We start from the raw sequence: 144,179 nt of genomic DNA on the forward strand, positions 1-144,179 counted from the left end.
TCCAAATAATTGAATAACAAGTCACGAAAATTAATTAAAGTAGCCCAAGGACGTCGACCGTCTTTCTTAGCTTAGCTAACAATCGCATTCATGACCAAGTCAAAAACACACAAAAAAAAACAAAAAAACACACACTACTAAGATGAGGGGAGGGATGTGTGTTTCTATCACTCTTGTCTTGTCGACAATGATGAGTCAACTGAGTGAATCAAGCGTCTTTAAGTCTTTGACCAATCACAGGCTATCTAACCGAACCGGCTGGTCGAAACAAAGACGCTTCTCGCCGTCGATGTATTACGCTATTGTTGTGCAAGTGGCAAGGAATATAACACCTTTTTGAGTAGGCCTAAAAGCTAAAATCTAAAAGTAAAAAATATAATTCTGAGGAATTTGAAAGTCACATTGTTGAAATCGGCTTGAAAAAAGAACAACATTGGTCCTTGTTTCAGAAAAATCGGTTGAAAACCAACTGTTTTACGAATAAATTCGATTTTAAAAATTGCTTTTGTTTATTTTTGATTTTTTTAGCAACTTTTTTATTTATCGGCCGATTTTCTTGATTTTTATATCATTCTTTATATCTCAATGAGACGAGATCAGTGATATACTTTGTTTGTTTCAAATGTAACTACAACATAATTTGGTTTTTTTACTTATCAACCGTGCCTGGATAATTTATTCAACAACTGACGCAACTATCCCATTGCCGTCTTCCAGTGTTTCAGCGATGACTCTAAACCACTTTAATTACGTCATGCACAGGAAACATGGTAATAGTCTGTGTACTCTACGAATTCAGACCGGACTTTGCTGATTGGGTCGATCGTCATAACATAGGGCCTAGTAGTGTGAGGAAACCATAAGAGGCTGCTGCCATGCTCTAAGCCGATCGTTCGCAGGAAGAATACATGTTGGGTTGTTGTTCACCTAAATTTTTCTCACGGCTTTTTCCCGGCCCCAGACAATTTTCACCGATTTTCCCGGCTTTTCCCGGTCGGGAAATTTCAAAATAAAGTTCCCGGCTTTTCCCGGTTTTCCCGGCCCACTTCGAGGCCTGATATTAAAAAACAAAAAAAAAAAAATGGCAGCGGACAACCAAAACAATGGTCATATTAGGAAATTTTAAACTTTCACTAATTTATCAAGGTTTTTAAAATGTTACTACTATGGTATATTAACAAATTGAATCAATGAAGGCTGCAGCTATTCGGTCTGAATAGTCTCCTGTGTCTTTTCGGACTCAAATTCCAATGCGCATGTGCAATCAATAAATTATTCTGACTCAACCTGAATAGTCTCCCTATAGTTTTTATTTTTTTAAATATTTTAATTACTGATAATTATATAAAACTAATGCAAACCAAAATTACAATATTAGCAACAATCAACAGGTAGTCTAATTCCGATTTATTTGACGAGAAAGACAAAATCATTGCTCAATTGAAACTCCAGATAGAAATTATAAAGAAAAGAGTTAAAACTCTTCAAAAGTAATAATAATAATAACAAAAGTCAGTCAAAGTAACTTTGATATAAATGGAAAGCTTTTCTAACACATAACTAAATGTCCAAATAGAATCAGGACAAAAATAAATAATTTAAAAATTACATATTCTGATAGTGAGAGATGGGCAACAATCCTTCTACAGTCCAAAGTAGGGGTATGGGCTGAGTCAGTGTGATATGGGCAAAACTGAATTTCTTCTGAACCCTTTTTCTATTTCTTTATCACTTCCACCCTCTACCTACTGCCCACACTGTGCCATCCTCCCCTCTGTATGCGCAAGCACATTGGAGTTTCGAATCCGAATTGCCACCTCGAAAAATGAATGCCTGACAAAAGATCCATGTTTCGAAAGGCCTCCCGTTAATTTTTTTATGGTTTTAAATAGATCGTCAGCAATTTGAGGATTTTAACTTAATAAGGGTTGCACAAGTCAAGAAATGTAAAGGCTTCAGGCTTCGCTCTAGACTTCCTATGTCTGAATGTGTTAGATTTTCGTGTGTGATGGCTAAATATGAATATAGATTAAAAACGGGAAATTTAGACATTTCTGAGATTTCCATTATTTCGAAATTTTCGTGCTGCACTGTAGTTCAAGTTCAAGTTCAACGTCTTCATCTGCAAAAGGCGGATTGCCCATCACTGCAGATTTTATACAATTATGTATTGACATTCTCCATTATAGTGTTATTGAGTTGAAAGATAAATGTTTAATAGTTGACCAAATTTGTTGTTGTTGGTAATATCTAGGATTTCTGGTGGGAGAGTGTTCCATTCTTGATGGTTCTTGGGAAGAAACTGTTTTTATATTTGTTGGTTCTGTGTGTTGGGGTTGTGAACTTACTGCTATGACTATGATAATTTCTTGTGGATGTACAGTGTTGTTTTGTGAAATTCTGCTGTTTTGTTGGAACGTACTGTTCTGTGTAGAAGTTGGAGGCGTTTTTCTTTCCGCCTACTTTCCAGTGTTTTCCACTGCAACAATTTCAGGGCCTCAGTAACGCATCCTGGTTCGCACAAGTAATTGTTGGTGACAAACCTCGAAATTTCGAAGCTGCCCTTTGAACTTGTTCCGATTTTCTTGATGTGACCTTGCTGATAAGGATCCCACACTGTTGTGAACGTAGTCTGACTACATTTCAGTTTTAGTTTTCGAATAGTTTAGTGCACCGCCATGGGGCGACCTTCCGAAAGCTCCTAGCGCTAGCATTTCTTTCAATTTGTATTTTCACCGTGGATCTTTTGTCAGGCATTCATTTATTAAATTTGTCATCATATAGAAGCATTTTAAAAACTGTAGACTGTAGAACAAACTTTGATAGGTTTGTGAAAGTTTAAAATTTCCTAATTTGACCATTGTTATGATTCTCGGCCACCATTTTGATTTGTTGAAGTATTGAAAGGTAGTGCAAAGCAGTCCTAGTAGTCCTAGGCTTTTTTTTCTATCGGAGTGTCTACGTACACGGTATCTTTAGGCAGTTTAGTGAGCAGCAGCAGTGGGAGTCAAATTGTGACCCAACTCACCCATCATAAGAAAGTTATGACTGGAAATTGCCATTCGCTTTTACTAAAAGTTTTAGGGAGGTTCAATTAAAGATGCATAACTTCGTTATAAAGAGGAATATCGCAGATATTTTGGTATCATTATTTTCGTTACTAACCGGGCACCTAGCCTCAGGATCTACGTACACGGTAACATTGAATCTCGCCTTTAATTAATGGGTTAAATTGTATTGTTAGATTTGTTAAAATAACACACACCCACGCGGCGCGCGCACACACATACAGAGCAAGGTCCATCCATTGCTTGTATTGTAGCGGCAAACCAGTTACCAGAGCTATCATGTACGTAGATCCTGAGGCTAGGTGCCCGGTTACCATGTACCTGTAGACACTGCCTTTTTCCTCCTCTGCCTCTAACTCTAGGTTAGCTCGAACCCGAGGTTTGAGGATATTAGGGTTAGTAGTAATAAAGGTGATAGGCGATAGAGTGTTTGTTTTTCCTATTAAGGTTAGTTAAAGGTACTAGGTTGTATTTTTTCTTGTGGTTAGTTGTTTCCCTTAGCACTAGGAGCCTCCCCGCCGTGACCGTGAATGAGAATGCAGCCGTCGTAGCGCAGAGTGAGAAAGTGCCACTGCGAAAGTAAAATTATAATTCAAGTTGGCTCCATCTGGGGGCGTAATCAAGATCGCACAACAATGAAATTAATAAAATACAATCATCCATACAAAAATCATAAATATAAAATAAAATATATTGCTTTACCCCTTCGGTACTTGGAGGAAGGTTTGATAAATGCAAATGCCTGTTTTTATTGAATTCTTTCTCTGATTTGGACGCCATCTTGAAAAGGATATACCAGATGGCTTTGCAAAACATGCCAGAATCAGATAACCTTTGGAGGCCTCCAAATTTATTTTGACATTATTTTTAAACAATTGAGAATTTTCACCCTGTCATAATGCCTTTTCAATTCAATCCGGTTAAGACAGATAATAAACTTTTCTTCGTTTCTAAATAGAAAAAAAGTCAATATGGTTATCACAATGAAACTGATTTTTGGTAGGCGTGGTTTGGATTAATCCCGCTGCCTTGAATATTTCTTAACCAACGTGCCACAGCGCTACCATTTTCCGAACGCAACTGTGAGCTTGTTTTGGCATTATTTTGTTTCGGTTTGCTAAGAAGACTTCTTGAAAGCATTTGAAAATTAACTCATCAATTAATATTGAAAATTTGAAAATAAAATAAGGAAAGAAAGAAACTAGATCTTTTAATACGATAGTAAAATATTATGATATATATATTTTTGTTTTTAAGATAGAAAAAAGAAGGAAAAAAAAAAACAAGAAAGAAATTTGGCATATAAATGCCAAAATGTCAATTATAACCTAGCGTGCTGCCGACTGCCGGTTGGTTGAGCGAATTTACCATTCCTTTTTTTTTTTCCCCCTTTGTTTACGAGGTTAATTTACTTAACAAACAACTGGGGGCATGGCACTACATTATGTTAAATATGGAAATCGTTGTGTTTTCAAAGTTGTAATGGAAATAGTCTCAAACCAACGCAAACTATTGTCCATGTTAATTAAATCAAGCCCATAATTGCATTCGGTTATCAGGCCTGCAAATATGTGCACGTCGGCCATAGATATCACCAGCACAAAGTATCATTCAAGGACAGTAAAGCCCTCCTTGGTGCCATTCTATTTTTAAGATCGTTGCAATAAAAGTTATATGGGTAGTTACCATTATCATCTAGTAAAAATGCTAATGGTAGTTACCGACGTGTACATATAATGCAGGTCTGACATCTATAGATATAACGAAGTTGACGTCACTCAGGTCTTTGTTTGTTTTTGGTTTGTTTTTGTTTTTGTGTTTTTTTTGGGGTGGGGGTGTTTGTTTTATTTTGGTTTTTTGTTTTGTTTTTTGCCATCCATTGTTATGAGTAATTTTCAATATTAACCAGACTATAAACATAATAATAATAATAATAATAATAATAATAATAATAATAAATAATAATAATAATAATAATAATAATAATAATAATAATAATAATAATAGATCTTTATTGTCCATAAATATGGCAATTTGTCACTTAGTTACACTTGTTATAACGTTATATGATAACTATAACAATGAACAGAGATATTACACTCCTACTCTCTCTCTCTCTCTCTCTCTCTCTCTCTCTCTCTCTCTCTCTCTCTCTCTCTCTCTCTGTCTGTCTGTGTGTGTGTGTCTGTCTGTCTCTCGCTCTCTCGCTCTCTCTCTCTCTCTCTCTCTCTCTCTCTCTCTCTCTCTCTCTCTCTCTCTCTCTCTCCCTCTCTTCCTCTCTTTCTTTCGCGTGTGCGATATACACAACATAAACATATTCATTTCATTTTCAATTCGTTACATTTGTGACAATTCGACACCAAATATTATCATCATTATCAATTGGTCAATTAATCTAACAATAAATAGATTAATCAGTCAATCAGTCAACGCATCAATCCTTGGTTTTGCTGTACCATATGAAATATTCAACATTTTATTGCTGAGGGAACGAACGTTGATTTGTACTTGTTAGTTCTACATTTTATCTGACAAAAACGTTCAAGGATTCACATAATTTTGTGTGTTGGTCCATTATACTTATTTCCGGGTGGCAATGTTGTGAGTTTCTTAGCCAAGCGAACACATCCAAACCACCTCAATCTATTTTCTCTCATTTTTATCGATACATTCTTTACATCAGTCAACCTTCTAATCCGTCCATTTCTGATCTTCTTGTCCAGCCAAGTGACCATGTTAACATCATAAATTCTGCCGCCTCAACTTTTAGAAGTCTTGTTTCTTTGTCATAGCCGCTGTCTCTAAGTCAATAAATATACAAAATTTCTGGTCTTACAACAGATGGGTATATTATTTTCCCCTTGTGTTACGGTCTCATTAATGTAATGGAAATTACAGTACTCTCGAACCAACACCATTATAACAATGGTCAAGCCCAGTGCTCGGTTATCAGACTAAATAACATAGTCAAATTGAACGGAGGCTTAAATTTAATTAACGAAGACATGTCATATACGTTTCGGGGTTACCCTTTGTCAACAAAACACAATGAATGAAACACCAGACGTGGGGGGTGGGGGGGGGGGGGCATATCAAGAGAGGTTATTGTGGGGGCATGGCACTACATTATGTTAAATATGGAAATCGTTGTGTTTTCAAAGTTGTAATGGAAATAGAAAAATGGAAAAAGAGGGAGAAGGAGACCAAAAATAAGATGATCACAAGACACCAACGAATGGATGCGTAAGCCAGTGACTGAATACTGAATGTGGAAGATTGGCGCTGAACAGAAGTTTGTTTCGGTTGGCAACAGTTGCGTAGGCCACGTCCAGAAGGGATAAGCCATGATGATGATGATGATATAATTCATCCGGTTAGTGCTGCTCAAACGGTAACACCAAATGTCAATTATTGTTTGTTTTTGTTTTTGTTTTGTTTTTTAAAAATTTTTTTAGAGACATTGACGATTATGTCTCTACTTCTCTCTGTAATCAGCTCACTTCAAGAAATCCACGTCTATCGTCCTGATACCTGTCACCCGCATAATGTGACCTCGTATTTTTCGGTTGTCTCCAGCTACGACCCTCTATTTTTTGCTTGTTAGTCCCTCATAGCCAGTGTGCCAATGGAGCTAGAGTTTATCCCGGTTCTTAAGCGCTAAATGGACAATAGCTTTTGATAATCTTTTGATAAGACGCTATCTATCGCAAAGTACTTACCACCATATCCAACAGACCTTACTACCTATTTACCGCTGGGTGGGAAACTTCGACTCCCAGGATCACACCTGGTCCCCTTGTATGTGAAGCAAGTGCTCTACCAACTGAGCTATCAGGACCCACCCCATGTCAAACTGTTTCTACAAATTATTATCATTCTTCCCGTGAGCCAGAAATCTCATTAGCTTTATTCTGATCACCTTAATGATATTTGGCTTTGTGCCAGTTTGAGCTTGAGAAATCACCTCTTTGTTTCTTATTTTATCCTTCCATGATATTTTATCCCGAAGTTTCTCTTCTTTAATTCTGCGTTCTCATTATTCAATTGTATAATTATGATTTCCCAGCATTCACACCCAAATGAGAGAACAGAGCGCGCACAATGTTGCTAATCTTGTTGTTAATTATGACCGTAAGATTGTTAAAGTTTCTCTTCATTCGTGCAGTTATTTTGTTTCAAAAAATGATTTTGCGACATATATGTGTCCTGGGTCGGTAAAGCTGTTTATAACTTGCGTGGATGAGAGATCTGTAAAAAAAGTGATTAATCTTTACTCCTCGACTCATCCTACTTTTCCATGTTTTTGTCGTTCTGGCCATCGCTACTGTTGTTGCGTTCTTTCCAGAGCCTCTGACTCTGATTTGTTAGATCCATCCGTAAGCTTTTTTAGGCCTTTTTCCGGTCATGTGTTCCATTTCCCCCCCCCCCTCTCTCTCTCTCTCTCTCTCTCTCTCTCTCTCTCTCTCTCTCTCTCTCTCTCTCTCTCCCTCTCTCTCTCTCTCCCCTCCCCATTTCCCCTTTCGATATTTGCATTGACTGTTGTATTGCTTTGTACCATGATATTTTACATGTCCGTGCTTTTGTTTTTGTTTTGTTATGTTCAAACCATACCGTATTTTGTTGCCAGAATGTTGTTCATTTACATAAACGATTGCCAAAGCTCAAATACCCGTGCCCCTATATAAACTCACTCAACCCTGGCCTTTAATTCCATGTTGCCCCCCCCCCCCCCCCTTCGCCCTGGAGGGTTTTTATACTTTTCAGTTGCTCAGTCCTAAAGAAACTTGGTATGTTTGTGCATAGTCTAGTTTTATTCAGCCACAGCTACCATTTTTTAAAGATTAAAGACAGCAGCATTCATAATACGTATGTAACTTGTCTTAGAAAACGGAAATAATGATGGGCTAAAGGTAGCATCTGCCAAATACCGAGACAGTCGGTGTTAGGGTTAAATGAGTTAAAATTTGCAGACGACACGAACACCAGTCTACAAGGCGTAATATTGCATGAATACGGCAACGAGAGTCAATACAAAGAGAAATCAATGAATTTGTCTCCTGGGCCCGTTTTCATGAACGAAGACTAGATTTAATAATTTACTTGTCTAGTAAATGACTAGCTAGTCTTAAGCCAGCGAAGCAAGTGTTTAAAAAAAAAAAATCGGATTTCATTAACGCTTTCTACTCTCGGAGTAGCTAGTCACTTGCCTAGAAGTGGGCGTTGTAAGTGGCCGACTAATTCGGTTATTTTGTGCGGGTAACATCACCTCTCTACTACACGAAGATGAGAAAGATACACACCCTTCATATTTACAACGCAAAATATTTCCAAACTGGAAATTAGCGATTCACGCGATATTGACTGTTGACTGTTATAGACCGAGATTGAAACTCAAAGAAATTGAACTAACCCCCCCCCCCCCCCCAATAAAAAAATAAAAAAACAAAACAAAACAACCCCTCCCCCCCCCCCCCAAAAAAAAATAAATAAAAAAAAAAATAAAAATTAAAATTAAAAAAAAAAAAAATTACACAAAAGAGGAAGTGTGTTCTGATTAATCACATTATTTCAGTCAATTGCAATGTCAACATAATAACTTTTGTCTCCAATATAATATTTTCTAATAATTTATTTTGTTGTTCTTTGACGCAAACCCTTTGATTACGGAGTATTTCTCGTTCACTCTCAATAACGGAACCGATAGATTCAATTTTTAAAAAAAAGTTTTTACTCACAAAATTGTGTACTGTCGACGATCTGCACTTATCTTATAGTTTAAAAAAAAAAAAAAAAAAAAAGCCAGTGTCAATGGCAACATGACACTTTTTGCCTCTGTCATTCGTAACCGACGTATTTTCTTTCCGAAGCGGAGCGCACTCAATCTAAAAATAGCTGCTCTCTATTATTATTATTATTATTATTATTATTATTATTATTATTAATTATTATTATTATTATTATTATTATTATTATTATTATTTTATTATTATTATTATTATTATTATATATTATTATTATTATTATTATTATTATTATTATTATTATTATTATTTATTATTATTATTATTATTATTAATAATAATATTATTATTATCATCATCATTAAACCAAATTGACAATCTGAAAATTATACTAAGGTGATTTCTTGAAATGGTATTCACGAGTCTTTGTAAAATTCATTGAGTTTGTGAAAGGACGCTTAGGTTTGTGAAAGTAGGTACCACAAGCGAAAATTTCAAAATTGAGCTATCATAAAAAGAGTTAAACCACTGTAAAGTGCTTTGAAATTAATGAACAACACAAAAAGAATTATGAAAATCCGTCAACAAATAAATGAAATATGATAAAATGAATTTTACTGAACTTACAATTTTTTCCCACATATTCCGGTTACGCATTTTTTGCCGACTTTATGACGCCATAAACAAAAAAGTTGGTTATATAACATTTAAAATAAACATTTTTTGCATAAACATGCAATCATAAAACAAAATAAAAGCAGATATTAAGATGAAAAAACAATGATACTTAAATGAAACCATCCTCAAATATGACAGAAACAGCATCAAAATATAAAAAAATGGGAAATATAGGCCCAGGGACCCATATTTGGAGCCTCATAGATAAAAAAAATGAACATGTATACTACTCAAACTCAATATCTTTGCAAAAAAGTATATAAATTCTTAGCCTAATTTTTTTTGTTAATGTGGAGAAAATAGTAATTGCTCTATAATTGAGCCGAAGGTCACTGCCAAGCTCAAAATTACGGCATGGAAAAAATGGTGTCAATATACTGAAAATACACAAAATCAAAATATTAACAAAAAAATAACTAATAAAGATAGGATGACATACTTTACATCAAATTACTCGTCATTCTTATCTCTATCCAATAGAAGCAAAAGCATCTCAACATATTATCAATGGCATCCAAAAATTTTTAAGGATTTTGGATAGAAATTCAATATTAGGCATAACTAAAAATATTAGATACCTTTAAAAATTCATAGAAAATCGTCAACAAAAGACATACAAACATAACTTATACCAAATGAATTAACTTCTCAAGCTCTTTCAGACAAAGCCATATACAATCAATTTAACATAGAATCTGTCCGGTAAATACCTTGCATACCAGAAACTGATTAAACCACAAAACAATGAATGTAATTGAGAGGAGGGAAAGAAAGAGAAAATAAACCACCTCTGCAGCTCTCAATCTGTTTTTAAAAAATAAAGCAAGCCCCAGGTCAGGTATAGTATGATGCAATAAAAACAAATAAAGCCCAATCAACTTGTTTGATGATAAACTAATAAACGAACCCCCCCCCCCCCCCCACCCCCCACCCCCCCCCACCCCCCCCCCCCGACTAGGTCAGGGTTGCCAGATTATTTTTCAACAAATGCCAGGGGAAGACTCAAAAAATGCCAAAACACTCCCAAAAAAAATACCAAAGTCTGTTGACTCCCACCCCCACTAAGAAAACTAGTCACTTTTGATAGACAATTTACTATCATATCCTGGTGGCTTGCATGTTTTCTTTTCTTTTCTTTTTTTGAATTATACTAAATTTCCTGTTGGGTATTTTTTACCTACTGACTACTAAGTGGAGTGCTAAACCACTACACCACGGTTGAGAAAAGGTGTCATTTGAAGTATAATATACAAGAAAAGAAAATGCCAAATGAAAATGCCAAATGCCAAATGATTTTTCTAATGCCAAACGGTTTTCAAAAATGCCAGATTTTTGGAATCTGGCATTTAAAATGCCAAACTGGCAACCCTGGACTAGGTTCTTTTCACCAGCGGGTTTATTTTTTTCATTGTGCCGTGAAAATTCATCCGATTTGGTTGTATTTGATATCAAAATAAAGCTGGAACATTAAGCTCTCTGCTTATTTAAACAGACGTGAGCGGACATCGCTAAAAGTATTTAAAAATGTTAAAAATAGCACGACAATGTGCTTTCCTCGCCACTCGCTCCGCCATTTTGAATCTGATATCGGGGCAGGAAGTGTCAAAAGAAAGAGGAAGTTTTGCCCTTTCTAATGATACTATTCTTAGCATCATACGCCAATTCTCCGCGGCACAACCTTGATTTTCACAACGTGAATGAAAAGAGAAAATCGCGACCTCGAAATTTTCTCGCGATCCGCTAGGCAAAATTATCTAAAACCGGGTCTCGTTCGCGATTGATTATGAAACTCTTTTTAATCGCAAAAGTATGTTTTAAGATGCATTACAAAGATCAGAAGTTGATCTTTAAAATAAAACAAATTGTATTTTGTTTCGAGCATTAGAAGTTGAGATATTGTGAGGTAAAGTGGAGAGTTTTCCACGATCAACGCCATCGATAACAACTTTCCACCGATTCACGGCGCTCGCCTGTGGTACCTAGTGAAAGTGAAATAATTGATTCGCATAACACTCTGGCACTCCAGATAAAATGACCACCATAAATAAAAACATATTTTTGTTGTGACATGCAGGACTCTTCGTCGACAGCTTTCTGGTCATTTTGGAGTCAAGACAATTATGGTTTCTTAATCACCATGAAATTCAATACATCACCTTCCCAATAATTAAAATGATTACATGGAAGTCTCCTGGTGGACGATCTAGATTTCGTTGGTGACCTTGCAGTTCTGTTTCGCAAGTTCAAAGTAAAACAAACTAGTGTATAGGGTTTCTCCTTCTGCGTTGGATTACATATTAACATCAAGAAAACCTAATCATTGAAAATCACTGAAGCAAACACAGAGACAATATTGATTGAGAGCAATCCCACGTAAACGCTGTATTGGAAATAGAAATTGACAAAAAGAGGGAGAGGTACACGAGAATGAAAATCACACCCACTCACTTGCATTGAAGGGCAATGAGCCAAAGCCACCCCTACCCGCCCATACCCTCGTTCCGCCTTATACAAAAATTATACGATCTACAATTTAATAGCAATGAAGTCACCAAAGACAAATTGTATGGTAGCAGGCACTGTTGTATTGTAAGATAAAAATCTGAAAAGGTTGGTATGAAACAATGTCTGGCACGGTTTCATCCCCATTTTCAGATATTAATGCATTAGCCTAGCAAACTTTGTAAAACATCATGACTGTGTATGCTCTTAAAGGAAATAATAGAAAAGATAGGGATGTAATAATTGTAAGGCAAACTACATAAGTTATAAGTTTATTGCAGTTAAAGCGAATACTCTTCAACAGTCGTAACGTCACTTCCTTCCTAATGACGCATGGTAACTTAGTAACACTGGCTCTAAACTATCGGAACAATGGCGGACGCCGTATGAAATACTTCTACGGCGAGCATAAAAGCGTATCCAGAGGAAAAAACTCCCATAAATTTGATCATGTTTTGACTTTTACACATTCTGATCACAATGCATATGAAAAGTTCTAGCCAGCATGAAGAATAAAAAGTAATGATTTTCTTTGTTTAGAACCAAGATGGCCGCCGTTGCCGGGCGGTGTGATATCAGACTACTGAATCCAATTGTTTAAATTCGGAAACAAGTATGACGTGAACTCATAATCACTAGCCGGAACTACGTGTCAACTCAAGATTTATTGGAAAAACCATGAATTCATGTCATATTTTGTGGTGCGTAACTTTTTAAAAAGATTTTTTACAGTGTAAAGTCTCGAATTTTAGTACAGCGGTTTTAAAGTAGTTTTTTTTTATAGGTCTTAAAGAAGAAAACTTTTTTTTATATATGGCTTCAACAAGGTCTAAAATCTATATCCAGTTAAGACAAATTGATTCAAAGGTTGACACAAATTTTTACAACTTTTGATAGAGGGACAGCTGAGAAAAACAAGAAAAACACGCGCCATTAATAAAAAAATCTGACTATGTTAAATGGTAAAGATTAGTTTTGTGTGTCGGTAAGATTGATTAGGTTTTACCTTATCGCATTGTATCAACCAGTGGTCTGGGATTTTTTTTTTTTATTTTTTTTTTTGGGGGGGGGGGGGGGGCCTCGCATTCAGGGCCTTCTAAAAGTAGTATAGTTTGTCGCCTCGCTGGCACTCAATGGAGTCTTAACGAAATCATTCCGACAGACGAGAAATGAGAAAACAAACAAACCCCCCCCCCCCCCCCCCCCCAAAAAAAAAAAAAAAAAAAAGAAAACCCAACAAAAAAAAAACAAACAAACAAAAAAAAAAACCCGGATCTAGCCTCTTACATCACACATTTCGTGGCCATGAACGGGATCTCTTAAAATCGGTAGTACCGATGCTGCATATCGTTTGAGAGCCCACACGTTCCGTGTACGTTATGTACAGGCATATCCATCATAAAGGCGACGTAGTTGTGTAACCTCAAAGAACACGGTTGACCGAAAGTGATGAGTGGTTGTGTAACACTAAAAGTCCTGTGGCATGGACCACGATATATTATATCTAATGGTTGCGTCACTGTATCAACACTCAGGAATTAATTAGTAAGGCTGGACTCGCAATCAAATAACGAAATTTGTGTTTTAAACTATTTTGAATCAAACGAGTACATCAGCGTATTCGTCTCAGTGAGATGTAAAAATCGATATATAAATCAAGAAAATCGACCAGAAAATAAGGAAATTATCATAAAATTCTAAAATTTGAGAAATCTATTTTCAAAATCACATCTATCACAAAAAAGGTTATTTTTAGGCCGATTTTTATGAGATAAGGACAACTTTTCTCCATTTTTCAAGATGAATCCAACAATGTGGTTTTCAAATTTATTGCAATTAAATATTTGTCATTATTAACAAAACAACAACAAAAAACAAAAAGACAATACCCAATTGACTGCTCGGGAAATGAATACGTATTCCCTTGACGGCTAGCGAGATAGGTGTTAAATTATTGCGTATCACTTTCACACGCACACGCACGCACGCGTGCGCGCGCATACAGACATACCCACGGAACACACAATGTATATCTTTCACTTCTAGCCAAAGTTGCCACTATTACTGATCCTGTCTCATTGAGATATAATCAATGATTTAAAAAACCATGAAAATCATCTGATAAATAAAAAAAATTGCTAAAAAAAAACAACCTAAGATAAACAAATTCAAGTTTTAAAAGAATCGTGTTTTCAGTCCACCAGCGGACTGAAAACACAGCTGTGTATTCAGTCCTCCGGAAATAAAAATATTTTAAAAGGAACAAATATCGTCGATACTTACCTTAATCGATACTGACGACATGGACAATCATAAAATTTATGGCAATTTGACGGCTTAAAATATCATTTACAGCGTTTTATTTACTCTCGGAAAGCCTTGATTGAGAGTTGTTCGAAATCGGGCGCCCGAAATTCTTACCGTGGGGGCTAGATAACCATTGGCCTGACCAATTTGGCCAAAATTGGCCACACAGAGAATAATGTTTCTATAATTAATTTTAAATTAACATTTATATCTATTTAAAAATTTTTTCCTAGTCCGTTAGAATTGTTGTGAGTATCAAAACCGATGATTTTTCCAAGGACATCAGAGTTTTAGTATTGTTTGCCCAAGTAACCTATTTGGTCATTTTTCACATCGATCACTGGCCTGTGCCCCCCCCCCCCCCTCCCCCCTCTTGACTTTGTCTTCTTCCAACATCCTTTTCTTTCAAAATCATCCTTTGTCTTGTAGGGCTAGTTTGCATAACAGAAGCGTACTAATACCTTGGCGGACGACCTAGTAGAGAGCATGTGATTGGCGATTGGTCGAAGACTTTGGGGGGGACGTTTGACACGGATAGTTGGTGGCGGTAGATCAAAAAGGGTACCATTTTAATTTACCATACATTTTTCTTGGTGCTAAATAATACAAAGTAAGAATTTCGCATCAGAAACAATAACGCAGAAGTTCCTATCACTTTATTATAATAAAATTGACACCACGAATGATAAATCGGCCCACAAATAAGGGAGTTATAAATCATTCATAACAATATTTTAAAGTTTACCATAATTGTCATCAAAGTCATTTTTCATCACCGAAGTCGTAATTTTTGTCCGATTTTTACCAAAGTGCAATGCCAACGATTCCCACCCGCGAATAAATACCTTCTTCGACTTAAGCCATCCCTACTTTCAAGAGAGCCGTTTTTCCCCCACAGTGAAATAAAGAAAATGAATGGGAAAATGAAAAGGGGCAAAAGAGGAGGCGTGAAAAACCGACTTCATAGACGAGGATCTAAACCACCACTCCCTTCAATAATACTTTCCAATGTTAGATCTCTTCGTAATAAGATAGACACCCTCACTGTTCTCTCCAAGTTTCATTATGAATATAAAAATCCATGCATTATTTGTCTTACGGAAACATGTCTTTCGTCTATGGACACTGATAGTAGTATTGATTTGGCACATTTTACTTTGTACAGATAGGGTAGAGACACGTCATTAGGGAAAACCGAAGGGGGAGGTCTATGCATATACGTGGATATTGATGGTGTAAAATTGTAAATATAAAAGATCAAATCGACACGTCTGATATTGAACTACTTTCTTTGTCTCTACGTCTACACTACTTGCTTCGGGAGTTTCGGGTTGTCACCGTAGTTAATAACAAGATATGAAGTGAATAGAAAAGTGCCAGAAGACAATAGAGAATAAAAAATTTTTCGCGGCGGTGGTGGGGTTCGAACCTGCGACCTTATTGGTACGACAACTCCGCCTGGCAGGTGAGAGCGTGGCTCTACCGTGTGAGCTATCCACGAACACAAAAATATTCGTTTCAAACCCAAAGTCATTACTAGATCCCTCTCTCACCCACTTCTTGAGACCGCCGATTCGTTCGTACACCACCATCGCGAATAATTTTGACCAGCAGTTAAGCTTAATAGCCAATATTCTCAACACAAACATATAACATAGAAACGATTGAGACATTGAGTATGCTCCGGTGTATGGGGTGAATTTTTAATTCAGAAAAGTGAGTGGAGCAGGCACTTATGTTGGTAACAACAAGATATGAAGTGAATAGAAAAGTGCCAGAAGACAATAGAGAATAAAAAATTTTTCGCGGCGGTGGTGGGGTTCGAACCTGCGACCTTATTGGTACGACAACTCCGCCTGGCAGGTGAGAGCGTGGCTCTACCGTGTGAGCTATCCACGAACACAAAAATATTCGTTTCAAACCCAAAGTCATTACTAGATCCCTCTCTCACCCACTTCTTGAGACCGCCGATTCGTTCGTACACCACCATCGCGAATAATTTTGACCAGCAGTTAAGCTTAATAGCCAATATTCTCAACACAAACATATAACATAGAAACGATTGAGACATTGAGTATGCTCCGGTGTATGGGGTGAATTTTTAATTCAGAAAAGTGAGTGGAGCAGGCACTTATGTTGGTAACAACAAGATATGAAGTGAATAGAAAAGTGCCAGAAGACAATGTTAATATTTATATTCCACCTAGCGCAAAAATTGATAAAGCATACCAATTAATAAATGAGCATTACTACTACGTCACCCGGACAGTCCACTTATTATTGTTGGTGATTTTAATCACTGTCAGCTGCCCATAGCTGGACTAGAACAGTTCGTCACCTGCAAAACACGAGGAAACAACACGCTTGATCTGTGCTATAGCAATATAAAGAACGTCTACAAAGCGCTACGAAAACAACCGATAGCCACATCTGATCATAATACAATTCACTTAGTACCGACGTATATCTCTAAATTAAAAAGTGAGAAACCAACTGTAGTATATCGCCATATCTGGACTGTCTGGGCTCAAGAGGCAATCCAACGACTGAACGGCTGTTTTGGCAGCAGCTTCTTATGGTTCACACTATTATGTTATGACGATCGACCCAATCAGCAAAGTCCGGTCCGCATTCGTGCACCGTCGCAAACCCGCCTGGTAGCATCGTCACAACACACCTTTCGACTAGATGCTCTGCCGTTTCGGGTTCTTGCCCACAGCATGGACATATTGCACAGGAAGTTAGACCCCACTGATGTAACGTACCGGCCGTTAGGCAGCTCCTCGACCGAAGCCGATTCGCAGCTACCCAGTGTCTCCTCTGTTTTGGCTGTACTCGGTGGGAGACATTAATGGTAGAAGGAGACAGTATTGATGAATGGACTGAAACTGTGACATGTTATAATATTGCATTTTGGGTGGATTTATGCGTGGAAAAAAAGAAATTACGATATTTCCTAACAATAAGCCATGGGTTACAAAGCGACTTAAATATTTACTCAATGAAAAGAAAATTGCCTATATGAGTGGTGACATTAAACTAGAATTTGAAAAGGGAAAGGAGATCAGAAATACAATACAAGAAGAAAAGGTTGAATACAAAAACAAAATGGAGCGGCAACTGAGATCGGGCTGCGCAAGGAAAGCATGGGAGATGATAAAGCAAATGGGAGGAGTAGACCAAAAGAAACAAACATTCCCACAAGGAAAAACGATAACTGATGTCAACAAATTAAATGATTTTTACTGTCGTTTTGACAGGCTCCCATCTGTGCACAACGGTTTGTCAAAAATAACAATGAGCCACCTCCAGATGTTGAAGAAGAAACTGTAAGCTCCGGCGATGCAAAGAACATAAAGCACCAGGACCAGACAACATTACCGGAACTATTTTGAAAAACTGTCACCAACAACTGGCTATACCGTATACAAACTATTTCAAAGGTCAATCGATGAACAATTAGTGCCAGTACTTTGGAAAACATCGATTGTCGCTCCAGTTTTAAAAAAGCGTTGCTCAACCGTATTGAACGACTTCCGTCCAGTGGCGCTTACATCGCTTGTAATGAAATGTTTAGAAAAAAAATTTAAAATCTGAGCTCCTACAAAAATGTTATGACCTGAAATTGCTAGATCCGTACCAATTTGCATACTAGCAAAATCTCAGTATAGAAGACGCACTATTAACCGCCACAAATTCGATCTCAAAACACCTTGACCAAATGCCCTCGAATTACGCCAGAATCCTGTTTGTCGACTTTTCGTCAGCTTTTAATGCCATGAACATAGATATTTTGCTTCAAAAGTTGTGCAACATGGATATTCCAAGCTACCTTATTAAATGGTATAACGAGTTTCTGACCCATAGACCGCAATGTGTAAAATTGGGTGAACATAATATCTCCAACAAAAGAACGTTGTCGAACCGATGTCCTCAAGGCTTTGTGAGTTCCCCAATCCTGTACATCTTATACATCAACGACTGCAGACCATCCTTTGAAAATTGTTTTATAGTGAAATATGCAGATGATACTGCTATTCTTGGCTTATTAAAAGATAAAGTTACCGAAAAGAATTATTTCAAACAAATAAATATATTCACCGATTGGTGTAAACAAAATCAGCTTGAATTAAATGTTGAAAAAACGAAAGAACAGTGTTTGGTGTAAAAAATAAAAGCGACTTAAAGCATATGATGATCGGTAAAGATGATGTTGAGATAGTTGAATATTTTAAATATTTAGGAATAACCATTGATAGTTCCCTCAATTTCTCTCAACATATTAATATAATATCTAAGAAAGTTTCCCAAAGATTATACATCCTAAGGAAATTGAGAACATTTCAAGTAGGGAAGAAAACTATGTTAAGAGTTTATGACTCATTGATTAAAAGTGTAATTGCGTTTGGCTGCACCATATGGTTTGGCCATCGACGTATGAATATAGACGGGACGCTAAACGAGAGAGTTGCGAGGCGTGCATGGGGAACTGCCGCGCACGCTATAGCGCTCCACCTCTTCTCGCTCGCCGCACCAAGGCAACGACTCGACTCGATAACCACATCATAATATTCTTCAACAAAGCTCTTTAGAGTGGGCTTATATTCCACCCGTATTATTATTATTATTATTATTATTATTATTATTATTATTATTATTATTATTATTATTATTATTATTATTATTATTATTACTTACTTACTTACTTATTTATCCTTTCGGTGCTTGGCAACAAGTCCGTCACAGTGGATCGCCGTCTCCATCGGATACAAGTGTTGTAATCTTGCCCCAGGTCTATTATCTCTACTTCTTCTTCTTCTTCTTCTTCTCTTCTTCTTCTTCTTCTTCTTCTTCTTCTTCTTCTTCTTCTTCTTCTTCTTCTTCTTCTTCTTCTTCATTATTATTATTATTATTATTATTATTATTATTATTATTATTATTATTATTATTATTATTATTATTATTATAATTACCTACAGCACGATCAGTTAAGTCGAAAGAAAACACCATTCACTGATTCATTAAAACTAACAATGTGTAACACCTCCCCCCCCCCCCCTTTCCCCCTTTTGTACTTATAGTCCACTGAAAAGGATGATCTTGTTGAACTTCATCCTTTTTGATGTTTTCCCCATCATTATTTTCCGTCTCTGGTACATTTGCCCCGCTTTGAAAAGTCTCATCCTAAAGTAAACGCTGGAGATGGATTTGACTAGCTGTGTGATGTGATTGGTTTCTATGGCTATCTCGTGGTAAAAAAAATGGTCCCTTAAAGAAGGGAAAAGGCTAAGGTGTTTGGAGCGGAGATGGGACAAGACGACGGTCTGCATGTGAAGGTCAATGTGACTCTGGGACGGAAGTCTGTCCATCAATGCTGGACTAGGCATAGTGCAGCGAAACACCTTTTCACACGTTTCCACAACTGTCACAACACCATTTGATGGGATGGTTAGACCGCCAGTGTTCTTGCGCTTGAGGAATTGAGATTGCGTAGAAGATGTGTTTTGTGCATCATACAGCGCGTCCTTACAGGTGTTGCATTTGATGGACTTTTGGGCTTTTTTTGCAACAAATCCGGCCGTGTAAAATAAACAGGACTGTCGCCAATCTGAGTCGCTGACGAGAGGCGTGTCCAGTAAGTCGTTTATTGCCACCATCATTTCTTGGTCCTCTTCCTCTTCCACTCTTGACTTTTCACAATCCATCTTCGTTAGAGGAACTGGCTTTCTTGTGTCCAGTGGGAAGTCCAGTTGCAACTCAACTGTGTCGTCCTGTGGGGTAGAATTTCCATTGTCCGACGCCTTGATCAAGTTGGTTATCATCAGACTTTTGAGGGCACTGCGGAACTGTTGGGCGTTAGGGTTGTTGTTCCACCCATTTCTCTGCCGAATTTTACTGAAAAACATTTCGACGTGATCCTGTGAGAACTTGTAAGTGAGGAAATACTGGTTGCCACGGGCAAAAAGTTCTCTTGCAAGATCCAGGGTTGATTGGGCCGTTATGATGAAGCCCAGGACACATTGATTCTTCAGGGTTCTGTGTATTGGCAATCCCGATGGCTCTTGGAGAGACACGAGGTATTTCTGGACATCCTCCAAAAATGGTTGCCATGACTCTACATTCTGGGGACTCAAGGCAGCTTTCGAACCTCTTGCAAACGGATTTTTTGTGTTGAGTATATCAAACAGCCGGTCGATTGTCCGTAGAAAAAGGCACGTTTCCTCAGAGTCCTTGAATTGCTCCAGCTTTAGGTCGTCCCTCAGATGGTCAATAGCTGTGGCCACACTATTGGACAGTGTTTGCGCGGCTATTTTGACTTTCATTTTCACATTTTGAAACTTGATGTGTTTTTCCGTGATCTTGTTTGCAAGGTACAGACTGTCTTTTTTCTGTAGCAGGTGAAGTTGGACAATGTATTGCCAAGAAATTGCTTTCACTCCGCTGTTCGTGGTTCTCGTCAAGCTTCCTGTGTCCGCCAGTAAGTTTCTGAATAGCTTCAGCATATGGGGAGGGTCACATATCATGTAGACATTTTCATCCTTAAACTGAGAGTGGGGATGTTTGAAGTTGGTCTTCAAAGTCTCCAGATTTATGTCGCAGCCCAGCTCTGTTGCGGCTTTCATGTTGGCCTTCAGACCGTCGGCGACAACAGCTTTTACTATGAGATTGTAGTCTGCTGCTTTTTCCATGGCTTCTTTGATACAAAATGCCAGCTGAGAGGAGTTAATATGGTCCGTCAAAAAATAGGCCATTGGCACTTTCCATCTCCCTTTCAAACTGACCAGCATGAATACCAGTGCATTCGTAGCCTCCCGACTGTCGACGGGTCCTTGTCCGAAGTCTCTGAATCCGCAGAATCTGTGCTCACTGGGTACCCATGACACGTCCTGCCTTATACTCATTTCGTCTAATATCAACGAGCAGTATTTACTATTGGTCTCCTCAGCTTTTTTCGACGCAACTTGTAGCATATTGTCCAGGTATCCAGGCGAGCAACTAATTGACGCTTTCCAGTGACGAAGAGTCCGTTGGTGAGGTAGACGCAAAATGGGCCTCACAAACTCGTATGCCTTCGGAGACAAGAAGTGAAGAGCAAGGGCAAACTTCTTCACCTTAGGAAGGTAAATCCTTTTCTTTGCGTTACCACATCTTTGAATATGACGAAAAAGGTCCAGAGACATTCCACTAAAAGTTTTTTGTAGAATCGCTTCAGCTTTGGCCTTTATTAACCGTTGATTTTTAAGACCGCTTATGATCTCTGTCAATTTTTTGTTACGGGATTTTGATCGCATAATTTTTGTGCGATTGTTTTTGAGTTTTTTCCTTAGCCTTGCCAGTTGGTTTTCTAGTTTAGTTTGTTTATTTGCATTTGAACAAAAGTACGTGTGGTCTTGAAGAGCGGAATTTAGATTTTCACTGGTTCGAAATGGTCGATTGCTGGTCATAGTTGGGTTTCTTATTAATTTTCTCCTCTGGATGGCCGTTTTCGGCTGCAAATGTTGTGGATATGTAAAAACGGAAGGAATTGCAGTCTTTTTCAATCGCCGCCTTGTTTTGCTCGCTGTAAAGTCTGTGGCTGTAAAGTGTTTGCTGCAGATTCTAGTGAACCGAGATGGTGTGAATTTCTGTCGTTTAATCGCGACAATCCATTGTTTTCTCATTGGAGGATTTGAAGGAAAACGGTGGAAGGTAAGATCTTCTTCTCTGTCATTAGAATGAAGTTCGGACCTCTTGGTCTGTCTATTAGAACAATTCCAGGCAACACAACATGAGCCTTTCCATTTCTTTTTCTTCAGGCACTGACAAAACAAAACAGAAAAACCCAGAAAACAATTAGCAATTATCAATGCTTGTTGCGGAATATATTTAAAATCGGGGCCTTTTCGCATCAGCACAGTAAGGGGCTTTCGCTTAGGCGGGATTTATAGATAAAAATATAAAATATCATACACAAATAAAGAAACAACAACAACAAAAGTTAAATTACATAGGTTATCTAAGACCTAGCTTACCACTATTGCTATTGTGTGGCACGCAGCATGAATCAGACACGAAAATGCCGACATGTCTACGATACCTATAATCCCACTTGCATTGCACACTGACTGTTGTTGATGCTAAGACAGAAACGCAGTTCTGCACCATCATTTGCATACACTTACTCAATGGGTAGGAGGTGCACTGCCCATCGGGATGTATTGCTACAACAAGATCGATGAAATATGATTGGGTTTATCAATTATGTTGGTTGCATGCATACCTCCATAGTGTATTTTCGTGATTTTCTACTTTCAGTATATAGATTGACTCAATTAGACTGAGTATTGCTGTCGATGTTATAAGTCAAACTAAGTTGAAACATTCATAACCGACGAGGCGATACGGTTGTAAACCTTACATGCCATTCGAACAATGCGCGGGAGTACTACACGCAGACCCGAGGGTGGAGTCATATAGGCGATAATGGCTGCGCACTCAAAAAGCATCGCATTTTGCCCCGCCGCGCAGTGGAGATTTCCGGTCTATTATTAGTAAGTCAATGGGTTTGGCGGATGCCGACTTAAAGATAAATCAAAAATTTCAAAATCTATCAAAGAGGCATCAAGAATAATAAACTACTCTTGATGGAGTAGAAATAATTCATGGAAAAGCAATAGAAAGGAAAGCATTCTCAATTACCAACAATAAAAAACATATTTAATTTTATACCATGAATTTAGTCTTTTACCATCTGGGAGAAGGTTTTGTCAGATTAAATGTAGAACTAACAAGTATAAATCAATGTTCGTTCCATCAACAATAAAAATGTTGAATATTTCACATGGTACAGCAAAACCAAGAATTGATACGTTGACTGATTAACTAATTAATTCATTTAACGTTAGATTAACTGACCAAGTGATAATGATGATACTTTTGGTGTCGAATTGCCACATTTGTAACTAATTGAAAACGAAATGAATATGTTTATGTTGTGTATATCGCAAGCGTGAAAGAAAGAGAGGAAGAGAGAGAGAGAGAGAGAGAGAGAGAGAGAGAGAGAGAGAGAGAGAGAGAGAGAGAGAGAGAGAGAGAGAGAGAGAGAGAGAGAATGAGTAGAAGTGAAATATCTGTTCAATGTTATAGTTATCATTTAACGTTTCTAGTAAAAAGCCCGCAATTTCGCGGGGAAAGAACTATTTTCATTCGATATTGCCAGAATCATTTTCTTGATTAGCTTGATTGCGATTAGATGCACATTTTAATCGATGTGCTTGTCGTCGGTGCCATGCTTTATTCGGCATGATTTTATTTTATCAGTCAGTAGATATCAATATCAATAAGTCGCAAGTCTTTACCACGCTTTACTTGGGAGTGCTTTGCACTACCTTCAATACTTCACAAATTAAAAAGGCGGCCGAGAATCAAAACAATGGTCAAATTAGGACATTTTAAACTTTCACAAATCGATCAAGGTCTGTTCTAGAGTTCTAAAAACGCTTTTATATGATGACAATTGAATAAATAAACGCCTGACAAAAGATCAACGGTGAAAATACAAATTGAATGAATACTGGGGATGTAGAAGCTTTCGGAATGTCTCCCCTTTACTTAACTTATGTGAGGTCAAATGAAAATCTGAAGCGGACGCGAAAAATATCATGTCCCCGAAACTGTCTGCTTTTGGTTTGTTCGGGCTAGAAGCTAGACAGATCCAATTGACAGTTTGCCGACAACGTTTAACTAAATATTTCCCAGGGCAATAATTATCACATCGATGGCATAAAGACGACAGTGATATCAGCAGTAATATTCGTTGATGTTGTTAATCGGTGAAACTTGTTTATAATTTATTTCTGTATCCGAATACCGTCATGTGATCAAGTGAATTATATCAATATGAATGCCACGATTTGCTGAAAAATGCCAATCTGACAGTTCCTAGCAAACACACACACACACACCCCCCTCTCCCCTCCCCCCTTTTGCTCAGGAATTTCTCTACTTGATGGACCCCCCCCCCCCCCCCTTTTTTTTTCTTCCACGCAACCACATTCCAAAACACACACACACACACATATGTATACACCACACACACACACACACACACACACACACACACACGCACACATAAACATACACGCAATGAGAACACACTACTACATAACACTGATCACCGCTAAATCAACACAACGGAAGTAAGGACTCTACTGGACAGATAGAGTTGAGGGTGTGGTCATGAGGTGTTAGTGTCTTCGGTAATTTTTTTATGATATCTGTTTGACTTAATGAACTTTCAAACTGACTTTAAATTATAAAAGAAAATCAAGTTATCTGTATATCTATCTGTAAAAAATACATTTCTATTTTTCAAATCTTTCAGTAGAGTTGTGCGCCGTATCATTTTTTTTATTGACTCAAATAAGCACAATGTTCTCCACAAGGCTATATTTTTTTAAAAAAAAGAAAGGATAACAAGTGTAACTAAATGACAAATTGCCATATTTATGGACAATAAAGATCTATTATTATTATTATTATTATTATTATTATTATTATTATTATTATTATTATTATTATTATTATTATTATTATTATTATTATTATCATTATCATTATTATTATTATTATTATTATTATTATTATTATTATTATTATTATTATTATTATTATTATTATTATTTATTATTATTATTATTATTATTATTATTATTATTATTATGGTCAAGTCGCAATCTCTACAACATATTTTATTTTTGTCGCAAATAATTGATAAAAATCAAAACCGTTTTCATCTTCTAAAAAGGCAGGTTCTGACGTAGAACGTTACGGAAAAGAGAATTTGATCATGTGATCAAAAATTCTCATTTGCCTCACTCGAGGCGACCAAAAGCTCACTCGACGAGACCCGTTCCTGGCTATTTATAGACTTCGGGCTGTCCCATAGAACTTAACTAAGGAAGAGATTTCCCGGAGAATACTCGACAGGAGACATCATGCCAAATTGGATGTTTTATGACCATAAAAAAAATAAAAAATGTAAGTGGCCGTAGCGTTGTCTTAAGTGCGCACGATTGAATGTTGATTGTGAGTTATAAAATATTCCTTGTATTTTCCTATTTGCTTATTCAACACTGAACCATAGCTATACATAAATTATAAGAGCTCAGCTGTCTATCGTGACACACATCGATAGGCTAATGTAACAACATAATGATATTAAAACCGATATAATTCTACTCGTAGTTTGGAGCCCTAATCATTCTTTGCCATAAAACTCTCATTGAAACATTTAGTCTACATACTATATGCATAGTTTACGCTCTGTTGATTCTACATAGACCATTGTAGAAAAAAAATTCAGTTGAATAGCACTATGTATAATGTCACCCATGCGTCATATTATTTTATTTTCCTTTCTCGGTCTTCTTGATCTTGAGATTTGAGTTGTAATAAATGTCATTGGTTGTCAATCTCTGCAACTTTACAGAGATCGTTAGGATTGTTTAAACAACAACAACAACAACAACACAAAAAACAAAAAACAAAAAAACAAACAAACAAAGCAGGTCGCATAGCTATGCTTTAACGACCTCCGCATACGATGCGTTAATTATGTTGTTCAACATTATTACCTAGTTTGTGTTTCTTTACAGCAGCTTATTAAAAAAAACCCCCCAATAAACTTTCAGTTCGGCGGTCGGTGTCAAGTGCTGACCCGTGCTCTGCATAAGATCATTTAGGTAGGTCCCGGGTTCGATTCCTACTATGAGCAGTGCAAAGTTGAGTCCCTGGAATTGGAACTTTACTCACATTCTCTCACCACATTCAGGTGTAAATGAGTACCTGTCCGTTTGCAGCGTTGTCCTTGTCTTTGCAGGCACCATGTTTCGTCTATCGTGGTGTTTCTGTTGGCTTATGAAGCGTTCTGAACACATTTAATTTAATTTGATATTTCCCTGGATCAATACTCAAAATTTTCCAAGTTTTAGATATATAGACATCTAGTCTTATTTTCTGATTCTTCTAACACATCACTTCAATTCCCCACAAAATTGTATAATTACATAATGATAATTGCTTTTAAAAGCGGATATTAGCAAATTTCAAAGTTATTTTTTAGTTACTTGTATTTTGGCTTCTTTTGTATGTACTTTCTGCCAAGACCCTTGTTCTTCCTTCCACCACGGAAAGAACTTAGAAACTAGACAGGTCGAGAGTCGAGAGTCGAAAATTAAAATGAGAGGCAGCCACTTTTTATCCTTCTCTGATTTAGGTATATCAGTTTTTGACGATGATTTCTCAATTTCTATGGTTTTACAGATCCGGTAATGTTGCTTATCCTAATCAGTTTTGTCGTTTTTTTTGAAGTCGTGCCAAGTGTACCAGAAGTTGTTCACTTGACTTGTCGCTGTCACTGCTAAGTCGGAAGTGTCTGGAACTGGAGTGAATGCGCACTCGGCTCTTGCAGGTACCCCACTTTATAATTTGTTATATTTTTGAATTCGTGGATGAAACAAAGTTTTCTCCGAATAATTCTAATTCTATTTACCGTTTTTTCCCTTTTTTAAAATTTTATTTTACAGTTAGTTACATTATTGAATTGTTCTAGAGAAGTGTGTTAATTTGTTTTGTTGACGTGTGTATAAGTATAAGTCATCATAACGTATATTTTCATTTTCACAACCTTCTTATTATGATTTGCTCGAATTAGAATTATAAATGACGTTATGCATTTTTTTTTTACAGTGCTCTGGTTTCAATGCGACGTATTCATTTTAGGAGGTCTGACATCAGAACCCAAATATGGGCCTAGTTTTAACGTTGTAGTGGACAATATTTTGCGTCATTTAAAAAATATTTCCATTACTACAATGAGCCCACAACGAATTGGGTTATCAGACCTGCAAATAAGAGCACGTCATTGCAATACCCTACTTTGGGATTTTTCTACAGTAATAATATGAAAAACGAAGGGTCTGGAATGAGTGAACATTTGAATGTTTTACATTGACAATATACACACACACTGAATTCTGCTGTGATTAGGATTAGGATCATTGAACTCACCCACATGCATTGCCAGGGGTTTAGTTTTCATGAGATCCCACTTCTTACTAATATGACTACACTTACACTACGAGTTCCGGCCTTCAGCCGGACTGAGGCGCGGTTTGAGGCAAAAAAACCCACATTGTAGGGTGAATTTCCTTTGGTCGGGATGGCGGTTTCGAGGCCGTGGCAGAGGCTGGAGATTTTATAGCATGCTTAATATTTTTACCAGAGACCGTTGGGGGGATGTTGAAAAAAAAAAGCAAAAAAGTGACAAATTTTGCTTTCTTAATGCCAGATTCATGTCCAGCGTCCAATTTACCATGAGTTTGATACCAAGCACAATGTACTTTGTAGTTTTTATTTGTTTATTATTTGAAAAAAAATAATACAGCAACAATCCCTGTTGGAAAGAAATCCGTTTCCCTCGCATAACCTCCCTCCATTCCCCCAGCCCCCATCCAATCCAGTGACACAAAACTATCTTCCATAGTGGGCAGGGAGGTACATCCTGTGTCTTCTATCTATCTTTGTCTTGGAATGAGATTACTTTGTTTTGTCCTGGCCCTGGCTGGATACCCTGGCTGAGAGGGAAACGGTCAAATGTATAGTTATATTTAAAAATAATAATTTTTTAGGGGTTTTACGGCGCTTGCAACACATTTAGGTTATATCAGCGCCAGAATGTATAGTTAGTTTTGGGAGATGATATTTTTTTCCTTGTAAATCATCTCTCTGTTATGCACTATATTATGTTTTGTTTTGTTTACGTATTATATATTATTTGGAAAATTTGAGTGTAATCCTCTTAGTGGGGAATTGTGCTTGGGTATGGATGAGACTTTTATGCGATTTCAAACTAAGTATTTTGATAGTGTGCTCTTGGAATCCACACCTGTTTCCTATATTTGAACCAATTCCCCTTTGTCTTACCTTTTTTTGGGTGCTTTAATTGTTATTCTAGAAGTTTTTACTATCCCGTTTTCTTCCTTTTCACTGGCATTGTTATGACCTTAATGTGTTGCAAGCACCATAAAACTCTTAAAAATAAACACAAAACTGTCATTGCAACAGACCTCCATTTTTCATAAAAGACACACATACACACAGACACACACATGCTGATTAATAAACAAAGACACACACACACACACACACACACACACACACACAAACACCAGCACCTTCATACACACGTGATCAATGTAACTGTACTTTTAAAGTTGATAGGCATTTTGTGCTGAGTTTATTTATGTGCCTTATTTTAAAACCCGAGAGGGCGTCATGGACAAAAACTAGAACTATTCAATTCATCGAACTCTTCAGAGAGAAGGAGTGCTTCTGGAAGGTCAAGAGCAAGGATTATTCCGATAAATTAAAAAAGGAAATGGCATATGTGAGCTGTTGGATTTTGTTAAGATATTTTATCCTGACACTGACAGGGATACAGTGTGCTGAAAGATAAACAATGTGAGAAGTGCGTGGAGAAAAAAAAAAAAGAAAGCATCTGAACTGTCCGGAGCTGGAGTAGAGGAGAAATAGCTGCTCTCATTTTCGTGTCCTCTCTCAATTAACGGAGAAACCATATTCAAGAGATGAAGATATGTGTCTTCATCCATATGCAAATAATCCGAAAGTCACAAGGTTTTAATCTCAGTTCTTGCAATAAATTTGTGTGAGTGAAATTATATCTTTTACGAAGCCACTGTTTCGTCCATATGGACATATTTCTTTTAATTAACATTCTTCATTTTAATACAGAATAAACTATCAAAGCTCATAAACACTTTCTTCTTCGTGCAGACATTTTTTAAAACACACCTTTAACCAAAGGAAATAGGTGAAAGTGTGAACTCGCTTCAATTCTGCGCAAAAAAAAGTATGTCAAACCTACATAACTTCAGCCGCACCTCAGTCCATACAGTCCGTGTAGGGTTGATGAAATCGTCACTCAGACCTCCAACCGGGATTTCAGTCCAATAGTGTAGGGCCCCTATAACATTGCCACCCTGGGTTCAAATTGACATAGTATATTGTACACTCTACACACACTCAACATAAACAATTTTCACAATTCATAGTTGAAAGCCATAGCTTGCTGTTGTGATTTCTACAGTCATAAAAAACTGATAATATGGATATAACATGCAAAATTGTCACAATGAGGATTATAGAATGAAGTTTAGATTCAAAGTGCCTGCAGTTTAGTAAACATAATTCAAGAATGACGAACATGTACCATACTCGATTGGTGACCAGTGGGATTTCGTGACATGTCTTGTACTAACTTTATGAGTTCTCTGACTCAACAGTTGGTCAAGCGTTATATCTTTATGAAAGGCATTTTGCACAACTTTTCTCATCCTGTTGATGATCCTGTTACGTCTCGGGCGTAAAAATTCGGAGGATCCCCTTGGTTTTTCACAGCATTGTCTTTGTCCGAAAAATGTCTACGCACCTAAAGAGCTGCTTATGTTATTCAATATATTATAATGTGCATTGCCCACCAGGAAAAAGATAAATTGTTTAGCGCTGAGTCTGTTTTTCACGCTGTGAAGTACTATATGAATGTTCGCTATTATTGCATTATTTGAAGCAACCCAAAACTATTTGCTAAGCTACACAACTGAATTCCACTTTATGATTATTTTCTCTACAGGAAAGTGAATCAACACACCATTACTGTAAACATTTTAAAGTTTGAGTCATAGTTGATTAAAAATACCAAAAAGATTTTTTTAAAAAGGAATTCGGCACTGTGAGAGAACCGTTCAGTTTATCTCTATCATATTAAAAATTCATAATGTCATTTAAGATATAAGCAGGTATGAAAAAAAATCACAACACATTTTATAACATTGGAGGAATTTGCGATATTCTGTGCGCAAGGGACTTGGAACGGACTATATTATGATATGATATATAATATATTATATATAAAAGCACCTTACAGATGTGTCGTGTTAATAAATATTATTTAGTCTTGGGACCGACTTGTGCTTATTTTCACGTCTGATAACCCAAATTGTTATGGCCTCATTATTGTAGAGGAAATACTCTCAAATCGATACAAAATATTGTCCATTACAGCAATGTTGAAATGAGCAAAGAATTCTGTTCGGTTATCAGACCTGCAAATATGTGCACCTAGCCTGGGAACCTTATAATTGTAAATTGCCCTGAGCACATTTAATAGATATTGTTCTATGGAAGCTTATTGTTGTTGTTTGTTTGTAGTTGTTACAACACTAATTGGGGGTAGCGTGGCTCAGGGCTATGGTCTTTGCTTCCTACCCAAAAGGTACTGAGTTCAAACACCCGCGCTGTATTGCTTCATATCTTAATACATGTAAAAAAGACTTAAAAATCAAAACATATATCCGACTACAAACAGTTTAGTGGTTTATGCCTTGTACAGTGCTTTGACTTTGAGCACATTTAATGGGTATTGCACTCTAAATGTCCTCAAATTTTTAAAAAGAATAGAATTTTGTAAATGCCTTAACGTGGATTTAAACTTTAAAATTTCAACAGATTTTGCTCTGTCAACAATTTTGCTTCTTATGCCCTTCAAGGTAGCGTGAGAGAAGAAGTTCAACGTGAGTATCTTTACATAAAAATAAACAATTTTTTATTACCACCAAACTTTTATAAGAAAAGGCCACTAACTTCTTTTTGTGATGAGGGGTCTTCATAGACAGCTGCATCAAACAAGTCTGCTCATGTTTTGTATTGAAAGGGGATTAGATGGCTGAGGGGATAAAGCATTGCACTTACACCCGAATACACTGGTATGACCCCTGCTGTTTGCATCTCATTTTTTCCTTGAGGAAGAAATTTTAGGCTCAATTGCATACATTGGGGCATTTCATTGTCCTTGCCTGGTTTGTCTTGGATCTATTCTCAAGAAACATCGTTTACAGAAATCCCTGAGGATGAATAAAGGAAATTTTATCGATTTTGAATTCATTTATCTTATTAGAATCAGAAATAATTGAAAACATGAGATTGCTTTAGGTGTCTGAGACCTCTTGTCTTTTGTCTTTCTCTACTTTATGTTGTCATCATATTGGAAAGATAAGAAGAAAAAATAAAAATACAAATGAATTTTGTTTGTTTGTTTTTGTTTGGCTATTATTTTGCTTGATAAGGATTTTTTCCCCTTATTTGGGGATTTTTTTTTTCATATTTGTATTAGTATCATTTTTATAAGGTGTTAAACTTTTATTATATTTAAGGGAACGTCTTTGAAATATTGGTCACTGCTAGGTGGGTGGTGTTGGTTACTCCAAGTGTAAGTTATTGTCATGTCCAGTGGAATTCCTTTGAAATTTAATTAATTTCTTACAATGACTCAAAGACACTCGTTGCACTGCAGGATGTAAATGTCTGGATGAAGTAGAAACAGAAAGGTTGTCACTTTGGACAACTTTAGTTGTCGTCTTGTGACTAGTTTCAGTTGCAGTTGAAATGCTATTGGCCATTATGTTATAAGCAACAGGCTTCATTTTGTATTTTGTATTTTGAGCTTCAAATAAATGTTTGATCATGGAAAAATACAGTGTTTAATAGAAAATTTGCTCATTTTTTTCAAGTAGAGTTTAAATGTACAAATGTTAATGTTAAGAGTTATATGTGGAAATAATGACTTGCTGTTTTCATTATTGAACAGAGAATGGCTTACATCCCTGAAAATCATGTATACATTCCACTTTGTGGCAACTATGAATGCGAGACCAGGCTGAAAAAGATTGCAGAATTAGTGAAAAATTGCACTACAGAACATGAGATATGTAAGTATAAAGAAAAACAATATGATGTAAATCTTTTAAAAATGGATCCCTGTCGATTTTGATTTTTCTTTACTCTCTCATTTTGTAATGAATGCTCCTACAATTTATATGTGTTGGCTCTGTGTGTTAGAATTCTGAACTTATTGCTATGATAATTTCTTGTGGATGTGCAGCGTTGTTTAATAAAATATTGTAGTAGAATCACTGTTGTTTTGGTGCAATGCACTGTTCTGTGGAGAAGTTGGGGGTGTTTCTTTTTCCGCTTACCCTTCAGTGCAATTATTTCAGGGCCTTGGTGAAGAAACCTGGTCTGAGCAAGTAACGGTTGGTGGGGCTCCCTTTTGCACTTCTTAATGTGGCAGTTGCTGGTACGGATTCCGCTCTGTGCACACACTGTCAAATACAGGTCTGACCAAAGCATTGTTTTCTTGTTCTTTCACCTTTGGAGGGCACTGGTATAAGACGTTCAGCCTCAGGAAGCCAAAGGTTCGATTTGCTTCTGCCACTGTTAAATATGGGTTGGTCCAATTTCAGTTACTCGGATGAGGATATTCTTTATTGGATTAAAGATAAAATAAGTTCTTGAATTTTGGTAGACCTAACTTACCTCGATTCAAACCACATTTTCTGTCCAACATTTTGTTACTTTAAGTGCCAAATTTCAAAATTACAACTTATAGATATGAGTGGATCCTTCAATTAGATGGTGTTTATGGGTCAAATTTAAGCGATAAAATGCTCGAAGAGCTTTTCAAGGCTGGAGAAAATTTAATGGTAAAAGAGAAAGGGCCCTTTTTCTCCTGGGAACTTGGCTTTCATGGTTTTAACCGATCATTTGGAAATTGATGCATTTTCTTATTTTCTGATTTATTGTGGCTAATGGTAACTCACAAATTCTGATTGCTTTCATGTTTAAACTGTTCCATGTAGGGCTATACACATTTTTGCCAGAATTAATATTTTCATGAATGCATGAATATACCACAATAGAAAAATGTAACTGAGTAATTTTTAAAAGTTTATGAATTGTCGAAACTCAGGAATTTATTTGTTTTTGTTGAACAAGTTGGGTGCTGACAGGCAATGAAAAAGAATATGACCAGTTCCATTATTTTTATTTGACATCAGATTTTAAAAATTGTTTGAAGAAATACATCCTTGTTATCCTTTCCTTTCATCTGTTTTCCTTAAAATAAGTTCCTTTATTTTACAAATTATTATTATTATTCAGGACGGATATATCGACATTGTCAGGAGCGTGGTTTAATGTCGATATAAGCGTGATGTCGATATATCAGTTATTCTAAATCATGTAAGGGAAAGAAATGAGAAAATGCCAGAAAATAATAAGGGAAGTCGATGTTGATGGTTTGGTGGCCGCTGAAAGTGCCAATTTTGAAATTTATATTAGTTCACTTCATAATCAGTGATGATAATCTTCCGCTGATCCGCGGAATTCCAGGATTTTGGGATTTTCTCAGAAATTTCCGCTGATTTTGCAGAGTCAAACATTTTCCTCTGATAAAAGCTCAGGTCAAGTGGTAGATCCTTGAAAAAAATCACCAACATGTCTTGTGTCATATTTTGACACCTGTGCTCAGTTGTATGAATTTTGGTGACACTCCCATTTTTATGGCATCAGTCTAGACAAACTGGTGCCAGATTTCAAAAATGAGACAAGGCAATTGATGATCGAAAAAGAAGGTGGTGGGGGAGGGGGTAAATGAGTCTAGATTTTATTTGTAAGTGGGTCAAGAGTGTTATTACAGTTATAGATCCGTTTAAAAAGATCATTATCATAACTTGCCCAATAATGACAATGCTCAAACCCTAAAGATGATCGATAAAAAATACCCAATGACCAACTGGATAAGAGTTTATACAGATGGCTCAGTTTCCGGCGCCCTCATGAATGGAGGTGCTGGTGCACTCATACACTGGACAGATAAAACAGAAACAAAAATTTCTGTATCAATGGGTTCAATGTGCACAAGTACTAAAACTGAAGAAAAAGCCATCCTCAATGCAACAAAAGAACTATCCAGAGATCACAGAATATACGGGAAAAATGTGGTTTACTTGACAGACTCTGATGATGCTCTCCGGTCTATTGAAAATTACCAGGACTCTGAAGCCGCACACACTGTGGAGGCCCTTGAGGGCTTATCTGATAAAACAGGAAAAATTGTGCTGCAGTGGATTCCAAGTCATGTATGTATATATGGAAATGAAATTGCCGATCAACTGGCCAAAGAAGGAGCCCAAAAGGAACAACCGAAGTCGTCAATCACTTACCATCAGCAAAAGAAAATAATAAAGCTAAAAATAGACAAAGAAAGGAATGACACACACCTGGAACACAACAAGCAGGATCCAATCCATGCCATTCAGCGAAGTAGCCAAGTCACCCTATTCCGCCTCCAAACAGGACACAATAGACTAAGAGGACATATGTTTACAAAGCTAGGTATTGGAGCAACCCCTTATTGCCCATGTGGAACCGACCATGAAACCACTTTACATGTGCTTATAGATTGCCCATTATACAATGTGCAACGTTCGAACCACTGGGTCACCCCTACAACACTCAACACAAAGCTCTATGGTGAGGCTGAGGACCTAAAGCAGACCACAGACTTCATAGCAGATATCGGATTGCAGCCATAGATGTCCATCAGAGGAACGAAGAAGAAGAAGAAGATAACTTGCCCTTAATTAGAAAAAAAAATATTAATCAATTAAACTTCTCTCTCTCTCTCTCTCTCTCTCTCTCTCTCTCTCTCTCTCTCTCTCTCTCTCTCTCTCTCTCTCTCTCTCTCTCTCTCTCTCACTCTTCCATATCTCTCTCTCTCTCTCACTCTTCCATCTCTCTCTCTCCATCCCCTGTCTCTCTCTCTCTCTCTCTCTCTCTCTCTCTCTCTCTCTCTCTCTCTCTCTCTCTCTCTCTCTCTCTCTCTCTCTCTCTCTCTCTCTCTTCTTCTTCTTCTTCTTCTTCGTCTTTCTTTTTCACTCTCCCTCTCTTTCACTCGTTCTTAGTCCCTCTCTTTCTTTCTGTATCTCTCTTTCTATATTTCCCCTATCCATATATCTCTCATCCATTCTTCTATCAATCTTCATGTTTACTTTATATATATACGTCATCTGGTTATGGAGACATGATATTCATCTGTTAAAATTATAAGGGGTGTTCAACTTAGTTTACTCTTTTTACCTTTGTTTTTACTATGTTTTACAATTTTAATTTATTAAAAGATACTTGAGTCTAATTTGTAAGATCTGTAACCACTGGGCTACAATAACAAAGATAAAACAAGTGACCAAAAGTTAACTTTAAATCTCTTGAATAGAAGGTATTTAAAAAAATAGTTTTAAGGAAAGGAACATTCATAAAATGTTTACATAAAGTAAGTTATATCTCTCCTATTAAGAATAGATGTACACTAGAAGTAGTAATATACGAAATTATGATATTTTATGTTATGATTTTGTTTGAGTTTGACCGATGGACCGATAAATTTTCCTTCTCTTTGACAAATTACCATTATCATCCTTCCATAATATGACTTTAATAGTCTAATATTTTGGTACGTCTCTGTAGGACAAGAATAATTTTGTGGACCCTTTCCTCAGCAGTGGCAAGGACCACAAACAAGGAAGCGCCCTCATGAAGTTGCTGTGAAAAACAGTGGAGGGTCTAGATAGCTACTAAAGTGGAATAGCCGGAAACGGTCCCAATGGTACCTTATCCTCATCTGACTCCACATCGGCACATGCATCTTCTAAAAATTTACAATTGTCGAGTGGTATCGAGACTGAGTACCAGTAAAAGTGGCATTGACCATGCCCATAATATTGATAAGCTGAGCATTGGCATTGCATTTATAGAAATTAAGAAATATCTTTTTGTTGTTGTTGTTTTATCTTTGTTTTTTGTTTTTTAAAAACTTTTTTTTATATTTGGAGGGGATAAGAACTCTGTCTCATTTACCGACACTCAATCTTGGTTCCAGACTCGGATTGGCCGGGCAGCTTGAGAAGACAGACAGACAGTCTTGCACGTCATTGGTGATGTGGGAAATGTTTCTCGTTAGGCTAATTGTTGAAAGCCAAGAATATTGATATCGGGAATTTCCATTACTGGTAACAGTATCGAAATATGATTGCATAGCTTGACTGCTGACATCACGATTCTGATCAATGATGATTCATAGGATGTCATGACTTATTTTACATCACAGCGGGATCTCTGCATTTTCATTGACTGTTGTGTTTTAATTCACTGAAGGACATCTTGACCTTTTAAATTATTTTTTTAGACACATTATTGCCGGTATTGATGGTTCGCATGTCGATATAACCGTCTTGTGGTAAAATTGTTGTAGATATAGGCGATCAATATTTACTAATGTTATATAGCAAAAAAAGCCCCCAAAAACAGGACTTTGATGTCATGTCTATATAAGCATGATGTCGGTATAACTGTTGTCGATATATCTGCTCTGCACTGTATTATTATTATTATTATTATTATTATTATTATTATTATTATTATTATTATTATTATTATTATTATTATTATTATTATTATTTATTATTATTATTATTATTATTATTATTATTTTCTTCTTCTTCTTCTTCTTCTTCTTCTTCTTCTTCTTCTTCTTCTTCTTCTTCTTCTTCTTCTTCTTCTTCTTCTTCTTCTTCTTCTTCTTCTTCTTCTTCTTCTTCTTCTTCTTCTTCTTCTTCTTCTTCTTATTATTATTATTTTTATTATTATTATTATTATTATCATTATTATCATTATTATTATTATTATTATCATTATTATTATCATTATTGTTATTATTATTATTATTATTATTATTATTATTATTATTATTATTATTATTATTATAATGATAATAATAATAATAATAATAATAATAATAATAATAATAATAATAATAATAATAATAATAATAATAATAATAATAATAATTATTATTATTATTATTATTATTATTATTATTATTATTATTATTATTATTATTATTATTATTATTATTATTTAATATCTTCCAGATGGCAAGTATGCAGGATGGTTTGATCAGCATTTCAAAAGACACCACTTTACAATCATTCACTTTTGTCCGCCCTTGTGGGGAAAAGTATGTACAGATTTATTGCTTATCATTATATAAAAGGCTCTAAAAGGCCAATTCCACTCAGGTGGGTGGTGGGTGGTCTCACTCTTAGGAAAGTTGGTTAACCCCAGTTGGGTGGATTTTCTTTCCCCATCATTTGTCCTGTCAATTTGGCTTTGTGTCCTTGTTTTGGAATGAGACTTATTTGGTTTTTAATAGGCCCTACCTAGATGGAGTTTCTTATTGAGATGAAAATAATAAAATGGACCTAAATTGTGAAGATGATCTACCCCCCCCCCCCCCTCACCCACCTCTTGTTGTAAAATCATTATGTAGTATGAGGAAAGCTGAGGACAGATCTTGAGGTCCATTACTGCAAACTCATCTACCATGTCTCCTCTAAGGTTTAAAATCAAATTGATCCTGATGGGATTTCTTAATTTTGTTTTTATTGATTTAATAATGATGTTTATAATAGTACTGATAGGTAGTATTTTGTGTTGTTTTATGGCATATATTTTTTTAATGTCTTAATTTTTTTATTACCAGAGTAACATAGTGCGTTTTTATTCTTTTGGTTTTGGGATAAAATTTTTATTTGTTAAATAAAATCCTGTTTTTACTGACATATTTTTTAAAAGCTGAACCTTTCGGCAAAAATTATTAACAATTAATTACAAAAAAAAGGGAAACATTTTGATACATTAAAAACGGAATTTTAGAAACCTTGTCTTTGTCAATCCATTACTTGTCAGCGTGTGAATGATTTATTTGTGTTAATCCTTATGTGAATCACTGATATTTATTTAATCAATATTTTTTATTTCTCTTTGTCTCACTCACTGAGTGGTATGAGATAATAAATATGATTTTTGTTTCTTTATTACTAAGTAATATGGACAGTGATAATAGAAAAGACGAAGGAATTCTTGATGAATTATACAAATTATAAATGAAAAGTTGGTGTGATGTGTAAAGCTTAACAAATAGATGAGAATTATTTCAAATTAAAGTCCCTTCATGTATACTTATGTGCATTGTAGAAGCATTATTTGACTTCAATAAAATCATTGGAAAGCATTATGAGGCCCATGCATAAAGCACTATATTTTTGCCATTACTAAGAAACATATTTCGGAATAATTATTGACTTGGCATACCTGAACAAACTTTTCAACACAATTGTTTTCAACGTCAATATACATAAACATAGGATAGAAGTGAACAATCCATTTGTCTTTATTTTCTTCACTAACTATATACAAATTCAGATAAGCCAAGACATCTAGGGCTATATTGATATATGATATCAGACAACACAATTCATTGAATTTTAGTTATTCAGGGTCAAAAATGCAATTAATAACAATAAAATCTTTCCATCTCCCATTTGCAGGTGTGTTCCTTTCAAAAGGAAATAGAGAAAAATGACAAGAAGATAGTTTTGTTGCATTTGAAGTATTCGGACATAAAGGACAATGAATCCAGTTCATATAAATCTGAAATGGAATTGATGTCAACATTTTTCAAAGCATTTGGCTCAATACATACTATTTCAAATGATGAGGAATTAGAGAAGTTTGGAGAACTTGTGAAAAAATGTGTCAGGAAATACTTAGGAGAGGACGAGGAAGATACAGCGTCTCTAGAAGACGAGGGATATCCTCAGTCAGAGAGGAGTTGTGAAAAGAAAAGTTCATCCACATATTATACTACACCTGGCTTCATTGATGAATTTATGGATGCAGACACTCAGGAGGATCTTGAAGAAGTATGTATCAGGATATCAAATTTATTAGAATTCCTGGCTATTTTTTTTTCTAAAAATGTAATCTCTCAGAGCCGTTTAAACATCAATTCCCTGGTTGCTGTTGCATGATGTAAACAATGACAATATCATTTAATTCAATTCAATTCAATTTATTCACTATTTGGCTTTCGCAAATAATTGACAGGCATTGATGACAGCATACACGAAAGAGAAAAACAGAGAAAAAATGGTAAATGAAACAAACAAAACACGATGGTAATGCTAATAATAGTGGTAAAAAGTGATAACTGTAAAATTGACAATATAACAATGGTAATGACAGTTGCATGCCACCTTGTAACTTTAAGACATTTGTTTTCGAACATCATAATTATTCTACTCTTCTTTACGTCCATAGCTAATAGTCTGATTTGCTTTCTGTTTTGGATAGGGTGTCAATTTAGTTTTATAGAGTTTTGAATCAGAGATGCAATTGATTATGTGGTTTGAAGATAGACTAATGTCAGCATCAGTACCTATATTAATGGATAATAATGGAAGTTGACTCTGCTTTAAAGATGGAATCTTAGATTTTGAATCAGTAAGGCATTAAACCGAGTGCACAATTAAGAGGAGAAGCTCTAAACTTGGTCAAATACTCGAAAAGACATAAGAACTTTGCTATTTCCAAAATTATGCTGTGGAGCAAAGTATTTGCATTAAAAACAGAAAATAACTGGTTGAATTTTGCTTCTTCTTTTTGTTTGTTTGATTTAGAAATAATGTGTGAAATTGGTAGTTTCTTTAATATGGAACATCAATGGGGACATCCTTTATTTCAATGTGCGGCTATGTGGTATACTGGTATGACATTGGCTTTCGGATCAGAAGGTCCTGGGTTTGAGCCTCGCTCAGCGCATAGTTGAGTCCTAGGAGAAGGCTCTTTACTCACATTCTCTCACCATACTCAGGTGTAAAATGAGTACCTGGCCGTTAACAGCATTGCCTCTGTCCGAAAATATTGTAATATCCCCTGACAGGTGTCATGTCCCGTCCTAAATGGTAAATGTTGCTGTTGGCCAGGGACCCCTTGTAAAGCGCTTTGAGCATGTTTAGTGTAGTGGAAATTGGGCTATAAAAATGTTTTTTAATAAAGAATCCCCCTCCCCTAAAAAAACAAAGACAAAAACAAAAAAACCCAAAAAACAAAATCAATGTACCAGATCCTTTTTTTTTTATTTATTATGTTGGGTTTCTCCTCACTATTAATTCCATCAACTGTTTCCTGTTCAGAATATGGCCTTAACTCTTGCGCAATTAATAAATAATAATAATAAATAATTATTTATTTATATAGGTCTTCATTATCCACCAGTAAAAGTGCTCAGCAGTGTTATATAAAGCAATATCCTTCTGAGCCATGAGGCCCATGGAGCTGAAGTTTATCCTGGTTTCTTCTTCTTCTTTATTTTAAATCTGTAACTTCAAATTTTGAAGATTCCACAGACCACAGTATTTTTCTATATCATGAAAGGACAATAGAGATTGCTTGCTACCTTTGGATATGACATTAGTGTATTCCAAAGTACTTTCCACTAGATATATCAGACCCAGCTACCCAATTACAACTGGGTGGTCAGGGGTGTAAAAAAAAATATCTTAGACTTCATCTGAAATTGGACTTGGTCCTCTTTGCATGTGAAATAAGTGCCCTACCAACTTAGCTATCGGGACCCTCCACAAAGCAATATATAGAGCTATAAATGGCTGGTTTGCTTACTCATGTTGTCCCTGCTTGTATATTTCAGCCTCCAGAGCACATTGATGATTTCAACAAATATCCTGACATTTTTGGCCAAACTGATCATCAGTATGTGTTTGTAAAAAACTACCATATTTGTGATACCACTCCCAATACTCCGAGTAAGTTAACTTTGAAAATAAGAAAAGGCTATTATGATTATGATCATGTACACAATAGAGCTTTATCGACAAAAACTGGCAAACTACCAAAGAAAAATTGTAGAAATACCACCTGAGAAATAAGTAAGTTATTTCAAAAATCTGAATCCCCAAAGATTTAATGATTAAATTACAAACAATCTAGTCGATTGACTACAAATTGTGGGGAGTGATAATTGCCAAAACCTTTAATTTAGTCAAAAACTCCTTAAAAGGTTTGCATACTTTAATAGACCATACAACTTATTGCGATTGAATTCTGGTTAAACAACGAAGACAATTACTTTATGTTTTTCAATTATGTGTTTATTTGGTTTACTAATATTGAGAATTCTTGTATAATTTGGTCCAATTCAGGCCATAAATTGCATAATTTCGAGAACTTCAATGAAATTTATTCACTCTGCTCTATATATCACAAAAACCCATTCTTGTTGAATTGCTCAAAAACGATCATATCTTTTGTTGCTCCCGCTTGATCCAAAGTATATTTAAATCCAAATAAATAAAAACAACCAAGTCCCTTTCATTTAGGTTTAGCTTCTTTTAACTCTCTCGAATTCATATGCATGGAAAATCGAACAAATTTGTTCGATTTTCAATGAGGGTGAACTCGAGAGAGTTAATTTATATTTCAAAGGACCTCACATTCTTTGACTTTACATCAATTGCAACTTTGGCTTTTATGAGGAAAATAAATATCTCAAAATGCCTTTTTAAAAGTTTTTTTTTTTTTACTAATAGGATTAGTGATAAATACCTTTAATGCAATCCAACTTAACTAACTTTTTGGTCTTCTAGACTGCAATGTATTGTAGGTTCACTCTGTGTGATCATTGGTCTATTCTAATTGAAGCATTAATTTCCCTTCTTTACCTTTCTTTAATCCCCCAAAACCCAACAGTATATCAGCCTGACAGGAGTGCTGCTACAGGTGATAATATCAAGGCTCTCAACAAAGGTATTGCATCACAGAAAGCTATGTCCAATAACAAATTTATTCTTTTGAAGGTTAGTACTGCAAAATGGTTCTAATTTTTTTTCAAAGTTCTTAATTTTTTGGGGTTTTAAATTCAGATTTTCCTTTTTTAAAATTGACAATGAAAATGACATCAATAATAATAATAATAATAATAATAATAATAATAATTAATAATATAAAATATAAAAAAATAATAATAATAATAATAATAATAATAATATAATAATAATAATAATAATGATGATGATGATAATAATAAGATAATAGTAATAATATAATAATAATAATATATAATAATAATAATAATAATAATAATAATAATGATAATAATAATATAATAATAATAATAATAATAATAATAATAATAATATAATAATAATATAATAATAATAATAATTATAATAATAATAATAATAATAATAATAATAATAATATAATAATAATAATAATAATAATAATAATAATAATAACATTAATAATAATAACAATAATAATTTGACCATATATGTGGAAAAATAGGAGTTGATAATGTTGATGATGATGATTATGATTATAATAGTAGTAAAAAAGATGAGCCTTTCCTTGTGACATTGTTGATATCAATAGTAATAATGATGATGATGATGATGATGATGCGATGACGATAGTGTTGATAACAATAGTAATAGAATTCTCTTGCATCAAAGCGTCCTTTTAAAAAATGCTGTCGTCTTTGAAAAGCTTATAGCATCCATCTTTTTTTATTTTTTCAGATTTTCTCAATATTAGTGCGTCTTTCAACCATGAATATATTGATTTTTTTTTTTTTCTCCAGACGTTACCTGAAATCTATAAACGAAAGGACCTGCCAGCCTTAGCTAGTGTTTGTACAGTTAAAAATACTGTGCTGCAGAAAAGAGCCCTCATTCTTTTAGAGCTTTGTATTTGGGAAGGATCAATAAGTGATCCAGAGCTGGAGCTAAAATATCTGGTGAGTCTTGAAAATTGTCTCTTTGTAACTGCTTAATTGCTTTAAAAAATAAAATCTTTTCTATTTTATTTCTCTCTCTCTCTCTCTCTCTCTCTCTCTCTCTCTCTCTCTCTCTCTCTCTCTCTCTCTCTCTCTCACTCTCTCTCTCTCTCTCTCTCTCTCTCTCTCTCTCTCTCTCTCTTTTAGTTTTGACTACATATGTGTTATATGCAAATAAAAAAAAAATTCAGGTTTTTTTGTTTTGGGAAAAAGTAGTAATGGGCGAGCTGATAAAAGAGAGATAAATATTTTGCCCTTGGTGCAATGATCATCATATCATAAGTTCCTCCCTATGACATGTGAAGATTTTTTCATGACTTGAATATTTGTCTCATATTGTCCTATAGCAAAAGGATTAAAATGGTTGGCAGTTGGTACATCCTTCTAAAAAAAAATCAAATTTGAACTGAAAAGCAGGTGAAACTAAAATCGAGAAACTTTTTGCTTTGGATAAATTATTGAGTTATCTTTATGTCGCTCCTGAAGTATAAGCAGGGAAGAATTGAAACTGCTTAATTAAAATAGCTAACCATTTAAGGTATATAACTTTTATTTATTTAAACCTGTTTATATTGATGATCTAGTGCAGGTTATATTGGGATGCCAAATTGTCTTCCAGATTTTAGGGGAAGAAACAAAAGGTTAACAAAAGCAATAAAAAAAAAAAATTGGTTCATCTGACTTGAAATATTACATGCTGGCATCACACGCCCTTCTCAAAATAGGTCAATTTATCACATTTATAATATTCATACCAAAAGAAAAAAAAAAAGGAAGAAAATAAATATCAATTTCCTGTGAAATGTCTGTTCCTTTCAACTTTGGTTTCAGGATTGTGTGGAATCGTAGATTTACACTTATTGTGAGCTTACTTTCATTCTTTTGTCACAAAAATATAATTAACTCAGTTCAACCCCAATGCGTAGTTTAAGGTCAAATTCTTTATATCATGATTGAATCAAGTTTTGTTTTATTTTCTTGAAAGGAACATATATAAATTGACCATGCAGTTGCATGTTCATTTTTTATTTTATTTAAGGGTAATGGAAAAAAGAAAGCAAGAGCACATATGTTGATGACAGGAAGTTTAATTTTACAGTGCTCAATACATTGGTAACAATCTTAAACATTGTTATTTGATGATCTCATTTATTTCTAGATGCTTTACTCTTTGAAATATTTCTAAATTTTTTAGCTCTGACTAGATATGATACCCTGTCTCTTTTAAAGATCTGAACTTCATTTAAAAGGATCTATATGCAAAGTTAACTCTAATGTGTGTTTCTATATATTATTTCATATTTATGCTCACCCTGTTCTGCTTGTGAAGAACAAAACCAAGGATTATAATTGATCAGGAAGGGAAATGTAAAGGATATCCCCATCACAATAAAATGTCAGTTTTTGATATTATTTGATTAAAATTTACTCGTTTAGGTTCTGCTGTATTTTTGTTTTTAAAAAAAATATTTGCATGGATTGCTTAATGGTTGATATCACTAATCCCAATTGTCTTTGAAAAGAGATAAAAACATGGCCCATGCGACCAAATTTCTATTTCTAGAGGGAATGAATCCCACTTTCATTGCCTTTCCACCGACTGTTTGTGATCTGAGGAGTGGAATGCTTCACATTCAAGCCTTTATGGTTGATGTAACAAGAATAAATAGCAATAAGGGGTTCACAATTTTTGTCTTGATCAACATACAAATACTTATGCTGTACCTCTATTTATTCCTGTAACAATAATGCGACTTGACTTGTTTGAGCATTTTAAGTTCTATAATTAGGAATAACTTTGGGTTTTTTTGAGATGCAAGACACTTCTTTTGTCTGAGTCTCTGGGCACATTATGATGCTAAAACCTAAATCCCATTGACACATTATGCATTCTATGCATCTCCACTGGGAAAAGATGTAGAGTTACAATGTAAGTAATTGTATATTGACCAAGACACAAATTGTGACAGAAGATTACTAGAAGAAACATTATAAAGTAATATAGAAAAATGGAATGTAACGTCTTCAAAAAAGAACAAAATAGCAAGCATAGAACGTTTCAGGCTCAAAACACTTCTTCAGCTATGAACAAAAAACAATTAAAACATACATACATTACTTTAAAACCCAGAGAGTCGTCTATCTGGGTTTTTAAATAATGTATTTCTGATGTTATTTGTTAAGTGAAGAAGGGTTTTAAGCCAGAGACAGTCCATGTTTGGTATATTGTTCTTTTTTAAAGCTGTTATATCCGTTTTTGTTTATTACTTTTTACAGTACACAGCTTCTAGCAGCTAAGTATCACTTATAAGAAACATTCTACATCACTACATACTCCAAGGTTCACTAACTTCGCCCAGTGCCTGCTCCGTTTATTTATTAATTTTTTCATGATAATGTATTGTAGCCACATTTGTTTGGTAGTGATTTGTAAAAAGGGTTATTTTGAGAATGAATTTTTGTATTTGTTTTTTTTTTTCGGTCAAGTTAAAGCAGTACAGTCCACTCTGGATAATCGCAACATCTTGGGATCAGTGAAAATGCTGCGATTAACTGAAGTTGTAATTAACCGAAGTTGAGTTTCCTGTCCACTCTTGCAATATGTTACACAAATATGGTAAACTCAAACCAGTTGTTTTGTAAACATTGTTCTTAGATTGAAACAAAAACCATATGGCAGCCCTGAATAAATTTTGACAAGTAAAAGCAGGTTTGATGCAAGCCAACATCTTATTCAGATTGGATTAACTTTCACTCTTTTGTTCTCAACATTTGTAAGAATCAAAGAGATTAGGCGTGATGAGAGACAATAAGCTGTCACCAAACCCATTGGTCACAATGTTCAGTAGTCAATCCCAAAACAAAGTCTCTCCCTACAACTGTCATTGTCTACTTGTTGCCTAGACTATGCCCAGCCCCCTCGTCTCCTATCTAATGGTCACAGATGACCTCACAAACCCATACTGCAATGCCACGCCCTCTTTTGTATATAATAGAGTGGTGACACACTACTGTAGCATTAAACCCCACCCACTTTCGATTCTTTGACCTGTCATGGATTTCACCCATGATTAAATTTAATCATGAGATTTTTTTGATTGCTTGTTAAAATTTGCCACTTTTTGAGTTCGAAAATTTGTTGTGATTAATTGAAGTTTGCTGCAATTAATCAGCAACTTTTATTTAGAAATAATTCTGTTTCTTGGGAAATGTTGCAATTAACCGAGGGTTGCAACTAACTGAGTTGTGATTATCCGGAGTGGACTGTATTTTGATATAACACTTTGACTGTGCATGTATGTGGCTTTTGCCACTAACAAATGTATTGAAAGCACCACAGACAGAATGATCATACTAATTTTTAATTTTTCTACTTGATGTTTGAATTAATTTTTGTCAAGTTTATTCTTTTTTCTTTCTTTCTGTTTTAAGTTTTTGATGAGTTATTCACTGTTTAGTTGACTTGTGTTCTCATTTTGGCTAACAATTATTTTATTTCTGTGATTTTGTTATTTGTCACTCTTACCCCTGTCAATTTCATTATTTGTAAGGCTTGCAATAGTTGTACTTTTGATTGTTAGTTAATACTTTGGGAAAGAAAATTATTTCATCTGTTTCATATATTCGGTGCTTTTATGAAATAATTATAAGAATTTAAATAAAAATGCAAAGTTGAAGTATTGAAAAGTCCTTAAATGATTATAAAATATTAAAAAGTCATAATTCTTCAAAGCCTGTTAGAAATGAAAAGTCAATAAATTCCTTTACTGTATTGAATATGTTAAATTTAGAATTAGAGTCATTCCGTCCCCTACGGTCGCTAAGAGCCTTGTCATGCCTTACGAGCTCAAAGAAAGCAATCTGTCCAAAACAAGCACTATGAATAATACCGTTTTCAAAGCACAATGTCGCAAAATCTTAAGACATGGTGGTAGGTTTTTTTTTGGTGTGTCAACTGACTTTTTCCAAGCAAGAAATATTATCCCCTGTCAATTTCATTCATGTTTTAGCGGTGTTAGATATGTGATATAATTTTCCCCTACCGACCATATTCTTCTCCATCCTTCCCCTACCGACCAAAGCCTGATCCCCTACTGACCACCCGATCTGACCAGTATTGGAACATTATTTTGAGCCACAATTTGATAAAGCTCAAATGAATAGCAAGAAAGGCTGTTAATATCATCGTAAATATACAGCAAATAAGACATTTCATTTAAAAAAGAAACAAAAAAGCAAAAAAACAAAAACAAAACAAATCCGCTCAAAATTAAGATAGTAACAATGATGAGGACAAGACATGACTTGCAGATTTATTTTTTAAAAACAAGCATCACACTGAGGCAAAGCAAATACTCATTGAGCCCTTCCTCGTCAAGGGCTTCAATGGTACCATGCTGGCTGCCTGGGCATTAATTTTTTAATGTAACCAGCGCTTACACCAGCTGCAACTGATCCAGCCACTGTGTTCTCTATTGCTGAAGCTATCTGATGAACATGAATTTAACACCATCAAAATAGGATACACCTGCATGCCAAACATACAAACATTTATTTCCTCCAACAACAAACAAAAACTATCACAGCCAGCTCAGCCCAGAGGGATGAAAAACCCCTCTGCAGAAGATGTAACTGTGACCTCACAGTTCAACATATTCTAATTGAATGTACAGAGTTAGAACAAATAAGGTCACAACATTATGAACATAGGGACTTGAAGTCTCTGTTCCAGTCGGTCGATCCGCTTACAATTTTAAAGTATCTGCAGGAATGTGAACTCCTGCAGAAATTGTAAATAAATATTTTTAAAACAACAAACATGTAACTATTATGATTTTATAAAAAATTTATTACAACAGTACACGATTGAGCAGCTATGGCCCCTCAAGGCTGATAAAAATTGATAAAAGACAGAAACGGGTGCTTAAATGACCTAAATAGTGTCGAAAGCGCCGTTAAACACCTAAAAACAAACAAACAAACAGCTCAGCCCAGCAACAACCTAGAGAAAAAATGCAACTGCAGGACCCAGGCAACATGCCCACTAAACGGCAATTGCCTGACTCAAAACGTTATTTATCAAGCCACAGTTACACGCCCAGACACACCAAAACAAGAAACATACAGTGGCCTCACTGAGTGTTTATTCAAAATCATATACAACCTGCATAAATCTTACTTCAGAAACATACACAAATGACATTCTACTGCACTAAGCGAACACATTTGGAACCTCAAAGAGAAAAACATACAACACAGCATTACATGGAAAATCATCTCCAGAGCACAGTCGTACTCTCCCTCTTCTAAGATTTGCAACCTCTGCTTGGAAGAAAAATTCTTCATCATCACAAAACGGAACATGGCAACACTCACCAGAAGAAACGAACTAACATCCTCGTGCAGACATAGAAACAAACACCTTTTATGTAATTATGAACCTCCATAAACACGAATCTAGAAAAATATGAAGAACACAGCAATCTACTTTCACTTCCACTTCCTGATGAGAGCTAACACATGAAACAATATTGTAGAAAATCATAATTATACTTGAAATGTTTTATAGATATATATATATATATATATATATATATATATATATATATATATGTTGAAATGGTAAACTAACATATGAATATCAATATTTGCTGTTGATGACAGCATTCACCTTTTTTTGTAGGCAGCTTCAGTCATTACTGCCACCTAGTTATTTATTTTAATTGTGTCATATTCTTAGGTGGAGATACCAAAGCTATTAAGTCAAATTCGGATTCCCCTCAACCACCCCCCCCCCTCCCCTCTCTCTCTCCCAAATTCAAATCTTTTATCCAAAATTTTGGAGAAAAGATGATAAAATATTCACACTGTAACACTCTAAAGTATTTTGATTAAGTGATAGAGGATTAAAAACAAATAAAAACCAAAAAAGAACCACAGAAATAGTCCTTCAGAGCCTTTGGGCTCATGGAGCTAGAGTTTATTCCGGTTTCTGTATATGAAATGGACAATAGCAACTTCATACTACCCTTTTGAATGCTCGTCTATTACAAAGTATTTTTCACCAGATCTAGCAGACCCAGCTACCCAATCACTGCTCGGTGGACAGGAGGGTCAGAAAAACATCAGAACTACACCAGGGATCGATCTTGGTCCCTTTGCATGTGAAGCGAGTGCTCTACCCACTGAGCTATTGGGACTCTTAAAGGATTAAAAGGCTCCATCAAATTGCTTTAAGATTAATACTAAATAAAATCAATTGAATAAATGGATCAGACAGTTTTGATTTATGATGTTATATGGGTTGAGTATGAGAAGAGTTTTTTTTGGGTTTTTTTTTTTTGTCCGAACAACAGATCCAAAACTTACTTATTGCATTGTCAAAAGGAAAGAAAAAGCAACTTAATTCTCGTATATAGGCATAATATATGCTCTTCTAGAATCCAACTCTAATTGATTAAAGGGAAAATGAGTGTGAATCAAATCCCTTAAAACTGAATGCTTCATCAAGAAATTGACAAGGAGTATCTTCCTGGTTTCGCATATCAAAAATATGAATGATGTAAGGTTTTTGGATTCTGACTTTTGCATAAATAAAGAGAAAAAAAAAGAAAGAAAGAAAATTAAATGAAACAAGATACAAGAAAAGAGTAAATAAACTTACATCACCAACATCGAGTTGTTTATAAGAAAGTACTCATTTTGTTGTGTTTTTCCCCTCGATTTGTACAATATGCCTATTTACTTTTTTAAAAATACCCAAAGTGTGATTTTTCTTCTTTAAACTAATACTTTTCTTCATGATTTTTTTCTCCTTACAGTTTAATGCCGAGAGCAAGCTTGATATTGTTTTGAAGGAATTAAAGAATAGTTATAGGAGCACCCTGGAAACAGTATACCTGGCTCTGTTTGAGAGAGCGTCCAATATATACTTTATGATTATCAGTGCAATTATCATGTGCAGCAAGTCTAATGAAGAGGCAGCAGACAAATGCGATAGTTACTTGGATACTATTCGGTAATTCTAAATTGTTCATCATCATTAACTCTGTCATTTCATCATAAAATAACTTACAAAACCTAATCAAATTGTGCAGCTGAGATGTTTCAGCTACTTGCATGGTTTTTGCTATGAACATCTTCGCCTCAACTTAATGACCAAGTGTATTGTATGGCAAGAAAAGCATACACTCGGGTGCACTGGGCTCTTAGCAGGAACAGGGCTGTGCTTAAAATATGAGCTTAAAACTTTTCTGTTACCAAGTTTATGTTGCAGATCAGATTGATCTGATCCGATTTCAATTTTTACTGCCATGAAAAAGGTGCCATTTTAAAGCCAGATTATTTCCTGCATTTGTTTCTCATTCTACAGTTCACTCCACTTAATTGCACATCGGTTAATCACACACTTCGCTTATACGCTACACATTCCCGAAAAATGGAAAATTTTCTATATAATCACTCCGCTTAATCGCTTCACCTTGATTATATCTTGATTTGGAAAAGATATTCAAAAATGCAAAAAAAATGTAATGATTCGATCGATGGACAACAATATACCCATCAGCAGTTAACTGATATTTCAGGAGCTACTGGACTCCGTTCAGCCACAGAAAAGACATCGGAAAGTGACACACCACCCCTGACAAACTCCAAAAAGCTTGACATGCTGGACAAACTACACCGCTTTATCAAAGAAGAATGCTTGACAGATGATCTACCAACATTGGCGAGATTGGAGACAAGGGTTTATAAACAGCTTGCACAGAATAGAAAACAATCAATGCTTCACGATTACTATTCTTACAAACAATAATGTCACATCTTGTTGTCGATAAAACATGAAAGAGAAAAGTAAAAAAAAAAAAGAAAAAGAAAATAAAAGAGAAAAAAAGCCACCAAAAACAAACAAATAAAATAAAAAGAAACAAAACATTTTCTTCCTTTTTACCGGCGCTGATATAACCGTAATGTGTTGCAAATGCCGTAAAACCCTTAAAAAACATTAAAAACAAACAACCTAACATTTGATTACAAATTCTCAACGAAACCGATGTGATCTTAATTCCAGAGATTTTCTTCTTTTCCTGCTTATATTCTAGCTCTGCATTCTTTCCTTTTTCCCCCCTGCCAATAGTAACAAGAGGATGTGAGCAGATTGCTAGTGTTGCAGTTAACACTGTCCATCCATTAGGGATGATATACTTGATTCGTTTACTTGTCATAAGAGAGGGTGTGTCGATCTAAGTGAAGAAATTGATAAAATGGGCATAATGTATTTAATGATATGATTTGATTATATTGTTATGTTATTTGATTTCTCTTACGTGAGACTATGCATTCACAATGTTTTCTTACGATATAAAATAATATGAAACATATCCTTTTTTTAGCAGCAATCTGCTAATTGGCCTCTTGTAGCTTCCATGTAACATTTTAAACAGCTTCCTTTTGTGTATCGAATAGTCCTGAAATTGAATAAGAAATATTTAATACAGCTCAATGTGTTATAAAGGGTTTTAAAAATGCATTACAAAAGTGAAGTGTTCGATGTTAAAAATGTATATGATGATATTTCATTGACATAGGTTTCGTACTCAGGAGTCAGAATCAAGAGGTAGGGACAAATTAACTGAGTGTTTGGGCAAACTGAATCAGTTTGTAACACAGTCAAGTAAGTTCCTCAGGGTGAAAGACAAAACAGTTGCCCGTCTTGAAACTATCTATCGGAGTGATGTAGAGAGGACCAACAGTGCCAAAGATCTTCCAAACAGGACTTTGATTACCCAAGTTGTGACCACTTTTGAAGTTTTGAAAAAGGTTTGTGTGATTTGTATTCTAATCCATTAAATTGACATTATTTTTGCATTAATTTAATTATCACAATTGATGAAGATTGATCGGGACTACTACTAATAGAGTCTTTATGATTATGTATTGTCCCTTTCTCTGTTGGTTTTTGTTCTTGCCCTGTTGAGCCTTAGGTGAAGAACTTAAATTGAAGAAAATAGTTTGGATTTCTTTCTTTTGGTAGGATCTTTGGGGGGATTAGATGGCCGAGTGGTCAAGGTATTGCACTGTGACCTGAAAGGTACTGGGTTTGAGCCCCAATTCAAGCACTTGTTTTGTTTCCTTGTTCAAGATTATCAACCCCCAATTTGCTCACTTTGGACAACATGGGTGATTTCTAGTGGCGTTTGTTTGATGGATTATCTATATTCTTTCATGGATTGCCTAGGTGACTGCATCTAACGATGTCACACTAAAGGGCATAATTTTAATTTGATCTTTTATTGGGTGAGACTTGTATGGGCTTGGGCATATTCCCCTTTATCCCTTTCCTGGGCATCTGTGATACAAGTGTGATACAGCACTGACCTCTAAAGCTTTCGTACTCCTTTTGTGTCCTATCATTCTTTTCTTATACACTGAATGATCTTATAGTGTTGCTCTTAAACTTCTACAATTAAAGGTATATAGATTGGACAAACACCGCTAAATGCAAATAAAAAAGAGTATTGTAAATGTTGTTTATTTTAACCAAGGTCAGAGGTTTTATTCATTTTGTTGTGAAATACTTATTTCTTTTGTATTAACTCTCAACGTACCATGAATTTTCACACTTTTTGACCTTTCACGGGATAATTATTTTCATAATACTTTAGCACAGCATATAGTTGATTAATCCTTGTGAATGACCCCTCATTTTAATCAGAAATAGAGATTTGCAATATTAATGAATTTTACACACTGTGACCCCTTAATAAAGAATCAACATTGAAAGAATGAGTTGTGCTATAAAATGGAAACGAGAAAAAAAAAAAAAGCTTATTTTACAAGTACAAAGAAAGGGAAAAAATTCAATTTTTAAAATATCACTAAATTCTTTTTATTTTATCAAATACCAATCATATTTGCACTAGATATGTGGATATCAAGTCATTTGAACTCCAATTTATCAAATAGTGATTATTTGGAAATATAAACACTTCAGAACACTGACCTTACAATAAAATCACCTCACTTCAAGACAAAAGTGATAACCATTTCAGAGTACAGCTGCCCCAAGCAATTTTTGATCATTGTGGTCAAAATCTATTTTTCAATGTGAAATGAAAGAAAGTTATTCATATTTCGTAAATAAAATTACCACAAACAAAATATTGGAGCTGGAGCTTGTAATTGAATAAATTACATTTTCAAAAGATAGTTGCAACCAACTGCCAATACAAAATCCTTTCAATTGTTGAACAGTTAGGCCAAAAAGTTTTTATATGCAAGGATCAACTGTATAAACATTTTATTTCATAAAAAGTAATTTCATCATTTTTATTGTAAATATTAAACATTCAAGTAAAGAGAGTGTAGTGAACACTTTCAATAAAAACCAGATGACGGAATTGACCTGCAGTTAATAATTTAAAAAAGCAAAACAAATTTGACATGGTAAAAACGTATTATTTTATCATTTTAACCTCCCAATACTCAGAATATTATAAAATATTAAGAAGATTAAAGCTAAGAGTCGACTAGTCATAGGGAAAATGATGTGGCATCGATAGCTGGATATGAAAATCCCAATGTTGAAACTGTTGAGAGTTAATTCAAGCTGGGTGGGGTACCTGACCTCCCATAGTGGGCAGGGAGGTACATACTGTGTCTTCTATCCCCCTATGTCTGTTTTCCAACATGCTTTCTGTCTTTGTCTTGGAATGAGATTACTTGGTTTTGTCCAGGCGGATTCCCTAGCTGGGAGGGCAACAGTCAAATGAATAGTTAAAGTTTTGGGAGATGATATATTTTTCCTTGTAAATCATCTCCCTGTTATGCACTGTATTGTTTTGTTTACATATTGTATATGATTTTTAAACATTTGAGTGTATCCCTCTTAGGTGGGACCTGGGCTTGTGTGTGGATGAGACTTTTAGGTGATCCCAAACTAAGTACTTTGATAGTGTGCTCTTGGAATCTACATCTGTTTCCTATTTGAACCAGTTCCCCTTTGTCTTACCTTTTCTTGGGTGCTTTAATTGTAATTCTAGAACTTTTGCTGGGTGGGGTTCCTGACCTCCCATAGTGGGCAGGGAGGTACTTGCTGTGTCTTCTATCCCCTATATCTGTTTTCCAACTTGCTTTCTGTCTTTGTCTTGGAAAGAGATTACTTGGTTTTGTTTTGGCCCTGGCCTGAGTCCTAGCTGGGAGGGAAACAGTCAAATGCATAGTTATTGTTTTGGGAGATATTTTTTTTCCTTGTGAATCATCTCTCTGTTATGTATTATTATGTTTGTTATTTTTAATGTATAATGTAAGCATTTGAGTGTATTCCTCTTTGTTGGATTTTGTGCTTGTGTCCGGATGAGACTTATAGATGATCTCAAACTAAGTACATTGATGGTTTGCTCTTGGAATCTGCATCTGATCCCTATTTGTTCCCAGTTCCCCTTTGTCTTCCTTTCTCTTGGTGCTTTAATTGTAATTCTAGAACTTTTTACTATCCCATTTTCTTCCTTTTTACTGGCGCTAATATAACCTAAATGTGTTGCAAGTGCCGTAAAACCCTTAAAAACAAAAACAACAACTAGAACTTTTGACTATCCCATTTTCTTCCTTTTTACTGGCGCTGATATTACCTAAATGTGTTGCAAGTGCCGTAAAACCCTTAAAAACATGAAACATAGTTAATTCAACTAAATATGAGCAAAATGATCATATGCATTATATATAGGAAGACAAAGTCAGTTTTCGCACACTTTTTATATTCCTCCGCTTCACAAATATGTAGTTAAAGTGTTTTTAAAAAAAATCTCACAGTATCATCTTTTAAATTTTTTATTATCATTAACAGGTGTATGCACTTGAGCCTGATTTGAGCTCTTTGGGTTTTCTTAATCAGTATCTAGCTGATCAGAAAAAGCTTTTTGGAAAAGTGGAACCAGAACCTATATGCATCGTTATGGTATTCAGAGCTCTTACACTTTTTCTCAAGTACCATTTACGTAAGTATACAGGCTAATCAACTTCATTAATTTAAAGATAATTAAAACCATCACCTAAACATTTTACTTTCACCTTGTCTTCTTTTTCCCACCTCTCTCCATCCTTCTCCTCCTCTTCTTTTTCTTCTTCTTCTTCTTCTTCTTCTTCTTCTTCTTCTTCTTCTTCTTCTTCTTCTTCTTCTTCTTCTTCTTCTTCTTCTTCTTCTTCTTCTTCTTCTTCTTCTTCTTCTTCTTTCTTCTTCTTTCTTCTTCTTTTTCTTCTTCTTCTTTTCTTCTTTTTCTTCTTCTTCTTCTTCTTCTCTTCTTCTTCTTCTTCTTCTCTTCTTCTTCTTCTTCTTCTTCTTCTTCTTCTTCTTTTTTCTTCTTCTTCTTTTCTTCTTCTTCTTCTTTCTTCTTCTTCTTCTTCTCTCTTTCTTCTTCTCTTCTTTCTTCTTCTTCTTCTCTTCTTCTTCTTCTTCTTCTTCTTTTCTTCTTCTTCTTTCTTCTTCTTCTTCTTCTTCTTCTTCTTCTTCTTCTTCTTCTTCTTTCTTTCTCTTCTTCTTCTTCTTCTTCTTCTTCTTCTTCTTCTTCTTCTTCTTCTTTCTTCTTCTTCTTCTTTCTTCTCTTCTTCTTCTTCTTCTTCTTCTTCTCTTCTTCTTCTTCTTCTTCTTCTTCTTCTCTTCTTCTTCTTCTTCTTCTTCTTCTTCTTCTTCTTCTTCTTCTTCTTCTTCTTCTTCTTCTTCTTCTTCTTCTTCTTCTTCTTCTTCTTCTTCTTCTTCTTCTTCTTCTTCTTCTTCTTCTTCTTCTTCTTCTTCTTCTTTCTTCTTCTTCTTCTTCTTCTTCTTCTTCTTCTTCTTCTTCTTCTTCTTCTTCTTCTTCTTCTTCTTCTTCTTCTTCTTCTTCTTCTTCTTCTCTTCTTCTTCTTCTCTCTTCTTCTTCTTCTTCTTCTTCTTCTTCTTCTTCTTCTTCTTCTTCTTCTTCTTCTTCTTCTTCTTCTTCTTCTTCTTCTTTCTTCTTCTCCTTCTCCTCCTCCTCTTCCTCTTCTTCTTTTCGTCGTCGTCGTCGTCGTTGTCTTAATCTTTTCCTTCTCCTTCTCCTTCTCCTCCACCACCTCCTGCTGTTGCTCTTCCTTTTCCTCCTGTTGATGCCCCTTCTTGACCGGCTGCTGCTGTACCTCCTCCTCTTTCTCCTTCCTCTCCGCCTCCTCCTCCTCCTCCTTCTCATCAGCCTCTTTTCCTTTTCCTCCTCCTTCTCCTCCTCTAGTTCTTCCTCCTTCTCCGCCTCCTCCTCCAGCTCCTCCTCTTCTATCCTCATCTTTGTGTTTTATTTTGTTTATCTTCTCAATTATCAAGTTGAAGATGAATTTAAGTGCTGTACTGTTTGTTTATATCACCCCATTCTCATGAAATGATCATGGTTTGTTCCTTGATCTTATATAATTTGTTAATGGATTCCAGCTGTGGATGATCTAAGGCAAAAAAAAAAAAAGCTCAGATAACATGAACTTTTTCTAACAATCATTGAACAACTGGAAGGAACAGCACATTTTCATTACATATCAACTCAATAAGCACTGAAAAGGGACAGCTTGTCAATGTGTGCCTTAGCGAGTTAGTGGTGCAGTGTCTCATCTTATCACAAAAGACAAGCAATGTAAAGTGTAGATAGGTGACAGTGATCGTTGAAAATTCTAGTCCCGACATTGTGTCTTTGGTTAAGGCACCTTACATACTTTACCCAACAAGACAAGTGTGAATAAGTACCTAGTTATAGGCAGGGACGGATTTTGCAGGAGTGTTAGTGCCAAAGGATATGTGGTCTTGTGGTATGACACTCGCTTTCGTCTGGAAGGTCCTGGGTTCGAGCCTCACTCGGCGCATAGTTGAGTCCTTGGAAAAGACTCTTTACTCACATTCTCTCACCGCACTCAAGTGTAAAATGAGTATCTGGCCATCAACAGTTTTGTCTCTGTCGGAAAAATTGTCATATCGCCTAACAGGCGTCATGTTTCATTCTACATTTTACGTGTTGTTGTTGGTTACGGACCCTTTGTAAAGCGCTTTGAGCACATTTGTGACCCTCCGCCTCGAACCGGTATTAAGTCGGGATTTGGAAAACGAAGAAAACCGGTTTTAAAGTGGAAATGGTCAAAATTATCAAATTTCAGTTTTTGGTTGTTTCAGAAACTACAATAATTTTTCTACATGAAAACATAATAATTCAACATAAACATTGACGATAAGTTATATAAATTTCAAGTTTAAAAATGCAACTATCAGTGACACATTCAAAACGAGAGTTGACTTTCTCTCAGAGAGCCACCCTTTCCAAAGCTTAGTAATACCGAGTCTTTTTCTCCACCAATAAGATGTAAGATATCACAGCAAAGGGCGTGTCTTTATCTATCTCAGAGAAAGCATGACTGTTTCCACAATTTCATGGTTCAACCAATAATGAACTTTAAAAACTGTAAACAAGTCTAGGTTTTTCCCTGACAACCTTACAAATGAATGATTCTGATTGGTCAACGCTCATCACATGCGCTGTGGCTGTAGGCCATAATGCTCGGCGATGCTTATTGACGTCAGCATGCGTGTGTTACATACTTGTGTGTTTGTGCATTTTGATACACACCACGTGCTTTTATATCTGTGTCTAGCTGTATTGGGTAATGATTGAGGTGGTGGTCCTCCTTTGTCCCTCTTTAATTATCATGAATTATAGGATATGCTAAGACTTAATAGGACAACAGTTGCCTATCTTACACTTACAGAGATTGTTGTAGGATAAACATTTAATTTTAAGTACAAAGCAGAATAAAGATAGAGCCTTCAACAATTAATGAACTGTAACTAAAAATGAAATGGATAGATAAACAGACAGACAGACAAACCCTATTAATGGATCAATAGATAGAGATAGATTAGATAGATAGATAATAGATAGATAGATAGAGATAGATAGATAGATAGATAGATAGATAGATGTAGATAGATAGATAAGATAGATAGAAGACAGACAGACAGACAACAAGATCAGATAGAATGATAGTAAGAGATAGTAGATAGTAGATAGATAGATAGATAGATAGATATGATAGATAGATGATGATAGATAGATAGATGATAGATAGATAATAGATAGATAGATAGATAGATGATAGATAGGAATGATGAGATGAGGATGATGAGATGATGGATGGATATGGATGGATGGATGATGATGGATGGATGGATGGATGATGATGGATGGATGGATGGATGGATGATGGATGGATGGATGATGGATGGATGGATGGATATGGATGGATGGATGGATGGATGGATGGATGGATGGATGGATGGATGGATGGATGATGGATGGATGGATGGATGGATGGATGGATGGATGGATGGATGGATGGATGGATGGATGGATGGTGGATGGTGTGGATGGATGGATGGATTGGATGGATGGTATGGATGGTGGATGGTATGGTGGTGGTGGTTGGTGGTGGATGGTTGGATGGTGGATGGATGGTGTGGGTGGTGGTATGGATGGTTGGTGGATGGTGGATGATGGTGGATGGTGGTGGTGGAGTGGATGGATGGATGGTTGGTTGGTGGATTGGTGGAGGTGGTTGGATTGGTTGGTTGGTTGGTTGGTGGTGGTGTGAGTTGGTTGGTGGTTGGTTGGTGGTTGTTGGTTGGTGTTGGTGTGGTGGTTGGTTGGTTGGTGGTGGTGGTGGTGGTGGGTTGGTTGAGTGGTTGGTGGTTGGTTGGTGGTGGTGGTGGTGGTTGGTTGGTGGTTGGTTGGTGGTGGTTGGTTGGTGTGGTGGTTGTTGGTTGGTTGGTTGGTGTGTTGGTGGTGGTGTGGTGGGTGTGGTTGGTTGGATGGATTGGGTGGTGGTTGGTTGGATGGTTGGATGGTTGGTGGTTGGTGGATGGTGGATTGGTGTATGGATGGGATGGATGGATGGATGGATGGATGGATGGATGGATGGATGGATGGGATGGATGGATGGATGGATGGATGGATGGATGGATGGATGGATGGATGGATGAGGATGAGGATAGGATGGATGGATGAGAGATGGAGGGTGATGGATGGATGGATGAGAGGAGAGGAGAGAGAGGGAGGAGAGAGAGAGAGAGAGAGAGAGAGAGAGAGAGAGAGAAGAGAGAGAGAGAGAGAGAGAGAGAGAGAGAGAGAGAGTGTTCGTTTTGTCGTGCTTTCTTTGTATACTGAAAGAATGGGGGGGGGGGGGGGGGGGGGTCTTTTTAGACAATAAACAATGTGGTAGAACGCTAAGGAAAACTTGAGAGATTCAATAACATGTTTTCATGTAAGTCACTACACAATAAGCCCCACCCCTCCTCCTCAAGCTGTTATCTGACTCAAAATGGAAACAATGCAATGATTGATTTGACCAGCCCATTTCTTTAATTGCAATCTCATTGGTCAATATGTTTCCAGTTGATTGACTATGACTTACTTTGTAACAAAATGCTTTCTTTAAACTATCCCTACAATTCTTTGCTCCGCCTCCATCCCTTTCTTCATGTCTACCTCACTCTCTCCGTCTCCCCTTTGTTTCTTTCACACATACAAACACACACGCACACACACAGACACACACACACACATACATACACTTATACAGGTTTCAATCTTTATTATATTTCCCTCGCGTCCTCTTAACACAAGCAGTCTCTCTCCCCTCCCCCTCTCGCTCCTCTTTCTCTCTCTCTCTCTCTCTCTCTCTCTCTCTCTCTCTCTCATGTGTGTCTGTGTGTGTGTGTGCGTGTGCGTGTGTGTGTATTTTACTCTCTCATTCTCTCTCTTCCTCTCTAATCCTCTTTCCTGACAATTTTTTCCCTGCCCACCCGGCTTCACGTAGTTTCAAAACTGTACTTTCAAATTTCAACCTTCTTTAACTTTTGGCATTTTGAAATCGTATTTTCTCTATTAAATAAGACAAAAAATTCACATTAATAATTCTTATTTCATTGATTCTTTATTTAAATATCAAAAATTCTTGAAAAAGTGAGCAATTGTCGGCGGTTTTTCCCCCAGTGTTTTATTTATTTTAAGAATATCTTACATAATAATAAATAACTACAAAAGTAATAATTGAATTGTTTCAAAAATTTGTATGTACATTAGTAAATGTATAAGCTAAGCTCATGCCAAATTTCACTATTCTCGTCAAATTTTTGATGTCCGTATCTAAGGAGTTATCTTTGCCCATTAATTTAACTGTGCGTGAAAACGGTGCCTCACTTCAAAGTCGATTTTCTGAAAACTTGGTTTTCACACTCTCCCTACTTCAAACGGTCATATCTCGACAATAAATAATCAGAATTATATAAATTTGGTATCAAATTTTAAAGCATAAAATAAGCTGTGATTGGGTACCAAAATCCCAAAATTGAAAAATCCGACTTAATACCGTTTCGAGGCGGAGGGTCACATTTAGTGGATATTGCGCTATATAAAAGCTTTAGTTTTTTTTTGGGTTTTTTTTTTTAAAGGATACCGAACAGGTGACTGGGACTGTATGAAATGGAAATAAATATAGTTCCATATGGCCTGCTTGGGGAATAAATGAATCTTTGTGAAGCGCATTGAGATTGGTTAAGTCTGTGGAAATGTGCTATGTAAATGATTTTATTTATTGGTGAATTTGAGAAATGAATATCACATTCGATTTCAGCTTATTTGATATTACATGCCTGTATTAAATCACCTTTTGACCACTGCTCAATTTGCTCATTCCAACATCAATATTGTTTTATACTCTACAGTTCACTTTGCTCACACAAATGTCGATAGCTTGTGTCAGACTGTCATTGATGTCCTCCATGTCGCTTCACAGAGAGAACTGCCCAATGAGGTATGGATGGCTGTTATATATTTAAATATATTTAGTCACAATACATTTATATAATTTCCATTTTTGGATCTTACCTTTCTTATGAGGATTCACATAGCATTAGAATATTATTTCATACAAATTAAAAATAAGATTTATTGACTATTCCAAATTGTTTTTTTTCTTGGAGAAGGAAAAATTTATGATTTAATTTTGATTATTTTCTGCTCTAAATTGCTTAAAAATACTTGAAACAACAGCCAGTTTTTAAAAATCTTTGTTGATGAAATTTGGGAAATCGTTAAATTGATTTTTGACCCAAACAAAGTGACAAGCTCTAATTGTATTTCTAGAATTTTTTTACTTTTCCATTCTCTTCCTTTTTAATGGCGCTGATATGACCTAAAAGTGTCAATCTTTCCTTTCCATGAAGTACAGTCATATGACTGCATGGATCATCATGATAAATTATTTGATTTTTTATGACACGACTCTGTTTCAAGATTAGAATGAATGATAATAACCATGACGTATTAGAGGGATGAGAAAACAATATTACATAAAAACAAGCTACTTCCCAATTTGTGACTATGAAATGGACAGGTAAGTGTAGTTGTGGTTATGAAATTCCACCCAGAGCAGAGGATAAATTTATGAAGCAAATACATGCAGAATAAAAGAATTTAAAGATGTTTTAACAGTGCATGAGAGATTGATTAGATGGAGTGGGGACAATGGATAAAGTAAAGGTCTCAAAATGTTCCCAATTGTAAAATGGGTTGGGCTCACGTATGATTCTGATATCCTGCCAGAGGAATGAATATTTCAAATTCCAGATAATTTGAATATTAAATAACTTATTTATTGTTACAAAAATATTATGATAAAGGAGCATGTGCTGACTGCTATCTCTGTCATAAACAAAAATTGATTAATGATTATGATATGCCATCTCATCTCTAGGTTGGATTTTTAACTTTCAGGAGTATAGGAGGTCTCTGTACTGGAAATAGAGCTTGAATGCGAGTTTTGAACATGTTTGTGATCAACTTGCATGTGCAAGTATCAATAAAATTTGATGCACAATATATAATTGAAGTGGTTCTGATGAAATGTTTTTTGGCTCATATATCAACAATGGCTGTGAAGGACTACGAGCAAAAGGTCAAATACTTATTTACGTATTTACTTATCCGAGCCAGCGACCACCTGAGCTCTAGCCTTTCGGTCTTGTGCCATGATGTAGAAGTTAGACGTCTTTTGTAGTTGTTCTAGGTGACTAAAAAGTGTGTTACTGATGCTTAGATTTGGTGGGAGGAATGTGCATCTCAGGTCTTCAAGAGGTTGACATTCAAGCAAGTGGTGTGTTACTGTTTCATTGGGGTGTTGACATAGGGGGCAGGAAGAGGATGTGTCTTTTGTAATTTTGCTTAAATGGCTGTTGAACGGTATGTGTTGTGTTCTTACTTGAAAGATGATGATTTGTTGGTGTCTTCTGAGATTATTTAGGCTATCAGTCTTTTCATGGTGTATCTTATCTGGTCCAGGGGATTTCCTTAACTTGAGTTTTTTCATGGCTCTGTGAAGTTCTGACATGGTAAAGCCCTTATTGTGTCACTACACAACAGATGACAGAGGAAGGAAAATAAATAAAGCATTGTCAGTGCATGCCTTCAAACTTAATCTCATCTATTGCATATCAAATTATAAAAAAGATGGAGAGAGTACGTACCAGTGGGAAATATACCTCAAACAATATAATCCCTACACTCAATGTTTATCTAAAAAATAAAAACAGTTAGAATTAGAACTCAAAACATACCTTTATTGAGAATGTTGTGGCTCTATGCCAAGCATCATAGACAATAATAATATATGACAGAGGAACAGATTAAAGAGATTATGAAGGAATCAATAACAATCTGAACAAATATCATCGTTTTGGCCAATGAGAGTGAAAATGACGATGCAAAAACCTTAAAAAAAAAATACTGTGTAAAAGAAAACAAAAAGAAAAAAGAATTGTCAAAAAGAAGACATGTTGTGTGGAATCACAGTAAGAATGTGACAGGTTGGTAGACTAAAGTAGCTTAGACAGAGGGACACGCACGTACCCTCTCTCTTTCCCTCTCCCATCCCTCTCTCTCTCTTCTGCCTCCCTCCCTTCATATTTCTTTCTCTCTCTGTCTCTCTCTCTGTCTCTCTCTCTGTCTCTCTCTCTCTCTCTCTCTCTCTCTCTCTCTTTCTCTCTCTCTCTCTCTCGTTGGATGGGGTTCCTGACCTCTCATAGTGGGCAGAGAGGTACTTGCTGTGTCTTCTATACCCCTATACCTGTTTTCCAATTGCTTTCTGTCTTTGTCTTGGAATGAGATTACTTAGTTTTGTCCTGACTCTGACCAGAGACCTTGGCTGGGAGGAAAACCTTCGAATGTATAGTTATAGTTTTGGGAGATGATATTTTTTTCCTTGTAAATCATCTCTCTGTTATGTACTGTTATTTTTTTATTTTTAACATATTATTTGTAAACATTTGAGTGTGTTCCTCTTAATGGGATCTTGTGCTGGTGTCTGGTTGAGACTTTTAAGTGATCTCAAACTAAGTACATGGATAGAGTGCTCTTGGAATCTACATCTGTTCCCCCTTGTCTTACTTTTTCCTCAAGCCCTTTTAATTGTACCTCTAGAATGTTTTTACTATCCAATTTTCTTCCTTTTTACTGGCGCTGATATGACCTAAATGTGTTGCAGGCGCCGTAAAACCCTTAAAAGCAAACATACAATCTCTCTCTCTTTCTCTCTCTCTCTCTCTATCTCTCTCTCTCTCTCTCTCTCTCTCTCTCTCTCTCTCTCTCTCTCTCTCTCTCTCTCTCTCTCTTTCTCATACACACACACATACACGCAATCCCAACCCCACGTGACACTCACTCTTACTCACACATTTTTCTGAATAGCACGACTCTTGTAATTGTTTTGCTTTTGAGTTTTAAAATATTAGTTTCATATAAGTGGTTGTAGAAAAGTGTAAACCTGGAAACTGTCCTGCTTGTCATGCGGAGAGCTCTAGAGATTGGCCCAGGAGAGAGCTTGATGACAAAAAGTTGTTGAGGCCTATGCCATTCAGCCCAAGGGCTGTTCTTGTATAAATATTTAATACTAGAGCACTTAAACTGTACAATATCCACTAAACATGATCAAAGTGCTTTACAAGATGTCCTGAGTTAGCAGCAATACATAGCTTGTTAGGAGATATTACAATTTTTTCTTGACAGAGACAATGCTGTTAACAGCCAGATATTCATTTTACACCCGATTATGGTGAGAGAATGCGAGTAAAGAATTTTATCCAAGGACTCGAACTCAGGACCATCTGATCTGTCATACCACAAGACCACATAGCTGCACAATACTTATTTTTACACAACAAAACATAATTCCATCACTTTCTTTTGTACATCAATAGGTTGGGAGGTCATTACACAGTCTGATTTTCCATCCAAATTCAAAGATTCGGTCCGGAATATTTAGGATTCTGGATGAGAGGAAAAAGTACAGTTCTTCACTCATGCAATACATGCAGAATGAGATTGTGGGAATCTTGGACCCTCTTATGAATTTGCATGATAAATCAAAAAAGGTAAACAAAGCATTTTATTTAAAAAATCTTTTCTTTATCATCGCTATAAAATATTATTCCTATGGAGTGTATCTAGTTTTAAGCATTAAACAGACAATAACAATTTCTTTCTACCTTTTGATTAGGTCTCTAGTCTAGCGCAAAATAGAATCCCCTAGATGTAATAGACCCAGGCACCAAATCATTGCTAGATAGACTGAGGGGTTAGAAAAAATTCCCAAAACCAGTGACTGTACTTTGGATTAAATCCAGACTATTGAGGCGAGTCTCTACCAGTCGAGATATTGGGATCTCCATCATTGCTATAAGCAAGAATGTATTCTTAGTGGAATCATTATACTTTCTTTATGATGCGGACTGTATCAGTTGTTTCCTGACAGTCAGCAATGTTGGGTTTTCATAAAATCTTTTCAGCTTGATTTAACAGATTCAGCTGTTTATTCACCACTGGACAGACAAAAGGAGTAGGATGGGGGTTTTAATTTTTTAAAATATAACGTGCAACCGGTTTGCTTGTTTTCCATATGGATAATCACCAAAGTCCCCTTAAAAAGTATTCCAAACTGGAACTTATACTTGAACTTATTTCAATGGCTTCATACAGCTTACATCATCATAGATAATAAGCGGTTTCAACCTTTGTTGACTTTTGATTTTAACATTATGATAATGAGTACTGAACCTATGGCTGATTACCATGCTTTGAGGGCTTAACCCTACTTAAGTGCTGAGCTATTTTCACCTTATGTAATTCCCAGTGCTGAAGGATTTTGGAGATTTCATTAAAAACGGGTTGATTTCATTAAAAAATATCATAATGAAGCAAACTCGATGAAACTTCAAGGATACCTAAAGGTATGACAACGGAACACAATGACATAACTGATTATGCAGATAAGGTCACATGACTTTGGCGGTCATCTTGAAAAGCTTATTAAAATGCAAAAAAAATACCTTTAGTTTGATGACATTGCCTTTTTGTGAAATATTATGCTCGTGGGAGACTGTCTGAATGTGTTTGAATATGTGAATAAATTTGTTGTTGTTAAAAAATGAGTGGCTTTCATCATTTCTAATAAGAAATAGGAGGTGAAGTGAAAATAATTATTGTATGGAATCCCAGAGGACGGCAAATTAAAAACTAAGCCATTGAAAAAAGTCTTTAAAAATCCAAGTCGAATTCAGCACGTTAAGGGTTAATATTATTGTATGTAATGGTCATGGAGCCAGTTTGTTGCTTGTACAATATTTTTAGAAAAAAAAAGAAGAATAAATTACTTTCTAAAAAGAACATAATAATTACTTAATACAGAACGTTTTGGGCTCAAAACGCTTTTTCAGTCAACATCAATAACAATTGTAGGTAAAATTTGAAGTAAAATCCAAAAAGGATGGAGAAAAATTTTGTATACTTCCATTATTAACAAACGATGATGAAAAAGCTCCTTTTCTCACTGTTAGAGGATGGTAGAATGATGCTGAAAAAGACCATTCTGAAGAGGTTTAGTAAAACTTAAGAATGGGATAGGATTATTATATAGTCTTGGTAAATGAAGGAAAATTATCCCTTTTGATTTCAGGATGTGATTGTGTTCAAGGAATCCACTTGGACAACTCTCTGTGGCAAGTTTGGATGTGAAGATGTTATTTTATACTTTCATGTCTTGAATGAAAAGGAGCATCGTGAAGACAACAAAACACCTTTAGAGAATCACAAAGATGTAAACTATAATGAGATGTACCAACTGATCCATCTTCAACACAAAAACATCATTCAACTCTTTGGCTACCAACGATTTCAAGTCCCCTTTTTTTACATAATTGAGGATTGCTCACAAAACTTGCAGGCGAGTAAAAAGAAAATAATTTTGTATTTGAATACATGTTTTATTCTTAAATCAATGACGTGTTCAATTCAATGATTAAATCTGACCTTTAGGAAAATACTTGACTTATGATTCTTCCACTGAGCACATACTCTCTCATTTTCAACGTCGCCTAATCAGATATGAATGTTCTCTATTTGTTTTTACAATTATACCAAAATGGAAAGGATGTTAGTGTTAGAAAAATGTTGCTCCCAACATTTGATGTACAAAAATATGACGTAGTTAGAAATACATTGTGCACAAGAAGAAATTGCATTTTGCTTTGGAAAATACATTGAAAGCTTAGTCTTAACAAAAGGACCAAATCCAAACTGTTCAGAAAAAGTGAATTATTTTTAGATTGAACAGGGCAAAGTTTTGAAGAGGCCATATCTCTTCCCGAACACTCTGGAAATCCTGCTCCAATACTGCCATACTCTGAGAAAAAGAAAACATGAAAAAAGAAAAAAGAAAATGTTTTAAAACTTTTGGCCAGAAAATTCACCCTTCAAATATTGATCTATTAAAATGACCCTCATCTTATCAAAAATTCTCAAACCTGGAACTTACTTTAATCGATTAAGGACGACTCAGGTTTGAGAGTTTTTGACTGAATGAGAGTCATTTAGATTGATTAAGGATGACTCAGGTTTGAGAGTTTTTGACAGAATGAGAGTCATTTAGATTGATTAAGGATGACTCAGGTTTGAGAGTTTTTGACAGAATGAGAGTCATTTAGATTGATTAAGGATGACTCAGGTTTGAGAGTTTTTGACAGAATGAGAGTCATTTTAATTCATCGATATTTAATGAATGAGTGGCTGGTCAAAATTTGGAAAAATATGTTTTATTCAGGGTACAGCTGAATAGTATGGGTATATGGTTGGTAAGTTTTTTTTGCATCAATTTCTCTTGAGCTGTGATCATGGAAGCTGACATTGAGCATTTGATGAGAAGTTTACAATATCTTAAAAATAATTCCGGACACAAGCATAATTTTCCCATTTACTGTCAATGGTATTCATATGTATGTTTTGTTGTTTATAAAATAGATATGGTATATTAGGCTAACATCTAAACTGGTAATTGTTGGACTGTTCAACCTTGACAATCTGTATAGGCCTGATGTAAATTTTTAAAACTTCTCTTCTTTGTTCGATACCCTCACACTGGGTCTTTTCTTGCTGTGATGTTATTATTGTCTTTGTTTGTCCTATTCATTTTCCACTATCAGTTTTATATAAACATCGTCATTGCTTTGTTTCTTGGTTTATTTTTATCTTATCCAAAATTCTCCATCTAGATTTCTAGGATTGTGTGCGACACTTATATTTATGTAGAGGTTTTTATTTTTGTTTGGAGGTGATTGTGGGATATTTGATATTAAGGATTGGTTCTCAAGTGTTTGTGATAGAAAATGTTAAGATTGTGTTTTTGTTGGTTAGTGAAAATTGATCTTTATTGTTATATACATATTATATAGGAGCATATTTTGTGTTGTGCTTCAGTTTTGGTCTTGATGGTGTCTTCAGCTTTCATTTCTGGATGTTTATATTTCATTTTAAAAATCACGAATCAATATACCCGGCCGTGGCATTTTAAACAATCTTCAGCCATGTTAAGTGCTTCATGAAGTACCACTGTGGAATTTGGGCCAAAAATGTATATGAAATTTTATTTGTTGCTTACATGCTGCTGTGGCAATGTGTGGCCACACTTTTACTTTAAAGATCAATCCACGTGGGGAACTGTTTGGTGCTGATAAAGACTATTTCATAACCTTCGTGCAGTTTAGTCACAGGACAGTCATTCCTTTAAAAACTTTTTAATTTTTAAAATTTTTGGACCCAATCTTTGATAAAAAGTAAAGAAACAAAAATCTTGAAACCTGTGACATAAAGTTACTCATTATTTTAGGTTTTTATTGATTTTTCGAAAAAGAACTGTGTTAAAATATCATTCCTTTGTCATTTTGTAAAACTGTTGTCAACTTTATATTGATTTCTCATGATGTTTATGTTTTTGCTTGATATTTTCAGAGCGTTATGCACAACTATAGAAGCAGTGGAAAGTACTTCAGTCATCTTGAGTTGTGCCGTTTCCTTTTGGATACAGTTACAGCATTGCAATACTGCCATGACCACAACCGTATACACAGAAATATCACAGCACAATGCCTTAGTTTTAATCAGAACAAAACGGTCAAGCTGTCTTCATTTGGTTTATGTGTTGAACTGGGGCAATCTGAGAATGTTATTGGTAGGTTAATCTGTTAATTCTTAACACAAAATAAGTCATCATCTTCATCCTCATCATCATCATCACCATCATCAATCATCATCATCTTCAGTGGAAGGAATTATCATAAGAGAAAATTAAGTGTGAATTTGCAAACGCTTTTCCGCACTGTTCTTATGCATAAACAGATTTATTTGTTTTGGTGAGTATAGTTACAAATCTGTTTGTATTGTTATTCATTATGCTAACCATTTTGATATCAGACATTTATTTTTTTGCGGGTGGTTGGATGGGAGCATCACCCTTGAATCATATACCTATGATGTTCGCATGGGTGTATGATCCGATAGTGATGTCGTTTCTTCTTCTCTTTACTAGCCTATCCTGCTTCTTTGGTTTGTGATGTGTATTTTTGACAGGGGATATTTTTTTTTCTGTAAATCTTCTGCCTGTTTGTTCTTGGTTATTTATAATTTAGCTTATGATATCTTTAGGTTATGATTTTGATTTACATTTGTACTAATTTTGTTAGATTGCTTGTTTTTTTGTTTCAGCGGTCTCTCATATAAGCTCAATTGTGTTGGAAGAGACCTAAAGCAACAAACAAACAAACAAACAAACATTTAATTTTTACCAGAACATGAAAATCAAAAGAAAACTATCTGTTAAGTATTTTTAGCCTGCCTTTGTTTCATTCTTAATAATAAATATTATTTATATAGTGCATAATCAAGACTAGACCATGCTGTATGCACTTTACATCAGCAAGTTTTAGATAACATCACTCTTGCACCACTCACAAGGGACGTTTCCCACAACCTCACACAATCAGCTTTCATATACCATTATACATTTTTTTATGATTTAGAAAATGTTATTATTTTGGAACAAATCATTAGGAATACATACTTAACTCAGAATAATATTTGCTTTATAAATGCTATTTATTGTTTTTCCCAAAGATTTAGACAACCAGAAAAACATTCCATTCCGATGGACTGCTCCAGAATCAATGTTCAAGAGTGAATACTCCAAACAATCGGATATCTGGATGATGGGTATTCTCATCTATGAGGTAATGACTCATGGCATTTTGCCATTCTCTGCCGGGAACATTACTGACCTGGAATTTGGACAGAAGGTGAGAGGTTGTTAATTGCTGGTCAAAAGATATAAATCCCAGATTAAATCTTTAAGGGCATGGGCAAGCTTAGGCGCCAAGCAAATTGACAATCACATTGGTTTGAATCAACATTTAAAATCAATTTTTCTCCTTTGTGTTCATCTATCAAATATTTTGTGCATCCTAATCATTTTCCCTCTATTCCTACCCCCACTTTAAGATTACTTATTCTTATTTTGTTGTGTAATGAAAAGGTATGATAAAAAACCTACTACTTCTCTCATACGTCGTTTTTAGATACATGTGTGGTCGTAACTAGAATCAGATGCATGTGGTAATGTTGATATGCAGATATTCTTCTACATTTTTGGAGAAGCAAATATAAATTAAAAGCAATGAATACGAAGACTGCTGAACTTGACTATAACTGACTATTCCAAGCTGACATTATCACCCATTTTCTCCACTATATTATTATGCTTAACTGTCGGACAGGTACATTGACATATTTATCTTGTCCAATCTGTTACTTTTTTCACTTTAGCTGAATCTATTGATTACACCCATGGCATGATTATGATATTGAAATACACTTACAGTCACCCAATTTTCAAGGGCAGAAAAGTGAAGCTTGAAAGTTCAAAGCAGGGTTTGCTCTTTTATTATTTTATTTTAAACCAATGGTTTATTTAGCACTCTCTTCATTTTTCTTTATTTCTTTTTTTTTTTTCAGATGAAGGAAAAGTCTGTACGATTGAACTCAGAACGATGTGTGGATGATGGCATGAGTCATTTGATTTCTGAGTGTTCATCGCATGAGCCTGAATCTCGTCCATACATTGAAAATGTGAAAACACGGATTGAGGAAATAATCCAGGGTATGTGGAGACATACAGATTTGCATGATATTATGGTACAAGCAAATTAGCTTCAAATTAATGTGTTAAAATGTATTCTGCCAAATGGCAGAAATGATGTATAATCAATAATTTACTTCATAAATTTAGTCTGTCATGATCTAAATAAATAATTGAAAAAAAAAATGGGGAAGGGGAGGGGGAAAGGGAAGAGGGAGGGGGGATTTGCAAGGATGGCAATGAGTGAATTAGTAGCTTTATTTTTTATAATATAATGAGAGTTGCCTGAAACGTGATATAACAGCAAATCTTTTAGTGTTTTTTTTCATTGAATAAAAAAGGAAAAAGAAAATTATTTGTCCCAAAATAATTTCTTTCAAAATATTGGGTCCAAAGGTGAAAAACGCTTGAAAATTTAGGAACTTTTCAAATATATCAGCTAGACTTTGATTTTCTATCTTTCCTGTGTTCTGAAAAATACAGCAGCCACTTCCTTTATTCAGTAATAGCACTGCTACATCTTCAATGTAAAACCAATCACTGACAAATATGTTATGTCTGCAATACACCTACCGAACTTGTATAAACCCCGAAAGAAACATTCATGTAAATAAATGGTCCAAAGAAATCAATAAGCCCTGCAAAATCAAATGAACAGATAGATTTTACTGGTAAGTAAAATAAAATAAAAGTAAAGCAAATACTTGCAGGAATCTAAAAAAACCCTCTTTACGAACAATGTTCAGTGTTGTTTTGGAGTTGTTAAAAAATAAGAGATTCTATTTGCCCCCCACCCTTGAACCCCCCCCCCCCTTGTCATAAAGTCGGCCATGGCTGAAGTAGGAGTCGGTATGTAGTGTCTGGCAACTTTGAGTGTCTGCCCTTTGGCTTTGTTGATAGTCATTTCTTCTCAAAGACTGTCTTTGTTTAGTTGGCATCGGGATTAAACACCTTGAAACATTGACAGAAAATATAAATTTGTTCCTGTGTCATTGCAGAATAAATGAAGAACCCATCTGAATTTTAAATGAATAACAAATTATAGTTGCTTCATCCTCCTGGAAAGAAATGTCACATAGGCACTTAGCTGATGAACAAACTATTTATTTTTGACACTTCTTCCCCGATATTAACTGGAACTTTTTCAATGACAATACCTCTGCAACCAGTTTTGACTTATTTTAAATAATTAAAGTAAACATCATCTCACAATTAGATATGAAATGTAAGAGATTCATGGTGGCCATATTAGTACTATTTGGGATTGACTCGTTCAACAGTGCACATTAGAATGGTGTCATCAATCTGAGAGATAAAGAAAATTGATTTAAACATTGTATATATGGCCATTGTAAATTAATATGAAGAGTTTTTTTCCAAAATGCGACATACGCCATTTTCAGGGATTGAGAGAAGCGGCTCAGATTCACTTCATGGGTGATAAAGCTTTGCCCTTTCAAAAATATTTCCGTCCAAATCGCGACATAACTTTAATTAAACGTGTATTTAATTCTACTTTTTTTCCAAAACGAGATATAGGACTGCAATGTTTTATTCCAAAATGAGACATAACCAGAGCCAATCAAAGACCGTGAATGGTGTTAATATTGACCAGTCGTAATTCGTTATGTTTTTGGCCCGGAACTGGTATCATGGATGCGCCCATTGGCGTAGACCGTAGATAACCATTCACTCGTTCAACTTCGTACCGCTAACACCATTAACATACATTTTTAACCGCTCCTAACTTCGACTATTCAATTTTGAGAGACAATGGAAGTTTTTGATAACATAAACGAAACTGCACAGCGGACAGACCGAGGGAGGAAAAGGAAAGAAACAGCTAGGGCATACAAGACAGTAGGCAAGATGAGACGGGCCAATGGAGGCTACATTCCGACTGTTTCTTGCAACCACGTTTCAACTCCTTTGTGTTGTGCAGATCAGCTGAAGCCAGAGTCACTCGTCCAAATGTTCGAGACATTTTGCTCCCAGAGCAGCCATGCTGACCAAAACAGCATGTTGATATCCTTGATGGACGTGTCAGCTCCTTCAAGGGCCAGGATCGATGAAACAGAGAGGAAAAGAGGCCGTGATGTTACCATCAAATACAATGTGGTCACCTCAACAAGCGGGAGATTGCCTGTATGCAAAGCATCCTTCATGTCCATCCTCAGTAAGTTGTCATTTCCTTTTTTATTATAATATTATCGAATTGCAAAGGCTCTCTCATTCAGTTATCTTACTTTGACTTTGATCCGTATCCAACATCAAACACTCTAACTCAACTCTAACCTATTTTTCTTTGTTCTCACTCAACTTGGATCTAGTGCCCACTCTTTCTTCTGTTCCACTGTTTTAATTATTCTTTTTGCTGATTTATTGCCTAGTGCATCACTATTTATGTTATGATAATGATTACGCTATTTTCGTATTGATCACTTAGACTTAGTCTTAGTTAAAGTGAAAGTAGAAAGAAAATTAAATAGAGCTTAGGACATGGTAACGTCTTCATTATTTATAATGAACATAGAGTAAAGCCATGTAATGTAGGAAGGTGAGTACTAAGTCCTGCCATCGAGATGAGTGCATTGTTTATAGATAGTATGCAGATGACGTCACTCGGGCCTTTGTTATTGTTTTTGCCATCCGCGTTTGTGAGTTGTTCTCACTAAACTGTATTAACCAGACTATAAAAGTTCATGGTTACACAGAGTTTGTGTGTTGGTCCGTTATACTTCCGGATGGCAATGTTGTGAACTCCTTGGCCAAGCGCATTCTATCTATAAAATACCATAAAAATCATTTCATGGTATGGGGGGGGGGGGGGGGGTGTATACTTTTTTATTGCTGTTGTGAGTGGACATTCACACCACGTGGCATGAATGAATATTTATTTTTATATCTCACCTTGTGTAGTTTGGACCACTGATATGAAGAAGAATCATGTTCATAATAGTAATAGTAGTAGATAAAGATTTTGTTAACAAAAATGAAGTGCTAATAGTAATAGTCTTAATGTTTTCATGATGCTACAGTTTTCAAGGATTTAACTGGTAACAAATTTAGGATTACTTGTTAAAAATTTGTTACAAATTGCGGACAAAAATTAAACGCACACGTTTTGCTAATAAATTAAAGAAATGATGTCGAGGAGAGACAACCAGAAATAAAATCGTGGAGCGACGATCAGAGACCGCAACACTATGCAGAAAGCGATGGAAACTACAGTCGTATTGTGACTAACGTTGAGATTGTAGTCAGAATGAAATAAGCGCTCACAGCTCTATGATTAAAGAGCATTGACAAAGCTATTAAAAAAGCTTTTGAGAGGTCATTGTGAAGTCAAAAATTGTTTATTTTTCTAAAAGTCGCCATTTTTTTTCATAATAAAGTATAAAGATAGACACACATTTAAGGAAGGTAGCATGTGTGCCATATTGCATGAAGATTTGAGGGGACACAATAGCTTATCCTTAACTTAATTAAAATTCCCTTCACAATTGGCATAAAAATTTTTCGCGGCGGTGGTGGGGTTTGAACCTGCGACCTTATTGGTACGACAACTCCGCCTGGCAGGTGAGAGTGTGGCTCTACCGTGTGAGCTATCCACGAACACAAAAATATTCGTTTCAAACTCAAAGTCATTACTAGATCCCTCTCTCACCCACTTCTTGAGACCGCCGATTCGTTCGTACACCACCATCGCGAATAATTTTGACCAGCAGTTAAGCTTAAGCCAATATTCTCAACACAAACATATAACATAGAAACGATTGAGACATTGAGTATGCTCCGGTGTATGGGGTGAATTTTTAATTCAGAAAAGTGAGTGGAGCAGGCACTTATGTTGGTAACAACAAGATATGAAGTGAATAGAAAAGTGCCAGAAGACAATAGAGAATGAGAGAGGGATCTAGTAATGACTTTGAGTTTGAAACGAATATTTTTGTGTTCGTGGATAGCTCACACGGTAGAGCCACACTCTCACCTGCCAGGCGGAGTTGTCGTACCAATAAGGTCGCAGGTTCAAACCCCACCACCGCCGCGAAAAAAAAAAAAAAAAAATTTTTTTTATTCTCTATTGTCTTCTGGCACTTTTCTATTCACTTCATATCTTGTTGTTACCAACATAAGTGCCTGCTCCACTCACTTTTCTGAATTAAAAATTCACCCCATACACCGGAGCATACTCAATGTCTCAATCGTTTCTATGTTATATGTTTGTGTTGAGAATATTGGCTTAAGCTTAACTGCTGGTCAAAATTATTCGCGATGGTGGTGTACGAACGAATCGGCGGTCTCAAGAAGTGGGTGAGAGAGGGATCTAGTAATGACTTTGAGTTTGAAACGAATATTTTTGTGTTCGTGGATAGCTCACACGGTAGAGCCACACTCTCACCTGCCAGGCGGAGTTGTCGTACCAATAAGGTCGCAGGTTCAAACCCCACCACCGCCGCGAAAAATTTTTATTCTCTATTGTCTTCTGGCACTTTTCTATTCACTTCATATCTTGTTGTTACCAACATAAGTGCCTGCTCCACTCACTTTTCTGAATTAAAACTTCACAATTGGCATACAGCTTAAGGAGGCTGCTTGGGGGGGGGGGGGGGGGGGGGGGTGTCTTTACAGTAAATGAGTACCTAATTTAATTTTCACTTAAGTTTCTGCAGCCCCGTGGCGCAATCCATCATCTCATAGTTCATTGGTTTACTACCTATCTGTGGTTTTAGTCGTTTGTTATTGTCTTTTTTTTTATTGTTTACTTTTTTTTGTTCTCACAAGCTAGATTTTAAAAATGCTTTTTCTGTTTTGAATTTTGATTTTATTATTCGTGTCTAAGGAAAAGTTGTGGGGGATTGAAGCTTGTGTGTGTAGGCATCTATAACATTATAATTTCTCTTGCTTGATACTTTCTTCATATACCCCTTTATCTCAATGTAACATCTTTCCTCTATTTTTTATATCCTTACAGATGTCAAGAAGGATCGTCTCAGTCGTCTTGCAAATAATTTCCTTAAGGAAGGCGCACCGAGAAAAGAGCGTCGCGGTGGCAGCAGACAAACCCCAGAGATGGTTGAGTTTAAAGAGTCAATCGTTTCTCATATTGAAACATTCACGTGCAGAGCCAGCCATTATGCACGTCGTGGAGCTCCTGGACGGAAGTATCTACCCAGTGACATGAATGTTGCCAAGATGCGCCAACTCTTTAATGAGCAGAATCATCGACAGGCTTCCTATGCCTTATATTATTCAATATTTTTGCATCGATTCAATCTGGCTTTTGGGCACCCGGCCAAGGATATATGCAGTGATTGTCTGCGATTCCGGATTCAGTTGCGCCAAGATTTACCTGAAGCACAAAAGCGAGCAAAGGCAGTCGCTTTTTTGCTTCATAGGCGACGTGCCAGGAAATTTTATGACTTAATGGACAAGGTTGACGATTCATTAACACTATGTTTTGATGTAATGGAGAACCTTGTTCTCCCTAAAACTTCGATTGGACAGGCGTATTATTCACGTCAGCTATATATGTATGTTTTTGCTGTCGTGCGTCATGAAGGACGAGGACAGTCTGTTCCATTAAGGAATGTTTTCCTTTATACGTGGATGGAGACACAGAATAAAAAAGACTCAAATGTCATTGCATCCGCAGTTGAGCATGCTTTAACTGGTTTCGGTGAAAGCTTTCAGGGCAGGAAAGTCAGATTATTTTCTGACTCGTGTTTTGGACAAAACAAAAATTTCAGTATGGTGTCGATGCTGCACTCATTCAGGAAACGACATATTCCAAATAGTTCTGTTCAATATTTTTTTCCAATTCGTGGCCACAGTTATCTGCCAGCTGACAGGGTATTCGGACGTATTGAGCAGGACATCAGGAAAAAAGCTCTTATTTTGCTGCCATCCGAATACATTGACATCTTAAAAAGACATGGCACTGTTTTTCAGTATGGAAAGGATTGGTTTGTGAAGGACTATAAAAAAGAAGTGGCGTCGTTTTTAAAGACTCAAAAGGGCTTCAGAGTGAGTGATGCCAGGGTGTTACAATTTAACAATGATAAAGTTGGCTTTAAGTCAGTGTATGAGGGACCATTTTGTGAACATTCGATTCTGAAGAAGGGGAAGCGTTGGGTTGACTTTGTCCCTGAGGTGATTGGAGATATTTCTTGTGTGAAAGAAGAAAAGAAGACGGACGTTTGCAATTTATTGGACAGTCTTGGTGTCAGTAATGATGTCAGGGCACAGTATGATAGTTGGCTCCTATCAACTTCTGTTACAGAGGATCCAGAATCTGATGAAGATTAGATTTACTGTGTTTATATAATTTTTTATTCCCTTTTCCATATCCATTGTTTTTATGAGTCTTATGCTTTGTGTCCTGTATGGTGTTTTTTTTAATGGCTGTTTACACCAGACCATTTATTTATTCAATCAGTTTTGGTTGGCTTAAGTTTTCCTTTGGGTATTTTTGTCATATTTCATACATTTAATGCCTACCTGTCTGACTACATACTTAAATCTTGTGATTATGTCCCTCTCTGTGGATTGACAGGTCTTTTTTTTTAATGGATTGCTATTCGACACCCGAAACTCAGGTGTATCTTTTCACCAGGTTATTCGACACCCAAAGTCTCACATGCGCATGTTGAGAGTTAGCTATCCTCAACAACACGTGAATTTATCAGCACGAAAATTTTGGGTTTTGAATTACGTTCCCTTTTTTTAATTGCTGTTGACACCAGGCTATTCTTTTAAATTTAATTAATCCATCAGTTTTGTTTTCTAGAGTTTTTTTTTTTTTTTTTTTTTTTTTTTTGGGGGGGGGGGGGGGGGGGGTATTTAGCATAGTATTTTTTTTTCAATCAGTTTTTATTCCCTAAAGTTTCGCATCTTTCATAAATTGTCTATTTACTGTTGGACTTAGAATTCATACATTTTTTTGTTGCTTATTTAACTTTAAGCTGAGCTTTTGATACACCCCAGTTTTAATTCAGCTTACTGGCAATGGAACTGCTTTTCTCCTTATTTGCATGAAGGCAGGGATTTTTTGGCTCTTTTCTATTTTAAAAAGTGGTTTGGATGTGTAGTCATGTTTTCTGCTTAACATTTTTTTTTTATGGGTGGGGGGGGGGGGGGGGGGGATGTTCAGGGGTTTTGTTTGAGAAGTCCCGTATTTTTTGCAAGTACCACACGTTTGATATTGTATCATTTTTAATTTTCAGTAGGATTATTTTTTTTACTTTGGTTTGATTTTCCCCATCATGTAGTTGATGTGGACTTTGACATGTTTTTTATCTGTTTCAAATGTTTTGATGTCATTAAATTTATAAAATATATTTTTGAGTTATTTTTGTTTTCTTTTCATGCACATTGTCTTGTGACTGCATTATGCAATAGAGAATGCTTATGCTGAAGAGGAAACTTCCATTGGTGTTCTCATTTATACCCTTCTGTATCTTAATATTAAGAGGAGTGTAAGTGGATTTACTGTTAGTGTATGTTGTATTTTCAGCTTAATCAACTTCCTTTGCATTTAATTGACTGCTGGCTATATTACTTTGGTAGACTCCCAACAGAGTTATAACCAGGAGTCTATAGAAAAGTGCCAGAAGACAATAGAGAATAAAAATTTTTTTTTTTTCGCGGCGGTGGTGGGGTTTGAACCTGCGACCTTATTGGTACGACAACTCCGCCTGGAGTTATTCTCTATTGTCTTCTGGCACTTTTCTACTCACTTCATATCTTGTTGTTACCAACATAAGTGCCTGCTCCACTCACTTTTCTGAATTAAAAATTCACCCCATACACCGGAGCATACTCAATGTCTCAATCGTTTCTATGTTATATGTTTGTGATGAGAATATTGGCTATTAAGCTTAACTGCTGGTCAAAATTACTTTGCGATGGTGGCGAACGAATCGGCGATCTCAAGAAGTGGGTGAGAGAGGGATCTAGAAATGACTTTGGGTTTGAAACGAATATTTTTGTGTTCGTGGATAGCTCACACGGTAGAGCCACGCTCTCACCTGCCAGGCGGAGTTGTCGTACCAATAAGGTCGCAGGTTCAAACCCCACCACCGCCGCGAAAAAAAAAAAAAAAAATTTTTTTTATTCTCTATTGTCTTCTGGTACTTTTCTACTCACTTCATATCTTGTTGTTACCAACATAAGTGCCTGCTCCACTCACTTTTCTGAATTAAAAATTCAACCAGGAGTCTGGGCTTTTGTGAGGCCTTGCACAGGTTTCGTCTTTCTTTTTCTAGTAAATTGTGTTACTATTCACCTACTTTTTCCCCTGGCGCTTATGACCTAAAGAGCCAGTACCCATTAAACATTCATAACCTAACAAGTACCCTGGTGCTTATGACTGAAGGGGTAGGAAGCATTGCAACTGTTAGGATATGACTGCTGTTTCCATCGCTTTCTGTGAGAGTGACTGCGATGCGACTTGAGCTTCTCCAGAAACTCAAGTCGCATCGCAGTTACTGATCTCTTGATGGAACCGACAGTCATATCCTGACAACAGTCGTACGTTAGGTCGACTTGAAATTGGCCCTCACAGTTCACAGTTTGTGGGTTAAATTTCCTAGAGCAATATGGAACAATTAACTACAATACGTATGTTTATGATTGGTCTTGGGTTAATTTTCATCCAGTGACTGTACTTAAACTGGTTATCGAAACTAGTCTGCGGGAGTTGGTTGGGTGCTACTGGTAGGCCCTCCTTTTCTCCCTGATCTATCACTACCATCTTGCTGTTCTGTGCTATATCAGACGATTTTGTGGCATTTCTTGGCTCTTGATAGGACTTTTGTTGAATATTACAAAGCCCTGGCGCTTATAGGACTTAAGAGTGTTGCAAGCGCTGTTAAACATTCCAAAACAAAAACAATTTCCTCCCTCTTCTTGTAGAGGGAACTTAACAGCATAAATTGCTTGCTATCATTTAGCCAGGACTCTAGTCTATGGTAGAGTACAAATTGCTGGATTAGATCCATCTAACCATTTGCTGACTCCAGACTGACAAGGGTCCAGAAAAAAAACCTATGCTATGCTGTGTCAAACCAGGATGACCAATTTAGCCCTGACAAGTAATTTATAATTTGTCGCTATCTTTTGCCAATAAGCAATTTTTTGTTGCCCCATATTTCCTATGGCTGCTTTACCACTGTCATGAGAGTAGATTTCATCTAATGATCAAATAGCTTAGCTTGCATTCTTTGGTTAGAGAAGAAACTTCTGTGTCTGCCCCAAGGCATCAAGAATACTGAGAGTTGCCATTAGTGTGTAGGCTTATAGCACATACTTTGCTTGGGTGTAAATCTGTATTTCTGTCTTACTTACACCAACATCTTGAGAGTGACTACATCCATTTTGATCAAAATTGGATATGTCTCACTTTGGCACAAATCTGTTGGGTGGATATGTCTCATTTTGGAGAAAAAGTGAAATTATAAATCATAACAAAGTACATTTTAAAAAAAGATAGATTTAAAAAAAAAATTATGTTCTGATGTTGAGCAAGAGGATAACTGTTTCAATTAATCAAATTATGTAATCTGCGTTGTCTACTGGTCAAAAATTTAAATGTCAAATATCTCAAAACAGGAATTTGACTTATGTCTCACTTTGGAAACAAACTCTTCATATAAATCTCGTTTTGCAATCAGACATATAGTCTTATGGAACTGACTAATTTCCCATAGCAGAAAGTAGTCTTGTTTTTCCCTGTAGATGACACACACACACACAGGTTGGCAGTCACACACACACACACACACACACACACACACACACACACACAAACACACACACAGGTGTAATGTGTTATTAATAAAGATAGATATTGTTATCACCTCGCCAAGTTATGATGGTGAAATAGTATTTTTCCATTTTTAAAGACAAAGAAGCTCTTTTCTATAATTTGAAAAAAAAAGAAAAAAAAGAAGGATATTAAATGAATTCACTCATTCAATTCTCTCTCGCAACAGTAAGATTCTCAGTCTTTCGCTGTATGGGATATGGAATGAGGCCTTAGGATAAAATGTTTAATTTAATTATTAAATCAAAAACCTATATAATTATGTTTTTCATATCTCTTATCTTATAAAGGGATGAGCTCTGGTTTTTGAGCAGTCTCATAACAAGAAGAGAGACTAGTATTAGTCCTGGGTGCAGTCGTGCATATTTTAACCCATCAGCTACTGGGGATAGTAGGGGTTTGATATAAACTGGTGTCCAGTCTAAGACTAGCAAGTGATCATTAATATACTTTTAATACTACAGAAACTGGGAAAAACTCCACTTCTCAAACCTTATGGCTCAAAAAGTCAGCTTAAACAAAAATTGTATTATAGTGTCATAAAAATTATCTTTATCCCTGTGTTTTAGTATGTACTCAAAATCCGAGGGCAATAGACCAGTACCCATACCCGAAATGTGATGACAAACAGAGACAATCATCTACATCTTTTAACAGGGTAAGTAGTAATAGTTTTTTTTCTGACAATCTCTCTCTCTCTCTCTCTCTCTCTCTCTCTCTCTCTCTGTCTCTCTCTCTCTCTATGTCTCTCTCTCTCTCTCTGTCTCTCTCTCTCTCTCTTCTCTCTTCTCTCTCTCTCTCTCTCTTCTCTTCTCTCTCTCTCTCACTCTCTCTCTCTCTCTCTCTCTCTTTTCTCTCTTCTCTCTCTCTCTCTTTTTTTTTTTTTTTTTTTTCAATTGTATCCAAGGGAGCCTGAAAGCCAGAGCACAATGTAAAATTTTAATAAGATTAGTGATGATGATGATATTGGTTAAGATGTTTTAGTTTTCATCTAGCAGTGTAAATGAGTGTTCTGTTTATAATGAGCGATTCCAAAACAAAAGCCTCCAGCAAAATTGAAACTCCAGCCCCAGTCTTGACCTTTGATTGTTTAAGTTAGATGTACAATAAAAGAGTTAGATAATAGATGTACAATAAAAGAGTTAGATAATAGATGTACAATAAAAGAGTTAGATAACAGATGTACAATAAAAGAGTTAGATAATAGATGTACAATAAAAGAGTTAGATAATAGATGTACAATAAAAGAGTTAGATAATAGATGTACAATAAAAGAGTTAGATAACAGATGTACAATAAAAGAGTTAGATAATAGATGTACAATAAAAGAGTTAGATAATAGATGTACAATAAAAGAGTTAGATAATAGATGTACAAGAAAAGGTGACTCAGTTAGATTTTAATTTATTGTTAAGTACGAAGTAAAGAACAAAACCAAAATAAAACGATATCTCTTGATATTTATACATTGCATTTTAAATGTTTTAAAAAAATGTTAATTTGTTCTATAACTGGAATATTTAAAGAGAAATGCTATTGACGTTAAAATGTGACACTTAACTGTTTGCATTATATTCGTTTTCTGATTTTGATCTTTTGAAGGTCATTATGAACACTTAAATCCCAGCTTGTATTATAATGTCTTTTACTTATTTTCTTCTTATACATATCATTTCAGGGTCTTCCATTCCAGTTAAGTAAGTTAAAATTTTTCTTTTTTCTCTCATGCTATTAAAGCATTGAACCATCCAATACTATATAGATTATAAAGAAAATATTTAGAAAATAATGGATCAATGGAATCTGAAGAAATACCCATTGATACATTCCTTATGCTATAAAACCATTGAACCGTTAAACACTTTAAATAAAGATAAAAGAAACATTTGAAGAAAAGTAGATTGAGAGAACAACGAGCATATACCCTATTAATACATTCCTCATGTTACAAAAGAAGAAATAGGTAAATGAAAGAAACTTGAATAAGACTGGATTGAACGAATGCCAAGTATACATCCCATCATTTCTATTTATCTAAAAAGAAAATAGCTAGATCTTTGGCATATGCATTGGACACTGTTGTCTCGTTTACCACATGGAGAGAATAAAGTAGACTTTGTCCTTGTATTGAGAAAATTCACATTATGCCTTCAGTTCTACTCAAAGGAATGCATATTGGCCAATGAGACATTTTCATAAGCTATAGGGCACAAAGGAACAGATTCTTCACACGACATATTTTGTAGAAATTGCAGGAAGCAATATCGACATCAAACTTCAAACATAAATGAAAAGATGAAAAGAACCATTAAACAGGATTTAAAACAAATGAATTAATTGATTAAGATTTACTTCTGATGTTTATCCCTGTAAGATGAACACTGTGGGTTCTTTATTTGAAGGGTATTGCAAAATAATTTTAAAAAATGTAAATTTGAAAGAGATAAATGTTGTAAATATTTTGTTCTTTTTAAAATTTTATTTTTCTTTACACTTTACACTTAATTGCGTTTCCTTATTTCAGGGACCAGCTCAGTAGAGACTGCAATGGGTGATTATGCTCAAGATAAAGTTAATATTTCTGAAAATATGTGGCGTTTAAAACAGGTGAGTTCTGCATTAGTCAGGCAGTTTATTGATATTGCAGGGTTGGGATAAAATGCCTTAACATCACCCATTTCACACCCATTTTCATTCAATGTCTCTTGATTGCATATGCCACTCAACATACAGTTTGTTATCTCCCAATTCGAAACAAGATATTTATTAATCCAATACTTTAAAAAAATTCTAATATTTGACACTTAACTTAAAGGCAAGACTGAATTTTCCATTTAAGTTTTAACTATGTATGATATGAAGATACTAATTTATGGAAGTATTATTACAAATAAATGACCTTTTGGTATTAAGAGGTTATTTTAAGCTTGGAATTAATATACAGTTGAATATGTCATGAGATTATGTGTTTTTAATCATTGTTTCTCATTATTATTTACTTAAATTAAACTTAAATATTTATTAATAAAATTCTTTACTCATTATAGCTCAGAACTCGTTTATCTTGGAGTACAATTTTTCATGTTTCGTATGTTAGTCAATGCAAGACAGGATGGGTAAGGACAACTGTCCTGGAAAAAGGCACATAACTGGTGCAAAATGGATTAAATAATGCTTAAGAAAATTCAGCCGGACTATTTTATAAATGAGGCATTTCATGTAATATTAATGATAACGATGATGATGATGATGATGATAATAATAATAATAATAATAATAATAATAATAATAATAATAATAATAATAATAATAATAATAATAAAAATAATTAAATAATTACAATAATAATAATGATGATGATGATGATAAATATAATAATTTTATATTTTATAAATGAGGCATTTCATTTAACATTAATGACAACGATGATAATAATAATAATAATAATAATAATAATAATAATAATAAAATAATAATAATAATAAAAATAATAATAATAATGAAAATAATAATAAAAATAAAAATAATGATAAAATAATTACAATAATGATAATGATGATGATGATGATGATGAATATAAATATATAATAGGATGATAATAATGATATATAATAATAATATAATAATAATAAATAATTAATAATAATAATAATAATAATAATAATGACAATGATGATAATAACAATAAAAATGATGATGATAAGAATAATAATAATAATGATAATAAAAAAAGAAATTCCCTTTATTCATCACAAAGGGAAATTTGTCTTTAGGGTCTAGTCCGAGAGAAGACCGGAATAACCTAGGCATCAGCTGCAGGGCAGCGCTGAAAACTGAGCTAGAGTGAGTTGACTTGCTCAAGACCACACAGCGCACCAGGTAATCGAACTTGGTACCTTTTGGGTATGAAGCAATGACAGTACCACTGAGCCAAGCTGCACCCTAATGATATTAATAATAATGATGATAATGATACTGATGATAAGAGGGTGTCCAGGGAAGTCGGAAATTGGTCAGAAATTTCATACTTGGTCAGAAAAGTCAGAAATAATGAGAGTGAGGTTGACATTTCATTAAAAATGAGCAAAATTAGGAATTTTTTTTCTTAAAATACGATATTAAAAATGCATGGAGGACAACTGCTGTGTTCAAAGTGATTATTATTTTACTACTTCTTCTACAACCGCCACCACATCCTTGCCACCACCACATTATCATCCTTACCACCAATAATGCTACAAACACTACCACAACATCATCCCTATCACCAACACCACTACTACAATCACCACCACATCATCATCCCCATCACCAGTACTACAATTACTACCACATCCACATTCCTACTACCACCACTACAACAACTACTAACATATCATCATAACTACCACCACTACTACAACCACCACCACATCGTCATCCCTACGACCACAACTACTAGAACCACCACCACATCATCATACTTGGATTAGTCAGGCAGGCCACCATTGCTACAACTACTACTACATCACCACCACTACTACAACCATCACAACATCACCATCTCTACAACCAATGCAACTATTTGACCAGCTTGACAAGATGTTCACTTATTAATTCCTTTATGATTGCTTTTTTAAAAATGTTTTGCAGAAAAATGGAATGCTTGTGTTTTGTGAAGAGGTTGTTAATCATATGCCACCTGCAGTGTTATCACTTTTCCAGACCGTGGAAATGAAACTGATTTTGAGTCAGGTTATGAAGTTCTTTCAATCAAAAGAATCTGTTCAATATCTGGTAAGTTTTAAACTAGCGTTTTAATGAGAGTTAATCTGGGGCCAGGGGGTGGTTGGGGAGGGTGGGGGTGGCGGGTGTCCTAATAGTGGGTCGAGCACTTACTGTCATGAACTTGACCCACTCCTTGACTGTAGTGAACACTATTCACTTTTACCCTATCATTTGGTGAATATTATTCACTCTCCGTGAAGGTATCACCGATGGTCTTACCTTTTCTCCTCTTTCTCATCTTCCCGATTGTTTTGTCTATCATTCTTTCTCTCACTCTCCCTTTTCTTCTCTATATCTTCCTTTCGTTATTCTTCTTCCTCTCAATACTGATTTGATCGGTTGAGCCTTGTCTTGGAAACAAACGATAACAAAATCACAAAACTAAGTCAGTAACATACTTCATTCTGTCTCTAAACCATGAAGGGCTAAGTAATAGCTTATGTTGAGAAAGAAGAAATAGAAATACACAAGAACATAAAAAATTCTTCATATACTTTGGAGTAACCAACTCTTTAATCAGACTGGGGTGGTGATATAGATATTGATGTATTATTGTACAAAATTATTAATGATTATAACGTGTCATAATTCAAGTGCTGTGAGATGTTGTTTGTGATATGTTACTTTAATTTTGTGATTTATATTATATTGTTATTCATGATAGACAGATTGATGCCTTTCGTGTTAGCAGTCTGAAGACAGATGGTCTCAGCTTCTATAAAAATATTGATATGTATAATAATATGATAATAATAATGTTAACAATTATGGTAGTATTAATAATTATAATAATCATGATAATTAGAATAATAATAAGCTCTTATATATATAGCATCCCACCCATCACCGGGTAGAGGCTGCTGAGTGCACCATACGATATTATGATACTTTATAAACACACATAGGACTGGAACAGGTTCCTTTTGAGCGAAAATTCAACAATCCTGCTCTATTGGCTGAGCCCATAAAACTCGTCACTTTCACTTCAACAAGTTGTTACGGCTCTCCATATTTTTCGGCCTGTATACATCTGTATAGGCTCCTTATTGTTCCTTTAAAGACTGCCTAAAGAGGCTTGACTAAGAAGCTCACAACATTGCCATCCGGAAGTATAACGGACCAACACACAAAACTCTGTGTAACAATGAACTTAAAAACTGAGCTTTTCTCTTGGACTCTTAGTATGTATTTTATTATAATATATTATCATCGTAGTTATGTGGTTTTTAACATGTCAGATCTATATTTGTGTATGAGATATGATATGTTGATGTAAGGCGCCAGTGAGCAATTCTTAATTGGAACTAGGCGCTATATAAATTCATTATATTATTAAATTATATATTATTACAATGTTACTTTCCTGCTTTCCTCAGATATCAAGTATCCCTGCAAGTTATAGTCTTCTGTCCTTGATACTTGATGGACATTGCCACAGCTTGCAAAATGTGCTAGAGATTATTGTCCAAGTGGCCATCAAATTGTCAAAGATAGCAGACATGAATCTTGTTCTTGGTGACCTTTATCCAGAGGCGGTTTACGTGGATCAGCAAAATCATAAAAATGTAAGACAAAAAATCTCACCAAATCACTCATGTGATTGAGACAGCATTAAAGAGAATTCTGCTTATGTGGGATGAATTATAAGGATTTAATTTTATTTTTTAGTGCATAAAAATTTGGTTCATTCATCTGGAAGAAGCGTGAATGCATTGCCTTGTTTGAGATTGTTGCTGATTTTTTACCTCATTTCGTTTGCCATTATACCTGGCTCAATGCCATCATCATCATCATCATCATCATCATTATTATTATTATTATTATTATTATTATTATTATTATTATTATTATTATTATTCTATGTGTAAAGTATTTTTATTATTATATACAGAGATGAATGGAAAAAGAAAGATTTACACACGACACATTTAAATTATCATAATCATCAAAGCTTCACCTTTTTCCATTCATTAGCTATAATGTGTAAACGTTATTCCTAGTATCAAATGATTTTCTTTATTCTCCAGCAAATTGAGATGTAATCACAATAAAAATAAACTCAAAGGGATATTGTAGAGAAAATAATCTTCATTATCTCAAAATGGGAAAAGTTAAGATAACAGATTTTGGAAAATTATAATCCTTTGGGTTTCAGGTATTTATCATGTCTCTGGGCTTCATGACGAGACCAATGGAGGATGAACATCAGGCCTACAATCAGAACCAACCAGAGATTCCGGAGTTCATGATTCGAAGGTAGCATGATACCAAAGTAGTTCTCTTTTTGAGGAATCATACCCACTTAATGATTCCCTTTCCTCTTATATATTGTTTGCTAGCCTAAAGAAGCGACATTTGGCTTTAACTCTCACACGTTCCATATGAGAGATTTCGATCACCGGTGATCGATGGACACGCCCCCCTTCTTTCCTCTCGTTTCGCTTTAAGTACGCTTTATAATAGCTTTATAATATGCCCACCCCGTGTGGTGTCCGGGGTCCCTCAACTGAGAGGGTCAAGAATAGCCCAACGCCAAGCCAGCGTGTCGTAAAAGGCGACTAATGGTGTGTGATTCCCCCATCTTTGAGTCACCTGGTCCTCCAGGTTGGGGGTTGGCAAAGGGTTAACACCCCTTTCCGTTAAACTCAAACCGTTACAGAAACGCAGACAGACAAACCAAATCCTTTGTTTAGCTTGGGCGACCGAAGAGTTTCTGGAATTACAGAATTTATGAAGGAAGAATTAAAGAAACTGATATACAGAGAAGTGGTAAGACCTGGAATGAGATAAAAAAAGTTAGCTTGGGATAGAGAAGGATGGAAACTGTTTGTCTGTGGCCTATACCCTGACCCAGGGTGAAAAAGGCAATGATGATGATGATGATAATATGCCCCCAAATGGCGATTTTATAATAGTTTACTTAATTTTATACAATAAAAACTACAAAATATTTAAGAATATTTGATTTTTTCCTCCTAAATCACAAGAAATACGAAAGTATTTGTGTCAGTAACTCGGTTCGTCACTCGACTTCCGCCATCTTGTTTTGACAGTCAACTTGTCGTCTCTACTCACGAATTTACTCAAAATAAACTAATTATATACATTTTACAATGACTTATTGTACCGAAAAAGAGGTCTACGATATCTTATATATGGATGAAGACAGTGACGATGAAAATTACCCTGCTGTTCCCGAGAATATGATGCCTGATGGGGACCTGCCCTACTCACCAAATCTGGACTCGAATGACGAACCTGACGAGTAAGTATTTTCTCAACTTTTCACAATTACATCCTCTGACATCATGTTCAAGTCAAAAAACGCACATCCTCTTGAACCCTGATCTTTCTTTTATCAGTTTCTATTAAGTTATTATTTATATTTTCACTTTTCACCTCATTTACGAAGCATAGAAATTGGGCAAGTGGTTAGCTGAAAATGTAAACAAACATGGCTGACAATAGAAGTAGAGAGCCATGTATTTCAACAAGGAGTGAGACAACTTTATTTTTATTTCTGACTTTTAGAAATGAAGATTGTGATGTTTTGTGAGAGCAGCTTTTAACAGAATTTTGTTCTTTTTTATTTCTTTTTAATGCAGTGAGACCCAAATCCAAGTACAAGATGAGGATTAGGAAGATGTCACTCGTATCCCTGGTGTTGCAAGGATGAATACAAGTAAAAGAAGTCATTACGAAAGGTGAGCAGGAATCATATTATTATACTCTATGCAGATGCACTTTGGAAGTATGACATTCTAGAAATTATCATTAGTTTATAAATTGCTTCAAATGGTTGGTATGAAGCAATGTTTTAGTATGTGGCTCACAAATAGTGAAGGTAAGAATTTCATGAGTTCACAGGGAACATGAGAATGACAAACAGTTGATATACTGAATTTTGTTACTTTTGTGTATGGACTGAGTCAAACTGTCAATATTTTGTTTATTTGGTTTACCTTTGACTTATTAAAATTGTTTTTGCAATTCTAATTCTTTTTTTTTCTTTTTTTCTTTTTAAAAAATTCATCTCATTTCAGTTCTCAAATTCCATCTCATGAGATTCCTGGCCCTTCCAAACCCAAGAAAGTGCGCCTTGATCCTGGTCCCACAACCCCTGTCCCACCTTTTTGGCCTGAACTTGTCCCTGGTCTATTGTATGCCGGATGTGTTGAAGTTTGAGTTTGTAATTTATTTATTTTTGTGGAAGATACCATATGGTTTTCAAAATTTACAGTGACTTTTCTCAAAAAATGCAAATATTATTCTTCTGATTTATATAATCAAATGCCTTTACAAGTGCAGTTTTGTGAAATAAATATGTCACTTGTGAGTGAATTACTATTCTGGAATGTAAAATGAACCATATAATTCATTTAATCAGTCAATATCACTCATTTGAAGTAAAGCAGACCAATTTGAAATTGAAACTGTCATTTTTTGTGATATTTTTTGTTCACATATATATGACTCATATTACGTAAATATTGAACTAATATGTAAAATTTGTAATCAGCTGTATGATTTCAAGTGTTATGGTCATTATTTTCCTCAACCATAAAAGAAATATGACAATATGGACAAACAAAAAGGCTGTTAAGTTCTTTTATGTCAAATAATGCTGGATTATGCCCTTTTTTCCAGAAAAATTGCTCGTCTCTAAGACCCTGTCAAATACTCATTTTCAGGAAATTTGCAATGAATTTTGTAAATAATCTGAAAAATATGTTGTTTGTTTGGAAAATAAATGATATTTGATTATATTTCATAACCTGAATTTTTTTCCCTCTTAGTGATTGAGAAATGTGTTGTTTTTGTGATAATTTTTTGAGACCCTACCCCAGCACATAAATCTGATTTATGTCTCGGAGAGGGTTTCAATTGTGGTATAGACATGTCACTGTGATAGTATAATCATTGGCAAGTACAATGATATATAACTTTACATGGTTGTGGGCCAGTAGAATGGGTTAATGGACATTTTAAATAACACTACCCAGTCATTTTTCACTCTAGCTTTAAAATAATGGAACGTTTGAGAGTTAAGTATGGCATTGTTCAGTGTCAGCCTCAGTGTCAAAATGAAGTTACATTTTTTAATAGTAACGTCCTCAGTGTACTGCTGCATGGTTCAGTATTAGAAGACAACAAATGCAACAGAACATATATTAGAAGTGTTCTAGACTAAATGTCTTAGAAGAATCCTAAGAATCTTCTGGCCCAATCTCATTAGAAATGAGGGTCTCTTCCAGAAAACTGGATGGGCACAATTACAGACACCATCAGAACCAGATGTTGGAGGTGGCTTGGTCATGTCTGCATGATTCCATTTTGTTCTTGTTATAGTTGGTGTTTAAAAAAATTTATTGTTATTATTATTATTATTTTTATTATTATTATTATTATTATTATTATTATTATTATATTATTATTATTATTATTATTATTATTATTATTATTATTATTATTATTATTATTATTATTATTAATTATTAATCATTATTATTATTATTGTTATAATAATAATAATAATAATAATAATAATAATAATGATGATGGATGATGATGATGATGATGATGATGATGATGATGATGATAATCATAAAAATAATAATAATAATAATAATAATAATAATAATAATAATAATAATAATAATAATAATAATAATAATAATAATAATAATAATAATAATAATTATTATTATTATTATTACTATCATTATTATTATTGCCATCATCATCATCATCATCATCATCACCATCATCATCATCATCATCATCATCATCATCATCATCATTTTTGTTATTATTATTATTATTATTATTATTATTATTATTATTATTATTATTATTATTATTATTATTATTATTATTATTATTATTTATTATTAGTATTATTATTATCATTATTGTTATTATTATTATTATTATTATTATTATTATTATTATTATTATTATTATTATTATTATTATTATTATTATTATTATTATTATTATTATTATTATCTTCAGCACATTACTCTTTCCACATCTTTATTTATTATTTTTCAGAGCTGCTCCTGAAGTAGTACAAGAAATGAACTTCTCCAAGGCATCAGATGTGTACTGCTTTGGCAACTTCATGTGGGAATCTCTCACTGCTCTAGACATTAGCAAAAACTCAGTCTATGTTAATGCGGAGCCAACTCCTTTCGGGAATAAGTCTTCCTGTGAGGTAAGTGTTTTTATGTTAATGATGCATATTATTTTCAACATTTATTTCTTTGTTTACTAATGCATTTATAATATTGTCAATGGTCATAAGCTACATAGATATCTCCATATTTGCTTCTCTTATCTGTCGCTTCACCTGCATCTCCTTTCACTCTCTCTGTTCTGGGTGGGGATCCTGACCTCCCATAGCAGGCAGGGAGGTACATACTGTCTCTTCTACCCCGTTATATCTTATCCAACAAGCTTTCTGTCTTTGTCTTGGAATGAGATTACTTGGTTTTTTCCGGGCCCTCGTCGGAGTCCTGGCTGAGAGGGAAACAGTCAAATGCATAGTTATTGTTTTGGGAGATGATATTTTTTTCCTTGTAAATCATCTCTCTGTTATGTATTATTATATTGGTTATTTTTAATGTATAATGTAAGCATTTGAGTGTATTCCTCTTTGCTGGATTTTGTGCTTGTTTCCGGATGAGACATAGGTGATCTCAAACTAAGTACATTGGTCATATGCTCTTGGAATCTACATCTGATCCCTATTTGTTCCCATTCCCCTTTGTCTTACTTTCTCTTGGGTGCTTTAATTGTAATTCTAGAACTTTTTACTATCCCATTTTCTTCCTTTTTACTGGCGCTGATATAACCTAAATGTGTTGCAAGCTCTGTAAAACCCTTAAAAACAAAACAAAACAAAACTCTCTCTGTTGATGCACCAGGATGATCAGCTCTTGTGCAACATGATAGTAAGCGGATAGTAGACTAGAGAATTTACATCTTTATGTGCAACTAGTTAACTAGTCACCATAGTTGGGTCATCTATCTATTAAACTAGTCACCATAGCTGGGTCATCCATCTATTTAACTAGTCGCCATAGCTGGGTCATCCATCTATTTAACTAGTCACCATAGGTGGGTCATCCATCTATTTAATAGTCAACATAGCTGGGTCATCTATCTATTTAACTAGTCACCGTAGCTGGGTCATCCATCTATTTAACTAGTCACCATAGCTGGATCATCCTTCTATTTAACTAGTCACCATAGCTGGGTCATCCATCTATTTAACTAGTCACCATAGCTGGGTCAACCATCTATTTAACTAGTCACCATAGCTGGGTCATCCATCTATTTAACTAGTCACCATAGCTGGGTCATCCATCTATTTAACTAGTCACCATAGCTGGGTCATCCATCTATTTAACTAGTCTCCATAGCTGGGTCATCCATCTATTTAACTAGTCTCCATAGCTGGGTCATCCATCTATTTAACTAGTCACCATAGCTGGGTCATCCATCTATTTAACTAGTCACCATAGCTGGGTCATCCATCTATTTAACTAGTCACCATAGCTGGTCATCCATCTATTTAACTAGTCACCATAACTGGTCATCCATCTATTTAACTAGTCACCATACTGGGTCATCCATCTATTTAACTAGTCACCATAGCTGGGTCATCCATCTATTTAACTAGTCACCATAGCTGGGTCATCCATCTATTTAACTAGTCACCATAGCTGGGTCATCCATCTATTTAACAAGTCACCATAGCTGGGTCATCCATCTATTTAAATAGTCACCATAGCTGGGTCATCCATCTATTTAACTAGTCACCATAGCTGGGTCATCCATCTATTTAACTAGTCACCATAGCTGGGTCATCCATCTATTTAACTAGTCACCATAGCCGGGTCATCCATCTATTTAACTAGTCACCATAGCTGGGTCATCCATCTATTTAACTAGTCACCATAGCTGGGTCATCCATCTATTTAACTAGTCACCATAGCTAGGTCATCCATCTATTTAACTAGTCACCATAGCTGGGTCATCCATCTATTTAACTAGTCACCATAGCTAGGTCATCCATCTATTTAACTAGTCACCATAGCTGGGTCATCCATCTATTTAACAAGTCACCATAGCTGGGTCATCCATCTGTTTAACTAGTCACCATAGCTGGGTCATCCATCTATTTAACTAGTCACCATAGCTGGGTCATCCATCTATTTAACTAGTCACCATAGCCGGGTCATCCATCTATTTAACTAGTCACCATAGCTGGGTCATCCATCTATTTAACTAGTCACCATAGCTAGGTCATCCATCTATTTAACTAGTCACCATAGCTGGGTCATCCATCTATTTAACTAGTCACCATAGCTAGGTCATCCATCTATTTAACTAGTCACCATAGCTGGGTCATCCATCTATTTAACAAGTCACCATAGCTGGGTCATCCATCTGTTTAACTAGTCACCATAGCTGGGTCATCCATCTATTTAACTAGTCACCATAGCTGGGTCATCCATCTATTTAACTAGTCACCATAGCCGGGTCATCCATCTATTTAACTAGTCACCATAGCTGGGTCATCCATCTATTTAACTAGTCTCCATAGCTGGGTCATCCATCTATTTAACTAGTCACCATAGCTGGGTCATCCATCTATTTAACTAGTCACCATAGCTGGGTCATCCATCTATTTAACTAGTCACCATAGCTGGGTCATCCATCTATTTAACTAGTCACCATAGCTGGGTCATCCATCTATTTAACTAGTCACCATAGCTGGGTCATCCATCTATTTAACTAGTCACCAGAGCTGGGTCATCCAGCTGGGTTTAACACGAAAACAATGAGCAGTGCTGCTGACTTTGGCGACAGTTGTCCAGGACTCCACGTGCAATGATGCTGACCATGGTGTCAAGTTGGAATGACATTGACCCCTGTAAGGTGCTAAAGGCCCATATTATTAATATGTCAGACATATTGCATCTGTTGCTTTCCTTAGTTTATTTAGCATCAAAATTTTTTGATAATTTCATTCATCTTTGAAGTCAACATTATGAAGATCAACATTTTTTATTTATGATTATTGGGTCAGTCAGATTATTTCTTTTCTATTGGGGACTGACGTATTATTTTCATGTTCGTGATTCTTTTCATATTATGCATGTCACTTTATTTCAAATATTTCACTATTCAACCATCAGATTTCTGCATCGGGCTATTGGATTCATTTCACATATTCTGACTTGCATTTTGTTTCTGTATGTCGGTATTGTAGGGGAGTCATTATTCCTTGAGAAAGACATTGTACACAACTCTAAGATCATATGGACTACATACATCAATTTTTTTACGCTCTATAGTTTATAAATTATTTAAGATTCTGCACTTTTACTCACCATTGTTTCTTAGTATTCAACCACTACAATTTGTTTATTTTTTGCTAAAGTTTTTTCTGGTGAATTGTTGTAACTTGTTTTTTATATTGGCTGAAGAAGGGATTTTAGCAAAATCTGTGTACAATATTTTGTTCTAATTTGAAGCTGGTGTTTTTTTAAAATTTGATTTTTACATCACTTTTTATAGTCCACAGCTTCTAGACATTACTTTTTACATACCACAGTGGTATTCACTTTGAAGAAGAGAATTTCAACTACTGTTAGGGTTTTCTAATACTCGAATGTATTGGTATACTTATTATTGTGTCCGCCAAGACAGCTAAAGATTGGGTAAAGCAGTCAGATCACTGAACTTTGCTGCGGTGTATAATTATTGCATATTTAAAGGTAATCTTGTTGAAGTATTTAGGAGAAATGGTGATCAGAAGTGTTCTCACCCATAATCTGAAGGTGAGAAACAAACATTTATTATCAGTTTATATATAATTTTTTTTTTTTTTTGCAGGCAAGACTTTCTGTACTGAAAAATGAGTGGGAACAACACAACCCTTGTCCCGAGAGTTGTCCCAGTAAAATCTACCAGCTGATCAAGTCTTGTGTCAGTTGCTTGACGTCAGATAGGCCGACTATGAGGCATGTGGTCATGAAACTGAAAGAGTGAGTTACAGTGAATGGAAATTAGTATTGTTTGATTTTTTCCCCATCAATTTTGAACTCCTTTGTTCCATCATACAGGCGCATTTCTCCTGAGTTTAGAAAAATTACAGGTTATTATGACATTCCAGTGAAATAAGATGCCCTCTTGTGTGTTTATTTTGTGCGTTTGTGCCTTACAAAACTTGTGCAAAATCTGTACAGTGATAGATAGTATTCCAGAAAAATCCAACATAAATATTGTTGGAGAAGCTGCAATTGTTTTTAAAAAACTAAACAATCCATTTTAGATGCTTTTATTGGTATTCCACTGGCTTCCCTGGTATGCAATTGAAATGTTGAAATTTACTCAGTTAATCTAATAATATGTGGTCTTGTGGTATGACACTCACTTTCGGATCGGAAGGTCCTGGGTTCGAGCCTCGCGCTCATCGCATAGTCGAGTCCTTGGAAAAGGCTCTTTACTCATGTTCTCTCACCGTACTCAGGTGTATAATGAGTACCTGGTCGTTAACAGCGTTGTCTTTGTCCGAAAAATTGTAATGTCGCCTAACAGGCGGCATGTCCCGTCCTACATGTTAAATGTTGCTGTTGACCAGGGACCCCTTGTAAAGCGCTTTGAGCACATTTAGTAGATATTGCGCTATATAAAGCTCAATTTTATTTTTTTTGTTTTTAATAATGCTTTGAAATATTGGACAATTGCAGTGCTAGGCAACACATCTAGTTATTTTCATAAAATCGACAGTTATTTCCTTTCATTAAAAATAAACAATTTTTTTCCTAAAAATTTTTAAGTTCACAAATTCATGATTCTTAGTTATTCCGTGTTGATTAAAAAAATTTGTTAACTCCATTTTGCATGCCTTGTATTTTGTGACATGCCAAAAATCCTCTTCATTTGCTTTGTTGTTTATTTAAATGAGTATATCCCAAGCATCAATCTAGGAGAGTAAGTCAAAGAGTGATGCAAACTCGCTACCTATAAATATTTGATTGGTATATGTTTGGTTTTTGGGTGATAAATTTAGTTTAGTTCAGATGTTTAGGCTAAAATCAGAGGGATTTTTAGGCTAAAATCAGAAGGAATTTTGGTGAAAATATCAACATTTTTTTTAGAAACTGATACCAGACCGCGTATTTGTGATGTAAATGGTTCCAATGTAAATGCTGATTGATTGTTCTCAGTATCTTCTCATGTGCCCTGTTTGAACTAGCCCCTTTTATCTTAATTTTTTACTCAGATGTAAATGCATTATAATCCTAAAATTTCATTGTCTTCCTTTTTACAGTTGGTGAATGGTCTGAAAATGAATTGCAAGTGATAAAGCCCCCCCCCCCCCCCCCCCCCCCCCCCCCCCCCCCTCATGATAAAATTTAAACAAAAAGTTTAAGACATGTGCATCTTAAACACATTCATATGCATCTTAAACACATTTGTATTTTCAATCAATCATACATTTATGTGGGTGATCGTTACTGTTAGCCCCCCATATCCCATGGATCAGGGAAATTATAAGAAAACTTTTACTATTACCATTCCTCTACATTTGTTGCCTCTTTCAGTTAAGCCCAGACCATGACTGATAGGTAGACAAAAGTTGTGTTTCTTTTTTCTTTTGTTTTTTGTTGTTGTTTTTTTAAGTTGTTGAGAAGATGAACTTTTTTGTCCTTTAAATCAAACCCTCTTTGTTGTATGTCAGGTTTGTAATTTTGGTACTATCCATTGGAACATTGTGTCTGTGATAGGCTGGGATTCAGACTAGGTATATAGATACAGATTTAATTCTTTTCTTTTGTTTTACTTTGACTACGGCAACTGTTAAGCCTGAAAAATTATAATTAAATTTTCAATTACAAATATAATGTCAATCACACCCTTTTTCAACACTAATTTTTAAACCTATCTTGTGTCCTTTCTATATTTTTTTCAGGTACTATAAAGAACTTTTTGAGAAGAATCTAGAAGATTTTGTTCCTGATAGTTCTCATAGGTATCAAATGTCATCATCTGGTACCAGTCATTTATCATCAGGTTCTCTGTCCATTTGCAATCCTTCTACCATAAGCTCACAAGATGATAAAGCCTATAGTGACTGGGGCAGCATGTTCTCCGCAATTGTAGATGATGTGTCATTGGAAGAAATTAACCCATCTGTAGCTGGTGAAAGTGTCTATGGAGAAAATGTCTATGACTTTTCCAATAAATATATTGACGTTGACTATTCTATGAATGAGGTCTTGGAAGAAGCAGAAGGATTGACAAAAGTAAATCGCAATTCTGGGCATAATGAAGAAATCTATGAATGTTATGAAGAGCCGCAAACGCGAACATCAGATAATGGTAGTGATGAAATATATTCTTCTATTGATGAACCCAATTTGTATCTTGAAGCTGTGCCTTCTTCGAATCTTCAAGCCTTGATCCCTGTCATTCCTAGTTCTCCTTGCCCTCCCAAGCCAGGGGAATCAAAACCACCCATTTTTCCATACAAGCCGCCAGTGCCACCAAAACCCAAAAAGAAGTAAACTAGCAAATTTTATTCAAGTTTGATTATATTGAATTCCTTTTTAAAAAAAATAAATTTTTTATCTTTTTTTAATTTTATATCTTATTTCTTTATCGGTATCTTATATACCTTTTGGCTCTGGGATATTCAGTAGAAATCAATTCTATCCTCCCCGATTAGACATTTCTCAGACTGGGTGGGGTTCCTGACCTCCCATAGTGGGCAGGGAGGTACATGCTGTGTCCTCTATCTCCTTATATGTTTTCCAACATGCTTTCTGTCTTTGTCTTGAAATGAGATTACTTGGTTTTGTCCTGGCTGGGAGGGAAACAGTCAAATGCATAGTTATTGTTTTGGGAGATGATATTTTTTTCCTTGTAAATCATCTCTCTGTTATGTATTATTATATTTGTTATTTTGAATGCATTTTAGTGTATTTCTCTTTGTTGGATTTTGTGCTTATGTCTGGATGAGATTTATAGGTGATCTCAAACTAAGTACATTGGTGGTATGCTCTTGGAATCTACATCTGATCTCTATTTGTTCCCAGTTCCCCTGTGCCTTACTTTCTCTCGGTTGCTTTATTTGTAATTCTAGAACATTTTACTATCCCATTTTCTTCCTTTTTACTGGTGCTGATATAACCTAAATGTGTTGCAAGAGACGTAAAACACATAAAAACAAGCAAAACAAACAAAAATATTTCTCAAACTAGTTAGTTTCTCTTATCGAAAAAAAAGTTTTGGTCCTCCATTTTCTGAAATCAGGTTATGTCAGGTGGGTAAGGACAGTGTGCACAGCGGGATGGTCTTTGCTTCATACCCAGAAAAGTACAGAGTTTAACTCCCCACTAAGCTGTGTGGTCTTGAGCAAGTACCTTGCACCAGATCACTTCTCTTTTAAGTTCACTTTGCAGCACTGCACTACAGTTGAAGCCTGGGTTATTTCAGTCTTTCCTTTGGATAGACGGGAAAGATAAATTGTTGTTTGTTGCAATGATAGGCTAAGATTAACATAGTCTGAGGTCAAAACTGCTATGCCACTTTGGAACTGATTCCACTATATGGATATCTCTGTAATCTGGTCAAAATGCTGGGAATAGAGGTGTTCGGATCATGGAGATTTGACTGTATGATGAAACTGATCACAAAAACTAGGTTCTTTATTTTTCTCAGGGGAGGATGTGTTTTTTTCATCAATTTTTCATCCTGCTCTGTCTCCCTCTGTATATTTGGACATTTTCAGATTGTTATCTTACCAATTGAATTGCCAAGAAATACAGAGTCAATCTTGACAGAAACAATTATTCCATAAATGCCCAACAGCTGATTATACAGTCGACTTTGCTTAATCGCACACCTTCTGGAGTTCAGGTTAGTGTGTCGATTAAGTGGAGAGGCTAAAGATAACATCTAAGCACCAGCTTTCATGTGCCATTCAAGTAGGACCCTCACTTTTGAGTTTTCTAGACATGACCTCATTAGAATGTTTTTTAAAATATTTATTTATTTATATGGGTTTTTGTTGTATTTTTCTTCTTTTTTTTTTCTTGTTATTTTAAATATTTTCTTTTCCATGTTTTATTGACAACAAAATGTGACATTATTGTTTGTTAGAACAGTAATCGCGAAGCGTTGATTGCTTTTTGTTCTGTGCAAACTGTTTATAAAGCTTTGTCTCCAATCTCGCCAATGGAGATCATCTGTACAGCGTTCTTCTTGGATGAAGTGTCGTAGTGTGTCTACCATGTCAAGTTTTTCAGTGTTATCAGGGGTCGTGTTTCACATTCCATGACTCATCCTCATCTTCATTATCTAGGCATTGTCTTTTGTGTGGCTGAATGGAGTCCAGTGGTTCTTGAGATGTCAGTTCACTGCTGATGGGTATACTTGTTGTCCATTGTAAAGAATTGATCAAATGCTTTGGCTGAACAGTTGTGTGGAATGGGAACAGCATCGTTGATTTCATATGGCTGTTGGTTGTCACTCCGATCAAGGTGTAGCGATTAAGCGGAGCGATTATATAGAAAAAAATTCTGTTTTTCAGGAATGTGTAGCTTATAAGCGGAGTGTGTGATTAATTGATGTGTGAGTAAGCGGAGTGAACTATAAATTACTTTAGGAATTATGAGTTAGATTATAGAACTTTGATCAAGGAAAGTTATGAAATGTTGATTTCTGTTCTTCCAGAATGATAAGTTCAATTGCATTGCACTGTTTGTCATAGTTACTTGTTATAGATAGAATGCGCTTGGCCAAGGAGTTCACAACATTGCCATCCGGAAGTATAACGGACCAACACACAAACTCTGTGTAACCATGAACTTTTATAGTCTGGTTAAGACAGTTTAGTGAGAACAACTCACAAACGCGGATGGCAAAAACAATAACAAAGGCCTGAGTGACGTCATCTTCGAACTATCTATAGAAATTTGAAACCATTACTATTTTGATGTTCACTTTTTTCCTCTCTTTTTTTTTATAGGTACCATAATGCACCTATAATTGTGTAATTGAGATTGTATTGTGTGCGACTATTTGGTCATGTGGTGGAGTGGTCACTTTCTGTGTCTTCTATTCCCTATATGCTTTCTTTTTTCATGTTGCTCTTTGTCTTTGTTCTGGATCGAGATCACTCTTTTTTTTCCCCGGTCCTGGTGGGGATCTGTAACTGGGAGGGAAACAGTAAGATGTATAGTAGGTTAATCTTTTTTTTTTGTTGTTGAAAATTTATATTTTTTTCCTTGTAAATTATTTCGCTGTTATGTACTATCATAGTTATTAGTTTTAATTATATTTATGGTTTGTAAACATTTGAGTGATTCCCTCATTGCAGGATTCTTTGCTTGTGCCTCAATGGGACTTTTATTTTATATCCAAATTTACATTGGCGGTTTGCTCGTGGAATCTTCTGTTACTTGTTTGAACGTCCCCTTTGTCTAATGTTTTCTTTGTTGCTTTTATCTTCAGATCTGCAACTTTTCCCCCTGTCATCTTCCTTTTAACTGGTGGTGAAATGACCTTGTAGTGTCGCAAGTGCCATAAAACCCCTGAATAACGAATTTCTAAGTTGTCAAAGAGGCAGGTTCTGTTAAAGGCAATGCAATCTAAAGGCTGTGTAAATTTTAGCCACAGATGATAACCAAAGAATGTTATTCCTCTTTCTATTTATAATTGTTAGAATAATATGTTCAGAAAGAAGTTATTGACCAATGGCCCAAAATTAAACTCTTGAACATGAACATGAACATGAATATGTAAATTTTAGGAGTCGAGCTGTACTCCTTCTTCGTTAAAGCAGATAAAGATCAGACCTTCCTGCTCCTACGAAAATTGCATAGAAAAAATACGAGTTTTTTGGTCCTATATTTAATGATATAAAGATCTTTAATTCAATAAACTTTTCTAAAACAGAGTATTGTTTCCAGAGCTAGTACAGTAAGGAGTTTAAAACATTAATTTAATGTATTTAAACACTAATTGGTCATTTTTAATGGTAATTTATAACGTCTACTGTGTTATTATCCCTGAAAATGAATTTTTCCAATTCCAAATAGGTAGGACTGGTGTAGATAGATAGGCTGGCAGCAATGGAGCCTGAAAAGTAACAATTTTCCCTCCCCCCTTCCAATAAAAAAAAAATCCCTTCCAAGTCTGTAAATGATATTTACTTAAAATGATAATTTATGATATTTTATATTATGTATAATTATCATTTATATATGGCAAATATTTAAAAGTCGTTTGACTTACGTGGCAATTTGACAATATATTCTCCATTAAATGATGTCAAATCTACCCCATCAATTTAACTTGACTTCCAATTAATGTAAAATTATATTTTTTTCTTTTCATTTTGACGTGCAACAAAAAGTTAATGTTTATCATTATATCCATCATGAACCAGTCAACACATTGGCTGCTCCGTATTAATAGCTTATATTATATTAAACATGTATTTTAAGTAATGCCTCCAAATAAATGCAGTATTTGCATGCTGAAGCAACATCTGTCAAACATTGGATCTTTAATTTTGGTCTTCTCTCTGAAATTGAAACAAGATGACAGCGACAAAGCTGCCAATTCTTGTTTTCCCTTGGATATTCCAAATTTTTTTTTTTTTTTTTTAGGATTAAAAAAGAATCCTGTCCGGATTTCCAAATTCATGTTCTAAAAAATATATTCCGTGATGATTTGATGATGCTCACACTAATTGATATCCTTAAAATGTTGCTCATATCATATATCTAGTGGATCTTAGTATAAAGATCTGTAGTTCTTCATGTCTTATTAATTTAATGAGTTAAATTTGAATAATGGTTTCTGTGGCTGCGCGGAAAGGACCTTTATTTTTCAAATCAAAATCCTGATTTTTAAAGTCTTTTCTGTTATCCTGACAATGTTTATTGGCAGCTCTGCGGTAACCATCTCCTATGTATTGTATTAGGCAACAAAACTATTGGGGTCATTTGCTTTGTAGATGGGCTTGTTGAGTAATATAGGGTGGTAGAAAATCCCCCGGTTGGAGATCACTGCATGTAATGGATTTTGGCTTACATTCTGCAATTTTTAATCATCACACATCTACAAGTTTTATGTCTATATATTAATTTCTATTTTATTCTAGATATTGTTCTTGGTCATACCAAATGTGTATATACGTTTTGCCGAAGTTCTGAATGATTTTTGATTCAGACTCAGCAGAGATGTTCATATTCTTTATAATCATTTAATTTTCTAAAATAATGCTCTCCCTTTTATATTGTATCCGACTTCCCTGGAGCTCAAGTGACCTAGAAGTCACAAGCGATGTTTAACTTCTCAAACACAAACAACAAACAATGATTGTTCCTTGTTTTATAATTTTTTTGTGACCCAAAGTTTGTTGACTTCTGTTTTGTTCTAAAAATGCCAGACAATGAAAAATATTGGAGAAGATAATGTTGACTCTAATTTTTATTGAAACTGGTTGATTGATATGCTGTTCCTCATATAATGCTCTAACAGGATACTGCTGTCCATACATTTTTATCATTTCTTTGATTTTATATTTGTATGATGTTGGTTCCATAGTGGGCAGGGAGGCACTTACTGTGTCTTCTATCCCCCTATAACTGTCTCCCAATATGCTTTCTGTCTTTGTCTTGGAAAGAGAATATTTGGTTTTGTCCAGGCCCTGGCCGATACCCTGGCTGGGAGGAAAACAGTCAAATGTATAGTTAGAGTTTTGGGGGATGATATTTTATGTCCTATAAATGATCTCTCTGTTATGTACAGTATTATTTTTGTTTTACATATTTGTAAATATTTGAGTGTATTCCTCTTAGTGGGGACCTGTGCTTTTGTCAGGATGAAACATTTAAGTGATAGTGTGCTCTTGGAATCTACATGTTCCCTATTTGAACTAATTCCCCTTTGTCTTACTTTTTCTTGGGTGCTTTAATAATTCTAGAACTTTTAACTGTCCCATTTTCTTCCTTTTTGCTGGCGCTGATATGACCAGAAAAACAAAACATTTGATGTTGGTTCAGAATTGTACAGTTGTTTTTTTTTTTTTGAAATTGTTTTTTGTTGTTGCCAAAACAAGGGATATATCTTTTTTCATACTAATTGTAATTATTGTTGTTTCGTCCTGGTACATTCAGCGTTGTTAATTATATAAAATTAGGCTGTGATGACTTCGAAAGGTAAGCAGAGTGAAAACGATAAAACCCACAAAATTCATACTTTATTTTTTCATATGTCTGAATTGATCATATAGATAGACTTAAAATTCATCAAAAGTTATAAAAACATTTTATGCAAAGTTTATATACAAAGTTTTAGTTATATTTTATACTGTGCAAATATGAGTTCTTATTTACATGTCTGATAACAGAAATATTTATGGTCTAATTGTTTTCATCAGAACTCGAAAACAAATGCAAAATATTTTCCACTATGTACCTGGTTTTTAAACTTGTCATAATAGGTGCTGTTTTCACCTATGTTTTACTACATGCTCAATTATTTCCAATTATATATACTGAATTATATATATATATATATATATATATATATATATATTTTTTTTTTTAAAAATATTTAGCTAACACTAGTTGTTGCTAAAAGTAAATCAAGTCTGATGCTTATAGTGGTACATTGATTTTGAAAAAGGAATTGAGAATAATTTAACACCTCACAGGTCAGCTCGAATACGGGTTCATTTGAAGGAAGATAACTAAAATTTCAAGGTTTCGGTATGCTTCATTCAATAGTGCAACATTTCATAAATGTTCCTGATCTTGGGTGGTTTATCAGTTTTATATTTATATATATATATATATATATATATATATATATATATATATATATATATATATATATATATATATATATATATATATAATATTTATTATACCCTCCAAGCACGACTAATCTTTGCTATTTGAATTGTTACGTGATAATCTTCCATGAACTGTTTCTCTATATTTCATAATATAGGCTGTAAGGCTTTATTTGCTGGAATATCTTTGTCTTGATATATGTCCGGGTAGGCACCATCAGTTTAAAAAAAAAATTATTGATAAAGGTCTTTCATTCTTTTTTTTTGGTACAATGATTTGTATGTTTGATTTGTTTCTCCTCTTTTTTTTTTTTCTGACTCCCCTAACCACCCAGCAATGATTGGGTAACAAGGTCTGTTAGATCTGACAGAAAGTACTTTGCAATAAGCTAATGCCTTATTCAATAGGAATGGCTCTGAAGGACTACTTTGTCATTGTATGATAGTTCTGTTTTGTGTATTTAATGAGTCCCCTTTGTCTTTTTTGTTATTAAGTGTTGAAGAAGAAGAAAAAATATTAACCTTTCAGGCCCACAGAGTTTTTCATAGTGCCTGTCACGTTAAATGTACAGTATCAATTGTTCGCCACCCTCTGGATAGGATTAGTATTTTACATTGCAGTTTTTGCAAATCTGGCATACCCATCTATCCTATAATTGATAGATGGACAAAGAAAGGGGGAGGGAGGGAGCAGAAAAATTAATTTCTACTCAAATCTGAAATCTGAAATTATCCTCAAAATGTCTAGAAAATTTAGTAACTTTTAAAGAAACAAAATATATATCAGGCACACCAATACTGTTAATATCCCAAACATCACAACCCATTTTGGTAAACAGTCCTTTTGTTATGCCGCTGCAGTATCGTGGAATAATCTGCCAGAGCACATGAGAACGGAGACAGATTTGAATAGGTTTGATAGTCTATTATGACAAAAGTAGCAGCTTCTCAGACTGGTTCAGATCTGTTTTCTGTTCCCTTAAGTATATTTGAAATTCATATGTAATGAAACAGAGAGACATGTCAATGTTTATGTATAATATATAATATTTAATTTATGTGCAAAGTATTTTAACATTTTTAATTTAAAAAAAAAATTCTAATGTCTGTAAAAAGCCTTACTAGCTTTCCTGATTTTAAATCAGATTTTATTAAGAAGATATAGATCATTATTTTTTTTCATATTATTATTTTTATATTTTGTTATCATTGTTAATAGTTGTTATGCATAAACTACTGGGTGGGGTTCCTGACCTCCCATAGTGAGCAGGGTCTTCTACCCTCCTATATCTATTTTCCAACTTGCTTTCTGTCTTTGTCTTGGAATGAGATTACTTAGTTTTGTCCTGGCTCTGGCCGGATACCCTGGCTGGGAGGGAAGCAGTCGTATGTATAGTTAGAGTTTTGGGAGATTATTTTTTTTCTTTTCTTGTAAATCATCTCTTTGTTATGTACTGTTTTTTTTTTTTTTTTAAACATATGATTCGAATGTATTCCTCTTAGAGGGATTGTGCCGGTGTCTGGGTGAGACTTTTTCTTCCTTTTTACTGGTGCTGATATGACCTCAAAGTGTTGCAAGCGCCGTCAAACCTTAAAAACAAACATATGTATAAACGATGTATGCATAATATGTATTTTTACAGACAATAAATGATGTTTTCATTCATTCATTTATCTCTTTGGGAGGTGAGTGTTCTACCAATTAGGATATCAGAAATAATTATTTGACAAATTTTTGATCTCTTGAATGTTGTACTGTTCTGGGATTGTCCCCTTTTTTCCAATGCACTAAGGGGATCTGTATTGCAGCCACTATTCAACTCTTAAAAACAAATATAACCTATGTTTAAAATGAGGATTGTTTACATACTGATTATTAAAGATTACACAATTACAAGATTACTTTATTTATGATTTATTTTAATATACACATGTTTCAAACAAGTTTTTAATATATTTGACATACCCAGTAATAGATAGTGTTGTTTTGTTATACAGTGGAATCTCGGTATAACAGTGATAGTGGGACCAGTCTAAAATCATTGTTGTAACCGAGTCCTGTTAAATAAAGCCGAATTTCAAGGGAAACAATACAGTTGCCTTATATCACCACTTTTTATCATTTGTTGTCTCTCTTGATTATTCTCTCTCTCTGTCACTCTCTCACTATCAAGCTGACCGGTTTGTGTGTTTGTGTGTATGCATGTCTTTAGTGCTGCACACCGTCTTCCTACAGCAAGGCCCATGTTATACTGAAAATCCTAGGTGGGGTTCCTGACCTCCCATAGTGGGCAGGGAGATACTTACAGTGTCTTCTATCCACTTATATCTGTTTTCCAACATGCTTTCTGTCTTTGTCTTGGAATGAGATTACTTGGTTTTGTCCTGGCTGGGAGGGAAACAGTCAACTGCATAGTTCTTGTTTTGGGAGATGATATTTTTTTTCCTTGTAAATCATCTCTCTGTTATTTATTATTATATTTGTTGTTTTGAATGTATAATATAAGCATTTGAGTGTATTCCTCTTTGTTGGATTTTGTGCTTGTGTCTGGATGAGACTTATAGGTCTGGGTGGGGATCCTGACCTCCCACAGCGGGCAGGGAGGTACACACTGTGTCTTCTATCCCCTTATATCTGTTTTCCAACATGCTTTCTGTCTTTGTCTTGGAATGAGATTACTTAGTTTTTTTTTCCTGGCCCTGGTCGGAGTCCAGTCAAATGCATAGTTATTGTTTTGGGAGATGATATTTTTTTCCTTGTAAATCATCTCTCTGTTATGTATTAGTATATTTGTTACTTTTTAATGTATAATGTAAGCATTTGAGTGTGTTCCTCTTTGTTGGATTTTGTTCTTGTGTCCGGATGAGACTTAGGTGATCTCAAACTAAGTACATTGGTGATATGCTCTTGGAATCTACATCTGATCCCTATTTGTTCCCAGTTCCCCTATGTCTTACTTTCTCTTGGATGCTTCAATTGTAATTCTAGAACTTTTTACTATCCCATTTTCTTCCTTTTTACTGGCGCTGATATAACCTAAATGTGTTGCAAGCGCTGTAAAACCCTTAAAAACAAACAAAACAAACAATACTGAAAATAATGAAGTAAAGTAGTAAGTAGCCTATAAACAGAAACACATAGAGTATCCACGAACTAGGCCTGGCCTAGCTCTCCGTTGTCTTTAGCATGGACTTACCCGAGTTTAAATATGGCTAATGCATTGTATTTGTGGATATGAGTGTCAGCGCCTCTGTTAAAACCTATTAGCTCTTTAAAGTCCTGCTATAGCCGGTATATATTTTACTAAGGGCAACGAGGGAGAAAGAAAAGAGAAGAGGATTATTAAAAATCCCATGGTAACTGCATCCCTGTTATATCCAGACGTTATACATTGGTTCCACTGTACTATTTTTACCTGAGATATTTTACATTTGCTTTTTCTTTTTAGCATTTTCACTAATTGCTTTTGTGATAACGTTGTGGCATGTTTGTCTCAACAGAGAATTTCATATGCCTTATCTACTTTGTTTCAACTGTTATCTGAGATTTGCCTTACGTGTTCTGGGTGGGGTTTTTGACCTCCCATGGTGGGTATGAGGCCACGCTGTGTCTTCTATCCCCTTAGCTTTGTCTTGGAATGGGATGACTTAGCCCAACTGGCCGTAGTCTTTGACTGAGAGAGAATCAGTCAAATGTATAGTTATTGTTTTGGGAGATGATTTTTTTAACTGTAAATCATCTCTCTATTATATAGTTACATTTTTTGTTGTTATAAATATATATTGGTTTGTAAACATTTGAATGTATTCCTCTAAGTGGGGACCTGTGCTTGTGTCTGAATGAGACTTTGAGGTGATCTCAAACTAAATACACTGATAGTGCGCTCTGGGAACCTTCATCTGTTCCCTATTTGAACCCTCCCCCTTTGTCTTACTTTTTTCTCGTGTGCTTTCAATTGTAAATCTATAACTATTTTGACTCTCCCATTTTCCTCCTTTTTAATGGCGCTGAATTGACCTAAATGACCAAAAAGATTTATGCGATACAGTATTTATCTTATAAGGAAAGGATTTCTTGACTTACCAAGTGTGAAATATAGAAGAATTCGTGGGTATTTAATTCAGGTTTATAGATTAGTACAGGGTCTGGATAAGATAGACTTTTCTGATTTTTTTTTCATATTCTAATTTTACTTTTACTAGAGGGGACAAGTTTAAGATTTATGTCACTAGATGCAAAACTTGTTCGGTATTGGTATTGTCCAGAAATGGAACAATTTGAAACAGAATGCAAAATCTATGGATTATTTCAAGGTGTTAGTAGACCGGGAATTACATGATGAGAGATTTATTTATGTACTTTGCATGTCACGGTTAAAGATACATGTTTGTACATCACACGTACATTGAAGTTGATATGTTATCATTACCCCGTGCTGGGTGGGGATCCTGACCTCCCATAGTGGGCAGGGGGAGGGGGGGGAGGTACATACTGTGTCTTCTATCCCCTTATGTCTGTTTTCCATTATGCTTTCTGTCTTTGTCTTGGAATGAAATTACTTGTTTTTTTCCTGGCCCTGGTCGGAGTCCTGGCTGGGAGGGAAACAGTCAAATGCATGGTTATTGTTTTGGGAGATGATATTTTTTTCCTTGTAAATCATCTATCTGTTATGTGTTATTATATTGATTATTTTGAATGTATAATGTAAGCATTTGAGTGTATTCCTCTTTGTTGGATTTTGTGCTTGTGTCTGGATGAGACTTATAGGTGATCTCAAACTAAGTTCATTGGTGGGATGCTCTTGGAATCTACATCTGATCCCTATTTGTTCCCAGTTCCCCTTTGTCTTACTTTCTCTTGTGTGCTTTTTAATTGTAATTCTAGAACTTCTTACTATCCCATTTTCTTCCTTTTTACTGGCGCTGATATAACCTAAATGTGTTGCAAGCTGGGTGGGGATCCTGACCTCTCATAGCGGGCAGGGAGGTACACACTGTGTCTTCTATCTCCCTGTATCTGTTTTCCAACATGCTTTCTATCTTTGTCTTGGAATGAAATTACTTGGTTTTTTCCTGGCCCTAGTCGGAGTCCTGGCTGGGAGGGAAACAGTCAAATGCATAGTTATTGTTTTGGGAGATGATATTTTTTTCCTTGTAAATCATCTCTCTGTTATGTATTATTGTATGTGTTATTTTAAATGTATAATGTAAGTATTTGAGTGTGTTCCTCTTTGTTGGATTTTGTGCTTGTGTCCGGATAAGACTTATAGGTGATCTCAAACTAAGTACATTGGTGGTATGCTCTTGGAATTTACATCTGATCCCAATTTGTTCCCAGTTCCCCTTTTTCTTTCTTTCTCTTGAGTGCTTTAATTGTAATTCTAGAACTTTTTACTATCCTATTTTCTTCCTTTTTACTGGCGCTGATATAACCTAAATGTGTTGCAAGCGCCGTAAAACCCTTAATAACAAAATAACAAATGTGTTGCAAGTGCCGTAAAACCCGTAAAAACAACAGCATTTACCATGTGTATCATTATTGTAACCTTTCAATCAAATTTCTAGCATTACTATCAATATTAAGGGCATTCAAGCGAATTTAATTCAATTCGCCCCTATACCATATTTTATGTTACTTTATTGTTTAAACATTACTTTTGGAATCAGAGGCACTGCATTATGCACTAGAGTGGTTTCCATCGTACCTTAGATTTCACAAACTGTTGGAATATACGGCAAATTTTCAGATGAATATTATTTGATGCATGTGGAATCCTAGGAATCTGTCCTAGGGCCTATTATTTTTACAATGTATACACAGCCTTTTTCTAAAATTTTAATTTTCAAAGGCTTAAACATTACTCTTTTACAAAAACATATTTTTATGTCTCTGTCAATGATTCACATTTATTTGTTATAGATCTAGATGTTTTTTGTTTTTTTTGAACAACTGAAAGTGTGTGTGTGTGTGGGGGGGGGGGGGGGGGCATGTTAGATATTTTAGATTGTCATTCTTGTAACTGTGAAGAGCATAGAGCATGACCCGATATATGTGCTATATATTATTATTATTATTATTATTATTGTAGAGCATCCCTCTCATGGTCAAGCAGAGGTGCCATAACGTCGGGTTGTGGGTTCAAATCCCCATCGCTGCAAAGTTTTTTTCTATTGTCTTTTGGCACTTTTCTACTCACTTCCTGGGTGGAGTACCTTACCTCTCATAGTGGGCAGGGAGGCATTAACTGTGTCTTATATCCCGTTGTATTGTTTACATATTATATATGATTTGTAAACATTTGAGTTTGAGTGGATTCCTCTTAGTAGGGACCTTTGCTTGTGTCTGGATGAGACTTTTAGGTTATCTCACTGGGTGGGGTTCCTTACATCCCATAGTGGGTAGGGAGGCACTTACTGTGTGTGTGTCTTCTATCCCCCTATATCTCTTTTCTAACATGCTTTCTGTCTTTGTCTTGGAATGAGATTACTTGGTTTTGTCCAGGCCCTGGCCGGATACCCTAGCTGGGAAGGAAACAGTAAAATGTGTATTAGAGTTTTGAAAAAGGATATTTTTTTCCTTGTAAATATCTCTCTGTTATGCACTGTGTTGTTTTGTTTACATATTATGTATAATTTGCAAACATGTGAGTGTAATCCTCTTAGTTGGGACCTGTGCTTGTGTCTGGATGAGAATTTTAGGTGATCTCAAACTAATTACTTTGATAGTGTGCTCTTGGAATCTACATCTGTTTCCTATTTGTACCATTTTTTACTTAGGGTACCTATTTGTACCCTATCATCTTGCTATTTTTAAAGTGTGCTTTTAAGTATAAAACGATAACTATTTGACTATCCCGTTTTCTTCATTTTTACTGGCGCTGAAATGACCTAAATGTGTCGCATGCGCTGAACTGACTGGGGTTCCCGACCTCCCATAGGGGACAGGGAGGTACTTGCTGTGTTTTCTATCCCCCTGTATCTGTTTTCCAATTGCTTTCTGTCTTTGTCTTGGAATGAGATTACTTAGTTTTGTCCTGACCCTGGCTAGAGTCCTTGACTAGGAGGGAAACAGTCGAAAGTATAGTTACAGTTGTGGGAGATGATATTTTTTCCCTTGTAAATCATCTCTTTGGTATGTACTGTTATTTTTTTTTAATTTAACATACAATTTGTAAACATTTGAGTGTATTCCTCTTAGTGGGATCGTGTGCTGGTTTATGGGTGAAACTTATAGGTGATCTCAAACTAAGTACACTGATAGTGTGCTCTTGGAATCTACATCATCTGTTCCCTACTGAGAGGAAAACAGTCGAATGTATAGTTAGTTTTGGGAGATGATATTTTTTTCATTGTAAATCATCTCTCTGTTATGCACTGTATTATGCCTTCTTTATATTATAAATTATGATTTGTAAAACATTTGAGTGTGTTCCTCTTAGCGGGACCTGTGCTTGTGTCTGGATGAGACTTTTAGGTAATCTCAAACTAAGTACTTTGATAGAGTGCTTTTGGAATCTACGTCTGTTTCCTATTTGAACCAATTCCCCTTTGTCTTCCCTTTTCTTGGATGCTTTATTGTAATTCTAGAACTTTTTACTATCCCATTTTCTTCCTTTTTACTGGCGCTGATATGACCTTAATGTGTTGCAAGCGCCGTAAAACCCTTAAAAACAAAACAAAATGAACCATTCACCTTTGTCTTACATTTTCCTCAAGTCCTTTTAATTGTACATCTAGAGTGTTTTTACCATCCAATTTTCTTCCTTTTTACTGCCGCTGATACTGATATGACTTATATATTTTGTTGTTGTTTTTTTAAAGGCTTTTACGGCGCTGGAGACACCTTTAGGTCATATCAGCGCCAGTAAAAAGAAGAAAATGAGATTTACAATTAAAGATCCCAAGAAAAAGTAAGACAAAGACGAATTGGTTCAAATAGGGAACAGGTGTAGATTCCAAGAGCATACCATCAATGTACTTAGTTTAGATCACTTTAAAGTCTCATCCAGACACAAGCACATGATCTCACTAAGAGGAACACTCTCAAATGTTTACAGAATACATAAATAACTATAAATAACGGGGATGATTTACAAGGAAAAAATATCATCTCCCAAAACTGTAAATATACATTTGACTGTTTCCCTCCTAGTCAAGGACTTCAGCCAGGGCTTCGACAAAACTAAGTAATCCCATTCCAGTCAAAGACAGAAAGCAACTCAGAAAACAGATAGAAGGGGATAGAAGACACTGTGACCTCCTGTCCACCATGGGAAGTCAAAGGACCCTGCCCAGACCTAAATGTGTTGCAAGTGCGTAAAACCCTTAAAAATAACAAACAATAACTGTAATGTTTAGAATATACACCAATTTTTACCTTTTTTACTACCCTGAAAACTGGGTGGGGTTCCTGACCTCCCATAGTGAGCAGGGAGGTACATACTGTGTCTTCTATCCCCTTATATCCGTTCTCCAACATGCTTTCTGTCTTGGAATGAGATTACTTGGTTTTGTCCTGGCCCTGGCCGGGAGGGTAACAGTCAAATGTAGATATTGTTTAGGGAGATGATTTGATTTCTCCTTGTAAATCATCTCTCTGTTATGTATTATTATATTTGTTATTTTGAATGTATAATGTAAGCATTTGAGTGTATTCCTTTTTGTTGGGATTTTGTGCTTGTGTCTGGATGAGACTTATAGGTGATCTCAAACTAAGTGCATTAGTGGTATGATCTTGGAATCTACATCTGATCCCTATTTGTTCCCAGTTCACCTTTGTCTTACTTTCTCTTGGGTGCTTTAATTGTAATTCTAGAACTTTTTACTAACCCATTTTCTTCCTTTTTACTGGCGCTGATATAACCTAAATGTGTTGCAAGCGCTGTAAAACCCTTAAAAACAAAAACAAACTACCCTGAAAAACATACATCTCTCTCTGTGCATGTATGCCTATATGTATATTTGTGTTTATGTTTGTCTGTGTGTTTCGTATTGTCAATATAAAACTTACATCGACTACACCATACATATGTTTATCAAATTATGATATGTTCCATATAACCATAACCACAGCGCAAATGATTGAATAAAGGATAATATCTGACCCTTGAGTGTTGCATTTCTATTTTAAGAATAATTTGTAGGGGATTGTGTTCTGTGCATGACACAGTTGATGGGGCAGGGCCATTGGTAGGATCACGTCCATCACCATCACTATGTCATTCTTTAATGTATGACTTTCAGTCCTCTGGGTGGGGTTCCTGACCTCCCATAGTGGGCAGGGTGGTACATACTGTGTCTTCTATCCCCCTATGTCTGTTTTCCAACATGCTTTCTGTCTTTGTCTTGGAATGAGATTACTTGGTTTTGTCCTGGCCCTGGCCGGATACCCTGGCTGGGAGGGAAACAGTCAAATGTATAGTTAGTTTTGGGAGATATTTTTTTCCTTGTAAATCATCTCTCTGTTATGCACTGTATTATGTTTTGTTTATTTGTAAACATTTGAGTGTATTCCTCTTAGTGGGGACCTGTGCTTGTGTCTGGATGATACTTTTAGGTGATCTCAAACTAAGTACACTGATAGTGTGCTCTTGGAATCTAAATCCGTTTCCTATTTGAACCATTCCCCTTCGTCTTACATTTTCTTGGGTGCTTTAATTGTAATTCTAGAACTTTTTACTATCCCATTTTCTTCCTTTTTACTGGCGCTGATATGACCTTAATGTGTTGCAAGTGCCGTAAAACCCTTAAAAATAAATAAATAAATAAATAACTTTCACTCCTCATTCTGAAGATTAATTTGTATTTAGTTTTACCTAGCCATGGCTGATTAATGCCATGAACTTGCATGCGTTTTTTAAAAAGACTTTTACTTTTCTTCTATTATTTCCAGTTTTCTGTTTTCATTTTATAAATGTATTCAAAATAAATTACAAGGAAAAAAGATCATCTCTCACAATGAAACAAAAATATATTTGGTTGTTTTGCTCTTAGGTAAAGACTCTAAAGAGAACTCAAGCGAAACAAAATGATGGGGGGGGGGGGGGGGGGGGGGAGGGAGAATAGTAAAGGTAGCCAACGGGAATTCCAGCAACTATACTATCCACCGCATGGAGGGAGAGAGAGGTTTGTTTTTTAAGGGTCATTTGGCGCTTGCAACTCATTTAGGCCATGTCAGTACCAGTAAAAAGATAAAAATGGGATAGTCAAACAATTATAGAATTACAATTAAAGCATCCAAGAAAAAGCAAGACAAGGAGAATTGGTTCAAATAGGGAACAGATGGTCTTGAAAGGCAAAAATAATAATGTAATCCAATCCTACTTTCTACAAAAGTACCAATGGTATCATTTCTTTCATCAGAACATTCAATTGGCCCTAGGGGGTATTTTAATTGAGATTTTGCGTCGAATTCGAATGTCGATTTGTCTCAGCTTGTCATTCTCATGCTGCCTCAATCAGGTGTCATCCATTTTGTGACGGAAATGCGAATATAGCCTCAGCGTTGAAAGAGTTAAACTCTGTTTTGTTTTGTTTTTAAGGCGCTTGCAACACATTAAGGTCATATCAGCGCCAGTAAAAAGGAAGAAAATGGGATAGTAAAAAGTTCTAGAATTACAATTAAAGCATCCAAGAATAAGGCAGGCAAAGGGGAATTGGTTCAAATAGGGAACAGATGTAGATTCCAAGAGCACACTATCAGTGCACTTTGTGATCACCTAAATTCTCATCCAGACACAAGCACAGGTCCCCACTAAGAGGAATACACTCAAATGTTTACAAATCATATCTATAATACGTAAACAAAACATAATGCAGTGCATAACAGTGAGATGATTTTCAAGGATAAAAATATCATCTCCCAAAACTAACTATAGATAGTATGCAGATGACGTCACTCAGGCCTTTGTTATTGTTTTTGCCATCCGCGTTTGTGAGTTGTTCTCACTAAACTGTATTAACCAGACTATAAAAGTTCATGGTTACACAGAGTTTGTGTGTTGGTCCGTTATACTTCCGGATGGCAATGTTGTGAACTCCTTGGCCAAGCGCATTCTATCTATACATTTGACTGTTTCCCTCTCAGCCAGGGTATCTGGCCAGGGCCAGGAAAACGAAGTAATCTCATCCCAAGACAAAGACAGAGAGCATGTTGGAAAACAGATGTAGGAGGATAGAAGATACAGTTTGTTTTTGTTTTGTTTTTAAGGGTTTTACGTCACTTGCAACACATTTAGGTTATATCAGCGCCAGTAGAAAGGAAGAAAATGGGATAGTCGAAAGTTCTAGAATTACAATTAAAGCACCCAAGAGAGAGTGAGACAAAGGGGAATTGGCTGTTTCCCTCCAGCCAGGGCCAGGACAAAACCAAGTAATCTCATTCCAAGACAAAGACAGAAAGCATGTTGTTCTTTTGTTTTGAATTGTTTTACGGCGCTTGCAACACAGTTAGGTTATATCAGTGCCAGTGAAAAGGAAGAAAATGGGATAGTGGAAAGTTCTAGAATTACAATTAAAGCACCCAAGAGACACAGGGGCATTGGGGACAAATAGGGATCAGATGTAGATTCCAAGAGCATACCATCAATGTACTTAGTCTGATATCACCTATAAGTCTCACCCAGACACAAGCACAAGATCCAACAAAGAGGAATACACTCAAATGCTTACATTTCATTATACATTAAAAATAACAAATATAACAATACATGTCAGAGAGATGATTTCCAAGGAAAAAAATATCATCTCCCAAAACAATAACTATGCATTTGACTGTTTCCCTCCCAGCCAAGGTCGGGACAAAACCAAGCAATGTCATACCAAGACAAAGACAGAAAGCATGTTGGAAAACAGATATAAGGGGATAGAAGACACAGTAAGTACTTCCCTGCCCACTGTGGAGGTAGGGAACCCCACTCAGAAAGCATGTTGGAAAACAGACATAGGGGGATAGAAGACACAGTATGTACCTCCCTGCCCACTCTGGGAGGTCAGGAACCCCACCCAGGAGTTAAACTCTGTTTGTTTTGTTTTTAAGGGTTTTACGGCACTTGCAACACATTAAGGTCATATCAGTGCCAGTAAAAAGGAAGAAAATGGGATTGTAAAAAGTTCTAGAATTACAATTAAAGCACCCAAGAAAAGGTAAGACAAATGGGAATTAGTTCAAATAAGAAACCGGTGTAGATTCCAAGAGCACACCATCAAAGTACTTAGTTTGAGATCACTAAAAGTCATCCAGATACAAGCACAGGCTCCCCACTAAGAGGAACACACTCAAATGTTTTACAAATCATATATAATATAAAGAAAACATAATACAGTGCATAACAGAGAGATGATTTACAAGGAAAAAATATCATCTCGCAAAACTAACTATACATTTGACTGTTTCCCCTTCAGTCTTCAGCCAGGGCATCTGGTCAGGACCAGGACAAAACCAAGTAATCTCAAATCTCATTCCAAGACAAAGACAGAAAGAAATTTGGAAAACAGATATATAGGGGGATAGAAGACGCAGTAAGTACCTCCCTCCCCACTATGGGAGGTCAGGAACCCCACCAAGGAGTTAAACTCTCATCCAGACACCAGCATAGAATCCCACTAAGAGGAATACACTTTAAGGTTTACAAGATATGTTCGAATCAAAAATATAAATATCAGAGAGACAATTTATATGAAAAAATATCTCCCAAAACTAACACTTAACACTATACATTTGACTGTTTCCCTCTCAGCCAAGAACTCCGGCAAAAGCAAGGACATCAAGTAAACCCATTCCAAGACAAAGACAAAAAACAACTCAGAAAAGAGATATAGGGGAATAGAAAACACGGCAAGTGACTTCTTCCCTTAGTGGGAGGTCTCAAAGACCCTATCCAGAGAGATGGAGAAAGAGAAATCACATCCATTTTATAATTTTATTTAAATAGGTTGAAAAGAAATAGTTTCTTAAGTAAATAGACGATATTATTTTATAAGGAATGATTGAAAGGTGAATATTCAAACTCATGTGCATTAGCGTGTATAACAATCAACAGTATAATAATTATAAATAAATCACAATACATTATTGTATGACGTTTGATAATTGATATTGATGGCGAAAAGGTACTGAAAATAATCATAACATAAAGGCAAATATATGAGACAGCAAGGCTTGAAACTCCCAGGGTCACAAAGGAACGTTAAGGAACACGACACAACTCCATATGTAAAAAAATAAAAAAAGAAGTTATACAATAATACCGTACAATGCAAAAAAAAAAAAACAAACCCAAACCATTTTACACTTTGGCCAAAAAAACAAAACACCACAGCAAAAAAAATCATGAGTCTAAGATTGTTTTTTTTAATTGGAGGTCACTTTAATCAATCATATGTGTTATAAATGTTTTCTGGCCGAAATGTGGGTAAATATGCAAATAAATGGTAGGATAGTCATCTCAATACACAACACTTGCTACTATACACAATCGTTTTGTTTTTTATGTTTTTAAGGGTTTTACGGCGCTTGCAACACATTTAAGTGAAATCAGCGCCAGTAAAAATGAAGAAAATTGGATAGTGAAAAGATTCTAGATGTACAATAAAAAAGGACTAGAGGAAAAAAGTTAGACAAAGGGGAGTGGTTCAAATAGGGAACAGATGTAGATTACAAGAGCACACTATCAATGTACTTAGTTTGAGATCACCTAAATGTCTCACCCATACACCAGCACAAGATCCCACTAAGAGGAATACACTCAAATGCTTACATTATACATTCAAAATAACAAACATAATAATACATAACAGAGAGATGATTTACAAGGAAAAAGATATAATCTCCCAAAACAATAACTATGCATTTGACTGTTTCCCTCCCAGCTAAGCACTACGGCCAGGGCCAGGGCAAAACCAAGTAATCTCATTCCAAGACAAAGACAGAAAGCAATTTAGAAAACAGATATAGGGGGAAAGAAGACACAGTAAGTGCCACCCTGCCCACTATGGGAGGCGGGGAATCCCACCCAGCTATACACAATCCTTGATACCCATTACTTGATATGCGACAATTAATACACAGTGCTTGATATGCAACAAATGATATGCAAAACTTGATATTATACACCACACTTGAAACCCATAACTTGGTACGCAACACTTGATACACAGCACTTAATATAAACACAGATATTACATAAATGTTAAAAATAATGCAGAAAAATGAATGTAGCAGCTTAAAAAAAAAGAATGAAATGGGTGCTTTATGTTTGTTTTTGTTTTTAATGGTTTTATGGTGCATGCGACATGTGTAGGTCATTTCAGCACCAGTAAAAAGGAAGAAAATGGGATAGTAAAAAAAAATGATAGATATAGCATTTGAAAGCACATGAGAAAAAGTAAGACAAAGGGGAAGAGTTCAAATAGGGAACAGATATAGATTTCACGAGCACACCATCAGTGTACTTAGTTTGAGATCACCTAAAAGTCTCATCCGGACAAAAACACAGGTCTCCACTAAGATTGTTTAAAAAAAATTGTTTTTAAGGGTTTTACGGAGCTTGCAACACATTAAGGTCATATCAGCACCAGTAAAAAGGAAGAAAATGGGATAGTAAAAAGATTTAGAATTATAATTAAAGCACCCAAGAAAAGGTAAGACAAAGGGGAATTGGTTCAAATAGGAAACAGATGTAAATTCCAAGAGCACACTATCGAAGTACTTAGTTTGAGATCACCTAAAAGTCTCATCCAGACACAAGCACAGGCTCCCCACAAAAAGGAATACACTCAAATGTTCACAAATCATACATAATACGTAAACAAAACATAATACAGTGCATAACAGAGATATCATTTACAAGGAAAAAAAATATCGTCTCCCAAAACTAACTATACATTTGACTGTTTCCCTCCCAGCTAGGGTATCCGGCAAGAGCCCGGACAAAACCAAGCAATCTCATTCCAAGACAAAGAGAGAAAGCAAGTTGGGATAGAAGACACAGTATGTACCTCCCTGCCCACTATGGGAGGTCAGGAACCCCACCCAGTCCCCATTAAGAGGAATACGCTCAAATGTTTACAAATGCTTTCACAACTAAGTATACGAGATCACATATGCAAATCTGCCAGATATGTTTTTGTTTTTGTTTTTAAGGGTTTTACGGCGCTTGCAACACATTAAGGTCATATCAGCGCCAGTAAAAAGGAAGAAAATGGGCAAGTAAAAAGTTCTAGAATTACAATTAAAGCACCCAAGAAAAGGTAAGACAAAGGGGAATTGGTTCAAATAGGAAACAGATGTAGATTCCAAGAGCACACTATCAAAGTACTTAGTTTGAGATCACCTAAAAGTCTCATCCAGACACAAGCACAGATCCCCACTACGAGGAACACACTCAAATGTTTACAAATCATATGTTAAAAATGAAAAGAGTAACAGTACATAACAGAGAGATGATTTACAAGGAAAAAAATATCATCTCCCAAAACTATAACTACACATTCGACTGTTTCCCTCTCAGCCAAGGACTCCGACCAAGGTCAGGACAAAACCAAGCAATCTCACTCCAAGACAAAGACAGAAAGCAATTGAAAAACAAATAAGAGGGGATAGAAGACACAGCATGTACCTCCCTGCCCGCTATGGGAGGTAGGAACCCCACCCAGAATCTGCCAGATATAAATAGAAATAAGGTTAAACTTTTGAAATGTAAAATGTTCCATTTCCTTGTGATAATCATCCATTTGAGCTATGCACAGTTGCATATTATTAGTTTTTGAGCTGAATGTAGAATTATAGTGGGAAAGGTACATGTACGTACAGTGTATATATTAGAATTGTATTATCGATGGTCAGCTGATCAAACCTATGAAGTCTCGATTTTCACAATCAGAGGTCTGATCCGCCCAAAATTAAATAAAACATGGTGTGCAAAGCTCGTATGTAGACTTCAGAGTTTGATCTGCCATGAAAATCGGGACTTCAGAGATTTGATCCGCTGACCATTGTTATGTTCTTTAAAGCTATTTTTATAGTCTAAAATATTTATAACAAAAGTACATCGATATTTCCCATCACAACATTCCAAAAATAGATGTTCAACAAGGGGCTTTATGCCTAGCTATGAGTTACATATAAGTTAACAATATATTTTCCCGTTAACAAAGCAAAAATACAGAGAAGAAATTACAACCACATGGAATAACAATTTGAAGTGAACAAAGGCAGCACAATGATATAAAAACCCCGCTACGGTCTGGAAATACTAATTTCGAGAGATAGCCATGGCCTAAAGGTTCTTTGTATTTGATTTTTAAGGATTTTACTGCACTTTTGAAAAATGTTGGTGGCCAGTCGTCTGGTTTGCTGTTTGTCCACAGAGAAATCGAGTAATGACAGAGGCTACTAAGAGTGATAGCTTCTCGTCATATCAACTGCAAAGCACCAAATAATATGTTTAGTTGTCTATTTGTTGCTTTTAAAAAAAATATGATCACAACAACAATAGAATATTTAATTTCATCTGGAGTTTCTTACATTGCAAAGGTCTAAAGATATGAGTGGAAACATAACAAAAGGTAAGTTTTTTCTTTATTCCGTTTTGGTTTTGTTACAAACATAAATATCTTTTTGTAATCATTATCACTGAAACATGAAAAGGACAACATAATTCAACCCCCCCCCCCCAACACACACACACACACACAACAAACAAATAAATTATAGTTATTATAACGATAAGTAAATGAAAAAAATAAAATAAATAAAAGCATTTCAATCATAAACTCATATAAATGATCTCTCTCAATTAAGTATTTGCCACTTAAAGTAAATCATAAAAGTCTAATTCTGGTGATTCTCTGTTTGTCAGGAACACAGTATTGAATTCAAAGGATCTCTTTTAACTCTTATTGAATACATTCGAAGTTCATGGAATTACTATTATGTTATTCGTTATTCTAAAAATCTAGGAAACGGAAAACATAAACATAATAATCAATTATGCTTTCTGCACTTCCTAACTATAGACAAAAAAAAATCTTTGAATACATGCAGTTGAAAGAAAATATGAAAAAACAAAAAAACAAAAACAAAAACAAAAAAAACAAAAAACTAAAGTTTTAGAAATAGCAACATCACTGCATTATCCCACTCACAAAAAATAAGGCGGGGGGAATGAAACACAAACAAAATGTAGTTCAAAGTTCATTAAATAGTATTGAAATGATTGGACTAGATTATCTTGTGACGACAATAAAAAAAAAATTAAATACAAAAAAAATATAAATTCAGAGCCTTCAGCTTTTTACTCAACGTTTCTATTCCCTAAAGAGGTTTGTAAAATATTGGTATTGTCAAGAAATTAATGAGCCCTATCAGAATAAAGTCTTCAATTGGATTTTCATGAGAGTACAATAACTAGAAAACTAAAGTTGTTTTGTTCTTTGTTTTTACGAGTTTTACAGCGCTTGCGATAATATTAGGTCATTTCAGCACCAGTAAATAGGAGGCTGATAGAGGAAAAGTTGTTGATCTGAAGTTAAAAGCAACAAAAAAAGAAAAAAAAAGAAAGAAAAACCAAGACTAAAGGGACTGGTTCAAACAGGGAGCAGAAGATCCAAGAGCAATCCACCATTGTGCCTATTTTGTCAATACTAAAAAGTCCCACCAAGGCACATGCCACGGATCCCGCTCCCGCTATGAAGGATACACTTAAATGCTTACAAATATCATATAATAGATACAAAACTAAAACCATCATAGCACATAACAGAGAAATGATTTACAATAAAAAAAAAAATCATCTCTCAAAGAACAAAAAAAATTAAATGCGTATAGTCTTAGTATTTAAGGGTTTTACGGCACTTGCAACACATTTAGGTCATATCAGTGCCAGTAAAAAGGAAGAAAATGGGATAGTAAAAAGTACTAGCATTACAATTAAAGCACCCAAGAAAAGGTAAGACAAAGGGGAATTAGTTCAAATAGGAAACAGATGTAGATTCCAAAAGCACACTATCAAAGTACTTAGTTTGAGATCACCTAAAAGTCTCATCCATACACAAGCACAGGTCCCCACTAAGAGGAATACACTCAAATGTTTACAAATCATATATATAATACGTAAACAAAACATAATGCAGTGCATAACAGTGAGATGATTTTCAAGGATAAAAATATCATCTCCCAAAACTTACTATACATTTGACTGTTTCCCTCTCAACCAGGGTATCTGGCCAGGGCCAGGACAAAACGAAGTAATCTCATCCTAAGACAAAGACAGAGAGCATGTTGGAAAACAGATATAGGATGATAGAAGATACAGTTTGTTTTTTGTTTTGTTTTTAAGGGTTTTACGGCGCTTGCAACACATTTAGTTATATCAGCGCCAGTAGAAAGGAAGAAAATGGGATAGTCGAAAGTTCTAGAATTACAATTAAAGCACCCAAGAGAGAGTAAGACAAAGGGGAATTGGGAACAAATAGGGATCAGAAGTAGATTCCAAGAGCATACCATCAATGTACTTAGTCTGATATCACCTATAAGTCTCACCCAGACACAAGCACAAGATCCAACAAAGAGGAATACACTCAAATGCTTACATTTCATTATACATTCAAAATAACAAATATAATAATACTTAAAAGAGAGATGATTTACAAGGAAAAAAAATATAATCTCCCAAAACAATAACTATGCATTTTACTGTTTCCCTCCCAGCCAAGGACTCCAGCCAAGGTCGGGACAAAACCAAGCAATGTCATACCAAGACAAAGACAGAAAACATATTGGAAAACAGATATAAGGGGATAGAAGACACGGTAAGTACCTCCCTGCCCACTGTGGAGGTAGGGAACCCCACCCAGGAAGACACAGTAAGTGCCTCCCTGCCCATTATGGGAGGTCAGGAACCTCACCCAGTGAAATGCGTATAAATTTGACTGCTTCCCTCTCCACCAGGACCGTTAAAAAAACAAACAAAAAAAACAGAACAATCAAAAAAAAAAAAAAAAGACAGAGAACAATATGAAATGGGAAAATAGTATAGGGGATAAAAGTCACAGTGAAAGTGAACTCTCCGCCAACCATGGAAGGTCTGAATATCCCATCTAGGAAAATTAGCATGATCCCCCTATGGGTAGCTGTGAAACATCTATACTTCAAATAAAATTAGTCTCACAAATTTAAGTCATGACAAGTTTTAAGGACAATTGGGTTATCCTGTATGATAAAAAGGTGTTCAGAAAATAAATTGGACTTGTGCTCCATATTTTTTACAAAAATAGTCCTCCTTTATTTAAAGACCACTCATATTTTAAGCTTGAAAGGTTTAACATGAAACACAGCCATTGTGTGCTGAACGAGACTTAGCTTGGACATTCTAATAAAAAAGTAAGATTTAAAAAATGTATGAGCTTTGAAAAATAATGGGACCGCCCACTTGTCTTTCATACCGACCGTATATAATAGGTACCATTACATAATACTAAAACAATAAAATTACGCAATGGTAAACAAGGTAAAACATTAAAATGAAAGTAGTATAGGTAAAATGAAAGTAGTATAGGAATGGAATTTAAAAACAAAGGAATGCATTGATAAATTACAACCATTTTTGATTGGGATAAATTGCCGTAACGATTAACAAGTTCACAAATCCTTTGGTATGTATATATATATATATATATATAATATATATATATATATATATATTATATATATATATATATATATATATATATATATATAATATATATATATATATTTATTTATATATATAATTTCATTTTGTCAAATACAAATATTTCATTTTCAAGGAAATTTATTTTGTTTGCCCTTTTCAAACTAAATAGTATAATTATTGAATAAAAGGGGGGAAAAGCATAATAACATCTATTTAGCAACTGGATGCTATCAATATCGACATATGTTTGTTTACAATGAGTTTGTTTTGTTTGTTTGTTTTTAAGGGTTTTACGGCGCTTGAAACACATTAAGGTCATATCAGCGCCGGTAAAAAGGAAGAAAATTGGATAGTAAAAACATTCTAGTTGCAAAATTAAAAGGACTTGGGGAAAAAGTAAGACATAGGTGAAATGGTTCAAATAGGGAACAGAGCACACTATCAGTGTATTTAGTTTGAGATCACCTAAAAGTCTCACTCAGACATTAGCACAAGATCCCACTAAGAGGAATACACCCAAATGTTTATAAATCATATGTTTAAAATAAAAAAATTACAGTACACAAGAGAAAGATGATTTACAAGGAAAAAAATATCATCTCCCAAAACTATATCTATACATTCGACTGTTTCCCTCCCAGCCAAGGGCTCCGGCCAGGGACAGGACAAAACTAAGAAATCTCATTCCAAGACAAAGACAGAAAGCAATTGGAAAACATATACATACAGGGGGATAGAAGAGACAGTAAGTCACTCCCTGTCCACTATGGGAGGTCGGGAACCCCACCCAGACAGTGAGTTTTAAGACGCTTGCAAAATTTAAAGATCATTTCAGTGCCAGTCAAAAAGGAGACGATAGGGGAAAAGTTGTTGATCTGAAGTTAAAAGCACTAAATATAAAATAAGACAAATGGGCATGTTTCAAATAGGGAACAGAAGATTGCATGAGCCATCTATCAATGTACATATTTTCCAGACACAAACGAAGGATACCCAACCCCAAATATTGATAAGTAGATTTATACTGACAAAATGAATGAAAATGAATCTTTGTTGTTTTTTTTTGTTTTTAAGGGTTTTACGGCACCTGTAACACATTCAAGTCATATCAGCCCCAGTAAAGAGGAAGAAAATGGGATAGTGAAAAGATTCTAGATGTACAATTAAAAGGAGTTGAGGAAAAAGTAAGACAATGGGAATTGGTTCAAATAGGGAAAAGATGTAGATTCCAAGAGCACACTATAAGGGTACTTAGTTTGTGATTACCTAAAAGTCTCACCCAGTCTCCAGCTCAAGATCCCATTAAAAGGAATACACTCAAATGTTTACATTATATATTCAAAATAACAAATATATAACAATATATAACAGTAACAGAGAGATGATTTAAAAGGAAATAATATAATCTCCCAAAACAATAACTATGCATTTGACTGTTTCCCTCCCAGCCAAGCACTACGGCCATGGGGTAGGAGGAAGAAATAGGTTCCAAACAATTTGGCCAATAAATAACTTTTGATCTCGAATAAAAAGAATTCTTGCTGTCACGTCTTCTTCTCCTATATCTCCATTTCAAAACAACATAAACTATGACAGACAAGATACAAAATAACATTTATCACTCTTCCTCCTAATTTATACTGATTTCTCTATCTTATTTTCACTTTTCTTTGACCAATGTAATACAAATTCAAAATACATACCGTACTACTATTATGACTATCATTATGGCACAATAATATCAATAAACATTTGGTATTGTCATAAGTTCATTTGAGACAGTAAATAACAACAGTTGTGATAAAAAAAAAAAACTTTTTCAAAAAGACACATTGAATAATTCTCACAATTTTCGTCCAGTGTTGATAATTTGATTAAAGTTGTTGAAACCATTTTACAGTTTATCTTGATAAATATAAATATTAAAAAAAAACAAACAAAAAAAAAACCAACAGTTTTTGGCTCTCCTATACATTTAACCATCGTGTCGAAAGAGTCTCTTGAAATTAAAACTTCAGGAAATAAGTAAGAAAATCGGGACATTCAGTTTTACCCAAAGCCTCAGAAAAAATATTAAACGAATAAAAGCATTCTTTTAAGAAACCAATATGATATGAGTAAAATGTACATTTTCTTCCCAATATTCTGATTCTTTATGTTCAAGCTTCAGTGCCTCTTACTCCACTGAACTGAAATGGTGTTGAATTAGTAACAATATTTCATATATTCAGGTAATTCATTATCAGTTAATAAATGGACGATAGAATCATTGCCATCTACACCATTTATAGACCTCAAAACTATATATCAATTCGATCTTTTTAGAAAAGTTATAAATATGATATATAAAGATTTAATGTTTTATGATGAGCCTGGTTAAATCCAACACCAGATTCTTAAATCAAATATAAAGATACTACTATAAGGCAAACAAAAATGTTAATGTGCAAATTTCATCCAACAGTAATAACACAGTAGCTACATTAAATAATTCTGTATTTATATTTTTTAAGAAAGCAACATATCAACAATTTTAGTTAACTTTTCTTGATCCTCCACTTGATGAAGAATAAAGTAATATATATAGTATAGTTCCATGACATAAAGTATTAATAAATTAATAATTGTCAATGAACATAAATAGCATACTTGTTAAAATGTTTCGTATCACATAATACTTAATGTTATCACAATCTAAAGCAAGGCAGCTAAACAAGTTAAGACAGAAATTATTCTGCAATATAAATATGAACAAATCACCACCTGAAATAAATATAATAAAAACACAAAACATTGTTTAAGATATCACATAGAATAAAACGGTAAATGAAAGATTATAAAATATCATGTAAATTATAATTAAGTAATCAAATAAAATAGCTTATGTTTAAAAGTGTTTAAAAATTACGTAGCATGGCAATAAATTCATAAAAAATTCCATCAACATCGCTTAACAATTTTCTGACACTGGAATGTTTTCTTACTTTTGATTTGTTTCCCATCACAGAATGAAAGATTATCAACAATAAAATAAATTATTTGTGACCCATCGCCTCAAAACAGTATTATATCGGGTTGAACTAGAAGCTGAAAATTGAATTTACAGCCAAAAATATGAGACGAGTTAAATTAGTTTTATTGAGGAAAAATAATATCATTTTCTAAAAATAAAAAACAAAAAAACAAAAAAAAAACAAACAATAACAAAAAAAAATCCCATTAAAAGTCCTATTTCTGATCACTTTAAATTTAAATTCACTTTTCGACATCTGATTAAATCTGAATTAATACTAGATTCAGTCAGTTAAAGACATTTAATAGTAAATGAACAACCACCTCCTTTGTTTTCACTTTTTTTTTTCCTTGTGTTTTCCTTTCTAGTTTGTCTGTTTCATATCTATATTTTTTTCAGATTTCTATCTTACACAAATGCCTGCTTCCAAATTCATGTCAAAAGTAGACTTAACAACAATAAATTCATGACTGAAGGATAAATCATTGTGATTTACATTCTTTTCAAGCATTAAAAATACATGTCCTCAGTCTCAATTTGGTATTATTTATCAGGGTGAACCGATCAGAAAAACAAAAAGTTTGTGTACGGCTATGTGGTCTAGAGGTAAGACACTTCCTTCGGATCATAAGATCCAGGGTTTGAGTCCTGCTGGGCTGAGTTCCTGGAAAAGGCTCCTTACTCACACTCTCTCACTGTACTCAGATGTAAAATGAGTACTTGACCGTTAACAGCATAATCTTTGTCAGCAAAAAATTGTAATATCGCTTAACAGGCGTCCTGTCTCATCCTACATGTTAAATGTTGCTGTTTGATAGGGACCCCTTGTAAAGCATATGAGCATGTTTAAAAGATATTGTGCTATAAAAATGCTCCAGTTTAAAGTCAAAATAATAGAAATATATGACTTGAATTCTTTTGCAGGTTAACGCCCAAGATCATCTTGAGATACAGAGGAAAAATTCATGATAATCTAGACAAAAAATACAATCAACTTTTCTCATTTACTGAAAAAAGCAACAACTTGAGTCACTATATAGCACAATATTTACTAGATGTGCTCAAAGTCAAAGCCATTAGCCCATTACAAAGGGTCCCTAGCCAACAGCAACAATTAACATGTAGGACGAGACATGACGTCTGTTAGGCAATATTACAATTTTTTTTCAACAGTGACAACGCCAGGTACTCCTGCTTACTGTGAGAGAGTCTTTTCCATGGACGCAACCATGTGTCGCTCAGAGTGGTACTCGAACTCTAGATCTTCCAGTCCAAAGGTGAGTGTCATAATGCAAGACCACATAGCAGCATAAGGAGTTGGGATAAAAATAAAATTTTTAAAAATTAGAAAATAATGCTGTATAATAAAATGTGAAATAAAGATAAAGAGAGTAAATCTGACTCATGAATAAGGGAACAACACAGTTATTCATGAGTCAGATTTGCTCCCTTTATCTCACATTTTATTGACTCATTTAGGCACTTCTAGTTATTGGTATTAAAATCTGATTATCTCAAAAGATGTCAATTATATTGAGAGTTTTCCTGGTCCATCACTCTTTGAGAACATTGTCGTATAATTATACTTATCTAGGACTGTTAATCTTTAACCTCATCATTGACCACTTTTACTCTAGCTTCTGAGACACGAGGTGTTGACATGTTGCCAAAGCCATAGTCGTTGCTGGCATCACTGTTTGTATTTTCTGTGAAATTGGAGGAAGGCCGCGTTGATACAACACTACACAACTGGGCATCACTGGGTGTTCGTGGGAAAAATAGGATTTTGCCAAAGTCAGTCAAACTCCTCACCTGAAAATGAATTTTGTGGATCTCATCATAACAATCATTTCTTTTGCTAAATCTATTATTAATGGATCTATATTTTGATGTGACATTTCTAAATTAAAAAGAAAAAAATATCCATACCATGGCGTGTTAGGAGGATTCTCTCTATTCTGGGTAACATAAAATATTCAATTTTACAGGAAATTTTTTTTTTTTTAAATAGATTATTACTGTAGTTTTATGTAATGAAAACTCCAAATTGTTCAAGACCTGTAGCCTTTTGGTAAGAGGTTACCGTGACTCTTTACTGATTGGTCAACAAATATCATTCAACAAACAGCAGTATGCATAAGTTTTTAAAATACACACATTCACACAAACAATATCATGACTTCCCACAAGTTTCTTCACTGTTATGACTAATTAAAATATTCCAGTGCAATTGAATACCCATTGTAAGTGTTAGGTAGCAATTAATAATGAAAATAATGCTGAAAACTTATATAGCGCTATAACTCCGAGACACCAGACTCTATGCTCTTAAATTACAAATTACTTTGGCTGAAACATAATCACAAGCACACACACACAACACAAACCAACCTATCATGCTTCTCATACCATCTACTAAAATCGAAACATATATGTTTTAAGCGAACGTTTAAAAATAGACAAAGATTCTTTTTCACGAATACTCTGTGGTAAGGCATTCCAAATAGAGGGTCCGAAATGAGAAAAGGATCTCATTCCAGCATTTTTCCGAATTCGACAACTAGTTTTGTGGAATCACTGGCCGAACGTAAGGGGCGTGGTTTTGAATATCTTTCAATTAGTTCCGAAAGGTAGGAAGGGGCAGTACCTTCAAGACAACGATACACTAAAACACATGCTTTGAATTTAATCCTTTTCTCAACAGGCAGCCAATGCAGGTCATGAAGTAGAGGTCGGGCAGAGTCGCGCCTACGCTTCATGAATACTAGTCTGGCAGCGCTGTTTTGGACAATCTGAAGACGTCTCAGATTGTATTGCGAAACGCCAAACAACAGAGCATTACAATAATCCCATTTCGATAGTACGAGTGACACAACCAGGTGCTTGGTCACATACTCAGATATGAACCGTCTAATGGAAGCAATCTTTTTTAGTTGGAAAAAGAGAGATCTAACCAAATTATTAACCTGACGCTCCATCGACAGTCCAGAGTCTAAGAATGTGCCAAGAATTTTCACTTTGTCAACAATTTGAATGGAGGCATCCCCCAACTTCAAAACTGTTTCACTTTTCCACTTCCTGTTCCCCACATACAGCACCTCCGTCTTATCATCATTCAGTTTCAGTCTGTTCTCATTCATCCATTTCTTAACACTTTGGATACAATTTTTACTATTGGCTGATACTTCTTGTAAATTTCTCGTATTGCAAACGCAGTACAATTGCGTATCATCAGCTTATTGATGGTAAGACAGACTGAAACTTCATGATTTTAGACAGAGGGCCAACGTACAGAACAAAAAGAACGGGTCCAAGTACTGAACCCTGGGGAACCCCACAATCAAGAAAGATTTCCTCAGATCTATATTCATCCACCGTAATAATCTATTTATGATTAAACAAATATGACATAAACCAATCAAGCGCTGCACCAGACACACCATAAGTAATTTCAAGACGTTTGAGAAGAAGATTGTGATCAATAGTATCAAAAGCAGACGATAGGTCAAGCAAATTCAGCAAAGAACATGAACCATTGTCTATAACAGAGAGGAGATCATTAACAACCCTAACAAGTGCTGTTTCCGTCAAATGATGTTGCCTATAAGCAGACTGTCTTTTCTTAAAGACAACTATTTTTAAGATGAGACAGTAATTGTTTCAAAACAAGCTTTTCTAAGATCTTAGAGAGAAAAGGAAGATTAGAGACAGGGCGATAGTTTTTTAAGTTCTCTTTATCGAGATCAGGTTTTTTCAAAAGGGATTTGACATGAGCAACTTTGTAATCGTCTGGTACAGCACCAAACTGCAACGAATTATTAACAATACATGTAAATGGTGTTAAAATTACATCAATGCACTTTTTTAGAATGGTAGTATTTACGGGGTCTAAATCACAACTTTTAGTTGGAGACGACATAATGCAATCACATAAGTCAGCTTCAGTAATCTTTGAAAAATGTGTTAATGAATCACCATGAAACTTGTCAAATGTTGTATGAATCGATTCAGATGAGAGTTCTTTCCTGATGGTATCCGTTTTTTCTTTAAAATATTGACCAAAGCGAGTTGGTAGATCTGCACGATCGATTAAAGATGGGAGAGCTGATTGCGTCTGTTGTCCTAGCAGTTCCTTGGTCAAGGCAAAGAATTGTCTCGAACTTGCCACGTTTTTGAGGCTGTCTTCATAGAATTTCTTTTTGGCCCTGAAATTGACGGCTTTCGCATCATTTCTAGCCACGATGTACCGCTTCTTATCGACAGCATCTCTGGACTTGAGCCATTTTCTTTCTGCCCGCCTCCTGGCTAATCCATTCAATTTTATTTCGGTATTATACCAGGGTGCTTGACATCTCATTCTTACTGCCCTAGTTTTTAAGGGAGCATGCTTGTCCACCGTACCAACAATTGACTCGTGGAGACCATTTGCATCATATTTATTTTTAACGTTATGGTCAAGGTCTTGTTTAAAAATGTTCATGTTTATATTCTTCATATTACGAGATGTTATCATCTTTTTTACTTCGTGCTTCATTGGAAATAAAACGCAAAACACAATTAAATGATGGTCAGAGATTAATTTATCAATATTTGAGACAGGTGAAGAGAGAGAATGTTCAATGTCTGTAATGACATGATCTATTGTGTGGCCATGTTTGTTTGTAGGACCGCTTACACGTTGAATATAGTTGTTTGTGTCAATAATAATATTGTGAATATAAGACATCCAGATTTTTTAAAAAAATAATTGAATGAATTATGACATATTGGAATCGTTATGTTCCTTTTTTGATGTCTTCATTCAGCATTACATCTAACTTTTTCATATTAACTATAATAACTTACAATACAGATGCACACAACAATGCCTAAAATGGCACCAGCTAGAACGTCACTCCAGTGGTGTTTATAATCTGAAATGCGGCTCAGGCAGCAATAGAAGCCCAGACAGAGAAACACAACTTGTAATGTCGGCTTAAGCAATGGGGCACGGGATGAGTAAAATCTGGTCTGTAAATATAACTGTTGAGAGAGAGGGAGAGAGGACAAAATGAACAAGATTAGTGACAGTGAAAACAATGTACAGTACATGCTAGATTCTAGCAAGCCAAATTCCAACACACTCTGCAATACGAATTGCAGGAGCTAGGTGACTGAATTTTATCTATATAATATGGCATTACCTCCAATGAGCATCAGGTTACGGCACACTTGGTTTCTAACACACTTTTTGGCTTCTCCCAAGAGCATGTATTTTCTTTCATTAATGTAGAAAAGAAAAAAAAAATCTGGGTTCAAACAAAAAATTAGTCAGTTGTTTTTACTGTCCATGTAAGATTTTAAAAACTTAAGATTAATAGTATAGACCCAGTGTTTAGTTCAATGTAATCTAGCACAGAACTTTCTTCATAAACAACACAAAGGCAAGGTTTGAAAAAGAAATTCTCAATATATATCACAACTACTCTAATGGAGCTATTCAGGATATTTCATAGCTAAATTTATTCACTAAAATAGACCATTATAATTATATGTATCTTTCTATATTCCCGTAAAAACTTTAAAGTTAAAGGACCAATATAGGTACCATGAGATAAGGAATGAGTGAGGCAGAGTAGTTACAGATGCTGGACATGTGCATCGCTCGGTTATACTAAAAACTGACAAAAACTATCCTCCACTGCCCATAGTACACCACTCACGTCAACTTCATGTTTCAATCTTGATTTCAGTTTTGCTTAATAAACTATCATTTTTAATTAAGAAATACCAAAATTTGCACAACAGAAGAAAAGGAAGTTATTATTTATGAAATAATTCCATTGGAAAAAAAAACCCAAATCAGTGAATGATTCCAGCAAAAACAAAGAGAATTGCACACTCTGTGTGGAGTTCATGGCTTCAATTTTAAGAAAAGGCTGGACGAGTATTACTTTATTGTCCCTAGAAAGTAACTACAGTGGTCTCCAATTATAAGCACTGCCCTCGGGAATCAAGCAGCCGGATCGTGCTTATATGCGGATTCTAATTTACTAACGAAATCTATGTTAAATGCTCACATCACAGTAAAAATCACTTTTTCCTCTGAGTTTCTAGACGTTTACATCATGGTATACACTGGGTGGAAAGCTTGAAACTGCCATTGACCCATGGAAAAAGTCATTTTAGCCTTTCGTTTTAATTTTAATCAATTATTTTTTTTTTGGTTTAACAAATTTTTTCTTTTCTGCCACAATATGTGACACCATTATGCTGTAGGAGATGGACGAGGGGAAAAGAAGCTTGAGATTGTTGCTTGTTTCAGTCTTGATTGGATACACCTGTTTATGTCATCCTTTATTTTTGTGAACTGGTCCCGACTCTGATCTCAGCTATTAAGTTCATTAAAGATAAAATTTGATGATTTTAATAACCTGTTGAGCATCTGAAATTGTTGGTGCAGAGTGCAAGAATATAGCAAAAATAGACTTGTCAACAGACGCAAGCGTGAAATCAAGAAATTCACAGACCTTGTCTTCATACCTCACAATGTAAGCACACTTAACACCTCTGTAAACAAAAATATGGTCATCAAATTGACTGTCTTGATCGATGATGAATTATGACCATATCTGGTGACAGTCTGAGCCCTCCCTCCCCTTACTCAACTTCCAGCACTGTGCCAACATCATCACAAGTGAATATTGTGCCCATCCATACCCCCCCCCCCCTCTCCCCTCCATGCTGTTCAAATAAGCTACAAAGCCTGCCTATTGTTATCTCTTTTTCTGACAGATATGCATTGCCCGTTTCAAGGTGTCAATTGATTTGTGCAAGGGAAGTAATGATGGATTAGTGAAGTGTGAACCATATGTTACTTGCAGAGCATTTCGATGATTACTGTTAACCGTATTTGTCAATCATTTGTATTAAAATCAAATTATGGTTTATTTATTTTTAATTATTTCTTTCTTTTCTTTTCCTTTTATAATTTAAAGTATTGGCCAGAAAATTGAGCATACCTATAAGCGGAGTACTTCTTGGTGAGCGTGCTTAGAGAAGGGTAAATATATATAGAAAAAATTCTGTTTCGTCCTATGAGCGAGCTTATAGCCTGAGTGTTTATAAACGGAGACCAATGTAATTCATTTCAATTTGGTCAACCATATTTTTTTTTACAAGTATTTATTGATTAAATTGCCAGATGTTGGCTGGGTAGTCTAATAATCTCTAATAACTACTCTAATCAAACTGCAGACAATGGGGTAGGGGAGTGTCATGAAACAAAAATCGATAAGAGTTAGATTTCCAGAATTCAGACTGCTTTTTAATGTGAGACAGAAATGATAATAATTCTTATCCAAAACTACATATTCATGGATAATGGATGGAAATAAAAATCATCCACAGATAACAAATGGATAAATTTTGTAGTAAACACGAATAAATAGGTTCTATCTAGAGTAATCGTACAAACTTCGCACAGCTGATCGTGACTTTCGATTCACACACTTTTTGGTGATCTAAATTTTCGGAAATTTTTTTCAATACCTTAAATACGTGAGTTACGCAATTACAGTTTATTAAAGTGAGTATCAACTTTCCTTCTTCCCTGGGATGATGCATGCAGATACAAGGAGGAAGGGTTTTTTAACTTTTTCCGTGCCATCTGCTTAATAATTAGTATTTAAATATCTTATTTATAAAGTACACAATGTGGTAGAAAGGTGCCATTGGCCTAATTTTTGTGATTTCGACTGAAAGCAGGTGTGCGGAACAATGAACGCGATCGCTCCTGTTGCACATCGAATTGCACACCTTTGACGAGATGAATTATATGTTTTGCAATTCTTCCTTTTCATTAATTCACACAACATTTGTCAGCACAATCTAGATTTCTGGATTAATATATATATAACATAGATTGAGATGTTATATAGTCCAATATCCACTAAACATGCTCAAAGTGCTTTACAAGGGGTCCCAGTCCAACAGCCACATTTAACATTTAGGACAAGACATGTCTATCGGGACACCAACATTACAGTACATGCTGAGTGGAGAACGACACAGGGAGGTGATCTCACTGAAGGAGGACAAGAAGCAAAAAGATGAGAGAGAGAAGGTGGTGAAGAAAATGGCAAGAGCAGATAAGTCAAGACAGATGAAAAAGAGGAAAGAACAGATGCGACAGCAATGACAGAAGGCTAAAGAAGAACAGCAGCAGAAAGCTACAGCGCCAGCGCCGAGAAAAAAAGAATCAGGCTTTGTTGCAGCAGTTGGAAAGGCAGAAAGGCACGAAGAGAAAGCATAATGAGAGTAAAGATGACCAAAATCCACGAATGGAAAAAGAAATGGAACGGGTGATGAGAGAGGCTGATGAGGATGACGTTGAGATGGCGGAGGAGGTCCGTGAATAGGATGTCGGGAAAAAAAAAGGAGCGCAACTGGAGGTGGCTTGTGAAATTTGTGATTTGTGGTGGCACACACGCTGCACCAACTCAGCAGCTGGACTGAGTGCAGATCATTTGGAACATTTCTTTGTGTATGATGAGTGCAGCCCGAATCAATGATTTCAGGGAGACTTACAGAGAATGAATGTGTATGAATCTGAGTATGCAGTGTGTGTGTGTGTGTGAGAGAGAGAGAGAGAGAGAGAGAGAAGAGAGAGAGAGAGAGAGAGAGAGAGAGAGAGAGAGAGAGAGAGAGAGAGAGAGAGATGGCTTTAAAATCATTTAAGAATTTTTTCATTGCAAATGTCTGGTGTGGGTGTGTGTGTCTGTGTGTGTTTGTGTGTGTGCGCGTTTTTAAAATACTTCCTTTGATAAAATAGCTAAGTGTCATTCAAATGGATCTAGATAAAATATATCAAACAACATATGTTAAAGAGTAGAGTTATAAGTTTGAATGACTGGTGTGCGAACCGATGAAAAAGTGTGTGAAGCAATGAACACAAGGGTATTTTTGGGGGAAGAAAAAAACTGTAATGTGACTAGTTATAAATAATGCTAGTAGAAAGTAATCGCATTCAGAATAAAGACTATTTAATGGGCTTCAATACAGTATGTGCAGATTTGTCCCTTCCCCGTGGAACTCCTGTCTACTGTCATTGTCTGCAGATCGGGATTTGGCCCAATATGTCGCGAGTCGTGCGAAGGTTGTACGATTACTCTATAGGATCACAACAAAATAAACTATAGGCTACGGTATATTGATTATGATAAAGATCATGTGAAAGCTTAGCAGCTTATGTAAAAATTATTAAATCTCCCAGATTTAAATTCTCAAAATTAACTCCTTGAAGAAAAATGAGTTCAGAGAAATGTGGCACTTTTATCTTTAAAATCTTGTTCATTCTTTACTGCTATAGTATGCTTCGTAAAAATTCTAACAATAAAATTCTCTGTTTCAGCAGGAAGGCTCTCAAACTTGTTGCAGCAAAATATTTTTTCGAATTAGACAATTAGCAGCTGCCTTTCAATTTATATACATGCAAGTAGGTAATAAGATAACCCTTTGATGATGCAGGAAGTATCAATAGCATCACATTTATTTCATTTAGGACTTAAAGTGACTAGCAGATGGAATGTAATAAGACTTTCAGCTAGTTTCATTGTGAGTCTTCATATTATTCATTTATAAATGAATGGAAGTTTAAACAATTATAGACGTTGATAAAACATCATACGTTAATTTGTACAATCCCGAAAGATCTTATTCATCTTCCACCTGTTTGTTAAAACTCAAGATGATGACAATGATGATGATGTCGATGAGGGTGATGCTTTCAAGAACATGTGAACACTCACAATTGCATACAGCATACAATACATCGAGTAAGATGAATGGCCAGAGGGAAAAGACAGTCTGGTGGAAAGTTAAAAATGTTAAAAATATAATATATCAAAAGGATATTTTCATAAACTCAGAATTTAGAAGTGAATCTAGACATTTATTGTTATACATCCTCATTATTCTTCTATTTATTAGTTCTTTTTCATCTGCTATATAAAAATGCTCATGTTTATTTATCTATTTTTTTTTTCTTCTTCTCATTAGCTTTATTATTATTATTATTATTATTACTTATTATTATCATTATTCCAATTTTAAAAAAGAATAAATAAAGAGAGAGAGAGAGAGAGAGAGAGAGAGAGAGAGAGAGAGAGAGAGAGAGAGAGAGAGAGAGAGAGAGAGAGAGAGAGAGAGAGAAATATAAAGTGGCTTAAATACAGAAATGAAAAGAAAAGAAAACCAAAACTAAACTCCCTCCTCCCCTCCCCTCCCCTCAAGAAATAATCCATCAAAAGTGTCATAACGAGGTATTTAATGCTCTTAAGTAGACCATATGTAGATGGAATCTTGTTCAAGTTCTCTGATCATTGTATCTAAACCAGTATTGTTTATTATTTACATATGGCTTTTCTAGCTAATGTAATATAATCTGTTTCCCTGATTGTTAAAATTCCAAACTTGCACCAATGAATGTTTGACTGAACACTTGAGTTTACACCCCATCCCCAGACTACACTAAATTGAGCCTGCAAAATGGAATGCACTATGCAGTATATCAGCTTGGCATACCTTGCTTCTTTCAACATGGCATCATCTGTAGACCTACAAACATCATCTGTGATGAAACCTTTGGAACAGTTTATAGTTGCAAAATCCGGATTACACAAAGTGAGAAAATGAGGACGTAATCTTCCAACAGAATATTTTCCAATGTCGGTCAAAAACTGGTTTACTGCCATTCCAAAAATAAAAACTGCAATATTATTGTAAGCAGACATCATCCAGGACATTTTATGCAAGAACATTTGAGGCTGAGTGAACAAACACAGTTGTTGATCTTTCCTAAATAGAGCCTCAACTAATATTATCTGTGGATAAATGAATAAAATAAGCTTGAGCAGAACATATGAGGAAATCTAACACCCTTGATGAACATAAAGATAAGTCACTTATTGAAATATAGTATTAGAATTGTTTAGAATTGAACAAAAATTGTGACCCTACACCTCAAAACGGTGTTATGTTGGGATGATTATGATGCTGAAAAATGAATTTTTAACCAGAAATATCAGCCTTGGGTTGTGTTTATATGGTTTTTTTTTTTTGAGGAGAATGAATATGATATTTCAGGGTACCAATACCAATAATTCAAATTTTTGACCAGTTTAGCATTAAAAATAAAATTTTGCTTTATAGCATACGGTTATTCTCAACATAAACTGTTTTGAGACGATGGGTCACAATTGGTTAAAATCAGCATATTTATCAAGTCTGACAATCAATTCTTATTCTATCAAAGGTCTCATCACATGGAAAACATTATTAGCGTTACAAATGTAATTTTCTTTTTCAAAGTTGACATTAATTTTCCTATTCAAATGTAGAAAAAAAAAACATACGATCAGTGGTTCCAGAAAAAAAAAAGAAAAAGTTAAACCCATTTGTTAGGTGTTTTGGAAAGCATCTTGTTGAGGTCCTCTGTGAAAGAAATTTATGAGAAGAAGAAGAGTTGTGAAGACTCTTGAGGTCACAAGAAAAAAAATTCACACTGTCTACGCCAGGATTTGAGCCTGCGATCTACCATTACAAAGGCAAGAATCTTACCATTATATCATTAGCACATCTTAGTAGTTTTGGTTTGTAAATATGGTAAAAACTCTGATGACAACTTTTGCCACCCCTCCCCCAGGTATGTTATTTACGTATAATAATCGATTGGTAAAAAAAAATTACTCAAAGCCTATTACTGAATCCTAAACAAATTAATTATACATTCCAATTAAAAAATAAAAAGGTCCCAGAAAAAAGAATTTACTTTGTAAGTCTTACCATGACAGCAGGCAATAGGGCGCCAACAAGTGCAGCAGTGGTAGATGTTACAGTGTCAGATAACACTGGGTGTTTTATACTTTCATCATCACAAAAAAACCCTCTGTGATATGGGGTTACTCCATATTTCATGGATAAAAGCCCTGCAGCAACTGAAATAAATTGTATTGAAGAAAATCTAGTTAAATTTAATAATCTAAATATAAAAACTATCCGTTATATCCAGACTCAACCATCCCTTCAGAATGATAGTTAATTTTAATATGAACAATTTTAAAAACCAAAAGACCTATAGCATTTATATAGTGCAGTATCCACAAAACAAGCTCAAAGCACAACATGTAAGACGAGACATGATGCCGATTTGAAGATATTACAATCCGAGACATTACAAGTGTCGTAAGTAAATTTTCACATCTTGTTCACCATAAGAATAAAAACAATAAATAATAACAATCCCCATCAAAGTGAATAGTAGTATGCCCTGGGAATATGTCTCCACTGAAGCGGGCAGGTTTGGGAATGGATCTTAGTGTACAAGATAAACTAAGTTAACAATTAATTTTAATATTCAATGTCGAGTCAAATGCTGAAAAGAGACAGAATGAATACAAACAGGGGTCTTAATTCATAGTATATGCAACATCACAAAGACACAGAGGAAAAAGTAACACACAGAACTGAATGAATTCACAGTGCTTCAAAACAGGAAAACAGTTCAAGACAACTACTTAACACATCAAACCTGAACACAGCTATGTGGTATTGTGGTAAGACACTCCCTTTTGGACCGGATCATCCAAGATTCGATTCCTGCTTTGAGCGGCGCATAGTTAAGTCCAAGGAAAAGGCTCTTTGCTCACATTCTCTCACCATACTCAGGTGCAAAACGAGTACCTGTCCGTTAACAGTGTTGTCTGTGTAAAAATTTAACAGGCATCAATTCTCGTCCTCCATATTAAGTGTTGCTGTTGGCTAGGGACCACTAATAAAAAGCTTTGAGCATGTTTAGTGGAGATTGTAAAATGCAGATTACTGATTACACAATAATTAAGTTCCCAACATGAGCTTGTTTAAGAGCTTTTGGGATCCATTGCAGAATGAAGTTGGTGTTCATCTAATTCCATTAGATCACATCTGCTTCAAATCATTTTAATGCCATATAAGAGAACTTCACAATGGAAAGTCTTTAAAATTGTTATAAATTAAAACTTCTGATGACAAATATGCTATCTCTAGAATAAACGGAAAGATCTTCTTCATTTGACACATTGATTACATTAACCTTGGCGTCCACTAAGACAAAATAGATGACTTTGAGGGTACATAATCAACAGTTGATTATCAACTGTACAATAACTGGAAAAAATCTCTATGTTGACTTAATGAGTGTATGACATTAGAGCCCCGGGGCCAGTGGAGCTGGAGTTTATTCCGGTTCTGTTATGATGATAGTTAAGCCTTTGGATAAGATGCGAGTCTATTGCCTAGTTTTCCAGCATACAATCACTGATGGGTGAATGGGTATTCAGAAAATCACGACAGCTATATATATATATATATATATATATATATATATATATATATATATATATATATATATATATATATATATATATATATATATATACATATAGAATATCTAGATATAACCATAGCTATATATATATATATATATATATATATATATATATATATATATATATATATATATATATATATATATATATATATAATAATATACAATAAACATATAGGACTATAGAGTATAATATATATATATATATATATATATATATATATTATATATATATATATATATATATATATATATATATATATATATGTCCCTTTATGTCCCTTTGTTTGATTGTAACGTGAGTATGCTGAGCTATTACTATTGAGATGCTACCTTCAATTTCTATTCTACAAAAGAAAAACAACGAATGGCAGAGACTTAACAGTCAGCTCCGCGTCAAGAATGATGTGCCTACCAAGTAAAATGCAGAGCAGATCTATAGCCAGTCGAAAAAGAAATGCCTTTCTGCCTCTTGAAAAGCACAACATTGTAAGTTGTGATGAGAGAGGCATTTGTTTTCTACTCAAACTTAAAACTAAAGCACTGTCGTCTAGGTCTAGCCTTCTATTATTCCTTCCTCGATTTCCTAGTAATGCTTGGGCCAGTGATTTGTGACACACAGTGACAGGCAGGGTTGCCAGATTAATTTCAGGCATTCTGCCAACTGGATTTTAAAAATCTGCCAAATACCACAAAAATCTGCCAAACCGTACTATTTATAGTACCTCCTTTGAAAACTCATCAGTTTTGTTAAACAAAAAATTCTCAAGGCCGATGTCATACTTTTTTTTTCATTTCCCAAGTTAAAAAAAAATCACTAATACATAAAAATTGCCATGGAAAACGTGTAGTAGACCTATACATTCATCACTAGGCCTCGGAAAATAAAATCTGCCAAATATCTGCCAAACTGCCAAACCGATTTTTCTCTGCCAGACGACTTCAAATTCTGCCAAAAAAAAAGGATATTTGGCAGAAAATCTGCCAAATTGGCAACCCTGGTGACAGGTCCCTGGTGGTGTGACACATAAACAAATTGTTGACATGCCAGGGGTCAAGTCGAGAGTGAAGTACGACTTCACGAGAGTAATATTAATATAATGCATACGTTCACATAACGTGTGGCCACTTTCCCGAATTTTAAAAGAAAAATAGAGAGAGAAAGGAAGGTGCTCTCAAGTTGTTTCGGTTTAAGAAGAAATGAAGTCACGTCACTCAAATCTTTGTGATTATCCCCAGACACCTGTCTGTGGATAATGAAAATTCGTTATCCCCAGACACCTGTCTGGGGATAACCAAATTTCGTTATCCCCAGACCAAGGAGTTCCTTGCCCCAGACACATTTGAAACTCCGCTCTTTTAAACAATTATCCTCATTCCAGAATATGGAATGTTTCCGAATGCACATAGAAATAAGGAAAGTTAATAAAATATCTATAAAAACATAAAATTAACCAACATTAAATCAGTTGTTACTACATATACACAATATGCGTCGACTTCGAAGTGGGTGTCATGGCCGAATGGTTTAGTCATCTGCCCTGGAAGTTTTACCAGAATCGAAGAGTATTACTTTTTTGGTAAAAAAAAGTACCCCCCCCCCCTTCCTGTTATTGATTTATTACGAAACACAGAGTCCCAGGTTCACTCCACACTGTTGCCAACTTTCCATAACTTTGGCGGATATTGTCGGGTTTCGTAAAAAAAGTAATTGCGTTTTTACGAAACTCGCCGAAACCCATAGTCTCAGGTTTACTCCCCACTGGTGAACACTTCCCTGAGTCCCAGGTTCACTCCTCACTGTTGCCTACTTCCCATAGCTTTGTCGGATATTGTCGGGTTACATACATCAGCAATGCCCCCTGGTACTGCTTTTTTACGAAACCCGCCCAAACCTATAGTCTCAGGTTCACTCCCCATTGGTGTATAATTCCCTGAATCCCAGGTTCACTCCCCACTTCTGCCTACTTCCCATAGCTTTGTCGGGTTTCGTAAAAAAGAAACACCGAATCAAGACATGCAAACCATTGTTGTAAAGTTTTGATTTCTGTGCCAGCAATTTAATTGGACAATCAACCCGTATATTTTTATTGATTAATCTTCAAGATATGTATGGCAATAAACAGATCAGTGGCTGACGTTTGTAAATCTTTATACAGTCCACTCCGGATAATCGCAACACCTTGGGATCAGAGAAAATGTTGCGATTAACCGAAGTTGCAATTAACCGAAGTTGACTTTCCTAACCTCTATTGCAATATTTTACATATATTATATGGTAAACTCAAACCAGTTGTTGTAAATATTGTTCTTAGTCCTTCACAGACTGAGCAATTTGATTGAAACAAAAACCATATGGCAGCCCTGTATATGCTAGACAACCAAAAGCAGATATGATGCAAGCCGACATTTTATTCAGATGTGGATTAACTTTCACTCTTTTGTTCTTAACATTTATAAGAGTCTGATAGACAATAAGCTCTCACCAAACTCTTTGGTCACAATTCATAGTTGTCAATCCCAAAACAAAGGATATCGCTCAGTCTCTCTTTACAACTGTCATTGTCTACCTGTTGTCAAGACTATGCACAGCCCCTTCCCCTCCTGTTTAATGGCCACAGATCACATCACAAACCCATACTGCAAATTCCTGCCCTCTTTTGATTCTAATAGAGTGATGACACACTGCTGTAGCATTAAATCCCGCTCACACTCTCGATTCTTCAACCTGTCACGATTTCATCCATGATGAAATTTAATCATGATATTATGTTTGATTGATTTCCTGAATTTACCACTTTTTGAGGGCTAAAATTTGTTGCGATTAACCGAAGTTTGTTGCAATTAACCAGTGACTTTTATATAGAATTAATTCCGTTTCTTGGGAGATATTGCGATTAACCGAAAGTTGCGATTAACCGAGTTGCGATTATCCGGAGTGGACTGTACAAGGCCCAAATATCTTGAGTATAATATTTCAAGTATAATTATGACCAACCTCTACAATATTGTTTCGAGCATTCGCTCTCATCGGGAAGTGAAAATGAATATATGACTATTGATGCTGTGCGTTTAGCCAAAAAGCTCATACATTCGCCAGCCGGAAGTAATGTTCCAACACACAAAACTGTGTGTAACCTTAAACTTTTATAGTCTCATTGATAGAATTTAGTGAGAATTCATAAAAATGGCTGGCTAAAAACAATGTCAAAAGAACTGAGTGACACCAATCCATTCCTTCTATAAATGTCTGTTTGTTACACATAATGTAGTGTGTTTTGGTAAATTTCACCTGGTTGGTAGATATGAGTATTTTACTTAAACGCACATCATCAATGAACATTTTTAGTCAAAATTTCAGGTCACATCATTTTGTGAGTCGATTACAGCAAAATGAGCCACACCAATTTGATTATATGTGAAATTTTAATGACTCTTGTTTACCAGATGAACGTATTGAAGAAACGAAGTTGACGTCACTCTTTGTTATTGCTTTTCGACTGACAGCGACTTGCTTTCAAAATTTAAGGTTGCTGAACAAGTAACGCAAATCATTTTCAGTTTGTATTATAATTAACTCGTATATTTTTTACCAATTAAAACGTGGGATTTGTGACACATCCTCAAGCTCGATCGGACAGATGAAGCCAGAACGAAATTGACGTTAGTCAGCTCTTTGCCATGGTTTTTAACCAGCCATTGTTATGATTCGTTCTCAATAAATTGCATTAATATTAATTTATGTAGGGTCTTTTCCATATCTCGATTTTGGCAGAATTTCACATCCCTCTTTCTAGAGAACAAGCGCCATAATCACCAAATTAATTGAAGTTTGACGCCCACTAAGACAGAGGTAAATAATAATGAAAATAATTAACTTAAAGATAATAATAATTAGAATAATTGAGCTTTTGTAAAGTGCAATATCTACTGAACATTCTCAGAACGCTTTACAAGGGGTCCCTAGTCAACAGCAACACTTAACATATAAGATGAGATATGGCACATGTAAGGTGATATTACAGGGGTTTTTTTTTCCAGAGACATTGCTGTTATCATTTTACACCTGAGTAAGGTGAGAGAATATGATTAAAGAGTCTTTACTAAGGA

At 35.2% G+C, this 144,179-nt stretch overlaps 4 protein-coding genes and 1 long non-coding RNA gene across 7 annotated transcripts in view; 3 read left to right on the top strand and 2 right to left on the bottom strand.

The window, feature by feature from the left end:
- The window catches only part of LOC144974921 (uncharacterized), a 37,029-nt gene extending 33,106 nt beyond the window's left edge, over positions 1–3,923 (bottom strand). For 2 of the 3 annotated variants that reach the window (XR_013645833.1, XM_078918434.1), the window contains exon 1: positions 3,771–3,923. Coding sequence is in view for 1 of the 3 variants with exons in the window: in XM_078918434.1 (XP_078774560.1) it covers positions 3,771–3,884 (114 nt within the window). In the remaining 2 variants the exon portion in view is untranslated. Of the gene's footprint in view, positions 72–3,770 lie in introns of those variants that run through there. The other variant, XM_078918443.1, reaches the window with a different exon arrangement.
- Positions 3,924–26,435: 22,512 nt separating this feature from the next.
- LOC144975207 (uncharacterized) lies at positions 26,436–98,357 on the top strand. Its single transcript, XM_078919055.1, has 26 exons — positions 26,436–26,747; positions 30,863–30,927; positions 32,001–32,121; positions 37,183–37,268; positions 38,641–39,015; positions 40,803–40,917; positions 41,861–41,967; positions 42,753–42,908; positions 49,769–49,965; positions 51,536–51,767; positions 54,793–54,943; positions 60,709–60,797; positions 64,237–64,410; positions 65,991–66,257; positions 68,318–68,537; positions 69,479–69,657; positions 70,373–70,517; positions 80,892–80,980; positions 82,001–82,019; positions 82,847–82,929; positions 84,955–85,098; positions 86,466–86,654; positions 87,245–87,345; positions 91,144–91,306; positions 94,999–95,150; positions 97,082–98,357. Exons 3-26 carry the CDS (start codon positions 32,004–32,006, stop codon positions 97,674–97,676), a joined length of 4,146 nt encoding a protein of 1,381 aa, XP_078775181.1. The 5' UTR covers positions 26,436–26,747; positions 30,863–30,927; positions 32,001–32,003; the 3' UTR covers positions 97,677–98,357.
- Positions 71,857–77,325, top strand: LOC144975016 (uncharacterized). Its single transcript, XM_078918662.1, has 2 exons — positions 71,857–72,672; positions 75,472–77,325. The coding sequence occupies exons 1-2, from the start codon at positions 72,270–72,272 to the stop codon at positions 76,803–76,805; spliced, it is 1,737 nt and encodes a 578-aa protein (XP_078774788.1). The 5' UTR covers positions 71,857–72,269; the 3' UTR covers positions 76,806–77,325.
- On the top strand, positions 88,122–89,268 carry LOC144975213 (uncharacterized). Its single transcript, XR_013645881.1, has 3 exons — positions 88,122–88,354; positions 88,695–88,793; positions 89,133–89,268. It is a non-coding gene; the product is annotated as an uncharacterized LOC144975213 (long non-coding RNA).
- Positions 98,358–123,766: 25,409 nt separating the features above from the next.
- Positions 123,767–140,683, bottom strand: LOC144975026 (phospholipid phosphatase 1-like). The gene is made up of 6 exons (XM_078918673.1): positions 140,485–140,683; positions 138,491–138,642; positions 137,231–137,529; positions 136,456–136,513; positions 131,513–131,689; positions 123,767–128,479 (listed from the first exon to the last, which is right to left on the bottom strand). Exons 1-6 carry the CDS (start codon positions 140,579–140,581, stop codon positions 128,267–128,269), a joined length of 996 nt encoding a protein of 331 aa, XP_078774799.1. The 5' UTR covers positions 140,582–140,683; the 3' UTR covers positions 123,767–128,266.
- Between the last annotated feature and the right edge of the window lie 3,496 nt (positions 140,684–144,179).

The sequence above is a fragment of the Berghia stephanieae genome, chromosome 1 (assembly GCF_034508935.2).
Source record: "Berghia stephanieae isolate SIO BIC M18660-M18661 chromosome 1, UCSD_Bste_1.3, whole genome shotgun sequence".
NCBI lineage: Eukaryota > Metazoa > Mollusca > Gastropoda > Nudibranchia > Aeolidiidae > Berghia > Berghia stephanieae.

Excerpts from the sequence above, each read along its gene's own strand:
- LOC144975207 (XM_078919055.1), top strand. The coding sequence starts at position 32,004 with ATGGCTTACATCCCTGAAAATCATGTATACATTCCACTTTGTGGCAAC. Across the intron at positions 39,016-40,802 it reads CTCAGGAGGATCTTGAAGAA|CCTCCAGAGCACATTGATGA; the intron begins GTATGTATCAGG and ends TGTATATTTCAG. Across the intron at positions 41,968-42,752 it reads ACAAATTTATTCTTTTGAAG|ACGTTACCTGAAATCTATAA; the intron begins GTTAGTACTGCA and ends TTTTTTCTCCAG.
- LOC144975016 (XM_078918662.1), top strand. The coding sequence starts at position 72,270 with ATGGAAGTTTTTGATAACATAAACGAAACTGCACAGCGGACAGACCGA. Across the intron at positions 72,673-75,471 it reads ATCCTTCATGTCCATCCTCA|ATGTCAAGAAGGATCGTCTC; the intron begins GTAAGTTGTCAT and ends ATATCCTTACAG.
- LOC144975026 (XM_078918673.1), bottom strand. The coding sequence starts at position 140,581 with ATGCCTCTCTCATCACAACTTACAATGTTGTGCTTTTCAAGAGGCAGA. Across the intron at positions 137,530-138,490 it reads CCCTATTGCCTGCTGTCATG|ATAATATTAGTTGAGGCTCT; the intron begins GTAAGACTTACA and ends ATTTATCCACAG. Across the intron at positions 131,690-136,455 it reads ATTGTATGCTGTATGCAATT|TTATATTTACAGACCAGATT; the intron begins GTGAGTGTTCAC and ends CTCTCTCAACAG.